Source organism: Eleutherodactylus coqui, chromosome 13 (assembly GCF_035609145.1).
Source record: "Eleutherodactylus coqui strain aEleCoq1 chromosome 13, aEleCoq1.hap1, whole genome shotgun sequence".
NCBI lineage: Eukaryota > Metazoa > Chordata > Amphibia > Anura > Eleutherodactylidae > Eleutherodactylus > Eleutherodactylus coqui.
Window position 1 is genome coordinate 59,957,052 of NC_089849.1, and position 121,432 is coordinate 60,078,483.

A 121,432-nucleotide genomic window follows, 5' to 3' on the forward strand; every position below is an offset into this window, starting at 1 on the left:
GTTGCAAGAGGCAGTGCGGTGGCCAGGGCCAGGGGTAGAGGCAGGGCCAGACCGAATAATCCACCAAGTGTTTCCCAAAGCGCCCCCTCGCGCCATGCCACCCTGCAGAGGCCGAGGTGCTCTAAGGTCTGGCAGTTTTTCACAGAGACGCCTGACGACCGACGAACAGTGGTGTGCAACCTTTGTTGCGCAAAGCTCAGCCGGGGAGCCAACACCAACAGCCTCACCACCACCACCATGCGCAGACATATGATGGCCAAGCACCCCACAAGGTGGGACGAAGGCCGTTCACCGCCTCCGGTTTGCACCCCTGCCTCTCCCCCTGTGCCCCAACCTGCCACTGAGATGCAACCCCCCTCTCAGGACACAGGCACTACCGCCTCATGGCCTGCACCCACACCCTCATCTCCGCTGTCCTCGGCCCCATCCAGCAGTGTAGTTCAGCGCACCGTTCAGCCGTCGCTTGCGCAAGTGTTCGAGCGCAAGCGCAAGTACGCCGCCACGTACCCGCACGCTCAAACGTTAACCGTCCGCATAGCAAAATTCATCAGCCTTGAGATGCTGCCGTATAGGGTTGTGGAAACTGAGTCCTTCAAAAGTATCATGGAGGCGGCGGCCCCGCGCTACTCAGTTCCCAGTCGCCACTACTTTTCCCGATGTGCCGTCCCAGCCCTGCACGACCACGTCTCCCGCAACATTGTGCGCGCCCTCACCAACGCGGTTACTGCCACGGTCCACTTAACTACGGACACGTGGACAAGCACAGGCGGGCAGGGCCACTACATCTCCCTGACGGCACATTGGGTGAATTTAGTGGAGGCTGGGACAGAGTCAGAGCCTGGGACCGCTCACGTCCTACCCACCCCCAGAATTGCGGGCCCCAGCTCGGTGGTGGTATCTGCGGAGGTGTATGCTTCCTCCACTAAAGCACCCTCCTCCTCCTCCTCCTCCTCCTCCTCTGTCTCGCAATCAAGATGTGTTAGCAGCAGCATGTCGCCAGCAGTCGGTGTCGCGCGGTGTGGCAGCACAGTGGTGGGCAAGCGTCAGCAGGCCGTGCTGAAACTACTCAGCTTAGGCGATAAGAGGCACACGGCCCACGAACTGCTGCAGGGTCTGACACAGCAGACCGACCGCTGGCTTGCGCCGCTGAGCCTCCAACCGGGCATGGTCGTGTGTGACAACGGGCGTAACCTGGTGGCGGCTCTGCAGCTTGGCAGCCTCACGCACGTGCCATGCCTGGCCCACGTCTTTAATTTGGTGGTTCAGCGGTTTCTGAAAAGCTACCCACGCTTGTCAGACCTGCTCGTAAAGGCGCGCCGGCTCTGCGCACATTTCCGCAAGTCCCACACGGACGCTGCCACCCTGCGCACCCTGCAACATCACTTTAAGCTGCCAGTGCACCGACTGCTGTGCGACGTGCCCACACGGTGGAACTCTACGCTCCACATGTTGGCCAGGCTCTATGAACAACGTAGAGCTATAGTCGAATACCAACTCCAACATGGGCGGCGCAGTGGGAGTCAGCCTCCTCAATTCCTTTCAGAAGAGTGGGCCTGGTTGGCAGACATCTGCCATGTCCTTGGTAATTTTGAGGAGTCTACCCAGGTGGTGAGCGGCGATGCTACAATCATTAGCGTCACCATTCCTCTGCTATGCATCTTGAGAAATTCCCTGCAAACCATAAAGGCAGCTGCTTTGCGCTCGGAAACGGGGGCGGGGGAAGACAGTATGCCGCTGGATAGTCAGGGCACCCTCCTGTCTATTTCTCAGCGCATACAGGAGGAGGAGCATGAGGAGGATGAGGAGGAGGGGGAAGAGACAGCTTGGGCCGCTGCTGACGGTACACCGGCTGATTGCCTGTCATCCTTTCAGCGTGTATGGCCTGAGGAGGAGGAGGAGGAGGAGGATCCTGAAAGTGATCTTCCTAGTGAGGACAGCCATGTGTTGCGTACTGGTACCCTGGCACACATGGCTGACTTCATGTTAGGATGCCTTTCTCGTGACCCTCGCGTTGCACGCATTCTGGCCACGACGGATTACTGGGTGTACACACTGCTCGATCCACGGTATAAGGAGAACCTGCCCACTCTGATTCCCGAAGAGGAAAGGGGTTCGAGAGTGTTGCTATACCACAGGACCCTTGCGGACAAGCTGATGGTCAAATTCCCAGCCGACAGCGCTAGTGGCAGAAGGCGCAGTACCGAGGGCAAGGTAGCAGGGGATGTGCGTAGATCGAGCAGCATGTACATCCCAGGCAGTGCAACAGTCTTTAAGGGCCTGGCCAGCTTTATGGCTCCCCACCAAGACTGTGTCACCGCTCCCCAGTCACGGCTGAGTCGGCGGGAGCACTGTAAAAGGATGGTGAGGGAGTACGTAGCGGATCGCACGACCATCCTTGGTGACGCCTCTGCCCCCTACAACTACTGGGTGTCGAAGCTGGACACGTGGCCTGAACTAGCCCTGTATGCCCTTGAGGTGCTTGCTTGTCCTGCGGCTAGCGTCTTGTCGGAAAGGGTGTTTAGTGCGGCTGGGGGAATCATCACAGATAAGCGTAGCCGCTTGTCAACCGACAGTGCCGACAGGCTAACACTCATCAAGATGAACAAAGGCTGGATTTCCCCAGACTTCTGTTCTCCACCAGCGGACAGCAGCGATACGTAAGCAATACGTAGGCTGCACCCGCGGATGGAAGCTACGTTCTCTCTCACCATCCAAAACGGGGACATTTCTGCTTCATCAATCTGTGTCTAATATTCCTCCTCCTCCTCCTCCTGCTCCTCCTCCTGAAACCTCACGTAATCACGCTGAACGGGCAATTTTTCTTAGGGCCACAAGGCTCACTCAAATAATTTTTCAGAACAATTTTTATAAGTTTCAATGCGCTTAAAAGCATTGGAACTTTAACTTGAACCAATTTTTCGTTACACTGGGCTGCCTCCAGGCCTAGTTACCACTTAAGCCACATTAACCAAAGCGATTAATGGGTTTCACCTGCCCTCTTGGCTGGCCATGGCCAATTTTTGGGATGTACATTAGTACTGTTGATACAGCAATTTTTGGGGGCCCTCGCCTACAGTGTAATCAAATTAATTTTTAGGCCACCTGCATTACAGCTGACGTTACCTCAGCTGTGTTGGGCAATGCAATGGGATATTTTTATGTACCGCCGGTGGGTTCCAGGGAGCCACCCATGCTGTAGGTGCACACTGAGTTTTTAATACATCTGTACACTTCTAAAGAACCCGTCTGACTGGGGCATGCAGTGTGGGCCGAAGCCCACCTGTATTACGCACGACATTACTACCTCAGCTGTGTTGGGCAATGCAATGGGATATTTCTATGTACCGCCGGTGGCTTCCTGGCACCCACCCAGGCAGTGGGTTCACAGGGAGTTTAACCTACATGTGTCCACTTGTAAAGAACCCCAGTCTGACTGGGGCATGCAGTGTGGGCCGAAGCCCACCTGCATTAAGCACGACATTACTACCTCAGCTGTGTTGGGCAATGCAATGGGATATTTTTGTGTACCGCCGGTGGGTTCCAGGGAGCCACCCATGCTGTAGGTGCACACTGAGTTTTTAATACATCTGTACACTTCTAAAGAACCCGTCTGACTGGGGCATGCAGTGTGGGCCGAAGCCCACCTGTATTACGCACGACATTACTACCTCAGCTGTGTTGGGCAATGCAATGGGATATTTCTATGTACCGCCGGTGGCTTCCTGGCACCCACCCAGGCAGTGGGTCCACAGGGAGTTTAACCTACATGTGTCCACTTGTAAAGAACCCCAGTCTGACTGGGGCATGCAGTGTGGGCCGAAACCCACCTGCATTAACCCTTTCCAGTCCACTGTGTGACCTGTGAAGACATTAGGGTTTAAGGCTGTACAGCTCCGTTGTTGGTAGACGTCCGTCGGGGTTTTCTTACTGTATATTGCCAGCCTCTCTGCTGTCGGAGCCTATCCTACGTGTCAGCTCATGCAGTACTGGCTTTAGCCAGCATATAGCGCCGTTGTATAACAGCAGAAAAAGAGTAAGCCCCCTAGGAAAACCATATACAAATTGGATTGGAAAGGGTTAAGCACAACATTACTACCTCAGCTGTGTTGGGCAATGCAATGGGATATTTCTATGTACCGCCGGTGGCTTCCTGGCACCCACCCATGCTGTAGGTGCACACGGAGTTTTTATTACATCTGTACACTTATAAAGAACCCCAGTCAGACTGGGGCATGCAGTGTGGGCCGAAGCCCACCTGCATTAAGCACGACATTACTACCTCAGCTGTGTTGGGCAATGCAATGGGATATTTCTGTGTACCGCCGGTGGGTTCCAGGGAGCCACCCATGCTGTGGGTCGACAGGGACTTCACAATAGGGAGTTGTACCTGCCTGTGTCTATGAATTAAAAAGCCCGGTCTGACTGGGGCATGCAGACACCTTGACAGAATGAATAGTGTGTGGCACATAGGTTCCCCATTGCTATGCCCACGTGTGCAGCTCCTGATGGCGGTGGCACAGGATTCTATTTCTCATTGCTTCTGTACAGCATTGTGGGCTATCGCTCCGCCACTTTTAAAGAGGGTCGCTGCCTAGCCGTGCCAACCTCTGCAGTGTGTGCTTGCGGTCCCTCGTCATGGCAGACGCAATTCTAAATAGACATGAGCGTGGTGTGGCATGAGGGCAGCTGAAGGCTGCCCAGGGACACTTTGGTGTGCGCTGTGGGGGGGGGGGAGGGGGGGCGGTTGGGCAGCATGTAACCCAGGAGAAGTGTCAGTGGAGTGTCATGCAGGCAGTGATTGTGCTTTGTTGGAGGTAGTGTGGTGCTTAGCAAAGGTATGCCATGCTAATGAGGGCTTTTCAGAAGTAAAAGTTGTTGGGAGGGGGGGGGGGCCCACTCTTGCCGGTATTGTGGCTTAATAGTGGGACCTGTGAACTTGAGATGCAGCCCAACACGTAGACCCTCGCCTGCCCTATCCGTCACTGTGTCATTCCCATCACTTTCCTGAATTGCCCAGATTTTCACACATGAAAACCTTAGCGAGCATCGGAGAAATACAAAAATGTTCTGGTCGCCCATTGACTTCAATGGGGTTCGTTGTTCGAAACGAACCCTCGAGCATCACAGGAAGTTCGTTCCGAATAACGAACACCCGAACATTTTGGTGTTCGCTCATCTCTAGTCATGGCCTATCTTTTGACGCTGCAAGGAAAAATCATAGCTAAAAATCGCAGCCGATTTGGCGATTTTTAGTTGGGATTTTTTTTTTCTAGTCGCTAAAAATCGCCCATGTAAATGAATGCATTGGAATCCAAATGACACAGAAGAATATAAATAGGGAAAGATGGATGAATGTTTCCGTTGTGTCACTGACCGCTGTGCATCTGATTTAGTTGACAAATGGGATCATTTATATTTTTATGACTGCATCTGAAAGTTTACAGCAAAGGAAATTTAAGTTTGCATAGTCTTAAACAGAACTACAAAATACTTAAAAATAACTACACTTTTCAGAAAGGTTTGGCATATCAGAGAGACATGTCAACAGTTTCAATCAATAGGAGCCCTGCTGCTGAGATGCCCGCGGAACACTAGAACAAGGGGGCTGCGGTACTCACCTGAGCGATGTTCCTCATAGTCTGCCTTTGTTGCAGCTGAAGACGGCCCACACCGAGGTCTATAGAACCTCTATTGCTTCTCCTTGTTGGTAACACACTTAGACATTTTGGCAGCCCTCCAAACTAACCCCCATAAATTATCTGACAGAAGATCCCCCCAAAACACCTCCTATCTATATATATAAAGCTGAAAGCCCTCACTGACTCACTGACTGACTCACTGACTCACTGACTCACTGACTGACTCACTGACTCGCCAAAAGTTCTCCAACTTCCCGATATCGTAGAAACATGAATTTTGGCGCAAGCATAGATTATCTCCAAAATAGGAAAAGTAATTGGGTCCCAACTCGATTATTCAATTCTAGCGCAAAAGAAATGGCGTCGAAATTTTACTTACATAATCTAAATCTGTCACTTCCCAATGCCTTAGAAACTTAAAATTTGGCACGAGCATTGATTATGTCATAAATAGGAAAAGCTAATGGGTCCCAACTCGATTATTTAATTCTATGCGCAAAAGAATTAGCATCCAAATTTTACGTACGGAATCTAATTTTCTCACTTTCCGGTGTCATAGAAACAGGAAATTTGGCACGAGCATTGATTATGTCATAAATAGGAAAAGCTAATGGGTCCCAACACGATTATTTAATTCTATGCGCAAAAGAATTAGCGTCCAAATTTTACGTACGGAATCTAATTTTCTCACTTTCCGGTGTCATAGAAACAGGAAATTTGGCACGAGCATTGATTATGTCATAAATAGGAAAAGCTAATGGGTCCCAACTCGATTATTCAATTCTATGCGCAAAAGAATTGGCGTCAAAATTTTACATGCGGAATGTAATTTTTTCACTTTCCGGTATCATAGAAACGTGAAATTTGACACGAGCATTGATTATGTCATAAATAGGAAAAGCTAATAGGTCCCAACTCAATTATTCAATTCTAGCGCAAAAGAATTGGCGTCGAAATTTTACGTGCGGAAGGTAATTTTTTCACTTTCCGGTGTCATAGAAACAGGAAATTTGGCACGAGCATTGGTTATGTCATAAATAGGAAACGCTAATGGGTCCCAACTCGATTATTCAATTCTAGCGCAAAAGAATTGGCGTCGAAATTTTACGTACGGAATGTAATTTTTTCACTTTCCGGTGTCATAGAAACGGGAAATTTGGCACGAGCATTGATTATGTCATAAACAGGAAAAGCTAATGGGTCCCAACACCATTATTCAATTCTATGCGCAAAAGAATTAGCGTCCAAATTTTACGTAGATAATCTAAATCTCTCACTTCCCAATGTCATAAAAACATTAAATTTGACACAAGCATTGATTGTGTCATAAAGATGAAAAGTTAATGGGTCCCAACTCGATTATTCAATTCTAAACGCAAAAGAATTAGTGTCCAAATTTTATGTATGTAATCTAATTCTCTCACTTCCTGATGTCATTTTATATAAAGGAAACGTCGCATGGTTGCCTCCACGTGGTGTTTCCTGGGTAACGCAGAGAACTATGCAAAATGGTGAACATATGTTTTTCTTCAGTATCTCTAAAGTAACCAACCACGACTTCGTAAGATTTTCCGTGTGAACACCAGTACCAAATTAACTCGGGCGAAGCCGGGTATATCAGCTAGTTTAATCATATAAGTGCTGGGTTAGTTGCCTGAGGGAGTTGTAAAGAGTATTTTATAAATAGCAGAAATTAAGCCTTTAGGAGTGGCAGTGCTTGGAAGGTCAGAAGGTTTTATTACTACTGTTAATACTGGGGATGATATAGGGGACACTATTAGTAATAGTATTACCACTGAGGCCCCATGCGGTGGTCACTATTACTACTGAGGCTACTGTGGGAGGTCATTATTACTACTGGGGCCACTGTGGGGTCATTATTACTACTGACGCCACTGTGGGGGTCACTGTTACTACTGGCACCACTGTGGGGATCACTATTACTACTGGCACCACTATGGGGGTCACTATTATTACTGATGCTACTGGGGGGTCACTATCCTCTGTGCTGCTTGCTTGCTGTGAATTGTGTATTTTGCATTTCATCTGTTTGCATCAGTATGTTCATTTCTGCACCATCCCACTCCAAGCTGAACTCCAACTATCTCCCTCTGCTTAAATCCTCTGTGCTGCTTGTTTGCTGTGAATTGTGTATTTTGCATTTCATCTGTTTGCATCGGTACGTTCATTTCTGCACCTTCCCACTCCAAGCTGAACTCCAACTATCTCCATCTGCTTAAATCCTCTGTGCTGCTTGCTTGCTGTGAATTGTGTATTTTGCATTTCATCTGTTTGCATCCGTACGTTCATTTCTGCACCATCCCACTCCAAGCTGAACTCCAACTATCTCCCTCTGTTTAAATCCTCTGTGCTGCTTGCTTGCTGTGAATTGTGTATTTTGCATTTCATCTGTTTGCATCGGTAAATGAAACTTTACTTTTAGTCACCTCTGCCATCCACCTCCCCCAAATGGCATCTTTCACCCATCCTTGCAGAGATGCTTTCCTTATCTAAGGAGAGCAATAAATTTCACTCCCCCCCCCCCTTTTGGTCATTAGGTTTGCAATGCTAAAGTCAGCTGGCTAGTCAATTGGAACCTGATTAGCCACTCCCAGCTGTTTCCTAGTCATACCTTAAACTTTCACTATAATATCAGTGTAAGCTTGCATGCCACGCGGGTGGCTGCCACGCGAATGAGCTGTATTAAAGTATGAGCTGAGAAAGTATGATACAGTTCCATCATGGCAGTTCGACAGGTAGGCCACAAACTCTGCCTTAATGCTTTACACTTAAAAGCTATCGCTAATGTTGTCACTTCTGTTCTCATTCTTGCTCTCAGTTTCAGAACTTCTTTCAAGTGCCAACCTCTGGGGCACTCTATTCACATTAGCCCCTCTCTCCTGTCCTCACCTATGCACAGCTCGCATGCACTCTTTACCTTCTTGCTTAGCCTCAAACCCCCTAGTGCCACTAACAAAAATAACAGTCTTCCTCATAAATCTCCTAATCATCTGCTAACCCTAACCATTCTGCTGTTACTAGCTGCTGGGGATATCTCTCCCAATCCTGGCCCACCCTCCACTGCTCCTAGCTATTACCCCCTACCGGGCTCACTAATAAAATCCCCAAGCCCAACTGCTAGCCTATGCATACCCTCCCCTGACTCCTTTAAATGTGCACTCTGGAACTGCCAGTCAGCATGTAATAAACTCCCCACCATCCACGACTTTTTTACTGCTAAATCTCTAAACCTGCTAGCTCTCACAGAAACGTGGATACAGCAGTCTGACACGGCCTCCCCTGCTGCACTGTCCTACAATGGCCTGCAGTTCTCCCATACCCCGAGACCAGATGACAGGCGTGGCAGAGGAGTAGGTGCTCTTCTCTCCCTGAAATGCACCTACCAGGTCATCCCCCTGTACCCTCACTCACTTTTCCATCATTTGAGGTACATACGCTACAGCTTTTCCGCCCGCTGTCCATGCGAGTAGCAGTTATCTACCGCCCCCAGGTGCTGCTCGCCTGTTTTTGGACCACTTTGCCGCCTGGCTCCCCCACTTCCTATCCTGTGAAATTCCAACCCTCATCTTAGGTGATTTTAACATCCCCACTAATGACCCTATCTCCCCATCTGCCTCTAAGCTTCTTTCGCTCACCTCCTCCCTTGGTCTCTCTCAACTCACAGCCTCTCCCACTCACAGGGATGGAAACACCCTGGATCTGGTCTTCCTCCGGCTCTGCTCTGCTGCCAACTTCACTAACTCCCCTCTCCCGCTCTCGGATCATAACCTCCTCTCTTTCTCTGTCACGCTCCCTAATATCTCTCCAGACCCACCTAACTACAGTACCTACAGGAACCTTAAGGCCATTCACACCCAGAACTTTGCTGAATCCCTACAGTCCTCTCTGTCCCCCATCTCTCTCCTCACCTGCCCCAACCTGGCTGCCGCTCACTACAACACCGCTCTCAAACATGCCCTGGATGAAGCGGCGCCCCCCAGGACCCGAGCCATCCGATGTAGACCCCGGCAACCCTGACTCACGCCTCAAACGCGCTTCATCCGGCGGTGCTCTAGAAGTGCTGAACGGCTGTGGAGGAAATCGCAAACATCCGCAGACTTCCTCCACTACAAATTCATGCTCAGAACCTACAACCTTGCCCTCCACCATGCCAAACAAGTCTATTTCACCTCTCTAGTCTCCTCACTATCCCACAACCCTAAACGGCTCTTTGATACTTTTCACTCCCTTCTCAGCCCTAAACCACAGCCCCCGGTGACGGATCTCAGTGCCCAAGAGCTGGCTGCTTACTTCAAAAAGAAAATTGATGACATCCGTCAGGAAATAACTTCCCAATCCCAGACTAGCCCTGACCCTAGTCTTGTCAGCACTGCATCTAGCTCCTGCTCACTGTCTGTACTCAGACCAGCGACAGAGGAAGAAGTCTCCAAATTGCTCTTCTCTGCTCGCCCCACCACCTGCACTAGCGACCCCCTCCCCTCACACCTCCTCCGTTCCTTCTCCCCAGTGGTCATCTCCCATCTCACCACTATATTCAACCTCTCTCTGACCTCTGGCATCTTTCCCTCTTCTTTCAAACATGGCATCATATCCCCACTGCTAAAGAAGCCGACTCTGGACGCGACTGATGCTGCTAACTACCGACCCATCTCAAACCTCCCCTTCATCTCCAAACTACTAAAACGGCTGGTTTACTCCCGCCTTGTAAGCTACCTATCAGAGCACTCTCTCCTAGATCCCCTAGAGTCTGGCTTTCGACCTCAACACTCGACAGAAACTGCCCTTACAAGGGTATCCAATGACCTACTGACAGCCAAATCGAGGGGCGATTACTCCCTACTGATCCTCCTCGACCTCTCCACAGCATTTGACACTGTTGACCAAAAACTCCTCCTCAGTATGCTACACTCCATTGGCCTAAAGGACACTGCCCTCTCCTGGTTCTCTTCCTACCTATCTGACCACTCTTTCAGTGTCTCCTTTGCTGGCTCTACCTCCCCTCCTCTTCCCCTTGCTGTTGGGGTCCCCCAGGGCTCAGTCCTCGGCCCCCTTCTTTTCTCTATCTACACAGCCCCTATTGGACAAACCATCAGGAGATTTGGCCTCCAATACCACCTGTATGCTGATGACACCCAGCTATACACATCTTCCCGTGACATCTCTGCACCTTTACTCCAAAACATCACTAACTGTCTGTCCGCTGTCTCTAACACCATGTACTCTCTCTACCTAAAACTAAACCTCTCTAAAACTGACCTGCTGGTATTTCCACCCTCCACTAACTGACCTCCTCCTGACATCTCCATCTCAGTGTGTGGCGCCACCATAACTCCTAGACAACATGCCCGCTGCCTTGGAGTCATATTTGATTCTGATCTCTCTTTTACCCCCTACATCCAATCTCTTGCCCGAACATGTCAGCTGCACCTCAAGAACATCGCAAGGATCCGCTCTTTTCTCACTGTGGACACGCTAAAAACGCTTACTGTTGCCCTCATCCACTCCCGGCTCGATTATTGCAACTCGTTGCTGATCGGCCTCCCCTGCACCAGACTCTACCCTCTCCAATCCATCCTGAATGCGGCAGCCAGGCTCATCTTCCTGTCCAGCCGCTACTCGGACGCCTCTGCCCTGTGCCGGTCACTGCACTGGCTGCCCGTTAAATACAGAATTCAATTTAAACTCGCCACCTTCATCCACAAAGCCCTCCACAGTACAGCGCCCCTCTATATCGCCTCCCTCATCTCAATCCATCAACCAGCCCGGGCTCTCCGCTCTGCTAACGAAACCAGATTGAGCGCCCCTTTAATTCGAACTTCTCATTCCCGCCTCCAAGACTTCTCCAGAGCAGCACCGGTCCTCTGGAACGCACTACCAAAGGCTACCCGAGCAATCCAGGACTCGCAGAACTTCAGGCGTGCTCTAAAAACGCACCTCCTCAGGGAGGCATACCGAATTCCCTAAACAAACCCCTCTGAGAAGGATACATATATATCCTTGTAGGTAGAAAAGAAAACACTGGAATATATACATTTATATAGATATAGTTATGTGCCTTTCTTTTTATATGTATACTAACTTTATTCTCATATGTACTAACTCTATGAAAAACTTAATACTTCGCCTTATACCAGATATTCCAAAGGCCTTGCCAGGCGAAGACAAAATGTATTTTAAACACAGCAAAGAAGAACCAGACACAAGGCCGTGTACTTGGCCGTTTTCCCAGAAGCGCCATATCTAGATGAAGACCGTTCAACTATGCATCTGAACTTTCACTGTCTCAGGCCGGAAATCCGGACTTCCCATATATGGTTATGCGGTGAATTTGAGCCAATGAGCCCATCACCCATTTCTAGTGATGAGACCAAAGGGTATAAGATCCCATGTAATCTGTAATAAAGAGCGCGGTGCTGTCATGTCCCCGTGTGAGGAGCTATACCAGACCTCTGTGTGGTGTCTCTTCTTTACCGCCGGCAGCGGGGCAAGTGGGGTGGGCCTGATTGGTGCTGTACGCAGAATTTTACCCTGACACCTCTGTACTCCGCCTGATAACATGCTCCCTGACCTACTGACTGCAATCCCTGCTAGCCAACATAAACCGCTCCTGCAGTCATACTGTTTCTGCCGTCACACGGCTAAATGTCTGACCATTGTCTATGTGTATATCACCCCTCACTCTCCACCTCGCCATACAGTGCACATCTCCAGCCCCTTTACCTTCTGTATCACCCCATTACTTGTAGTATGTAAGCTCGTTGGAGCAGGACCCGCACCCCTATTGTTTCCATCAATTGATTACTATGTAACTGTGGTTCTGTAATGTTTGTACTTTTGTCTTTCTGTATCCCCTGTCTATGTAAGCGCTGCGGAATATGTTGGCGCTATACAAATAAAGTTTATTATTATTATTATTACTACTGAGCCTACTATTGGGGTCACTATTACTACTGGCACCACTGTGGGGGTCACTATTACTATTGGTGCTGCTGTGGGGGTCACTATTACTACTGAGGCCCCTGTGAGGGTCACAATAACTACTAAGACTGATACAGGGGTCACTATTACTACTGAGGCTACTGTGGGAGTCACTATTACTACTGAGGCTACTGTAGGGGTCACTATTACTACTGAGGTTACTGTGGGGGTTATTATGACTTCTGATGCCACTGTGGGGGTCACCATTACTACTGGGGCCACTGTGGAGGGGTCACTATTACTACTGGGGCGACTGTGGGGGTCACCATTTCTATTGGGGCCACTGTAGGGGTTACTATTACTACTGAGGCCAATATAGGGGTCACTATTACTACTGAGGCCACTATGGGGGACACTATTACCCCCGAGGCTACTGTGGGAGTCACTGCTACTGCTGAAGCTACTATGGGGGACACTGTTATTACTAGGGATGATATAAGGGATACTATTACTACTGGGGCCAGTACAGTGGATACTATTACTACTAAAGCCACTCTGCACATGGCAGTGTACCTCAAGCTGATTTAGGGTGCCTACCCACTTGCTCTCACAGCACAAGAAAAAAAAACCTGAGTGAAAACACATGCCTCGCAGCGCAAAGAAAACTCTGCGAGATCGCTAAATGCTTTCGATGGGGCCGGCAGAAGCAGCGCCAGCCCCATCGAAAACATAGGGAATATATCGTGGACTTCTGCCCAACTGTGACAGTTGTGGCAGGGGTTTCCTTCATCCCTGTGGGGCAGCTGTGGCAGAAGTCCGTAATGTACTCATTGTGTTTTCAATGGGGCTAGCGCTGCTGCTGCCCATTGAAAGCACTGAGCAATATCGCAGATTTTTTCTTTCGAGGCTGCAGTGAAAAAACGCGAATGAGTACGAAACCATGGAAAATCATTGGTTTCATAATCATCGCTCTCACGTCACAGGAAAAAATATCGTTAGTGGGTAGGCACCCTTAGGGTATGGTTACACATGGCGGAAATGCTGCGGAATGTCCACAGCAGAAATTTCTGCTGCAAATTCCGCATCATTTCTGCATCCAAAGAACTGCATCCTGTACATTGGTGTGGATTTTGACTGAAAATCAGCCGGGTACCCGCAGCTGATTTTATACTATGCGGCTCTCCTCCGTAGGCTCATGCTGTCAGCACTCCCGGGCTTCCAGTTCCCAACACTGCTGTTCGGGTGAGGCCACTACAGGCCGCTGGGAACCGGAAGCTGGAGAGTGCTGGCATCAGGAAGCCTACAGATGAGGTGGGAGGAGCACCGCATCGTACGAAATTAGCTGTAGGTACGAGGCTGATTTCAAGTCAAAATCCGCACCAATGGTACTAATTTTGACTGTCTCTTTGGATGCAGAAATGCTGCGGAATCTGCTCCATCTTTTTTTGCCACCGGCCCCATTAACCACAAGGTGAAGCCCCTGGATGTGACAGGATCCAGGGATTTCACATCCAGGGAACCCCCAGCTGCACCAGGGGATCAAGTGAATTTTGAATGCAGCCAAGTGTGTTTTTTTTTCCAGCGTAACGCCCGCTTCAGTCACGTGAATTTTGGTGTGCATGCGTTTTGTGTAAAAACATGCGCAGCAAAATAACGCCCGTCTGACTGAGTTCTTAGGCTCGAGATCCACTGCAGTTTTATTCTCTTTGCTCTGCGAGAGCAAGTGAAAACACTCGCCTGGCAGCGCAAGAAAGACGCCGGGATGAGGCCGGGATATCGACAGTCTTTTCAATGGGGCCAGCGGCAGCAGAGTTATCCCCATTGAAAAGATTGGGAGAATACCGCGGACCTCTGCCACAGCTGTGACAGAAGTGCAACATGCTATCCCATTGCTTTCAATGGGATAGGCGCTGCTGCCGGTCCCATTGAAAGCAGGGGTTTGTGGCAAACCCCGCAGTATGGTTTTCGGGGAAGGGCTTGAAATATAAGCCTTTCCCTGAAAATCATCATTAGGCCGGCTACACATGGCTGGGACGGGCCCCGCCGCAAAATTCCGCAGCGGAGCCTGTCACGGCGCCCCCCAGGAGACCCCATACTTACCTGCGGATCCGGCGTCCTCGCTCCTGCATGACGCTTCCCCGCCCACCTCCGCCGCGTCATGTGACACGCCCACCGCGTCACATGACGCGGCCGGCCGTGTCATATGACGCGGCGGTGGGCGAGGAAGCATTTTCACGCTATCTTCCGCTCAACGGGCGGCTTCAATTGACTGCAATGGAAGCCGTCCGCGTGTACACCCGCGGCAAATAGAGCATGCCGTGGGTGAGGATGGGTGAATTCACGGTGCGGAATTCCGCGGTGGAATTCCGCACCGTGAGCACTGAGCTATTAGGTTTAATAGAACCTAATAGCTGTGGGCAACGCAGCGGATTTCCGCCGCGAATTACACGGCAGAAATTCGTTCGTGGGAATGAGGCCTTAACTGGTAAAAAAAAAATTTTTTTTAAATTACTCACCTCTCCGCCACTCAGACGCGTCCTCCAGCTGGTTCCCCGACACTGCTGTCCAGCACTTTCAGCCCTGAAAGGGCTGTGCTGATTGGCTGAGCGCTCAGCCAATTAAGCTAGTGCTTAGCTATTCATTAATGAATAGCTAAGCACTAGCTGTAATTGGCTGAGCGCTCAGCCATTAGCTAAGCACTAGCTGTAATTGGCTGAGTGCTCAGCCAATAGCTAAGCACTAGCCGAATTTCTGAGAAATCTCATCCACATGGCTGGCCAATCCCGGGATTAGCGGCCGCAGACAGATTTGCCGAGGCGAGATTCCGGACAGAATTTCCGCGGCAAATCTGCCCTGTGTGAACCCACCCTTACAGTTACACTTTGAGCCAGACAGCAGCCATGTGCTTACAAGACCTGTGATGAACCTATTCCAGAACCTCCAGCAGAATATTCTCTTGATTCAGCTGAGGAGGACGAGGGTGAGCCGACCTGTTCTTCTCCTGGTCCGTCAGCATGCAGTGATCCAGATTTTCACTGTGGTTCATCATCAACCCCACACAGAATAACACAGGAAGAACTAAATGACTTGGACTTATCCAAGAATAAGGCAAAATTGCTAGGTTCAAGACTCCAACAATGGAATCTTCTAGAAGAAGATGTCATAGTTACTTCATATCGAAAGCGGCACCAGCAGTTTGAGCCTTACTTCAGAAAGGAAGGTAATCTGGTATTCTGTTCCGATATTGAGGTCCTCATGAATGCTTTAGAAATCACTAATGACCCAAAAGAATGGAGACTATTCGTAGACTTTTCGAAACGGAGTATAAGGCTGTGCTTTTGCACAATGGAAGCTGTCTTCCATCTATTCCAGTAGCACATGCTGTCCACATGAAAGAGAAGTAAGATAAATTAAAGCAGCTACTGCATTCCATTGAGTATAACATGTACGGGTATTGATTTTTTTTACATTTGGCATGCATTTCGTGATGTAAAGAATTATTGCAGATTACAAAAAAAATAGAGCCAATTTTGCATTTTGACTGTCAAATTTGTGTTGAGCACATAAAATGGCTAAGAAATAACTAAATTTTATTTCAGTAACATGACTTTTGTAAAAATTTGTTGACCGGTGTAATAAACGCTGTGCTTACGCAATTATGTAGCGACTTTGTGTATAAACACTGCAAATCAAACTGTTTAAGGACAAATGCTGTGTTTTTTGAGATGGATATGTGAAATCACCCTAAGGTTTTCTTCAAATGACCATATTTTCTGGCACAAAATGCAGAGAATAGAACACAATATCAGTAGGTTCGTTCTCATGTCAGTATATTTTACACGCATTTCGCAGAAATAAAAATAGGAAGAAAATGCTCTATGTTTGTATGCGTTTGTGCACCGAGGGACCCACATAGGAGGTCCATAAAATGCGCAATATGCTGTGCAATTCTGTTAAAAAAAAGAACACATTTGGACTTCTTAGACTAAATAGCCTTTTAAATCACAGTGGGAACAGGCCCTGCATGTGCAAAAAGAAATGTGCTCCGATACATGCACAACTCTACCTCATCGACCTCATACTAGAGATGAGCGTACATACTCATTTAGGGCAATTTTGCACTCAAGTACCGCTTTTTCCGAGTAACTGACTATTCGGGCAAGAAGATTCGGGGGGCGCCGGGGGTGAGCGGGGGGGGGGGGGGGGGGGGGGGTTGCAGAGGGGAGTGGGGGGAAAGAGAAAGAGAGCTACCCCCCGCTCCACACGCCGCCCCCCTAATCTTTTCGTCCGAGTAGTCAGTTACTCGGAAAAAGCGGTGCTCGAGTGCAAAATCGCCCTAAACGAGTACGTTCACTCATCTCTATTCACTACGCAAATACTTTGCTTCTCAGAGGAAAAATAGCACGTTTTGGGTCCCATGCATCGGGCGGGAAATAGACAGGATGTCCATGCGCTGTTCGATGCGAGTTGCATTTGAGAATATCAGGCGCAACTTTATAGTCGCCCGTGTGCAAGAAACCGAAGTATGAAGCATGGTGGTTAACATGACGTTGTTGCAGCCTCAGACATGCCCTTTGATTCCATCATAGTGCCAAGCATCACATTCAGCTAGGGTTGGGACAAGAGGCAGCACACCTGTCAGGGTTTTGTCTTTTTATACAGATGTATTTTTTGCTGTCTTTTACATTTTAGATTTTATTTAGCTAAAAATACATTTTGACTGAGCAAAATAAGAACTTTCCAGAACTTGGATCCGATTCTTGCGAAGATAGCTGCACAATATGAATTTCCCCTGCCCAGATTTGAACCAGCCCTAATCACAGAGCCGCGGTGCTTTCTTCCTCTGTTTTCCAGTTCTTCCTCCTATTGTGCAATATGCACGTGCTATATAAATAAAGGCGATTATTATGACAAAACCCACACAAACACAGGCGGACCTTACAAACTCCATGCAGATGTTGTCCTTGTTTAGTCACCATGACTGTAAAATATAACAAAGACCCGGATAAGCTGTCAGTATAAGCAAGAACATGGCAGATGAATTTCAATGTTGATAAGTAAGGTAATTCACCTGGACAGCAGGAACTTTATTACTGCATATAGAGTTCATGGCATAGAACTGAGAACAACAGAGCAGGAACTGCGGATTCTGGTTACAAATAGACTAAGCAGCAGTACTCAATGTCAAGGAGCAGCTGCAACAGTAAAATAAGATTTTGGGGCTAGAGATGAGCGAACGTACTTGTCCGAGCTTGATACTCGTTCGAGTATTAGCGTGTTCGAGGTGCTCGTTACTAGAGACGAGCACCACGCGATGTTCGGGTTACTTTCACTTTCATCTCTGAGACGTTAGCGCACTTTTCTGGCCAATAGAAAGACAGGGAAGGCATTACAACTTCCCCCTGCGACGTTCAAGCCCTATACCACCCCCCTGCAGTGAGTGGCTGGCGAGATCAGGTGTCACCCGAGTATAAAAATCGGCCCCTCCCGCGGTTCGCCACAGATGCATTCTGACAGAGATCAGGGAAAGTGCTGCTGGTGCCGGAGCTGCTATAGGGAGAGCGTTAGGAGTATTTTAGGCTTCAAGAACCCCAACGGTCCTTCTTAGGGCCACATCTGACCGTGTGCAGTACTGTTGAGGCTGCTTTTTGCAGTGTTGCACATTTTTTTTTTGTATATCAGCCGTGCAGAGCATTGTGTCCTCAGTCTGCAGTAATTTTACATAGTATAGGGCCAGTAGTGCTGAGGCAGGGACAGTGAAAAAGGTGAAAAACATATACTGTCTATATAGGCAGTGGGCTTTTCCCAAAAAATTTTGGAAAAAAAAATCTATTTGGGCTGCCTGTGACCGTCCTGAGTGTACTGCGTCTCTGCTGGGGGTAGTAGTCCTAATTAATACGCAGCCAGCTAAGTGTTACAGCAGGCTTGCGCAAAATTCTTTCCTGGCTCTGCGTTGCCCGTTACATCACCGCTGTCATCCTGTCCAGAGGGAAACAGTCTGCAGTAATTTTACATAGTATAGGGCCAGTAGTGCTGAGGCAGGGACAGTGAAAAAAGGTGAAAGACATATACTGTCTATATAGGCAGTGGGCTTTTCCAAAAAAATTTAGGAAAAAAAAATCTATTTGGGCTGCCTGTGACCGTCCTGAGTGTACTACGTCTCTGCTGGGGGTAGTAGTCCTAATTAATACGCAGCCAGCTAAGTGTTACAGCAGGCTTGCGCAAAATTCTTTCCTGGCTCTGCTGTGCGTTCCGTAAGCGAAGTCAGCCTCCAACCACAGGCCAATAAGCGGCACATTTAATTACAGCGTTCTGTTTCTGCACTACTGGTAATACACCATGCTGAGGGGTAGGGGTAGGCCTAGAGGACGTGGACGCGGGCGAGGACGCGGAGGCCCAAGTCAGGGTGTGGGCACAGGCCGAGCTCCTGATCCAGGTGTATCGCAGCCGACTGCTGCGGGATTAGGAGAGAGGCACGTTTCTGGCGTCCCCACATTCATCTCACAATTAATGGGTCCATGTGGTAGACCTTTATTAGAAAATGAGCAGTGTGAGCAGGTCCTGTCGTGGATGGCAGAAAGTGCATCCAGCAATCTATCGACCACCCAGACTTCTACGCCATCCACTGCTGCAACTCTGAATCCTCTGGCTGCTGCTCCTCCTTCCTCCCAGCCTCCTCACTCCATTACAATGACACATTCTGAGGAGCAGGCAGACTCCCAGGAACTGTTCTCGGGCCCCTGCCCAGAATGGGCAGCAATGGTTCCGAATCCTCTCCCACCGGAGGAGTTTGTCGTGACCGATGCCCAACCTTTGGAAAGTTCCCGGGGTCTGGGGGATGAGGCTGGGGACTTCCGGCAACTGTCTCAAGAGCTTTCAGTGGGTGAGGAGGACGATGACGATGAGACACAGTTGTCTATCACTCAGGTAGTAGTAATTGGAGTAAGTCTGAGGGAGGAGCGCACAGAGGATTCGGAGGAAGAGCAGCAGGACGATGAGGTGACTGACCCCACCTGGTTTGCTAAGCCTACTGAGGACAGGTCTTCAGAGGGGGAGGCAAGTGCAGCAGCAGGGCAGGTTGGAAGAGGCAGTGCGGTGGCTATGGGTAGAGGCAGGGCCAGACCGAATAATCCACCAACTGTTTCCCAAAGCTCTCCCTCGCGCCATGCCACCCTGCAGAGGCCGAGGTGCTCAAAGGTCTGGCAGTTTTTCACTTAGAGTGCAGACGACCGCCGAACAGTGGTGTGCAACCTTTGTCGCGCCAAGATCAGCCGGGGAGCCACCCCCACCAGCCTCACCACCACCAGCATGCGCAGACATATGATGGCCAAGCACCCCACAAGGTGGGACGAAGGCCGTTCACCGCCTCCGGTTTGCACCACTGCCTCTCCCCCTGTGCCCCAACCTGCCACTGAGATCCAACCCCCCTCTCAGGACACAGGCACCACCGTCTTTTGGCCTGCACCCAGACCCTCACCTCCGCTGTCCTCGGCCCCATCCACCAGTCTCTCAGCGCACCGTCCAGCCGTCGCTAGCGCAAGTGTTGGAGCGCAAGCGCAAGTACGCCGCCACACACCCGCACGCTCAAGCGTTAAACGTGCACATAGCCAAATTGATCAGCCTGGAGATGCTGCCGTATAGGCTTGTGGAAACGGAGGCTTTCAAAGGCATGATGGCGGCGGCGGCCCCGCGCTACTCGGTTCCCAGTCGCCACTACTTTTCCCGATGTGCCGTCCCAGCCCTGCACGACCACGTCTCCCACAACATTGTACGCGCCCTCACCAACGCGGTTACTGCCAAGGTCCACTTAACAACGGACACGTGGACAAGCACAGGCGGGCAGGGCCACTATATCTCCCTGACGGCACATTGGGTGAATTTAGTGGAGGCTGGGACCGAGTCAGAGCCTGGGACCGCTCACGTCCTACCCAGCCCCAGAATTGCGGGCCCCAGCTCGGTGGTGGTATCTGCGGCGGTGTATGCTTCCTCCACTAAACCACCCTCCTCCTCCTCCTCCTCCTCCACCTCCTCCTCCAACGCAACCTCTGTCTCGCAATCAAGATGTGTCAGCAGCAGCACGTCGCCAGCAGTCGGTGTCGCGCGGCGTGGCAGCACAGCGGTGGGCAAGCGTCAGCAGGCCGTGCTGAAACTACTCAGCTTAGGAGAGAAGAGGCACACGGCCCACGAACTGCTGCAGGGTCTGACAGAGCAGACCGACCGCTGGCTTGCGCCGCTGAGCCTCCAATCAGGCATGGTCGTGTGTGACAACGGCCGTAACCTGGTGGCGGCTCTGCAGCTCGGCAGCCTCACGCATGTGTCATGCCTGGCCCACGTCTTTAATTTGGTGGTTCAGCGCTTTCTGAAAAGCTACCCACGCTTGTCAGACCTGCTCGGAAAGGTGCGCTGGCTCTGCGCACATTTCCGCTAGTCCCACACGGACGCTGCCACCCTGCACACCCTGCAACATCGGTTTAATCTGCCAGTGCACCGACTGCTGTGCGACGTGCCCACACGGTGGAACTCTACGCTCCACATGTTGGCCAGGCTCTATGAGCAGCGTAGAGCTATAGTGGAATACCAACTCCAACATGGGCGGCGCAGTGGGAGTCAGCCTCCTCAATTCTTTACAGAAGAGTGGGCCTGGTTGGCAGACATCTGCCAGGTCCTTGGAAACTTTGAGGAGTCTACCCAGATGGTGAGCGGGGATGCTGCAATCATTAGCGTCACCATTCCTCTGCTATGCCTCTTGAGAAGTTCCCTGCAAAGCATAAAGGCAGACGCTTTGCGCTCGGAAACAGAGGCGGGGGAAGACAGTATGTCGCTGGATAGTCAGAGCACCCTCCTGTCTATATCTCAGCGCGTTGAGGAGGAGGAGGGGGAAGAGACAGCTTGGCCCACTGCTGAGGGTACCCATGCTGCTTGCCTGTCATCCTTTCAGCGTGTATGGCCTGAGGAGGAGGAGGAGGATCCTGAAAGTGATCTTCCTAGTGAGGACAGCCATGTGTTGCGTACAGGTACCCTGGCACACATGGCGGACTTCATGTTAGGATGCCTTTCTCGTGACCCTTGCATTACACGGATTCTGGCCACTACGGATTACTGGGTGTACACACTGCTCGACCCACGGTATAAGGAGAACCTTTCCACTCTCATACCTGAAGAGGAAAGGGGTTCGAGAGTGATGCTATACCACAGGACCCTGGCGGACAAGCTGATGGTAAAATTCCCATCCGACAGCGCTAGTGGCAGAAGGCGCAGTTCCGAGGGCCAGGTAGCAGGGGAGGCGCGGAGATCAGGCAGCATGTACAGCACAGGCAGGGGAACACTCTCTAAGGCCTTTGACAGCTTTCTGGCTCCCCAGCAAGACTGTGTCACCGCTCCCCAGTCAAGGCTGAGTCGGCAGGAGCACTGTAAAAGGATGGTGAGGGAGTACGTAGCCGATCGCACGACCGTCCTCCGTGACGCCTCTGCCCCCTACAACTACTGGGTGTCGAAGCTGGACACGTGGCCTGAAGTGCGATCTGCGATTCCTTGTGTTCTATATATGCGCTCATTGGCGCCGACCCCATTGAGAACATATACTACAAAGATCATTCTCCTCTGCCACAGCTGTAACAGCTGTGGCAGAGAAGAACGATGTTCGCCCATTGAATTCAATGGAGCCGGCAATACAGCCGGCTCCATTGAAAGCAATGAGCTGCCGGCAAGCGCGGGATGAATTTTCGGGAAGGGCTTAAAAATATAAGCCCTTCCCTGAAAATCATCCTAAAATGTGTAAAAATAAAAAAAAAAAAAATATATATATACTCACCTTGTCCCTGCAGCCGGAGTTCAGCCGCGGCCGGCCGGCAGTTCTCCTGAACTGCTCTGTGTAGTATTCCGCAGCCGGGGATTTAAAATCCCCGCCTGCTGAATAGGCTGCCTCTGATTGGTCACAGCCCTCACCAATCAGAGGCAGCTCTCACTCACCCATTCATAAATTCATGAATGGCTGAGTGAGTGCTGCCTCTGATTGGTCCTTGCGCTGAGCCAATCAGGGGCAGCTCTCAGCTATTGAATGACAGCTGAGAGCTGCCCCTGATTGGTCCCTGCACTGAGCCAATCAGAGGCAGCACTCACTCACCCATTCATGAATGGGTGAGTGAGAGCTGCCTCTGATTGGTGAGGGCTGTGACCAATCAGAGGCAGCCCATTAAGCAGGCGGGGATTTTAAATCCCCGGCTGCTGAATACTACACAGTGGAGTTCAGGAGAACTGCCGGCCGGCGGCGGCTGAGCTTCGGCTGCAGGGACAAGGTGTGTATATATATATTTTTTATTTTTACACATTTTAGGATGATTTTCAGGTAAGGGCTTACATTTTTAAGCCCTTCCTGAAAATTCATCCCGCGCTCGCCGGCAGCCCATTGCTTTCAATGGAGCCGGCTGTATTGCCGGCTCCATTGAATCAATGGGCGAACATCGTTCTTCTCTGCCACAGCTGTTACAGCTGTGGCAGAGGAGAATGATCTTTGCAGTATATGTTCTCAATGGGGTCGGCTGCTGCCGCTGGCCCCATTAAGCGCATATATAGAACACAAGGAATCGCAGATCGCAGATAGGCGCGATCTGCGATTCCTCGTGTCTGGCCCGTTTCGCCGAAAACGCTGCTAGCTGCAGATTTTTCGGCGACTCGTCGGCCCCGGTCACGCGATTTGCGGATGCGCATCCGTCATGCGATCCGCAAATCGTAGCAAAAAACAGTCGTTTGACCGAAGCCTTAAGGTAAAAATTTAGGCCTATATATTTTCCTGGAGTTTTCATTCTGTGGGCAATCTCGCCTGATGCTCCAACAATAGTCAGGCACCATATGTACATCCCACCTACCCTGATACCGTCCCTCCAGGACCTTCAAATCTTGGTGGAATCGTTCAGTGTGATCATCACTGACTGCATCAAGGTTTAATGGGAAGTTATCAAGATGGCTCTGCAGAAAATGCACCTTGATGCTTATGTTGCAACCAAGCATTTTGTAGCTCTACAGGAGTTTCTGGACAATTTTGGTGTGATTCTTTGCTCGCTTATTTCCAAAAAAAAGTCCCTGACAATTGTCTTTGAATAATAACCTAGCATTATTTTGGAGTTACAACATTGTACTGATGAAATGTTCATCTTTGATGAGTTGCCGAATTTGTGGACCATTAAACACATTGGCTTTTAATTTTTTTAAATGACAGGCTAGGAAATGCCAAAATGAGGTGCTTGAAACAGTCTCCTTCAGGTGGCAAGGCTTTAACGAATTGGTTTCATGAGACCCAGATTCATGTATGGAGGTAGAAAATAATGCTTGTCACTAAGTGGCTAATGTCATCAGGTTTGAAGTCGCATCTTAGAGGCCAATTTCTTTCCACCGTGATGGCCATGTTCGTGTCTGGAGACCTAGGGGTGAGCACCCTAATCCTGCCTTTGCTGTAGAGCAGCACGCTGCTTCCACCGCTGGTATGATAGTGTGGTGCCTATGAACGTGAGGGATATTAGTCATGGGCAATGGCGGCGGCGGCGGTGGTTCCACTGTTTTCCCCCCCTCACAGGTGGCAGCAACTGACAGAACAATAAATGTCTAAAGTCTCTAGTTTGGAGTTTCTTTAGTACTACCTCTTGGTCAGACAGGGTATGGTGGTACAAAAGAGTTAAATTAATCGTAACACCAGCCCGTATACAGGCTTAAACCTGTTCCGAGCAAAAATAAATAAAAAGGAAAAGAAAAAATAAAATAAAACTGGGGGATGTAGTCCCTTCCCCTGGAGGGTGGTGTAGTATGCTTCAGTGCTGATGGTAAAGTGGTGAGAAGGAAAACTCCAGGAGTCAGGCTGAACAATAAAACTATTTTTTCCAAGAGAGGTCTTCAATTTATCGAATTCATACCATGGACACTTCTTGGATTTTCTTAGTAACATAGACAGGCTCTACTTCTGCATTTTGTCCTGCAGCGAGTAATTCCAGGTAACACATCTTTCTCTTTAGTTTACATTATTTTGCTCTTTGTATGTGTAGATCTTCTCTTACTGCTGTCCCTTTCTTTATTATCAATTTCTCTTTCTCTATCCTTCTGCTTGTATTCTTCAGTCTCTAACCATATCTCTATCTATTCAGCTTTGTCTTTATAAAACTTGTTTTCTTAATACAATCCTTCTCTCTATACCCTTTTTTGTTATGCTGTCATTACAATCCTTTCCTGTTACTTACTACACCTTCTCTTTCCAACTGCACTGTATGTCTTTCTCACCTTTGGTTCCTCGTTTTCTCTGGTCTTTCTCTAACCAATCATAGGCTCTCTAGCTTCTGACTATCCTGTCTAGAATCACCAAGCTGTTGCTGGGTGCTTCTCAGGCCAATGGGAATCAGGAACACTGCAGGTTGTCAGGCAGATTATGTAGTGAGTAACAAACATGCAATGATCGTTTTAGAAGCATTTCCACACATTTAAATAAAAGTGACCATATTTAATTTTGTAGTGCCCAACTCTGGGCCACTATAACAGTCTGGGGCACCATCATATACGAGAGTTGGTCACCGCTAGTAGGGGTATGAGGGACAATAACAGCTTAGCGATATCTTCAGGACATCCTGCAGCCACACGTGTTCCTCTCATGGCGGCTTCCAAGAGGCATCCAGCAGGATAATGCTCAGCTGCACACACAAGGGGGTCACTGGAATGTCCCCACAACATTGTCACACTTATGGAGCTGCCCAGTAATCAGATTTATTGCCAATAGAACATGTATGGGATCATCAGGGACAACAACTTCAACAACCAACCTACAAGATTGCATGATCTAGAGTCTCAGTTTCAGTAAATGTAGACCGATATGCTGCAGGATATCATATAGAACCTGTATGCCTCCATGCCCGCCAGTGTCACATTTGGTCTCCAAGCTAGAGGCAGTACAACAGGGTACTAGAACCTCCATGTCCACCTGTATCATGTTTTGTATCCAAGCTAGAGACGGTACAACACAGAGTTCTAGGGCTTCCCTTAAGGCCTCATGTCCAAGGGCAAAAGAAGAATTAAAATCTGCAGCGGATTTTAACTTTTCTCCTGCCCACGGATCCGCATCCCATAGGGATGCATTGACCACCCGCGGATGGTCAATAAAAATGATTTTTAAAAAAATGGAGCATGAAAAAATCTGGACCATGCTCCATTTTCGTGCGGGTCTCCCGCGGGCTTCTATTGAAGCCTACGGAAGCCGTCCAGACCCACGAGAGACAAAAATCTTTACTCACCAGCTCCGGTTCTTCTCTTCACCGCGGCGCCATCTTCTCTCCGTCCGGATCTTTTTTTCTTCGGACCTGCGCATGCGCGGGGCATGTCACCGACGTCATCCTGCGCATCCGCCGGGCCGAAGAAAGAAGATCCGGCCGCGACGCAGAGAAGATGACGCCGCAGCAAAGGAAGGATCCGGAGCAGGCGAGAGGTAAGTTTATTCTGATTTATTCCTATTTTCAGCCCTCATGTCCGCGGGGCAGGAGGGACCCGCTGCAGATTCTCCATGGAGAATCCGTAGCGGGCCTGATTTTCCCCGTGGGCATGAGGCCTAAGGGGTCATTTTCGAAAATTAAATTGCCCTTTTGCTTTAATATTGTAATTACTTACTTATATCAGCGTTATAATCACACATAGAAAGTATCATTCGATTCTGACAACTCCTTCTAGGTGATTGTTTTCTTTTTGACAGTGAGCATATGCATTAGAGCAGGGGTCCCCAACTCCAGTCCTCAGGGACCACCAACAGGTCATGTTTTCAGGATATCCGATGGAAAGAACACCTGTGGCAATGTCTGAGGCACTGACAATAATTACATTACCAGTGTAACACTGAGGAAATCCTGAAACATGACCTGTTGACGGTCCCTGAGGACTGGAGTTGGGGAACCCTGCATTAGAGAACTTCTGGACTCAAGATAGTGAACCTGATTTTTACGTTATGGGGATCAGATGAAGTCATCCTAATTATTGTATTTTTTTTTTTTTTAAACATGGGAAGGGGGAGGGAGGAAATCTGACTGATCCCACCCTATTATGATTTGAATAATCGATCATCACTAGTAAATCACCCAGACTTTGCAACATATTTGGAAACTTCTGTAATAGTTGCACTAGCTGTGGCATTTTCCATAGTGAGACATTTGTGGTCAGGTAACCCCATTTATTGGGGGTGGGGAATATGCATAGTTATGTCATCATTACAACAGAGAGGAATGAGGTTTACGACAAATTTCAAACATCCTTGGTACTGCACCTTCAATAAATCATAGCTAGTGATTTTGCTCCCTCTAGTGGGAAGTAGACTGTTCTCTCTTATCTTAGACTGCAAGAGGTCTAGATATTACAGATACATGACAGGAATAAGAAACTGAATTACTCGTTAATATCAAATAACTGATTTTGTTATTTTACAATACAATTGTATTACTTGGACACAACCCTCAGGAGTTTTACAACAGCCTCTCCATGAGTTAAAACAAAATCAGCTTACACTCCTCTCCCAACTCCTTGCCTGTCCCTCGCTGTAGCACAGTCCTTTGTGGCCGGGGTTTTACAGGCTTTGCTACATGATGTCACAGGTTGCTGCAGCCAAAGACAGAGCACAGCGACCAAGCACTGACCATTGTAATTGGCTGCAGCAGCCTGGGACACACCATATATATAAAAAAAAAAGGCCGCTGCAGCCTGTAAGCATAACATCAGGGGGAAACCCCAAAGCTGCAGCACTGACCACAGCAGGGAGCTGGGTAAAGAGACTTTGCAGTCCAATTTTTGTGTTAACCCATGGAAAGCTTGTGGAGATTACAATTGCATAAACAGAGATGAACCATGTAAAGGCAGGTGTTGGATTCACAAAATGTAAACTGACCAAGTCAGCTGTCTGTGCAAATGACATTCAGTGAAATTAAATGTCCATCTTTGTGCTGGCTTTCCATTAATAATAGTCACTAATTCTAGCTGTCTGCTTGAGGGCATCAAAACTACACATTTACCCCATAAGTGAGTCAGTAGCTCTCTGCCTGAGATAGTGGTAGGTGGGAGTATGGCACCTCATGATTACAACAGATCACAGTATACATTTCTCCCAGAATACAGCGTAATAGCCAGAAACCAGTTAATCACAGCAAGTGGTCAGAGTGCAGGGCCTCAAGGCTACAGTAGACGGATCTCATGCAGAGAGCTGCTGCTGCTAGACTAGGTGAGTGCAGCACCGCTACACAATACTGCCCCATATGTGGGAGACTGCTGGCGTCGACATTTGTCACTATTTTGAAGAAAAAAAAAAAAAAAAAAAAGTACCTGTACATGGGTTGATTAATCGCTGGAAACAGAAAAATCGCAGCATGCGCTATTTTAGTGCATGTTTTCTATGGATGTGCATGATACGCAATGCATAACCAATGCCAATGGATGGAGTAGTGGAGCAGTTGCATTTTTCACGCAAGTCACTAAGAAACATGTAAAGGAAATATATAATATATCTATTTATTACACACAGGAAGCTTTTTCTTTTTCCCCATGCACGCAACATACACAGGTATACACGATCAAAAATCTGTATACGTGATCATATTGAAGGGATACGCAATTGAAATGTTGCAATGTTTACGCAGCATTTTACAAATACGCCCATGTGAATGAGCACTTACTTTGAACGCTGGTGGCTGGAACGATCCCTGGCCGCTCCACCTCCATTCAGTTAGCGCAACTATCACTTCTGTGTAATGCATAGGCGCAATATGTACCGGACTATGTGCCCAACGCTCGTACCATGTAACGCTATCCTTACACAGTCCACAATGGGAGCAGCATAAAGTACCTGAAAGGTTCCCTTTAAAATTCTTGTGTGAGATAAGTGATGCAGAGCTGACAATCCATCAGGTCATTTTCGGCTTCACTCAATCCTGCTAAACTTGTTTATAAATTTGTACATAATTATGGATTTTCTCAGGATTAGAAGATTACTAGACGACTGATCCCTCATAAATCGGCTGTTTAATAGAAACAAACGAGGCTTTAACAGATTAAAAAGTGATCAATTAATTCATTCTGCAGAGCGCATAAAGTGTACATGCGGCATATCGGCGCCATGAATGAATGCACAGTGTTTATTGGGACCTTAAAGAGTGGCGTGTAGGAGCAGAGCTACAAAAGGATGGCAACTACAAGGATAGGGGGGTAAGCACATGCAGAATATACCTAGTCTTCATCTGTCACAAAACACAAGTGAAGATCAGTGTTCTACTTCATAGGTTACCCTATTCCATATTTTGTGCAACATTTCTCAGCAACTGTATAGAAGTGAATGAAAACCTACAAGTGGGGTAAAAACCACCATTAAGGCAAAGTAAGACTGAGCACTGGGTCTGGTTAGTTGTATGAAGTCCTTGCTACTTCCAGATTCTGATGCAGCATCTGTAACAACACTCACCCTCCTTCACGGTCTGCGTAGGAAAGCCTGTAGCCTTCACAGAGCCTCAGGCGATGCTGAGGGACCAGAGAATTTATAAATTGATCTCATATATAGAATTGTATGTTGTCTTCTGCCTCAAGCTTAAAAAGAGGTTACCAAGACCAACTTATCACCCATCCATAGCTTAACCCTTTACAATCCACTGTCTGACATCTGCCTACATTCTGATTGCAGCTTGTACAGCTCCAATGTCAGAAGACGGCCGGCAGGGTATTTTTACCGTCTATTGCCAGCGACTCCGCTGTTGAAGCTTCACTGGCATGCGTACACACACGTACGTACACACACGTACATACACACACAGAGTTTCTATAGCTGCAAATTAAGCTGTCTTTCAGGGAGTCCTATGGAAATATTCCTCTTGTCTGAAAGCACCCAAAGGCGAAGATGTTCTACACAATTCTTGCACTTGGAGAACATGGTACATTGTAACCAAACACTGCATTATCTCAGTCGGGGCCTCAGATTACAATTCCGTGATAGCAAACATTCACATATGGCACTGAGACTGCCAGCATGTAGCTAGAATCTGCTGCAACATGCAGCTGCTGCGATTGCTCCCCCTAAACGGTCACACAATTTTGTAGGCAAGGGTGCGTTCACACATGGTACAGATCTGCAGCAAATTGGCTGTGTGCGATTGCACCCAAAGCAGTTTTCTCTACACATACACAAAGAAAAAAAAAAAAAAAAGCTACCGTGTGACCTTACCCAAAAATAGTAGTGGAGCCATCAGCCGCAGACCAGGAGAGTCACACAGACACATTGCAGTTTCTTTATTAGGAAGAACATTTTCCATTAGAATGACAATATTATTTAAAACAGCAGAAAACCATTATTACAGTTATACTCGTCTACATTCTTGTCCAACTACAGGAAAAATATATAATATAGGCTTACTAGTAAGATAGAAAGTAGTAACAATCCCTTTAAGTCTTATTTGTCTATTACTACTGCTGGCTAAGAAGGTGACTAGGCACAAAACAGACATGTCCATCTGTAACCCACAGGGGGCGCTCATGAGAGGTGCTGAGGAGGGGGGTGCACAGATCCAAACAAGCACAGATAAATGACTACACGAAGATCCCTACATTCTACAGTAGTTGACCTGGTAAGATGTGTATCAAATCAGTAGCTGCGGCTTCCAGAAGCCGAGTACTGGCAGCATTGCACTAGGATTTTTGGTATTCGAACAAGTGACTGTTCATATCCTCCATGTATGTATATATATCTCACTGGACCCAAAACCTAAATTTAGCCAATATAGTCTGTTCTGCCATAAAATTTCTCCTATATAATTAAGGCCAACCTATATCCATATATTGCTTTCTTATAAACACTGAACTTACAAAAAGAGGGGATTAGTCAGGGTAGGTCGGTGCCATTATTAGTCTATGCCCCACAACAGCAGCTCTTCAGCATCTGTGTCCTACTCTTTATGATCTCTGATCCTATACCAGTCCCAGAAAGTAATTATTCACTGGGCCGGTGTGCAATGACCAACAATAGCAGGTCAGAATCTCCAGGACTTTACCCACAGAGCTGCAGAGATCGGCACAAATTAATAAATGCGTTTGCACCAAGATAGAGCTTTGTTTTAAAATATGTATATTTTATTTATTCCACCTGTCATTGTCTTGACACATGTGCTTTAGTAAATAAAGCTAGAGCATATTTTCTTAGTGCTTTATATTATGCAGTTCCTCTGTTACTCCTCCTGGAAGTGCACAAATTAGAATGTATTCCCTGTCAATCATCTGTGTCCTAATTCACCAAATTATCAAAGACCAAAAGCACTACTTGGAAGAACTGAAGCTTGGACTAAACCGGTCAGTATTGCACAGATATAATGAACATTGCCCAGAGGTTCTACACACCCTCAAATCATTTCCTGTTGAGGGGTTGCGAGAACTGGGGTTTCAGAAAAACTGGTTTTGAGACCGCTTTCAAACCAGCGCATTTTAGCTTTGTATTTGGAGGCTGCAATATGCAGCTAGTGTAAATCTATGTACTCACATGGCAGGATTTATGGATTTTTGGAAAATGTAGCCCAACCTAAGTTTTGATTTTTTTTACCTCAGTGTTACTATTCTTTTTTTTATTTATTGGGCAAAATAGATCAGTATTTAACCATTAGAATAAAAAAACCCAAACCCTGCTTATTTTGGCATGGAATTCCGTAACAGTCTTGTTTAAAATATTCTGGCCCCTTATGTTCTCCGGTTTAGAAGTATCCCAAATACTGCATTTACTGAAACCCGTGTCAGGAGAACAGGCATGCCCTCTTTTGAAAGACTTGAAAATAGTGTTTATATCCTCTCCTCCATATAACGTGCCCGTTATGGCATATGCCCATTCAAATGAATAAGGCTGAGCTGCAATACCAGACGTCACCCATGGGTAAGAGTAGCGCTGTGCCAGGTGGAAGCAAACCATTTTTCTCTCGCTCTGATAAAATCTTTAATAGAATGTATTCATACCATCTGCTCTTTCTGCATTGTAAAGTGACATCCATAAATTATTGTAGGTCAGTAAATTCTGTTAAAAGGCAAACAAATACAAATAAAATGAACAGCAGCTAGGACGATGGGAAAAAAAATGGGTATAAACACCAAAGATTGCGAGTCTGCAGACTATTCCCCTTTTGTGTTCTATATCAGAGGTCATAGGTGTTAGACTATCCCTTTCTGTCTTGTGAAGGCTCAGATCAGCTTATGTTATATTGGCAGTGTCTGTCCCTAAACCATATAACAGTATGAAGAAAGTTCTACGATAAGTGCATTAATGGTCATTACACCACAGGAAACCTAGAGAACCACAAGAGATTTTTTTCCCCCTCCAAGTTAACAAGGAGCCAAAAATAAGATTATATATCTGCTAACATTAGGTGTAAAAGACGAAAAAAAAAAATTATATGAAAGTGAATCCATGTTGGCTATGGGATTCAGCGTGTCACAGACCAGTCCAACCACCACAAAACTCCAGGAACGATACAGGCGATAGGATCACTGCAGTTAGTTTTACCGTAAAAGAAAATGGGTATCAAAGACTAATCTGATAAGGATACAGAATTCTTCATGCACAAATTACATGTCGACGATTGAATGGGAAGGAATGGGAAAAGGTTATTTCCAGAGCCGCTCAGGTTGCAGGTCTGCACAGGTCCATAGTACAGCAGCTGGGTGGAGGAGATCTAGCAAGATAATTCTATTGTGTGAGGAGCCTCTTGGACATCATTTGTCAGTGCAGAGCCTGGCGTGGCATCTAGCGTGGCATTACTGGTCTGGGAACGGCTTCGGGGCACCTCAGTTGAGCCACTACTTGAGGCAGAGTGGGTACGAGAACGTGCAAGCCTGGTCATGCTTGATGTTGGCACTGCAAGAACAAAAGAAAAAAAAAAAAGAAAAAAGGGAATCATCATGAACACAGTTGATGTGGTAGACCTGCTCTAACTCATCCATCAGACGCTTATAGTTTATTGTAGGAAGCAATAAACAAGACTGACTGGATGCCAATGGCTACAGTACATTGTGCCCAAGTGCCACATGGCTATTTTGAGCCTGAGCTGTTTTATTAGAAGAATGCCAATTTTTGTATAAAATGACACTACAGATGTAGCAAACGTTAACAATTAACATGTCACATACCATTGAAGTCTATGTAACATAAGTGTCAGGCAGTTTGCTATATCAGTATGTGCCAAGGGCAGATCTTGAGACAATGGCATAGTGCTGTATGCAAAATACTGGAAGCATAGATGTGCATTCGAAGCACCCCAAGAGCAGCGGTTGAGGAGCACATCTCCGAATTGTATGTTTCAAAAAACAACTACTTCCATTCATGCAAATGGGAGATGGAAAAATGCCTCTGTAATGCTACCTAATGGAAGAGAAGGTAAAACCCTAATTTTTAGAAAAGTCAACAGGCAACATGACATGGCCTACCTTTACCAGGCTATCAATTTATGCAGAAGCTACAGGGACATTTTTTCACCTTCAAACTTTAATTTGCATACCTTATTTCCCAAGGTAATATAATAAATCATGGTTGCCTCTCACAACCAGCAGCACACGCTCTGCCATACAATCAACACAAAAATAGGTCAGCATCCAAAGCTTCCATAAAAAAAAAAAAAAAAATTTATTCATTACAATTAAAATGATGTTACAATACAGAGACGAGTCTCCAATGTGCAGCAGACAGGCAGAAGGAAGGCATACAACATCATATCATGTTCATAGTATTGAATCTATGCATATTTAATTCTTCGTATAAAATGACACATCAAGCATACAATTAAATTGTTGATATATAGTTTTGCATACATGCATTTTTTGAGCATATATTTAATTCTATCAACTTGATATGATGTTGTATGCCTTCCTTACGCTCATCTGCAGCACATTAGAGACTCATCTCCGTTGTATTGTAACAAAAAATATAGAAATTTTTTTTATGGAAGCTTGGCTCATTTCCTGAAGGGGCACTGCATGGCTTAAAAAGTCTTCCCATACCATTTCGGTGGTCTCTACAAGGAGAAACTGTATCCATCCAGACCTACTTTTATTCAGCAACATCATACCGGTCCATGGATTGTATCTGGTATTACAGCTCAGCTCCAATGAGGTGAATGGGGTTGAGCTGTACACAGCCTATGGACAGGTGAGGCACTGTTTAAGAAAGAAAGCAGCCATGGGTGAATGCACACGGGCGGCGCTGAATTGTAGAATCCGGAGCAGGCGACCGCCTCTGGATTCTGCAGCAAATACCGCCCATAGCATGCAAGACAAAAATAATTCTTCATGCACACAAGCAGAAGCCATTGTGTTTTCAGCTTGTGTATGAAAAATCACAGCAGGCTTCATTTTCCTGCGGATTCCGCGTGGACAGCTTCCATTGAGGTCAATGGAAGCCGTCCGACCCATAGCCAGTCTGCAACTGACATTGCAGAGGGCCCGCGGATTCCGCAGAAGTTTATATAATTTTTTAAATTTTTTTAAAATTAAACTCCTGCGGAATCCACAGACCGTCTGCAATGTCAATAATCTTAAAAATCTCTACTGCGCATGTCAGACGACAAGCTGTGCCAACCATCCGCAGTGCAGAAAAGAAGAGGAAAAACACAGGCACACCCGGATGCTGGCTGGGCACAAGGTCGGATTTTGCTGCAGGCTCATATGATATTTACATATATTTTTTTCTATACAGACCTAGGTAAAAAAAAAAAAACCTCCTTTAAAAAGCAGATCTGGAGTAGAGAATGCCGCCATGCATCGTGCATTAACCGTTGAGAAACACCAACATGCCAAGCCACTATACAATGCAATTACATTATACAACTTCAAACATTTACATCCACCAGCAAAAGCACAAATCTACTGTGCTCAAGCGAGAGCAGCAACCCAAGACGTAGTGAACACCTGCTTGCTGCTCTACAGATACCTGTTTCAGCGCTCAAGTGACTGAGCTGAACGTATGGAACTGTGGGGACATATAACAAGAGGAAAGGGCATACAGAGGATACAGTTAAAAAAAAAAGCACAAGAAACGGACCTTATACCACACTATAAAGTAAAGTACTCATTATGTATTCAGTCAGAACATAACAAAAAGGAAGACACTTTCACTGAGGATATTCTTAGTAGTCATTTTTCAGTGTAACTTGTACAAAGTTTATTGGGATATAGTCGAAGATCTCGGCTTTCAGTCAGGCACAGGAAACTTCATGATTAACTTTCTAGTGGATCATCTGTGCATACAGAGGCTCCAAGTCTGACCCGAGTTAGGTACTGCCTCAGGTGGCGGCAATTTATAGCCTCTGCCTACACTCTGCCCGGTAGTGTTACCTAACCTACCGGGCAGACTCCCAGAGGGCCCCTGGCATCACCCGCTGATTCTTTATGGGCCGAATATGAAGTTATTCAGTGTTTAAGAAGTGGATACAATTAAACAGTGGCCATGACGGTTGCCATGTGAGGTTCCTTGCTCCACCACCTTTTGTGTGACACCAGAAGTGCGATGACATTTTTCGCCAGGAAGTCTGCCAGAAGGTGGATGGAAAGCACTATCACATCATGTTGGAGATGAGCAAAAAAAAAAAACCAAAAAAAAAAAAAACCTGTAGAGTTGGAAGGGACCTCCAGGGTCATCGGGTCCAACCCCCTGCTCAGTGCAGGATGAACTAAATAATCCCAGACAGATGTCTGTGCAGACTGCTTGAAGGCTTCCATCGAATGAGAACTCACCACCTCCAGTTGCAACCTGTGTCCACTCATTGATCTAATTTAGGTCATCTCCCTTTCAGTTTCATCCCATTGCTTCTAGTCTTTCCTTGTACAAATGAGAATAGGGCTGATCCCTCTGCACTGTGACAGCCCTTCAGATATTTGTAGACAGCTATTAAGTCTCCTCTCAGCTTTTTTTGCACAATACATTCCCACATCCTTTAACCGTTCCTCGTAGGACGCGATTTGCAGACCGCTCACCATCTTGGTAACTTCTCTGAACCAGCTTCAGTTTTTTGGTCTTTTCTACATTGGGGTGCCCAGAACTGGACACAGTATTCCAGATGAGGTCTGTCTAAGGCTACCCACACATAGGCGAGCGCAAGATCGTGCTCGTCAACCTGTGTTTTACACGTGGATGCGAGGTCATTTTCATGGGAAAAAAAAAAAAAAAAGCCTCACATTCCTTCTGGGAAATTCCTATCCTCTTGCGCAAATTTCAAGCGCGACAGTGGATTGGAAGTGCTTCCCATCGAAGAGAGGTCTAGACCACTGGTCAGACCACACATGGAATATGGTGTACAGTTTTGGGTACTGGCACTCAAAGGACATATCAGAACTTGAGCGGGTACAAAGGCAGGCAACTAAAGTAATAAATGGAACAGGCGGACTGCAATACCCAGAGAGGTTATCTAATTTGGGATTATTTAGTCTCGGGAAAAAAAAAAACAAAAAAAAAACAAAAAAACAAAACACATGGCTGAGGGGCGACCTAATAACTATGTATAAATATATCAGGGGACAATACAGAGATCTCTCATGATCTGTTTATACCCAGGACTGTGACAAGGGGCCATCCTCTACATCTAGAAGAAAGGTTTCTAAACAACATAGAAGGGGGCTCAAGAGGGGCCTGGATGTCTCCCTTGAGCGATGCATTACATGTTATAGTCACTAATTACTTCAGAAGGGTCGGCGATCCAGGGATTATTCCGATTGCCAGATTGAAGTCTGTGAGGAATTATTTCCTTTAAACAGGAAAAAAATGGCTTCTATCCCATTGGCTGTTTTTCCTTCCTCTGGACCAACACTTGGGGTGGTGGTTGCGTTTAAACTGGATAGACATGTCTTTTCACCCCTACATACTATGTAGCTTAGAAAAATAAATGCAGTTACTTACTATATCCCATTCCTTGGACAAAATACTTCAGGGCCTCTGCCAGCTTTCCAGGCTAGAGTAAGATAAATAGAAGCATAAATACATTTATTCAGTTCTTCAGATATAACAAAATAGAACAGGATGTCCAAAAGTAAAGTGCTGATTAGTTCCTTCCTATACATGATTATTGATGGCCTTTTTAAAAACTTCACAACTAAATATCAGCAGTAAATATCCAGCAGCGATACAGATCATGCAAGATAATCATCCCAGCCGCTCTCATCTTATCCCAGATAGAACCACCACCAACCTGCACAGCTTGTGGGAGCCCTCCGCAGTCTGCCATCTGAAAGACAACGTACAAGGAATCTGTTAGCTCATACTGTTATTTCTGTCAAGAATTGGATCTTAGACAGTGAATGGCCTAACATTTTGCAAGTATTCAATAAAATAAAGCAAAAGAGGTGCATATTAATTCCAGGTCACAGCTTTTTATTTTGCATGCTTGGTTATAACAGTGGCGGCTGTTTCGACCAGTCACATGGGTCTTTGTCAAGCAGTTTTATTTTATTGAATACTTGCGGACTTTACTGGCATTGGGGTCCTATCCCCACTCAATCCTATTGGCGAGTGTGGTTGACATCTCCATTTGGTGGCGTAACATCTCTTCTAGAATTAGCAAGCTGCAGTCCTACATACGTGTCCTATGATAACATGCAGAGGCCATGAAGATGGAGCTTTTTAGTTAGATTTTGCAAAATAACTGACACCACGGCTGTGATCTCAGATAATGCTGCTGTCAGAGAAGCCGATGCAGGTGGTTTATAAAGCAGGTGCAGCTCCCAAGCCAACTCTACAACACTATCTAGTATCTGAACCGGTCCATCTAAAAGCACCTTAAATATACAGCAAACAAGCCAAAGAGAAAGATAATTGTTTAGTTTGTTGTTCATTTTATGTAGACATAGTCATAGCAGGTGCATTCATTTGTCCGATTTAAACCATGCTCCTTCTCGTTTGTTTTAATTTCTCATTTGAGCCAGCCAACGATGTAGCCACTTGTTTAAATAGGCTGCACGAGAGCAAAGGAGCCAACGTGGTCATTTACTCAAAACTATAACAGTCTCCTCTAAAATGGAGCCTTATGGCAAAAAACAGCATTGTGCTTTTTTTGGTCAGTCTCCAAGAGAGGAAAAAAAAAAAAAAAAGTTGTAAAAGCTGATCAAGAAGTCATATGTACTCCAAAATGGGACCAAGAGAAACTACATCATGGAGAGGGGAAAAAAAAACAAAACACAAACAAACCCCTCTCAACTAGGTTGACGGAAAAATTAAGAGGGCTGCAGGAAATTCTTTCCAAAAATTTATATTTTAAAGCAGTACAGCAAAGAAAAAAAAAACAAAAAAAAAAACACACAACTATATAAATTTGTTATTGAAATCATACTGACAGAGTAAGGTTATGTCATTTTTGCCACAGTGTGTACACCGTTGAAACAACCTCCACTCCCCTCTCCACAGATGAAGGATTTTTTTCTTTTTTTTTTTTTATTTCGGTCCACTTTGATATATTTTTTTTAAATGTTTTCAGCACATTAAATAGTACCACAAGAAAAAAAAAAAATACAGCTTGTCCCACAAAACACAAGCCAAGTTGATGGATAATAATCGTCTTTATTTATATAGCGCCAACATATTCTGCAGCGCTTACAGTACAAGGGAAATAAAACAAGACCACAGTTACCATGAAGTAATCAATTGATGCACAAGTAAAGTGGTGCGGGTCCTGCTCCAACGAGCTTACATGCTACGAATAGTGGGGGGGGATACAGAAGGTAAAGGGGCTGGAGATGTGCACGGTATGGCGAGGTGGAGAGTGAGGGATGCTATACACACAGACAATGGTCAGGCCGTATAGTGGCTGAAACAGGATGACGGCAGGTGCCAGTTGATTACGGCTAGCAGTGATTGCAGACGACAGGACAGGGGAGCATGTTATCAGGCGGAGTACAGAGAAGTTTGGTTTAGGGGATGTGGTATGCCTCCCTGAAGAGGTGCGTTTAGAGCATGTCTGAAGTTTAGTGTCAGTGATTGCTGGATATTTTTGGGTAGCGGGTTCCAGAGGACCGGTGCTGCACTGGAGAAGTCTTGAGGCAGGAATGAGAGGTTCGAATTAGAGGGGCACTTAGTCCGATTTCGTGAGCAGAGGGCGCAGGCTGGGTGGTGAATTGAGATGAGGGAAGCAATGTAGGGCGGGGCGGTGCTGTGAAGCGCTTCATGGATGAGGGTGGCGAGTTTAAATTGTATTCTGTATTTGACAGGCAGCCAGTGCAGAGGCGTCCGAGTAGCGGCTACAAAGGAAGATGAGCCTGGCTGCCGCATTCAGGGTGGATTGGAGGGGATAGAGTCTGGAGCAGGGAAGGCCGATCAGCAACGAGTTGCAGATAAATAAAAACGCTGATTTCATTTTTTTAATAAGTGGGGAAAAGAAACCAAAGATGGAAAAAAAAGCCACATTCTTATAGGGGGTAAACATTGCAGAGAACCATTGTGAAGTCACCACATGACTACAGGTCTCAAAATCAGACAAGCCCCTCTAAATACCCATTGATTCCTATGCAGGATTTGTCAACCTAAAAGCAAAAATAGTTGTGTGGGAACATGCCGGCCGTTCTCCCAGGCTGCACATTTGGTTGCAGTAGATTGAAGCCCTGTATAACATATTGTGAAAAGCTGTAATAAACTCACCTTTAATAGTGTAGTTCTGGTCGGATCTAACCTGGAGTTGCATTCTACCTGCAAGTGACAAGAAAATCAGTTAAGCTCAATTAACAAATTTTGCTAATATTTCTAGGATCCGCCAATAATCTAGTCAGCAGATCCCACCACAACTACCAGCTGATACCTGCAACCCAAAGAGTACTTTTGCTTTTGTGCAGGTTTTCGCATTTCTGCACAAGATACATTGTGGTGTAAAATTAACAGAACCTGGGATGCAGAAGTACTTCACTGAAGGCAGCGAGGAACCTCAACTGAAAGGAGCATCACTGAGAAGGTCCTACTAAATGTAACCTATAATATTGGAGAATAATTACTACAAGGGCAGGTACTAAATGGACAAATGTCCAGCAGGTATATTCCCACCATACTAATCCTGTAGTTAAATGCCAAGTACAGTAGCTTCAAGGCTCTGAGCTTTTAAGAGGTGGAAGAGGTGTGAACATTCCCCCCTTCCAACTTAAATGCATGTATTTTGGGCTGACAATCATTTTTGCAATAGGATTTTGTAAGGTTTTGCACAGTTTACATTCTGCAGCTTCTATGTTATCACAGCAGTCTAAAGGCCCTTTTACATGGGCCAATGATTGTTCAGATTGTCGCTGGAATCAGGGCATGCATTTACACTGAGCGATTGTTCAGAACAAACAACGAAACAAGAATTTGAATGCTTCTTGTTCGCTGTTCAGCTCCTGTGTGCAGAAAACTTAACGACCCGATCGAGTCTGTGTAAACAGGCAGTTGTTCACTTCTAAAGGACTGCCTGTTTACTGTGAATGGAGATGGGTGGATACCCAGCCCGCTCCACCTCCATTTACTAGCGAGATCAGTTTTTATGTAAAAGCATCGCTAGGACAACCGCTTGGGTGTGTAAAAGCACCCCAAGTCTCAAGAGGAAATCCCACAGTGTGCTGAACTAATGCCTTGTTTTTAGCCCCCATCTCTCTTCTCTGCACTTTATCAGTTAATTTATGACCACAAAGAAACTGACCTGGTAGTGAAAAGGTTAAATGCCAGGCCTACCCCACTCCCTTTTCCAAGCAACTTCACAAGTTTCGATTAAAAGTTTCCTACCACTCTAGGTCTATGGCTTCCATGAGTTGCTGTAGTTCCACACTACAAAAATGCTGTAGCCATTTCACTATAGGTTCCGCAAATAAGGAAGATTGAATACTACCTCTGCAGCGCCACCTACTGGATGGCAGCATTCCTTTAAATCAATGTCAGACCTTTTTTATATAGGACTTTATATAAATGATTAGGAATAGGAAACAGCTGTCAGTGTATGGAATAGGAAACCAAGCCAGAAAACCATACACTGACAGCCGACTCCTATTCCTAATCATTGTTATAAAATCCTATAAAAAAAGGGTCTGACATTGATTTGGAGGAATGCTGCCATCCAATAGGTGGCACTGCAGAGGTATTATTCCATCTTCCTTATTTGCATAAATTACCCAGAGGAGCATGCATGGCCATACAAGTCTCCTTACTCATTTCAGGTGTCTTTTCACACCCCTTCTGGGTGCTCTCCTTGGGGAGAGATGATGCCCTCCCCTGACCCACTCACCCTTTAAGTGTCTCCACACACTTTTTGGGTGGTCTCCTTAAGAAGAGAAGACACCTCTTTTGACCCAAGCTATATTTTCCCTAACCTTTTTGGGGTATGCCATTAGCAAAGTTGCTACATTGAAGCAATAAAGCTGGTACCCATTATAAACAAATGTAAATAATTAGTACTTACCACAGCATCAACCGCAGGAGAGCTATCCCCAACCACCAACAGAGCAGGACACCTAGAAACAAGATACATTACGCTATGGAGTAGAGGTTGTAAATAACATGGCCCAACACAAAACTGTTCAATCTACAAGTTTAAGACCAAACCTTTAAAAAAAAAAAAAAAGGCAGGAGGGAAGAAATAAAACCCCACACACTAAGACCTGTAGACCCTCCATGAGCCGGTGTATTCTTCCAGGAGGAGAATTCCTCTAGTCAGGGGTGTAGTGGAGTCTTTTAGGACACAGAATCTATATAAAGCTAGCAAGCTTAGACAGTACATACCTATAGAAGTCTGTGTGTGCATGAGGACTCAGACTACTTAGGCCCCCTGACCACGGGCGTTGCGGTATCCCGCGGCGGACCTTAGCCGCGGGAGTCGGCACACTGTTCTCTGCAGGTCAGCCTATCTGACAGATAGGCTGACCGCTGAGAATCAGGGCAATTCGCAGCATGCTGCAAATTGCCGGCTGCGATCGGAGATTCGCAATGATTCTCTGCTCGTGGACACGGGGCTGGTGCTTTTCATAGCAACGCTATGGAAAGCTTCAGCCTGCGTGATTCGCTGGCGATTTACCGCCAGCGAAATCACGGCTGTGGACAGGGGGCCTTAACTATTGTGAGGGTAACAAGATAGATATCAAATAGAGGCGTAACTAAAGGCTATCGGCCAAGATGCAAGAGTTCAGAATAGGGGTCTCTCCCATAAATTTCCTCTGCATCACTATGTCTTTTAAGAAACCTATATTATTGCAACAGTAGCAGCCAGAGACATTGCTAGAATCTTTAAAAAAAGTTAGTCAGAAGCTCCTCCAACTATTCATGTGCCATTTATAAGAATGGTATTTTCTCACAAGTTTTAACCCACTCACCTGAGCGTGCCTTCAGAATTGTTAGATGCAAGCATTGGCCTTTCTATTTCCAGATCTCGGCGGCTAGTGCAGGAATAAGATTACCACAGTTAGAAACAGACAGATATATACAAGGTCTCTGTATACAGATTTACATGAGCACAGGATCTAATGACGTTCCCTAGATTGGACGGCCATTTAGGTTTTCAGAATAGAGACAATAACCCGGGTGTCCTATAGCCTAGGCTCATAGTCTATGTGTACCCCAGGGGCCACAGGATCCTCCTAATGCTGTGCTTGTATAGCGTGCAAAATTGTAAGTTAGAATATTCCTGGGGTACTTTGGGCGGTCGTTAAGGGGTTAAGGTACATTATATGTCTTGACGGCAGCTGTTGAGGGGGCCTAGATTTTGCAGGGACTTATGGTGCTGCATCAGAAGCCTGGCACCTAAGAGACCTCTGATTTCTGCTGTTTAACCATTTACATGCTGCAGTCAGTGCAACTATGGCATATAAAAAGGCTGACAGAGGGAGGGGGTTCCCCTTTACCCATGAGATTCCCCAAAGCTGCAGGATGCTACTGTACGTTCTGCAGCATTAAGGGATTGAAAACTATGTCCCTGCAGATTCCACTATGGGCTTTAACCTCCTGTGTTTGCCACTTCCAGAACAAACTAGATATGGACTTCACAAAGGGACTAGTAACAGAATATGGACGTATCCACCTGCAAGGATTCTGTCACTACACAGATCGTGTCTCATGCCTGTTGGCGAAAGCCATTCTAGATGCATTTTTCCCGTTCAGGGACACAGAACTACAAACCAGTATGTTGTGTGTTACCCGTTATAGGCATTAACAAAGAGTTGGAGGTTTTCCTGATTAATGTCCTGGGCGATATGTAATCTGTAGGTCTGAACCAAGTCCAGATTTGACTGCAGTTCATCCTGTGGAAAAAAGTTGACAAAAGCTTAGAAAAGAAAAAAAAACAAAAAAACAAAAACAAACCTGGAATTTCCACTAGAACTTATAAATGATCACATATTACATCAGCTGCTAGAGATAGGCAGTTATGTTTATTTTCTTTTAATGATTTTTGAAAGACACAAAAAAAAAAAAAAAAAAAAAGCCAAGATGTCAGACAGGTCCCAGAGGTGGATCCGTTAACTTCCTGAATAGGTCATTGCATCCAAAGAGAGCATGAAGAGGTGGCCATGTTCTAAGTGCCCGTAACTCATGTAAGGATCAGATGGGACTCATGAAGAGCTCTGCTGCCGTTCCGTTCCCAGGAGGTGGAAGATTAATGTGTCACGCACACAGCATATCAGACCATGCAGATGCATACCTCAGCAGCGCACCCTGTACTGTGCGCGGCAGAGATGTGGGTACATATAGCAGGCGCTGCAGAGGTACGCATATAGTCTCAGTAATAACAAAGGGGTTTTCCTGTGGTATAGATCATCAACAGTCGACTGGTGGTTGTCCACCAGTCAGACTGCTAGTTGGCAGGGGTCCCGAAGTGAAAGCAACGCTCTGAGTACTGCTGTCCTTTCAGGCCATACCAGGCACAGCGCCATACATTGTACACTGGCTGTGCCAGGTATTGCAGCTCTGTCTCATTCATTTGAATGGGACTGAGCTGCTCAGACCATTTGAAGTCATAAGCCTGACAGGAAGCGGCAGCCTCTTCAAATCAGCTGATTGGTGGGGATCATGAGCAGTAGACTCTACTGATGACCCATCCAGGGGACAGGTAGTCAGTGTAGTCCCAGAAAGGCACTTTAAAAAAGTCAAAAGCCACACAGTAAAATAAAAAACAAAAAAACCACAAAAACAAAAACAAAACAAAACCCCATGACGTAGGGACATGTTTACATGGATCCCGAAGTTTAATGTGGCATCTACATGTGTCCTGCATTGTGTTAATGATCACTAGAGAAGGACTCACCTAGTTTGAAAAGGTGCAGACTGTTGGTCATTACCTCCCTCACCTACCATTTCTCTTTAAAGAATACACATGAGCGAGGTTTTCTGGCATTAGCATCACGATGCAGGAAACAAATCCCGGCATGTTCTGTTTTTCTGTGCACTCTTGCATCGCACCATGTGCTAGGTGCATGCAATGCAATATCTGCCATTAAAAAAAATTGGGAGAGACTCCGCGATCAGCCTTGGCAGAGGTTTGCGACATCTCCGAAGCAATGTGATGTGGTTTTGACATAAAACCGCCTGGCATCAGTGGGGAATTCACATGATGGCGAGTGCAATTCCTACATGTGTGGCTCATATACATGCAGTAGTGCGTTTTACATATAGATATCTGTAGCAAACTGATGTGTGATTGGCGCAGTGATCACACATAATTTATCCAATACAGACCTGCCCAAGTGTAAAAATCTACTATGGTATGAGCAATACATGATGCATTCCCAAAGTTTCAATGAACCTTAAAGCAGTTAATTACAACCTTTGTGTAATTAAAAGCATGAAAGATACATACAGTAGTACTAATACATAATAGGACCAACTTCATTACCATGATATAATACAGACTGTGAAGGGTATTGTTCAGTAATTCACATAACACAATTATAGATGGTCAATTGTTTCTATTCATATCACACATATAAATCATGTAAATGGTGCGTTAATTAATTGGCTACAAGATTTCCTAGTGAGTAAAATTGAGCAGAATTAGTTACAGATATCACAGGAATTAACCCATTAATACACAGTCATGTAAAACGGTAGACTGACCACTACTTACATAGCCGAAGAGGTGAGCCAGCACGATGTCCACTATGTTCGTAGTCCACCCAGACAGCTAGAAAACAGAACAGCTCATCAGCTTTCTTAGGTCTACAATATTAAATGGATATTTGGAAAAGAAAGCTATTCCCCATTCATAGAATAGCAGATCACTATGTGAGCAGTAGGGGTCCCAAAACTCAGATGCTTCAACTCAACCATCTGCCAGTTCCATTGAAACGAATGGCGTGATAGTCCAGAGTATGCATGATGCTGCACCATTCACTGCTAGCCACACTGAGGGGTACAGGAACTCCATTTTGGTAAATGAGGAGGGGGGGGGGGGGGGGTCAAACCACCACTGATCAAGATAGGTGATAAAAAGGGATATTCCAGGAAACATTAAGTTAAGACTAGAGATGAGCGAGCGTACTCGGAAAAGCACTACTCGCTCGAGTAATTTGCTTTATCCGAGTATCGCTGTGCTCGTCCCTGAAGATTCGGGTGCCGCTGCGGCTGACAGGTGAGTCGCAGCGGGGAGCAGGGGAGAGCGGGCGGGAGAGAGGGAGAGAAAGATCTCCCCTCCGTTCCTCCCCGCTCTCCCCTGCAGCTCCCCGCTCCGTGCCGGCACCCGAATCTTCAGGGACGAGCACAGCGCTACTCGGATAAAGCAAATTACTCGAGCGAGTAGTGCTTTTCCGAGTACGCTCGCTCATCTCTAGTTGAGACCAATATAGCACTGCAAAGTTGAGGCTCATTTAGATGGGACGAATGTCGGGCAAACTATGCCCAACACTCGTCCCTGCATACACTCGCTCCCTTGCTGCTGCACGGGAGCTAGTATCGCTGGCTCACAGCAGGAGATTTCTCTCCTCACGCTCCCCTGCCCTCTTCATTGACTTAACATAGCGGCAGTTCAATACGGAACGGCTGCCATTTACACTGAACGCTGATTGTTCAGCTAGTCTATTGTTGGTTCAGCTCATCATCCATGCTGCATAATGATCGCTCAGTGTAAATAGGAGCTGTTCAATATTTTACGTCCACTATGCTAAGTCAATGGAGAGTGAGGAGAGAAATCTCCTGCAGCTTCCCCACCCCCCTGCTGGCCGCTCTGTGAGTGAGCCAGCAATACTAGCTCCAGGTGCAACAACACGGGAGAGAGTATGCGGGTGACGAGTGTTGGGCAAACGATGCCCACATTTGTTCCGTCTGAATGGGCCTTTACTGTACCAAAATATGATAAAATTAAGTCTGACATCTAGTAAGCAGATCTCAGCCACACTGCGCTCAGATGCCAGGCCAGCAGTTTGACACCTTCTCTGTGCACATCTCCCATTCATTTCTATGGGTATAGCATGAGCACAGAAAGTCAAGCTGCTGGCGCACACCAACATTGTGGGTGGGGGTGCTGGCCTAGTGAGAATGAAACCGCTCCCCAATCTTTCACACCTTTGCGCCTCAACGTAGTGTATGGGGCGACACGTCCCTTTAAAAAAATAAAAAAAAATAAAAAAAAGGTTTTTTTACCTTGGAAGCTGCCCAGTCAATCCATCCTTTTGCACAGGGATCAATGTTTATTAAAACGAGACCTTCCACCAGGTTTGGGTGATCCAGCTATAGAAATAGAAAGATTAAAATAAAAAAATAACAAATAAATTAGTTATTTATAAGAAGGAAAGTCATTAGACTACAAACAAATTTATATCTAAGCAGCAAAGATGGAATACCACCAGACTACAGACTATACAGAGTTTCTATAGAGACATATGGCTGCATAAGAATTGTATACACAAAGATATTTTTAAGTGAAGACTTGCAAGCTTTTGGATTCACTGGAACCATAAAAAATTAGTTGCAAAACCACACATGCTGGCTAGGACAAGATGGGAAATTGTGTCTTAGGCTGCCTTCAAACAGGCCTGTGGCATGGTTCTTAGCCCTTATGGGACAAAAAACAAACAAGCCAGCCAAAAAAAAAAACAAGGTAACTTAAAAACTAATCTAGCCTCAGGCAGCTTGCACACAACCAGGTCGGATTCTGCAGCAGAATCTGACCCTGTGCCCGGCTGGTGACCCCCGCCTATCTGTCGGGATCTGTATTGCAGATGTGCGGCCGGCGAACATGCGCAGTACAGATTATACTGCATTGTCGCTCGGTGATGACGAGGATCTTGCGACCTTTCCGCAATGATTGTAGAAGGGTCACAGGACAGAATGCTGCAATTTTATGTCAGAGTGGAGAAAAAGAAAAAGATTTTTGCTCGTGGGCAGGAAATCGCATTTTGCCATAGCATGCTATGGGCAACATTTGCTGCAGAATCTGGAGGCCAACGCCCGCTCCGGATTCCGCATTGCAAATCTTCCTGTGTGCGGAATTTCCCTGCAGCAGGTCCGCCTGCGGCCGCTAATTCTGGGATTAGCCAGCCATGTGGACAAGATGTCAAAAATCTTGTCCACATGGGGCAGACAGTCGCGGCAAAGCTGGCACACAGCATGTCACTTTTTTTTTCTGTTGCGGCCTCGCTCTTCTCTAAGAGCAGCCCACAACGAAAAAGCTTGCGGCGAAGCCGCTCCAAAACCTGTGGCAAAGTGCCATAGGTTTTGAAGTTGTACTTACCCCACAGAAATCTCTTGTTTTTTTTGCTGTGGCAAAACCGCGATACTTTCACTGGGAAAAAAAATGTCCCGTGGGAACCCAGCCTAAAGATTGTAAAAAAAAAAACAAAAAAAAAAAAACAGCAAGAGAAGAATATGAGACGGGAAGTCATACTTACAGCAAACTTTGACAAGACATAGGCGCCGGCTCCAACGCCAATTCCAATGATAGTTTTCAGGCTAGAAGAATTAAAGGGTAAAAAAAAATAAAAAAAATAAAATAATAATCTTATGCAGAGTCTGTAATCAACTGCTCACACCAGTGACAGAATACCATCGCAGACAGATCAGATTAACCCCTTCATCACAGGGATTCTTTACAGCGGCAGCACGTTTCAGGTCTGTAAATTCTCATTCTTCCCATTTCAAATCTTGGTTATAAATTTCCACTGGAAATGTATTAAATAAAGTAAAATCACCTCAAGTGGGTTAAGACAGCCGCTAACATCTCCGCCAGCTCATCCATGGTAGGGTACTGGTAGCTGAAAGGAGATACACACCCCCCATGTCAAAAGCAAGAAGTAATCCCTGCATCGCTCATTCCAACTGATGTTAACAGCAACCCTCCAGTCTCAGGGCAATATTCTGTCCAAGGACAGGAGGGATATGGCGTATATTACCTGCAGATAGTCACCGCAATCTGCCTACCTTCAGCTGTTCAAGATGGCTGCAGAAGTTTTCTAACTACCTATTGCAGACTGCCCTCTGCCTGGCCAGTGCTCATCATGTGAGCAACTATGGCCAATCAGCAGGTACTGTACACTGGTAGTCTAAGGCCTCATGTCCACTTACAAATTGGGATTTAAAATCCACAGCGTTTTTCCTGCCCCATAGGGATGCATTAGACACCCGCAGGTATTTAAATACCTGCGGATGTCATTTTTCCCTGCAGACGCGGATCCGCGTGCAGGAAAAAATCCGGACCATGCTCCATTTGGTGCAGGTCTCCTGCAGGCTTCTATTGAAGCCTATGGAAGCCGTCCGGATCCGCGGGAGACCTAAAATCAGAATATACTCACCTGCTGCGGGCCGTGCCTGTCTTCCTTCTTCCCGGCTGGATCTTCTTGCTTCGGCCTGGCGGATAGGTCCGGCGCATGCGCGTGGCACGCAGTCGGCGTGCCGAGCACATCCACTGGGCCGAAGAAAGAAGATCTGGCCGCGATGACGGGAAGACACGCACGGACGGCTGCAGGTGAGTATATTCTAATTTCAGCGCTTATGTCCGCGGGGCAAGAGGGACCCACTGCGGATTCTCCATGGAGAATCCGTAGCGGGCCTGATTTTCCCCGTGGACATGAGGCCTAACAGTACCAATGCTCTGTGAGGGGTTAGGGTGTCTAAAGACTGCATAGACCATCTTCTAGATGGTCAAAAATATACATAACCCAGAACAGAGGGAAGTGGGTGGGTGGGGTATTGAAAGGACAACAGAACAACCGCTGCAGGCAATATACCCACCCCTCTCCCGCTGGTCCTGAAACTGGAAGCTTGCTTAAGAGTTATTCATGGAAACTCCTAACCACCATCTTGTCTACTTATCCCCAGCACATATTATACTATATACAAGTGGTTGAACTTACCCACTGGGGAATGGTGGTGCTCCCATCTGCTGCCCTGGGGCATCCACATGGCATACCGCAAAGTGCTGGGTGATTTCATGCATGTCTTCAAAGTTAAAAAACGTGCTGAAGCAGGACTTATCTGTAACAGAGGTTTTAATTAAAGCGAGAACTGCAGCAGAACATACCATACCAGGAGTGGAAAGCAGGTTTTATGTATAAGTCTCCAGCCACCACACTTCAAGAAAAGGTTGTTAACCCCTTTTATTGAAACCAGCACAGTGTGGAGAAGAGTCACAGAAAGTCCCTGAAAAGTGGACATCCATCCCAAAATGCATGCAGCCACTAAAGGCACAGTGAATAATGGCCATGCCCTATATTGCCTGCATGTTTCCACCTTGATAGCCATGGAGGCATTGGGCTAGCAGTTACATTTTATAATTATCAGAGGGAGCTCTAACATCAATGTGATCCAAACCGGTCTGGACTGCTGATCTGCCACGGGGTATAAATGAGCAACTTGCCCTCCCCTCCAGATCCATTCCTTAACATACAGGAATGTATTGTGACTTCCTGCATCAAGAAGTGAAAGTATTACATGATGAGTGACTGCATGTCATTGTGCAGCAGTTCATAGTTCGTTAAAGCGACACTCCAGGCCCACACCGCTTCTCCGACTACCTGATCACACTATATTAGTATACATCGGTAGTCGAAGACACTACATGCTGCTCTGACGGGTCAGTACTGCCAACATGGGCAGCACTGGTTAAGCAAAGCAGTGTGTAGGGTCTTAGACTAATGATGCATACTAATGTACAGTGCGATTAGCTAGTCAGAACTGGTACAGCCATCTATGTTTATCTAGGACCTGAGGGCTGCTTTAACATTAAGAGTGCATGCACATGGGTGGATTTTTGCTGCAGAATCCAGAATGGGAGCTCGCCTCCAGGTTTTCCGCAGCAAATACCCTCCATAGCACACAATGGAAAAATTATGACTTTTCATGCACACGGGCAAAAACCAGTTGTGGTTTCTGATAGAGGAGGGAAAACACAAAAACACTGTACTACGCATGTCCGACAGTGAGTCGTGCGGACCATCCGCAGTACAGATGAAGGGAACGGTAAGCATGCAGACACTGCTGCTGCCAGGCCCGGAATCCGTTGCAGGATTCCATATGCAGAATCTGACCGGCACATGTGGCCTTAGTGTTTAACAGTCCACTTGCTATCAACTCACAAGACTTCCACATACTACCAGCCTAAGGGCGCTGCCATATAACAGTCTGTGTTCAGTTTGTGAGCCAAAACCAGGCGTGGAAAGAAAGTATAAATGGAAAGATTTGCAGTTCTTCCATATTTTGGACCCACTCCTGGTCTCAGCTCACAAAAACTGTCATGTGAAAGTGCCCTTAGAGGTGTTGTATAAGATTAGAAAAATATGGCTGCCTTCTTCTAACACTTACAGTATTGAACCATTCACTTCAATGGAGCCGAGCTCCAACCACCACCACCTGCTGACAAATGCAGTGCAGTTTTTGCAGTAAAGCAGACTTTTTTTTTAAATTCTACACAAGCCCATTAAAAGGTAATTAGTTATCAGAAGCTACACAGATCTCTCAGATGAAGGGGATTTCTGAAGTTATTTATGATACACTGGAAGTTCACCATCCGTCACTAGGACAGTAGACGTTAGTGTTATTTTTAGGCCTCTTTCACACTGGCGTTGCGTTTGTGTGCACATTAAAAAAACAACCATACTACCATTCATTATAAATGAGCAATTAGTTGGATATATGCCCTTTGCCTGCGCAGGAAAATAGAGCATGCTGTGTATTATTTTTTGTACAACCACAATGTGTGTGCAAAAAAAAATAATAATAATAATAATACAGACCTAAGAGAAAGACCTCAAATAAACCACCACCACACCGCATGTGTGAATGCCGGCATTCACTTGAATGGGTCCGAGCTCTGCCAGTTGTAACTCAAACACTAAACTCACCGCGGTGCATAAACCCTTAGGCTGACTTCACATGTGAGTTTCCTGTGGATGCAACATGTTCTCATATCAAACAGCCTTGTATCACTTCGGGGGAAGAAGCAATCCTTTGCTGCAGCTGTTACCCTGTTTTCAATGAGAGACCTCACGATGCTGCCGCGGCGCCGACCCCAATGTAAGCAACGGTGCTGCAAGAGCATGCAGCAAGATAGAACATGCTGTGATTTGTTTCCTGCATTCAATAGAATGGGGTTCATATTTGTGAGTGATTTTCTCGCCTGCGTGACAGCAGCCTCACAGCGATATTCCCTGTCCACATACTAAATCGCACTCAATAGGAAACATGGAGTGCGGAGACAGAATATGGCCATTTGTGTGAAGGGAGTCTGGCACAGTTTGCCTTCTATATAGGGAACACTTACGGTTCAGGCCAATATCATGGTAGGTGAGGATCACGGGTCTGGTGCCTTTGGGGTTGCCTCTCATGGTGACATGGACCACGCCATAAGCCGTCTCAATATCATGTTCCTACATAAAACAAAAGATATGGAGATTACACTCAGAGGCGAGGGGTACGGAGCCATACAGTCCTTCCACAATGATACTTGATAGGGAGGGTATAAATGGCGATTCTATACAATACATTAACTGTACATATCAGTCACATGACACAACAATGAAGCACCAGCAGACAGTTCTGGCCACCGTCTACTTAACATCCTCAATAAAAGGAAATACTCCTCCTCATGGCCCAAAGTCCAATCAACTTACCGATGGAACCAGGGAAAAATAGATCCTGTCTACGTCCAAAAAAGCCATAAGTAACACAGATGGTGCGTGCGCAATACTGAACGGGAGCAGGACTTCCAAAAACAAACAAGCAACACAAGCAGAGAGGATTAGTTGCTGACTAATTGGATTACTACGTCTAATAAGGATGATGGGTGACTGGAAATAAACACAGGGCATTATCCATAGCTTAATCTCTGGCTACAATTTACTAGACCAGGTGTAAATATTGACTGACATTAATTTAGCTTCTAGTGTAACTATTTAACGGTCGTTATAATGCACTGCTCTTCATTTTATGGGTCTCCAGTAGTCGCAACACTACAACTCCCAGCGTGCAATGCGCTACATATAAAACTGATGGAACAATGGGTTCACTGCTTCATAGTGGCTTCTGTCACCTGACGGAGCATGGAGTTCCTATGTACAGTCTTGCATTGACTGTTCAATTTCAGTAAAAGGTATGATTTCTGGTTTCAGGTATTGCAGCCGTGAAGATATAGTTGGAGGTCCTAGATAGTCTCATCGCTGTAATGACAGCTGCAACCCACAAGGCTGCATACAGCCAATTAATCCCTTTGGACTACAGTTGCAGGTTGATAGCCAAGAATACACTACAAGTAACCCTTTCTAATCCAATTTGTATCCTGGTTTTCCTAGGGGGCTTACTGTTTTTCTGCCATTATACAACGGCGCTATATGCTGGCTAAAGCCAGTACTGCATGAGGGGACACGTTGGATAGGCTCTGACAGCAGAGAGGCTGGCAATATACAGTAAGAGAACTCGACGGACGTCTTCCAACATCAAAGCTGTACAGCCTTAAATCATAATGTCTTTGGATGGCAAACAGTGGATTGGAAAGGGTTAAAAGGACCCATCTACAGCTGGATTATGGTACAGTACCACATAGCATATGCCACACTGCTCATTTGTGGCAGTGATGCAGCGGACAACGCCGCCAGTGATGCAGGTACGTGCGGCTGACGGATGAATTAAGTCTACACCAGCTGAAAGTTGTTGATGGCTTAGGCCAACGTCACTAGTTGCAAGTTGTTGACGAGCAGTTTGCCCAACTGCAGCTACTGAAGACTTCGATCAGTGATGGTGAACCTTTTAGAGACTGAGTGCCCAAACTGCATCCCAGAACCCACTTATTTATCGCAAAGTGCCAACACTTCAGGAGGTGGGGCTTATCACAACGTAGGATTTTTTTACCTCTGTCGTTATAAAAAGGACAGAGTCGCTTCACAATAGACAATAGTGCAGATTTTGACTGCTTTTTGGATATGGAAATGCTGCCGAATTTGCCATGGAAATTTCCGATGAGGACATTCTGCAGCATCTCAGCCACGTGTAAACATACCCCAGCGATAATAACCCCCCCAGAGCGACCATAGCGGTAACAGTCACATCCCACAGTGGCCCCAGCAGTAATGCAATTACCACTGGGGCCGATATAGGGGAACACTATTACTAATAGTATCCCCTATATCAGCCCCAGTAGTGATAGCTTCCCCCAGAGACCCATATACTTACCCCTTCTCCTCTGCTTGGCACTGATCCCAGGTGCACACTGATGTCAGTGTGCTACCGGGCACCTTCTCCTCTCAGCTCTCATAGAACCAAAGAGGAGACGTCAGGGGAGGAAGATCCTGGCGGCACACTGACAGCATACTGTGCGCCGGGATCAACTCCACTGATCGAGTATCAGCCGGGGAGCTGCAGCACCCCTACCGGTATTATTCACTACTGTGGCGAGCAGCCGACGGCGCGCGTGCCAGCAGGGAGGGCTCTGAATGCTGCCTCTGGCACACGTGCCATAGGTTTGCCACCACTGACTTAGATCAGTCTACCACATTGATTGGCATCACCGGTGGGGTTGTCAGCCACATTGCAGGCGCGTGACAAATGCTATGTGAGAGGTGAAGTAACAGTTACACCTACAATGGAGGACAGTGAACATTCCACATTTGCAGCAATCGTTTCTGGTTTGCTTGAAAACATTTTTTTTTTTTTAAGAAAGCTTTGGTAATAAACCAATCAGTGCATCCAAGTCTGTAAAACTGAAGCCTTATTTCTACTCAAGGCTGCCATAATTGGTAAAGATTCCACGCAGTTAGATTAAAGACTCCTCCAGAAAAGTAACCAAAGGTGAACGGCGATGCTGACTTATTACAAGCAGCCATAAAATATGTATGCTTTATATACAGGGTCACACAGTGGGGACGCCGAACTACATCTTCTCATACAAGTTACCCAAAGGTTGGGATTTCCTCATGGAACCCCTCTGGAATTTTTCTTACCTGTCCATCAAAATCCTCAAAGCTACGGCCAGCAGTCTAAGGAGAAACCACAAAAAAAAGTGTTAGGCCATAAATTCACTCAATACCTTCACAAAAGTCAGCCTATAAAATACATAATCCTGGATACATCCTAGAAGTGTATGGCTAAAGCTCATCACCCTATTAAGCTCCGTTTTAAAGCGTCAGTCCCCCCAAAAAACAAATAAATAAAAAATGATATCCTTTAGCCTATGGATGGAGAATAACTAGCTATTTGTTGGTGTCTGACCATTAGCAACCATATCCATCAGGAAAAATGGGGTCCTGAAGGTCCACCGCTCCATTATTTTTAATGGAACAGTCAAGTGCAAGCCTTTGCCGACGTCTCATCAAAACGAGAAGAGTGCATGAATACTGCTCCATTCAAGTACCTCTGGGACCCCAGATTCAAGTTATTACTGGGAGGTCCCAGCGATCAGATACTTATCCTCTATGCTGTGAGTACAGGTGGTTGTCAGTGACTAAAATCATTCTTGTTCGCATTTAGAGGCAAAAAGCCAGTACTGACCGGTCCCGCTCACTTAGAGAGTGGTGCTGCTGGATTCGTTTAGGACTGACCAATCGCATTAGGCAAGAGTTAAACATTGAGTCATAACTAGTCAATCTGCTGTCTGCATGTAGAGGAAGCCATTAAAGTTAGGGGCAGATTTAAGATAGTGCTAAACACACATAGATGTGGAAATGGGTGCACCACCTGACCGCCGATCAGTAGCGGTTGCTGGATGTGCACTGTGCTCAGTGCTGGAATATTGGGTAGTACAAAGGAATGCCTTCCAGGCCAAAATCAGCTTCTTTAGCGTCACATTCCGATCCAATAGTGTGGATTTTAGCCAGTCTGGATGTGCAAGTGCTGCAGAAAATCTGCAGCATTTCCATCATGTGTGAACACACTCATAAGGCAATAGAACAGCAGCTGTTATTTTACAATATGTGAGGAGCTGCAGGAAGTCACAGGATTATATAGGGCTTAAGGAAATTAAAAACAGACATCACCTTGCAAAAAAGTGTACATTCTGCATGGCTTGCTGAAATAATATATATATATATATCCTTCCTGCCCCCCTACTGTAATCTGGAAGAACCCCCAGATTAAACAAGGGTTCAGGTGGCTGTAGACAGCAGGCAGTGCAGGGTGCTGGAGACCCTGCCAGTCTGAAGACTAAGTCATGAAATAACAGGCAATGCCAACGTGCTGGAAGCCAGGAGAAGAAAAGTTCACACTAAAGCCGAGCTGACAAGTTTGCAGAGAACAGAAGAGAAGATGGAAGGACCAGCGGCGAGAAGAATGCTTGTAGATTTCCCTAGAGTGCATCACTATTGGCTATTCACCTTCACAATAATTATATTTATGACACACCACATTCACACTCCCATTCAGATAATGGTCCAACAATATTAAAAATTGGCTTCATGCAGAACATAAGCTTCTTTATGCCATAGTGATGTACCAGCGCCCCGCAGGCACAACTATATATGAACAAGACAGCATTTGTTCCAGACTAGTATGCCATCACATCTGCACAGAAGAGCCAACAGTTCCTTGGTACAGAGGGCATCAGTACATGGGATCTAGGGGAGCTCAGAGGTCTATTCTAACAAGGCGGCCATCTGCAGGCTTGCTGTTAGGTAGCTCTTACCTGGCCAGGTAGCATTATGAACTGGCTATAAAAAGGGAGGAGAAAATAAATAAAATCACAGCATGTTCCATTTTTTGTGCGGATTCTAGACAACACTGGACAGGTTGCGGATTCCACGTCATCGCCCAGCAAGAGCGCAGGAAAAACAAAGAAAAAAAAAAAAGGTCTGTACTGCGCATGGCCGACTGCAGCTCACCGCAACCATCCGAAGTACATAAAAAAAAAAAAACCAGACAAACAAAAAAAAAAAAAACTTGCAAGCTCGCGGTCAGAGCTGGAACCTGTGTGCGGTATCCATCTCTGCAGGTAGCCTAAAGAATAAAGGGCCCAGGCAGACAAGTGTTTTTGACTGACTGAACACAGACCCATTAAATATAATATAGCCTGTGTCAATAGCCCAACATTCGTTTTACTGTTTCGGACACAAAAAGTAACAGAACAAAAAAAAAAAAAACCTGCATCTTATACATGGAAAAATATGGTACATACGCTCGTATCAAGAAGCTCTATGACCACACTGGAAAAGATACTGGACAACAAAAAGGCCCCCTGACGCTCCGGTGATTTGGATAAATGACTTACTTCATAGCGGTGCCTGGTCCATGGCACCCCTCATTCCCAGAAGGCTTGTAGTAGGGTCAAATTGGAGAGATGTTTTTCAAATTTCAACAAGATTTATTCAGTCATTGGGGTCTTATCCTGGATGAAATAACAGAGTACACTACTCTGTGGGGGGGGGGGGGGGGGGGGGGGGATGGCCAGCCGGCCACGACAAATGGCTACCATATCGCGTCATGGGTTACGGATGGTGCTGTATGGCATCTGTTGGAGAGGTCATGAGCCTTTGTACAGTTTTTCAGGACTGATTTATGAGTGGCCACAGCTCCATTCTTCTCAATGGGGCTGAATAGTGGATGGGTGAAAACATGCCCCACTGCCAGAATACTGCTTAACAGATGTATAGTGACAAAGATTACAAGATATCTGCTAAAAGGATTCCTTGATGGTATGAATGACTGATGCCACTGTTGGACAACTGTCACACCCTCAACACGTATGTTGCCAGCTTTTCCCTATATTTACATTAAGCAAAGGCCAAAAACTGGCTGTGAATCCAGCCATGACCTTAAAGGTGGCCCGCTTCCTGGCTCCCACGATGTCCCTCTCTGAAGTCTGTCTGCCGGGCAAAAATCTGGCTTTTCAGAGTCCTGTGTGCATGCTCTACCCTAGATGCCCATAGGAGTGGGGGCACACAGGACTCTGTAAGAGTCGGATTTTCATCTGGCACACGGACCTCACAAGCTGGCACCACAGCAAAAAGGGGAGTATAAAATAAATAATCGCCTGCCCCAACAGCCTCATAACTTAGTTTACGGTACTGGAGGGAGGGGGAAGATTTTTACCCATGTGTTTTTTGCTTTTTTTTCTGGTGACATAATTTCATTCGAGCTTAAAAAAAAATTCTAAGTTTTTAGTTTTAACTCTTTAAAACTTAGTATACTTAGACAAAAAGTTAGGAACTAATTTCCGTACTCTATTTTAGCACCAGATGTTTTGATATTTAAGTAGTTTTGGATTACAGGGCACATATGGTGATGGTTGGGTCTATATATAATAATTATTAGTCCCCCATGATATCTTGGACACAATTTTCCACTGTAGCTTGGGCATCCATAGTCAGTAGCAGAGCTGATCAGAGTTTTTTAGTACCCTGCAGCTCTGCTGTGCCAGGGAACACTCTGTGGTCACGTGATCGCCAGGTCAAATAGCAGAAGTAAGACTTCTACTTTCTCTCTAGTACACAGTGCTCATTGAGTTATGTAGCCTGGAAAGGAGAAGGCAGAAGCAGTTAAAAACTGTTTCTCCTCTGGGTCCTTTGCTGTCACTAACGGTTGACTACCTGACATACTCCTGCCTGATTGCAGGAGCTTTAATCCTGCACCGTACTCTTGTGATAAACCGGGATTAAAGCCCCAGTGCAAGAGCTGTAAAATAGCCATGCTTTTTTTTTTTTTTTAAAAAAGCTACAGCCACACTTCCAAGACTTATTTCTCCAATGCTTCCAAAAACTTGGCTGGGCCAGAAGCAACTCTGCACATGAACTGTATGTAAAATGTCCTGTTTTGGGTACACCGCTCCCAAAGCTCTGACAACAAAACAACCCAGTGTGGTCATAACAAAAATCAGACTGGTAGCGCCCCAATGGTAAGGAATGATGGTTATAATGGCATCTAAGAAGCTTGATAAAGGCTTCCTAGGAGGCCGAAACGCGTCGCATATATTTGAATAAATCTTGTTGAAATTTGAAAAACATCTCTCCAATTTGACCCTACTACAAGCCTTCTGGGAATGAGGGGTGCCATGGACCAGGCACCGCTATGAAGTAAGTCATTTATCCAAATCACCGGAGCGTCAGGGGGCCTTTTTGTTGTCCAGTATCTTTTCCAGTGTGGTCATAGAGCTTCTTGATACGAGCGTATGTACCATATTTTTCCATGTATAAGATGCAGGTTTTTTTTTTTTTGTTCTGTTTTGTTTTACTGTTTCGGACACAAAAAGTATGTTGGGCTATTTACACAGGCTATATTATATTTAATGGGTCTGTGTTCAGTCAGTCAAAAACACTTGTCTGCCTGGGCCCTTTATTCTTTAGGCTACCTGCAGAGATGGATACCGCACACAGGTTCCAGCTCTGACCACGAGCTTGCATGTTTTTTTTTTTTTGTTTGGTTTGTTTTTTTTTTTATGTACTTCGGATGGCTGCGGTGAGCTGCAGTCGGCCATGCGCAGTACAGACTTTTTTTTTTTCTTTGTTTTTCCTGCGCTCTTGCTAGGCGATGACGTGGAATCCGCAACCTGTCCAGTGTTGTCTAGAATCTGCACAAAAATGGAACATGCTGTGATTTTATTTATTTTCTCCTCCCTCTTTATAGCCAGTTCATAATGCTACCTGGCCAGGTAAGAGCTACCTAACAGCAAGCCTGCAGATGGCCGCCTTGTTAGAATAGACATACGAGTTTGAGGGTGTGAGTTGTCCAACAGTGGCATCAGTCATTCATACCATCAAGGAATTCTTTTAGCAGATATCTTGTAATCTTTGTCACTATACATCTGTTAAGCGGTATTCTGCCAATGGGGCATGTTTTCACCCATCCACTAGATATTTGACTATCTTCGTCAGCCCCATTGAGAAGAATGGAGCTGTGGCCACTCAAAAAAAAAAAAAAAAAAAAAAAAATCAGTCCTGAAAAGCTGTACAAAGGCTCATGACATCTCCAACAGATGCCATACAGCACCATCCGTAACCCATGAGGCGATATGGTAGCCATTTGTCGGGGCTGGCTGGCCATCCCCCCCACAGAGTAGTGTACTCTGTTATTTCATCCAGGATAAGACCCCCAAGGACACTTTAACCCTGACAGATACCAGCCAGATGGTGGCCTAGAGGACCAGCTTGGCCTATGGCTGATAAAGGACTCCTATGGACACTTCCCTGATATACACGCCAAATTAACAGGAAGAGTAGAAGTGTGAAGAGAGTCCAAGACAGATGACACTTCAGACTAATGAGATGGATAGTCTTACCTTATCCGTGAGGAGAGGCTTTATCTCTGTCAGCTGGACATCCTGCAGTTCATCCATTTTTAATTAGAGTAATTGACAAGGATGCTCCTGTTACAGGGGAGAAATATTCCGGCATTAGTGGTTGGGATCTACATTAGAACTCATTTGCCCAACAGTATTCCTATATATAATCGGTGTAAGACAAAATTTTAAAAAGGGAAAAACAGTCATCAGGATTTCAGACCTTAAAGTAGCACCCCAGACAAAGGTTTGTACGAAACCGAAGGATGATTCAGCCTATATAAAGAGTATAGTTATATTGTCATGTCTAGAATGCAAACTCCCTCATTTCCAGTCACAGGGTGGTCTGCCGGAGCCCCGAGTCATTATAATATGTACACGTCCTCCACTGGATGCCTGCCACACTGACGTCATGGCCAGCACCCACACTTGCACTGTGCGTCCCTCTGCCCCGACCGGAACGGGCATGCACTGTATGCTAAGGCGTTTACCCCTGGATCTCCCCGGCGAATCGCACCAGAAGCAGAGGTAGGCAGATTCTCGTGCCCAGTGCCAGAGGCTCAGAGTACGACCCATAGGAGATGGCAGACATGCACAATGAGCACCATAAACCAGAGTAATGGCCCATGCAATACACAGTGCTGAATCCAGGGATGCCCCTTCCTCACCGTTCCCTTACTGTCCATCTGTAGAGCCACCAATCCAAAAGACTATTCATGCACATAAGAGTACTAGTCATGAGTCCATGCGGTGGCTTTGTGGGACAATAAATGTCCATTTTTTTTTCCTCTTCCGCTGCGGCCGCGCTCTCCTGTATGGGAGCGCCAGCCGCAGTGGAAGAGCGTGCGGTCAGGCTGCTTTAAAATCTGCGGGTTTTGAAGCAGTGGATTCCTGGCGGAAATCTCGCAGTTTTTCGCTGCGGCCAAACTGAGATCTCTGCCCAGAATCCGTCCAGTGTGAACCCAGCCTAAGGCAGGGCTGAAGCTAGCGTACTACCCTCCCAGACTCACAGTGTCATCTGCTATGAGCCCCATAAAGTATTGGGTTCATAGGAGACCAAGTCCCTCTAAACTAAATCAAGTACCATCAGATTTGTCATAACAGTTTTACAAGTACTATAATGGCAAAATAATTTGGCGCATTGCCTAGTGGGCCCTAGTTACACATGCCATTGTGATGCACTGACATGAATGCCTTTCCTTTTTGAGGTTTATGGACTACCAGTCTCATGGCACAGCTGTATAGCCGGACCCTGCAGTCCATATAGTGCTGTCCTACAGCAGAACATGGCAACTCTCAGGATGCCATGACAGACGCAAGCACTGGGACTTCCTAGTTACCGGCATAGGTCAGATCACAGCTATATAATATGCTGAGAACATAGTGATGGCTGAGCCAAAGTTCACCACTGAACTGTGGGCAATAAGTAACCAACATGCTGGATTAATAGATGCTTCTAGGAAACGCATCTAGCTTTCACAATGCAAATCCGCCTGTGTGCAGGAAGCCTATAGTGTGACAAATTGATACAATTGATGAAGTATTTTATCCATGGGCAGCCGTCACATGAGGACTAACAGGCTTCAGCATGGGGAACATATTCAGTGCATTCAGATATTCTATATGTTGGTTGATAAAGTTAGCTGTTTTTTAATAATTCACCTGTGTTAATCATTGAGAAGAGATCAAGTAGCCTTACCATTTTAGGTCTACAGCAGACTCACGTGTCTCCATTGTTACGGACCAGAAATGGTGTCTACCCCCTCCAATAGTCTGAGGGCACACAAATCTGACAGCATACTGAGCAAACCTCCACGGTGCAGGGAGAAAAAGTAACTGAATCTGTTCATTACTTCTCCAAGAAAGTTTCAGTTAAAGAAGAGACTGAAGTGTGTGTTTTCACAGATGCTTTACCCATAAAATAAAGTCACACAAATCCTGGATACTGAAAAATCTGTTCAAGAAAGATTGGCAAGTGTGAACCTTGCTCTGAAGCAAACAACTTCAGGAATCTTAAAGGAGATGTCTCGAGGAAGCAGTGAATTTTTTTTTTTGCCCAGTCCCCCCCATTAAGTACACATTACTAAGCCCCCCTGTAAATGACATTTCTAGCTGGTTTGTACTTACCGTTCCAGCGTTTCAGCAACTTATAAAAGTTTCCCCAAGATGGCCGCCGGCTCTTTTCCCGTCGCTCGCTGCAGCCCGACGCGCGCGCTCCCGAGACGCTGCCAGCTGTGTCTCCATGACAACACGACGCCCCGCAGCCGCCGACCTGACCCCTGGAGTGAACACGGCCGACCAGTCACCCACCGCCAGGCAGAAGGTAACTGCCCCCCCCCCCCCCCCCCATCACAGCGGCAGCCCCCCCCCCGGCCCAGCGACAGCCCCCCCCAGCCCAGCGCTAGTTCCCCCGGCGCAGCGACAGCCCCCCCCCCGGCCCAGCGCTAGTTCCCCCGGCCCAGCGCTAGTTCCCCCGGCCCAGCGCTAGTTCCCCCGGCGCAGCGACAGCCCCCCCCGGCCCAGCGCTAGTTCCCCCGGCGCAGCGACAGCCCTCCCCGGCCCAGCGCTAGTTCCCCCGGCCCAGCGCTAGTTCCCCCGGCCCAGCGCTAGTTCCCCCGGCCCAGCGCTAGTTCCCCCGGCCCAGCGCTAGTTCCCCCGGCCCAGCGCTAGTTCCCCCGGCCCAGCGCTAGTTCCCCCGGCCCAGCGCTAGTTCCCCCGGCCCAGCGCTAGTTCCCCCGGCCCAGCGCTAGTTCCCCCGGCCCAGCGACAGCCCCCCCCCCATCACAGCGGCAGCCCCCCCGGCCCATCACTTACCAGGATAGCTGGACGGCGGGACAGCTGGGCGGCTTGACAGCTGGGCGGCTTCTCTGGGCAGCTCGGCAGCTCTGCACCTTCCTCTAACAGAGGAAGGTACAGAATGGCCGCTCCAGCGCGCTCCCGAGCAGTGACAGCTCGTCTGCGCATGCGCAGAAGAGCTGTAGCGGGGAGCACACTGAAGCGGCTCGTGCTGAAAGGAGAAGACCGGACTGCGCAAGCGCGTCTAAAAAAGCAAGCTGCCAGCGAATTTAGACGGAACCATGGAGACGAGGACGCTAGCAACGGAGCAGGTAAGTGGAATAACTTCTGTATGGCTCATATTTAATGCACAATGTACATTACAAAGTGCATTAATATGGCCATACGGAAGTGTATAACCCCACTTGGTTTCGCGAGACAACCCCTTTAAGGATTCATTCACATGGAAGCCTGCAAATTCTGTCAGTGTTGCATATGTTTTTTCTGTTTTTAAAGTCCATGTGCCATCTGTTTTTCACGTCTGCATAAAGGGAAACCTCCCATAGATTCATGGGCGATTTCGGTCTGCGAAGAGATGCTAAAATAGGACTTTTCTTATATACACAGAGAAAAGGAGCGACTGAACCCATCATATTAATGGGTTTGTGTATCATTCATAGTCAGTAAAAATAAGGCCCGCAGATGACTAGAAGATAAATGGAGCCGTGGCGATTTGTAGTAAGAGGGCTCCAGAGGGGCAGAACGAATATTCACAACCAGCCATTTCTATTTGAAGGGATTATCTACTGACTCTGGATTATACACTATTAAAAGAGACCTTCGAGTTGTGGGACAAAATTTTGTCCCAGAGCCAGAGAGTGGGGGGGGGGGGGGGGGGGGGGGGGGAGGTGGGGTGTACGTGTGTTTATACTACCTGCAGTTTTTCCTCTGCAGTACACCCAATTAAGGTTATTAAAAAAGGAGAAGGGGGGGGGGGGGCATTTTGGGCTGTGCTAGATGGCTGATGCAGACTTCTGACAACCTACTCTTCACAGTACACTGGTAATGTTAGAGACTACCAATGCATTATACCCGCTTCGATAAACCAGTGTGGCTCATGTGATCAGCCCTTACCAATCAGAGCAGTGCTCAGTGTGCTTTAGGGAGATAGAAGATTGCTGCTGTCATCTTGGATAGCCAAAACAGGATCCAAATCCAGCAGATCAGATGGGGAGGGGCAGAAGACCCGCAGGTAATATACCAACCTCCTCCTGCTACAGAATTTTGTCCTGAAACAGGAGGGTCGCTTTAAAGGACCCCCATCTATTATATAGAATGAAGAGCTGCTGTTAAGAGCAGGACCTTGTGTGACCAAGTATGTGACTCACTAGGGAGGTTTTACCCATCACCATCTGATTGAAGGTTAAAAAAAAACAAAAAAAAACAAACCCCCCCCCCCCCCCCCCTCAATGTGATAAACTAATATACAGAAGACTTTGCACACAGAACTAATACTTGTAGGAAAGGTCTCATTTTTAATGCATCTCGCAATTTTACTAAACATGCTAATCCAATGCCGGTTACTGCAGTGTACTACAACACCTGGAATCAGGCAGTAGTAGCCATGCATCCGATGCTCCTCTGGGTTGACCATGTACATTTGTGAAAGCTTTACGTCCCCTACAGTGTAAGGCCAAGGACATACTGTTTATACAGTGCAGTACTTCCTAGGGGTGAATCCATTTATCTTGATATAGCCATAAAATAGGCCATTTTGGAGAATGTCTGGCAAGCCCTGACTATACATAGACGCTGGCTACATGAACTACATTCACTGGTGACGCAGAGCCCAGACCGCAGCCGAGGTATTATGCTGACATTTCCGAATACACAGCAGTGTGTGGAAACCAGCCGAGAGCTGGCATCCAGGAGACGGCGCGACCTGCTGCAGAGACAGACTGTTGCAGGCATCTGGCTGAATCACAAGATTTCACGATCTGCTTTTATGAAACGTGCACTTTTGTAGCATTTTATATGCAAGCTGCAGGAATGGCTTTGGCTCATTAAGGCACCCTGTACCACGGTCATCATATGCATCACAAGTCTGCTGGTAATCCGGGACCCTTTAATCAGGATGGATTGTCCAATTCAGATAAGGGTTTTTTAAATCCCGTCGACAGATGAGTCTCTACCCATTTTTTACAGTACCAAGCTGTAAAAAGGAAAGGGGGAGGGGAGAATGACCACAAACTGCATCCAACTAGCAATAATCCGCTTCCACACCTGATACAGAGCATTGAACTGGAAGAGTATGCCCAACAATACCCAGTATACAAAAGTCTTCAGGATTAAGACCAACATAGACAAAACTTTGAATTACATCTAGTATCTCATTCCAAAACGCACGCGATTTTACAGTCTCAGACCATACAAGTCTATGAAAACGCGCAGCACTGAAAATAGCTGGATGTGCAGAAAAAAACAAAAAAAACAAACAAAAAAACAAACAAAAAAAAAAAAAAAAACACAAATACACACGTCTCCCAGACCCCCGTCACTTCTGCTAACAGCACTATAACTTAGTTTACGGCACTGTAGGTAGGTGACAGGTTCTCCTGGCCCCCTATCCACGGGTGTTGTTGTATCTTGCGCCGGATCTCCGCCGCCCGGGAGCAGGAGTCGCAGACGAATCTCCGCCGGTCAGCCTAATCTAATAGATAGGCTGACCATGGAGAATGGTGGCAATTCGCAGCATGCTGCGAATTGCCGGCCGTGATCGGAGAATCTCAATGATTCTCCGCTTGTGGACAGGGGGCCGGCGCTTTCCATAGCACTGCTATGGAAAGCTTCAGACGGCGTAATTCCGCCGGTGAGATCACGCCCGTGGAAAGGCACCCTTAAATATAAATATATTTTAAATATCTCGCCCGTGCCCAAAAACAAATCATTGAACCTACAATTGCCTGTCCCTGCTGCCACTGCACTTGCAGGACGTCAGGCTGTGGCAGCCAATCACAGACCTCAGTGGTCAACCCATATTTTCACCCGCTTATTTGGAGAGAGAAAAAAAAAAATGTATATATAAAAAGTTATCATTCAGCATACACTGGACATGTTGCGGCCTGAAATCTGCACCAAATACCCCCTTCACCTGCATAAACTACAGTCCACAGCTCGCTTTACTGCCATAGACAAGTTGGCACACCCTCTTTCATAGCACAAGCATAAGGTGATAAGCTGTTGCTTTCTGATGTCAGCCCACCCCGTACAGACATCGCCCTAACTTTGTAACGGCTTTTTGTTCTCCTCTTACCAAATCCTGAAGAGAAAGCGACAAACAAGTGAAGATTACGACATTTCTTACATCTACATAGAATACACGGCTTGCCCACCACAACAGACTAACAAAAGTACACCAGCAAGTTAATTTTTAGCTTTTCCTAATTGCAGATTTCTTTCAGAAAACTGAAGAAAAGCTTCAGAGATTGAAGACGACAAATCCAGAAACCCCACCGGTTCCTTCACCATGGAAACCAGCCACGGGACTCCGAGCGCGTTGTGCTCCATCTGCAAAAAATTCATTATGTGGATTCTCTTAAAATCATTAACAATATTTTACACGAGCCGAAGTGTTACTTCACACATTTATTGCCACCGTCTGAAGGCGCAGAAGATTCCGTATGAAAGAGTAAGCTGCACAGGAAAAAGCTCAAACCTGAAATGTAGGGCACAGACTTAGATGGAGACGCACGAGCGCCAGAAGGTGAAGGCTCACTTAAGAAGAAAGGTTACATTAGCCATTAATTAGACAGTGCATTGCCAACAATAAAGTGTCAGGGCCCTTTTACACGGGGCGACCTGGCAGGAACGGATACCCGACAGGCTGATGGTTTCTACGCTCTAACAGTGTATATTGCGCATGCATACTGCATGACGAATGAGAAGAGAACAAATTTTTTCATTAAGTCGGGGCGCGCATGTACACAGAGCGATAATCTTCAGATTCTCACTTAATGCGTGAATCTGAATAATTTATCGACCAGTGTAAGAGGTCCCTCAGAGAGCTTCATTGGACCACTGGAGGTTCTTGTTACTGGGCATTAAAGGGGTTGTCCCGCGCCGAAACGGGTTTTTTTTTTTTTAACCCCCCCCCCCCCCTCCCGTTCGGCGCGAGACAACCCCGATGCAGGAGTTAAAAAAACAAACCGCTCAGCGCTTACCTGAATCCCGGCAGTCCGGCGTCTTCATACTCACCTGCTGAAGATGGCCGCCGGGGTCTGCTCCCTCCGTGGACCGCAGCTCTTCTGTGCGGTCCATTGCCGATTCCAGCCTCCTGATTGGCTGGAATCGGCACGTGACGGGGCGGAGCTACACGGAGCCGGCATTCTGCACGAGCGGCCCCATTGAAGACAGCAGAAGACCCGGACTGCGCAAGCGCGGCTAATTTGGCCATCGGAGGCCGAAAATTAGTCGGCACCATGGAGACGAGGACGCCAGCAACGGAGCAGGTAAGTATAAAACTTTTGATAACTTCTGTATGGCTCATAATTAATGCACAATGTACATTACAAAGTGCATTAATATGGCCATACAGAAGTGTATAGACCCACTTGCTGCCGCGGGACAACCCCTTTAAATTAACAGAAGCAAACAAGCATATGCTCCTAAAAGTGGTCAACTGGCACCCGAGTTTTAGCCGATAGCTCGGTACATCTATATCACCTCCGGTTAAGGCCGGGCTCACACAGCCATAAACATGCATACAGCCGATACATAATGTAATTGCGCATGGGCTGTGGGTATACACACGACCATATGTCGCATATATCCAAAGCAAAAAAAAAAATAGAACATGCTGAGTTTTATTTTCTGCTAACAGATTACGTAATTCCGACACGCTAGTGTGATCGGAACTGCAACCGATTGCCTGCGCAGACAGAGAGAATTCAAATCTGGTCGTGCGAGGCCGGCCTAAGGCCAACTTCACACAGGCGAGCGCCACATGGGGCAGTGAAGCCCATCCCCATCATGTGGAATCTCTGTGGATGAGAGGCAGTTTCATGTGAAGTCAGCCTCACATCACTTCAGAGATCCTCTGGCGCAGTTGTCACAGCCACGGCAGTGGACTGCCGAATAGAGATGAGCGAGCATACTCGATAAGGCAAACTACTCGAGCGAGTAGTGCCTTATTCGAGTACCTGCCCGCTCGTCTAAAGATTCGGCTGCCGGAAGGGGGCAGGGAGATCTCCCTCTCCCCCGCTCACCGCCACAACTCACCTGTCACCCATGCCGGCAGCCGAATCTTTAAAGACGAGCGGGCAGGTACTCGAATAAGGCAATACTTGCTCAAGTAGTTTGCCTTATCGAGTATGCTCGCTCATCTCTACTGCCGAATTTCCCCATTGCTTGCCATGTGGCTGGCGCTGCTGCCGGTCGCCCCACTGAAAACAATGGGGCTGCGATGCGAGATCATGCAGTAAGATAAATCGTGCCATGATTTATTTCTTGCATAGCATTGCTATGAAAACATTGCTCATGTGTATGACCCCATTCAAGAGCATGGCGCTCACATGTGTGCATCTCGAAATGCACAAATCTTGCACTATTTTATCACCTGTGAAGCCAACCTAAGAGTCAAGCAAAAGAACGTGACAATGGTAGATGATCATGGGGCAATCACGCAAAATAAAAACTAGCAGGGATCACCAGCAGATTTAACAAGTAATTATTTTGTTTTAGAACATTTCCTGCATTACTTTAAGTTGAGGTTCTAGGACAACCCCTTTAAGGCTGAGTTCACCTAGCCTGAGGGTCTACACTCACCTGTACCAGGGTTCTGTTGCATAGCTGAACACTATTTAAAATAGGAGCACTGACTTGACTCACTAAACTTAGCTGTCCACCTGGCACGTTTCCATCATTTCTGGAGAACAAAAAAAAAAAAAAAAGGGACGTCCACTGGAAGCCATAGTGACCAAAGTCAATACTTTAGGTGACTTTGCCTCATTAAAAGGAGTTGTACAACAGGAAAAATATTGTCCATCACACAGGCCATAAACACTTTTAATAAGTGCAAATAATAGGGTGTATAATCGCCAAATATTCCAGGACCAATGTTAGAATGGAAACATAAGGCGGCACTATTCTGTGTCCAGCTCAGTAAATCTCCAAGGTGGTCGCACATGCTCAGTAGCTCTTTTCTCTTCTAAACAGAGAAGACACAGCAACTTCAGAAGCAACTGCTCACCACACCACTAGTGGAGCAAGACTGAGCAGTGTTGACCACCTGGAAATAACCAAAGTAGTTCTATTCTACCAATCATGGAGTATCTGGGATAGACGCTTTAACACAAAAATATAAAATAAAAAAAATATGTAATATGTCAAACCTCAGGCCAGAAAGGCTGAACAGATTAACATTCTGTGAAGCTAGCTCAATATACATCTATAGCAGTTGGAGATACTTTGATGGGTCACGCAAAATTCTCTGCCAGACATTTAGTTAAAGTGAACATGTCACATTGAAAGTGCCAGCCATTCTGCAGGCAGCATGTTCTAGAGCGGAGCAGATTTATAACTAGTATTTTAGATCTCTGCTCATTCTGGTCTTAGTGGACCATTGGGCAGTCCCCTCAAAGACTAACAGCAGTGTCATTCCCAAGTAGCGGTCAATCACTGTTGAGTGAGGAGGAACAGGACCAGCAGCTACAGAAAGATGGGTCAGTGCTGGGAACACCCTTCACTCTGAAACTGCAGAGCAGAACTTGCAAACCAAATATGAGGCTTTCTATATGCACATAAAGGAAAACTCAATGCTGAAAACAGGCAAGTGCACCATTTAATTCTGCAGGAACTTCGTAAGGTGTAATGATTTTCGTGTATAAAAGGGTTCCATAGTCTAAATGATAAATTCTTGCAAAACTAAGCTTAGAAACCTACTACACACTGAACTCAGCCATAAAACTGTATGCAGCAAGTGCATTAAAGGAATTACTGAAGGCTGATAGAATTTTATCATCATTTACCCAAAGAGATAAACCACTGACTGCTGTATAGATATAGTCTGAAGAAAAAAAAAAATATATCTCACAACCAGTCATTGATTTTGCAGTATAACCAGAAGCCAACACAAGCAGACTGGGTAGTTCCAATTGCCCAGGCTTACCCTTCATACCCATACACCCTCCAGGCTGTAATTTGTGCATATAAATCATTAAGTGGCTTCAGTAGACTGCTGATGGGCCTAGAAGGCAAAAGCAGAGAAAATTCCTTGAATTCTATGCTGCCAACTGGATGTAGATTTTTTTCCAATATGGCATTGCACTATAATTGCAGTATTAGAGACAGTTAAAAAAGGGTTCCCCACTTTAGACATCTATGGTCTATTCACATTCACAGCAGTTTTTGTAAAGCCCAAGAGCACCAGCTACATCGAGCTCCTCCTGTACGCAGCACAGTCACTGCACTCCCGAGCCATAAGGCATTTACGTCACATCCCATAGGCGTCCAGGTTGGCAGAACCCTTTAACGTACAGGGACAGTTTGTATTAACAGAATAGGTCTTCAGTTCCAATTTATCAGGCTCAGCTTCAAGAAATGTAAGAGGATTAAATGTATTCTAGTGGGTAATAAGCGGCCGTGATGGGCACAGTCATGAATATACATTACATGGAGCAGAGCAGCCAGCATATCCATTAATTGGCCGAGCGAGAAGGACTGCGTGGCTTTAAAGTCTATCTAAGTAATTTGCAAGATTTCAGGTTCTCTTTACACCTAGAATTCGATGCCTTCATTAAGGTTTTATAAATACACCCGAGAACAAAAGAACCAGTGCGCACAGCGGTGGGGCTGCTGAGAGCCAAGAGCGCTCAAGGAAAGACAATGAAACAGGGAGGAAAAGGGAGTGAATTTCTTACCGAAAATTCCTTTTTCCCGAGTCATCCTGACGGCAGACATGGAGGTTGCACCTTGACCTCGTAGGGACAGGAAGCAAGAGACTTTAAAAGGCTCCTCCCGTCTCCCATTCACCAGTGTCTTCTAAATTACTTACATGGACATGTCGTGGTTAACCAAGGAAGATATTTATTTGCTCCGAAAAAAAAATAACATGGTTAGTTCCATTTGAACACAAACAAGAGGGTAGCTTACCCAGACATAACACAAGATAATATGCACAAATTTTCCGCATTAAAGGAAATGTCCAACATAGGAGCCTCTGGGCTACAGATTCGTGCCCGCATAAACGTTTATATAAACGTGTGAATTTTTGGGAGGGAAATACGTGCCGTCAGGATGACTCGGGAAAAAGGAATTTTCGGTAAGAAATTCACTCCCTTTTCCCAGCGTCATCCTGACGGCAGACATGGAGTATACCAAATTAACTCTTTAGGGAGGGACCACTGCCTGCAGGACCCTTCTCCCGAAAGAGAGAGATCGGAGGAGAGGTCCGCATTCGGCCTGTGATGTTTTGCGAATGTGTGCAGGTTGGACCATGTGGCTGCCTTACAGATTTGGTCCGGCGTCACCATAGCCCTCTCTGCCCAGGAGCAGGATACTGCCCTGGTAGAATGGGCCTTGAGTCCTTCAAGGATAGCGCTGTTGCAGGACGAGTAGGCCTGCTGGATGGTGGATTTTATCCGGTGGCTAATGGGTCTCCTAGAAGCCGCTCTTCCTCTGCCTGGCCCCTGAAATTGAACAAAAGACAGTCAGCCTTCCTAAAAGGATAATGTCTGCTCTGGGTAGCATAGAATGGCCTTCCTTGCATCCAGGCTATGGTAGTCTCTTTCCCTATCGTTTTGAGGATTTTGACAGAAGGATGGGAGAATAATTTCTTGCTGTCTGTGGAATTTTGAGGCTACCTTTGGAAGAAAAACGGGGGTCTGTTTTTTGTAGGACCCTATCGTCCTGGCTTAATAGGTAAGACGTCTTACAAGATAGGGCCTGGGGCTTGCTTACATGCCTTGCTGCTGTGATAGCTACCAGGAACACAGTTTTAAACGTGAGGAACCTAATCGGAATCTGATCGATAGGTTGAGGGGGTCTTTGCAGAGGCTTTGGAAAACTAGGTTCAGGTCCCATGGGGGAAGCTGTACTACAGCTAACTGACCTCATTCCTTCTGCCGCTTTCATGAACCTGCGGATCAGTCTATGATCCGCCAAAGGTTGGTCTAGAATGGCTGAGAGCGCTGCTACCTGTACTTCCAGGGTTCCTGCTCTCAGGTTTTTATCTGGAGGAAGTCCAAAATCTCCGCCACCAAAGTGTCAAGATTGGAGACCCCCAGCCCCCTCCAGGAGGAGAATTTTTTCCCCAATCTTATTATAAGTAGCTGAGGTTACAGGTTTTCGAACTGGCGTAGAGTTGCGATAACTCTGGAGGACAGACCTTGTCTTAGCGTCTGTTCCTCAATATCCACACTGCGAGGTTCAGTCTCTCTAGGTTGGAGCAAGGAACTGGGCCCTGCGCTAGAAGGTCCTTCCTGGATGGAAGGCAGATTGGCTCCGAGATGGCGAGCTTTAGGAGCACCGGAAACCATGCCCTTTTTCCCCCAGTGTTGGGTGATCAGGATCAGCGTGATGTTACTCTGCTGGACCTTCTGAAGAACTCTCGGGATCAGGGGTATGGGGGAGGGGGAAGGCGTACGCCAGACTGAAGTCCCAACTATGGGAAAAAGCGTCTAACCCCTCGGACTTGTCCCTCGGATCTAGGGAAAAATAGGCGGGACATTCTGAATTTTTGCTGCTCGCAAACAGGTCCACCTGTGGACTGCCCCAGGTTTCTGTAATGAGACGAAATTCCTCGATTCAGAGACCATTCCCCGGGGTCTAGGCCTCTTTGACTTAGAAAGTCGGCTGTCAGGATCTGGGATCCCTTGAGATGGACCGCTGTCAGGGACTGTACCGTGGACTCGGCCCATCGGAGAATCGGGGCTGTTAATTTCAGTAGGTGAAAGTTTCTGCTACCTCCCTGGTGGTGAATAAGTGAAACGGCGGTCCCGTTATCCGGGAAGATCTTAACATGCTCCCAGATGGCCCTAAGCTCTCTGAAATTTGAGGTCTAGGCACGCAGTGTCGGACCCCATTTGCCCTGGAGCAAACGCTGCCCCACTTGCGCTCCCCAGCCAGGCTGGCTTGCGTTGGTGACTACGGAGATGAAGGGCTCTGTCACCCATGGGGACTCCGCCTCTAGGTTGCCAGTTAACCGCCACCAGCGGAGGGACCTTGTGACCGCTGATGACACGGGCGTTCTGCGGTCCAGAGAGGTTGTTGCCCCATCCCAGTTGCCCAGGGTGGCTCTCTGTAGAGTCCTTGAGTGAGCCTGGGCCCAAGGAATAATGCCGATACAGGAGGTCATGAGGCCCAGGAGCCTCGTTGCGTCCCTAATCGTTATTTGTTTCTTCTGGCCGCATTTCTGTGCTGCCAGACTAAGTTTTTCCTGCCTGGGTGGAGGCAAAGACAAGATCTGAGACACTGAGTCTATCTGTACCCCCAGGAGGTCTTTCGCGTCTCAGGGAGAAGACTAGATTTAGGGAAGTTAACTAACCACCCCAGTCTCTGAAACAGGGAGATGATTCGGCTGGTATCCTCCTTGAGGATCTTCGGCGAGGATGCCATTACTAGGAAATCGTCCAGGTATGGGACAATGTTAATGCCTGCCACGTGGAGATGCGCCACCATCTCTGCGCTATTCTAGAGAATATCCTGGGTGCCGTTGAAATTCCGAGGGGTAGGCACTGGAATTGAAAATGGTGTACACGGCTGCCAATCCTGATGGCAAACCGCAGGTACTTGTGATGTTCCGACAGGACTGGGACGTGGTAGTACGCGTCCTTTAGAACGACGGTACTCATAAAGTCCCCTCTTTTGATCAGAGTTACTGCAGACCTGATGGTTTCCATCTTAAACCTTTTGTAGGTAATCAACCTGTTCAGGCCCTTCAGATTAAGGATCATCCGAAACTGTCGTTCGGTTTTTTGATCAGAAATAGGGGTGGGTAGAACCCCAAGCCCTGTTCTACTGCGGGGACCTGGACTATCGCCCCCATCTGTAGCACCTTAGAAATTTCATTTCCAAAGATACCCTGCAGGGCGGGCGATTGCGTGGGGGCCGGGAAAGCTCAACAGTCTGCCCCCCCTGGTACTCGCCTACAGGGGAAGGGGTTGTTTTTGTCTTACTCCTGCCTCCTTTGGGGTAGGACCAGCACCCCGTCTTTCCTTTGCCTCGGTATGGCTTGAAGGATGGCGGAGGTTTGTGGGGAAATCCCGTTTTTGCTTGGTCCGGGAAACTGTGGGTCCTGTCGGTAGCTCTTTTTAGGATCTCCTCCGAGTCCGCGCCAAAGATGTGCTGGCCATGAAACCGAGATGTTACACGGCCTTCCTTTGGAAGCCGTATCTGCTTTCCATGTTTTCAGCCAGACCGCCTGTTGCTGATCTAAGTAGAGGCATGCATCCCAGTAACGTATCTCTAGGGGCCTTCTGTTTAATCTGGTCATCGAGTTCCACAATCAGAGGAACATCGACCTCGCCACAGAAGTCGCTGCGATATTGGACTTCAGCGTATAGGCCGTTGTTTGCCAGGCCCATTTCCATCAAGGCGTCAACCCTGTCCATCGGGTCTTTAAGATGAGAGGAGTCCTTGAATGGCAGGGCTGTCTTTTTGGCCATTATGGCCACCTGTGCCTGACGCCGCGTGCGGCCGCACCAGCATGCCTGGAGGAGAGAGGCATCTGAGCCCATGGCCCGCCGCTCTCCCTGGCTGAAACCACTGCGCCGAGCTGTGGCAGGGGAAGGAGGGGACCCAAGGACCTCTGGTCCGTCACTCCGACCGCTGCGGTGGTGAACCCCGGGCGGTCAGACCTGTGGTCCGCCGTGCTCCCGGACCGTGCGTAGATGCTCACGTCTTTCTCCACAAAGCGGAGTCTCTCTTTATATTCGCAGGACAAATAGAGGTGTTTGTTCGCGCAGCGCACTCATACGTGATTACTTCAGGGTATCATTAAACGGAAACACTGTGCGGTTCCTTGGTCTGAGCCCGCCGGACACGGTGTCCTGTACGGATCTTGGCTCGACCACATCCCCTTGTATCCCTGACTGCTTTGATCAGGTCAGCCAGGTCCCCAGATGAGAAATAGTACTTTATATTCTCATCCCTGGCGTCAGGGGGACGGTCAAAGAGTTCGCCATTTGACAAGTTGCCCAGGCATTGCTCAAACTCTGAGCTCATTAGTGGTATGTGGCTCGCCCTTTTAGCGGCCCTTCCTTCCGCTGAGCTGGGGGGAGACTGGAAATCGATGCCCGGACCTCCTCTCTAAGCAGGGATCTAATATCTTCCCTGAATGCGCCTGTTTATCCGTAAGGATCCTGGAGGTACAATCGGGGCATAGCGCTCTTTATACGCTTTGTCCAGTTTTTTTTTTTTTTTTTTTTTTTTTTTTTTAAAGACACAGAGCGCCTTTTCTGTGTTTTTTCTTTAGGTCCTGTTTAGACCGAGTGGATTCACTGTCCTGCAGAATATACATGCATGCACATAAGGGAAAAACACACAATGCTGAATCCCTGAGCATAACATTCCTGCAACAAGTAACACTTACAGTTTGCAGGGCTTCCATCTCTGGTTCCTTTGTAGTCATGATGCAGAAACGCAGACAGAACCAGGTAGACAGATAAATCCTTCCCTGAAGGTGTGCTGTCAGTGGAAGCTTGTCGGGGGGGGGGTCTCTATTTTCAAATCTCCCGCTGTTCCGGGTCAGCTGACGGCGTCTGACGTCACCGCGTCACGCCGCATCATTGGTTCCGCCCCCCCGACGCCGCGCGCGGCCGCGCCGGCATGCCTGGAGGAGAGAGGCATCTGAGCCCGTGGCCCGCCGCTCTCCCCGGCTGAAAAACAACTCCGAGCTGGAGGAGGAAGGAGGGGACTCAAGGACCTCTGGTCCGCCGCTCCGACTGCTGCGGTGGTGAATCCCGGGCGGTCAGACCCGTGGCCCGCCGTGCTCCCGGACCGCGCTGACTCTCCGGAGGGGAGATGAGAAGGGAAGCAGCCCTGTGGACCGTCAATCCCTCCAGTCAGCCTGCTTGGAAAAGGGTGAGGGGGGAAACCAGCCCTGTGGCCCGTTCCCCCAGCTGTCATCCTGCAGCTCCCTGGAGGGAGCTCCTCTTGCATGTCCCTGTAGGGACAGGAAGCACTGGTGAATGGGAGACGGGAGGAGCCTTTTAAAGTCTCTTGCTTCCTGTCCCTACGAGGTCAAGGTGCAACCTCCATGTCTGCCGTCAGGATGACGCTGGGAAAAAAGTCATAATTGCTCAAAGGTTCTACAGGTTACAATTGTCTCTGCTCCATAATAAAGAGACATCAACACAGCGACTTAAAGGGGACGTCACCGAGAGACAGCTGGTCTAGAGGCACGGCACGTTCTACAAGTCTGAGCCCCAAATCATGTCTCCAAGTGCACTGGCACATCTGTGTTTCCCCAAAAATAAGACACTGTCTTATATTATGGCACTGTGCCTCTTGAGGCAAAAATTTTTTTTAGTGGGGGGTGGGGGTGGGAGAATGGTGTTGTATAATACTCACCTAGCAGCCAGCATTCGGGTCCCTCACGCTGGTCTCCGTCACTGCTGTAGGCTTCCGTGTCCTTTGACATGCCGACAGAGCAGTTCTTACTGGTAGCAGGTCTTGAATACCCCTCCTCCAGCAAGCTTAATAGAGGGAGTTGCCATTTTCAAGTACATGCCCGCTCGTCTCAAAAGATTCGTGGGGGGGGGGGGGGGGGGTGAGCGAGAGAGATATTTTATCCCCCCCCCGTTCCTCCCCGCTCTCCCCCACCGCCCCCCGCATCTTTTGAGACGAGCAGGCATGTACTCGAAAATGGCAATGCTCGCTCGAGTAATTTGCCTTAGTGAGTATGCTCGCTCACCTCTATTTGCAGCCCATCTTATTTTTGTGCCAATCTCACATGAGTAATACATGGAAGCGTGTGATGTCCTGCACATCACGGACGGGGTGTAGGAGTTAGTTCATCAATGACATGTGCATTCCTGCTTACAGTACGTTCTACATTGGTGGGGTGGGGGGGTGGTCATCCTTCCTGTACATTACTCAGGCCTTTGCAAATGACCTGTTGGAACAAAAAAGGATATAGGGATGAGTCACTTATTTTACAAGTCTTCCAACCCAACATGGAAAGTTTGAAGTCTTTGGGGCTGTACTGCAACACCAGCGTGGATTTATCCTAGTGATCATGGGGGCACAGCACATACTGTGTTTCCCTGAAAATAAGACACTGTCCTATTAATTTTTGCCCCAAAAGAGTCAGTGTCTTATTTTTGCTTGTCTGTTGGGTATTCAATATTAAGGGGGTTATTAAAAAATCTAAAGACAATTCCCCCTTACCACAGGATAGGGGATACGTTTATGATCAGAAGAGGTCTCATGTTCCCCTAGTCACAGCGGGTTGATTCTCCCATCCAGTTGAATGGAGTGCATGCTATGCATGCGCAGCTGCCACTCCATTCATTTCAACAGGGCTGAAGGGCTCACTCTAACCATCTGCAGTAGTTTCAGAGAAAGTGCATGGAGGGGCACCGAGCACGCATGACCACCGCTCCATTCATTCAGTGAGGAGGGGAACATAGGACCCAGTTATTGCCATTAGTGGAGGTCTCAGCAGGGGGATCACCTAAAATCATAAAGGACTTCTGGCACCTGGGCTATCAACAGAATAGAGTATTAAATGTGAAATGGTACATTGAATGTATCATCCCCCTCTACTTTTCCTTAGTCAGACCTCATCTGGAATACTGTGTCCAGTTCTGGGCACCCCACTTTATAAGAGACAGACAAACTGGAGCAAGTTCAGAGAAGAGTTACCAAGATGGTGAGCGGTCTGCAAATCATGTCCTATGAGGAACAGTTAAAGGATCTGGGAATGTTTAGCTTGCAAAAAAGAAGGCTGAGAGGAGACTTAATAGCGGTCTACAAATATCTGAAGTTCTGTCACACTGGAGAGGGATCAGCCCTATCCTCATTTGTACAAGGAAAGACTAGAAGAAATGGGATGAAACTGAAAGGGAGGAGACACAGATTAGATATTAGAAAGTGAGGGTGATTAATGAGTGGAACAGGTTACCACAGGAGGTGACGAGTTCTCCTTCAATGGAAGTGTTCAAACAAAGGCTGGACAGACATCTGTCTGGGATGATTTAGTGATCCTGCAATGAGCAGGGAGTTGGACCTGATGACCCTGGAGGTCCCTTCAAACTCTACCATTCTATGATACTTTACTTTCTTTGAGTGTTGCCACTGTGCAGTTATTGGCCCTTAAACAGAGCCTGCACTATATAAGTGATAGACCGTCCACTGTTGTATGTATGACATCTTCATTGGGCGGAGCTGAAGAAATTACTACTCATGGATGGGGTGGCTCTTAAAACAAAGGACATGAACAGATGGATCACAGGCAGTGGTGGCCTGCCCACCAGACGGTCCATCGCTAGTTTGCATATAGCGCATGCTGAACTTGAGGGCCGATATCTGCAGAGGAGACACTAAGAAAGTAATCAAAACTTTTTTACATACTATCGTACATTTAAGAAAAATAAAAAAATAAAAAATAAATAAATAAAACCACGCACACACGACCGACTTCCTTTAACTTCCATGTTCTCTACAAGACAGTTTCAGGAACATAGCTTTATCATTCATTTTTAGGCCTAATTTTCCTTTAATGCAATGCTCTGGTTTCTGGACTGGAGGGGGCATCTTCTATATAGTTCCAGGTCCTGTTTTCAGCCATCCAAGATAGCTGACTATCTTCAGGCTACTTACTTCCACAGCGCATTTTAAGTGTTACGCAACTAATGCACTATACCCATCCTGATTGGCCAAAGCTGTTCATGCAATCACCACTGACCAATCAGAAAGCCATCAAGACTATGTAGTTAGAAAGCTTCTAAAGCCATAATAGCTTGCCAAAAACTGATAGATTGTAGGGGTGGCATGGAAGAACTGCAGGTACTGTAATATACTCCCAGGACAGAATTTTGTCCACAAACTGGAGGGTTGCTTTAAGAGTGCTGGCTCTAGACGGGGCTAACATTCCCAGCAAGCATGTCTACAGCCATTTACAGTACAATATGGATGGGGTTGTCAGATCTGCAGCACACTTGTTATGTTATAGAATTGGCGGGGCATGCTCACCACGGAGTCCACCCTCTGCAATGCCCAAGATTGAAATTTACAGCCAGACCCATAACAAACTGCAACTTATGAATTTTGCAGCAGATTGGAAGTTACCCACCATGTCTGGACCTGACCAATATCAGTGACCTGATTGTACAAGACCAACTACTCCGACATTTCCCCAGCACCAGGTTTGACCCCTCCCCCCAACTACTCCGACATTTCCCCAGCACCAGGTTTGACCCCTCCCCCCAACTACTCCGACATTTCCCCAGCACCAGGTTTGACCCCTCCCCCCAACTACTCCGACATTTCCCCAGCACCAGGTGTGACCCCTCTCCCCAACTACTCCGACATTTCCCCAGCACCAGGTGTGACCCCTCTCCCCAACTACTCCGACATTTCCCCAGCACCAGGTGTGACCCCTCTCCCCAACTACTCCGACATTTCTCCAGCACCAGGTTTGACCCCTCTCCCCAACTACTCCGACATTTCTCCAGCACCAGGTTTGACCCCTCTCCCCAACTACTCCGACATTTCTCCAGCACCAGGTTTGACCCCTCTCCCCAACTACTCCGACATTTCTCCAGCACCAGGTTTGACCCCTCTCCCCAACTACTCCGACATTTCCCCAGCACCAGGTTTGACCCCTCCCCCCAACTACTCCGACATTTCCCCAGCACCAGGTTTGACCCCTCTCTCCCCCCCAACTACTCCGACATTTCCCCAGCACCAGGTTTGACCCCTCTCTCCCCCCAACTACTCCGACATTTCCCCAGCACCAGGTTTGACCCCTCTCCCCCCCCCCAACTACTCCGACATTTCTCCAGCACCAGGTTTGACCCCTCTCCCCAACTACTCCGACATTTCTCCAGCACCAGGTTTGACCCCTCTCCCCAACTACTCCGACATTTCTCCAGCACCAGGTTTGACCCCTCTCCCCAACTACTCCGATATTTCTCTAGTACCAGGTTTGACCCCTCTCCCCAACTACTCCGACATTTCTCCAGCACCAGGTTTGACCCCTCTCCCCAACTACTCCGACATTTCTCCAGCACCAGGTTTGACCCCTCTCCCCAACTACTCCAATATTTCCCCAGTACCAGGTTTAATCCCTCACCCCAACTACTCCGATATTTCTCTAGTACCAGGTTTGATCCCTCTCACTAGTAGGTTCAGCACAGCAACAGCATGATAATTACAGAAGTGTACTGGAATGTACAGTCTAGAGGACGAATCGCTGCCAAAAACCCTTCAAAGAATCAAAAGGCAAGAGACTTCTTATGCATGAAAACACAAGGACTGGGGCGCCGAACAATAACAGGGAGTGATCTGGCTGACATTTCTAGCTCTACAGGAGACTTCCCCATAGAAGGGTTATTGATTGCTACTTGGATGAAGGCCTACAGCCAACAGAAAGCAGTGCAGATGTAAACTGAAGGCTTAGGGGGCACATTTTGGCTAATTGAGTTGATTTGGTCTGAAATAGAATGAAATGAATAGATAAGTTCTTGACATGCGACAACCCCTTTAAGTTATAGCCCATCCCTTGAGCTGATAATAAGTATCCGATCAGTTGAGTCCTTGAAGGAATGGAGCAATTGTCAAGCATCCAGACTACCACTCCAATGGGACTGCTACCAGAATTCCAGAGAAACCAGTTAAAGGGCCAAATCCGTCATTCTCAGGAGAGGAGGGGGTTCCAAAGGTCAGTCACCAACTGATCATACAGGCATAGCCTAGGGTAATGCCACCAGTTTTTAACTAGTAGAGACCCCTGTATGGGTGCAGGGGGATTCACCAGTATCTTTTCGATAACAGACCTGGCTTGGCTCCCTTCCAGAGAAGTGCGGCGCTCCAATATCGGCATCAGCCTCATAGAAGTGTATGGCACCACCAATCTAGTCACCAAGGGCCACCATCTTCACAACCCCAGCGGTTATACATGTTTATCACCCATCCTGTGGATCGGTGATTGATCTCTTGACGGGATGACCTCTAAAAGTAGCCATGATTTCCTAATCCTGTCCTTTCTTACACAGATTGTGGGCAGCGCCAGTCCAATCGCTTGACCAGTCTGGGGTAAAATAATAAACTGGGACATACTCCTGCAGTGCCGCCAGATCCAGCAATGCATTCCCACTGTGTTGGGATAGTGGTCAGATGACCGCTGCAGCCGCTTACATCCTGAGCGCCATGATGCCAGCACTTCAGGGATGTGACGCTGCAGCAGTCACCAGACTATCACAGCAAACACTGGGACCACAGTGGTGCTGCACAACTGGATCCCAGTGGTGGGGAGGCAAGTACTTCCCCCAGCAGCCCTATTATGGGAGAGGGGGTAACCAGACAGACAACCCTATTAGTCAGGACACCTTCTGCAGGTACTGGCCCTGGGAGTGCAAGAAAACTAAAGTTCCATTTCATCCAGTCTCTTTGCAGCAGAGGTCATGTTATACATGGTGTATCCACACTAACATATAGGATAGCCAGACAGCGATCCATTCAGGAGGGGCTGCAGACATCAATCACAGGCAGGTTACAGGTGGGACTAGGAGAAGGGCTGCAGTACAGGAGGATCAGGGGCCGAAAGAGGAGGAAAAGAGATACAAAGTATCCATTACTACATACAGTATTTACACAGTAACGGAGATGAGGATGAACCCCCCCCCCGTACACCATTGGTATGTCCCAGCAAACTCCAGGCACACATCTCGCTGCAGACTTTCTGGCCGCCCCGTGTGAAGCCGCAGCATCTACCCGTCGTCAGCTCGTAGCGCCGCGCACACCTGTCCCCTCCCGGCCGCCTCTCACCTCCGCAGTGACTCTCGCCGTCCTCCTCGCGGTGCCGCGCCGGCTGCTGTGACCCCGGGATGACGGATACCCAGCACCGCCCTCTGCGCGTCTTTAATTCCCGGCGTTACGCCGCCAGCTATTGGCTGCCGATGACAGCTGCGCCGGGAGATGAGAGCGCGGCTGTGATTGGTGGGCGGCGGCTGGAGCCATTTCCATGTGTTGTCGTTATTATTATTATTACATGGGGGCGGGGCTACACGATATCAACTCCCCTTGCTGATACACGTCCCCCTCCCAGGGCGATATACTGGCTCTATACATTCACCCTCCCGGGGATGGTATACAGCCTCCAGCGGCCCCGACATGTCACCTCATTTATAAGCAGGGGCAGACGACAACTCACACAGTGCTCCACCTAACAGCATAGTAGTAGCCACAGCGCCCCCTGCCGGCTCACACTGCCCCACAGATGAAACCCTGAGCGGCCTGACTGGTGGCTAAGATGACATCTAGGTTACATTTTGGGTGTCAGCTCCCTCCCTGAATGCCACCTATTCATGCTGGGGCCCCCCATGGTCCTGGTGAACTACAACCCCCAGCAGCTGCAGCTTCAGGTTCCTGCTGGGGGTTGTAGTCTTCTCCACAACATGCTGACGTGCAGTATTAGGGCTCCTTCGGACGGGTGTTTGCGTTTTTCTGCACACCTAAGCGGAACGTATTTGCGCCGTGAACAAGGCGCTCTTGCATGTGTATCGGCACATTTTACAGTACTTTTTGCACATGCACGTTCACGTGTGCGCCGGGCACCCCCCACTGTGATTTTAAGGCTTATTTAGCCTAATGGGGTCCAGAAAAAAAGGAGATGAGGGCACAGCTTTTGGAGCCAGAACCAGATGTGGATCCACAAAGGAGAAGTTGTGTCTGGGCTTTAGGCCTCATGTACACGGGGAAAATCAGGCCTGCCGCAGATTCTCCATGCAGAATCCCGCAGCGGGTCCCTCCTTTCCCGCGGACATGAGGCCTAAAAGAAGAATTACGTACCTGTCTGAACGCTCCGGATCTCCCCTCCGCCGCGTCCGGATCTTCTTTCTTCGGCCCAGCGGATGTGCTCGGCACGCTGGCAGTGTGCCGCACACATGCGCCGTGCACCCTTCTTGAACTCCTGCTCTATTGCGCCGAAGAGCAGAAATTCTGCTGCGGGTATGCCGCGGATCCAGATGGCTTCCATAGGCTTCAAAAGAAGCCGCGGGAGACCCGCACTAAAAATGGTGCATGCTGCGGGTGATTTCCCGCACACGCAATCCGCGCCTCAGGGGGAAAATGACATCCGCAGGTATTTAATTACCTGCAGGTGTCCAATGCATCCCTATGGGCGCACGGATCACGCTGCGGGTGATCCGCTCCGGATTTTACATTTTATTTCAGCCGTGGACGTGAGGCCTTAATCTTTCTCTGCCTTTATGGTTTTCACCTGGATTTGGCTTCAAAAAATGCATAAAAAACCTGAACAAAATCTACATTTGTGAGAGCATCTAAGGGTGCCTTCACACTGGCGAGAAAACTGTGTGAGATTTGTGCGTTGCGAGCTGCGCAAATCTCACACAGACATGAAACCCCTTCTTTTTAATGGATTGATTAACACTTGTGATGTTCGCAGCACATCCTATCCTTCTGCGATATCGCCCATTGCCTTCAGTGGGGGTGGTGGCAGCACCAGCCCCATTGAATACAACGGGTGAACTCGCCGATCCTGTGCTGCAGCTGTGACAGCTGCGGTGGGGATTCCTTCATCCCCGCTATGATGCAAGGCTGTTTCCACATAAAAATGCTTCGCATCCACGGGCTTCACATGAATGGCGAGGGCGATCTCTCTCGAGCCATGATTCATGGCTCGATATCACCCTCACCGGTGTGAAGGAGCCCTAAGGGCATTAACAGATTGGCATGTCTTAGATCCTTTGATTTGCTACCTCTCAGGCAAATCTCAAGAGGTTGCACTATTCTGTACTGTTCACAGCAAACCCAAAAGCAGTAGGTTGTAAGCTTAATAGGTTGTGTAGTGTCCCAGAACAACATCCTGGTCCCCTCCATAACTGTCATACATGTTTTGTCATGTGGATGCACTGTGCAAAACTGTCATGTCTATTTTCTGTATGTAAGTTGCACAGCTGCGGCGTCTGAAGGGTTAACTCCCTTAAAAATCATTGCCTGTGAGCTCTGCTGCTGAATGTGTCTTTCTTACTGTGTCATGTGGTACAAGTGAGGTGATAAAAGTGAGTGTCTGAGAGCGGGAGTGGTTGTTGATAGAGATGAGCGAACGTACTTGGTAAGGCCGATTTCGCAATCGAGCACCGCGATTTTCGAGTACTTCACTACTCGGGTGAAAAAATTCGGGGGGCGCCGTGGGTGAGCGGGGGGTTGCAGAGGGGAGTGGGGGGGAGAGGGAGAGAGAGGGCTCCCCCCTGTTCCGCGCTGCTACCCCCGCTCCACCACGCCACGCCCCGCCCCCCGGCGACCCCCGAATCTTTTCACCCGAGTAGTGAAGTACTCGAAAATCGCGGTGCTCGATTGCGAAATCGGCCTTACCGAGTACGTTCGCTCATCTCTAGTTGTTGATGATCTTCCATCTTCCCATGCTGTTGGAGGACCCACAGTGATGCAGGGAAGCACCTTCAGCTTCCCTGCATTGAAAATGGAGAAGGAGAGGTTCCCTATGGAGGAGCTGAGGATCTTCCCTCTTCCCTGATCAGCTGGAGAAACTGCTTGGAGACATCTCTAGTTTCCTTGTGTCTAATATGGAGGAGACGGAGAGACAGCTTAACCGCATGTGAAACCCATGAGAGAACGAGTGAGTCACTAACCCCCAACATCCCCGTTTCACTAAAACAGGTACCCATTCACACTACAGGCTTTATTTTTCCTGCGTGACTGTACACCAATAGGGTCACCACACAGAGGTACGTGATTGTGACACCCATGCGGAGAATATCCGGGGTGCATCTAGGCTAAGCCTTCTTCTAAGTGATTTCTTGCCAGAGAGTATGTGGAGAGGATCTTGCTTTCTTGCTTCCTCTGGAGTATATTTCATGTCCAGGACCGGTGACATATAGATAACGTGGACTATAGGGCCGTATTGTGCCGGTGTATTTTCCTCCCAACCTCTGAGCTTCTACCTGTAACTACTGCTGTAACTGCTGCCGCGAATGTACCTGGAACTACCTGTTTGCAAAGCTTATCTAAGCAAAGTTTTTCCGGGCCTCAACCGTTCCTGAGGACCCGAGGTGCGATACACTTGTCCAGTGTTTATTACTCCGCCACATAGAATAACGGCGTGAGAACAGTGGCGTCACGACGTGATACACATATATACTTCCATCAGCATCCCCCCTGTGTTACCACTCGGTTACACCGTGACAAGGACTAGACCTCCGGCCATACCCACAGTGTTCATTTCTCCGTGACACTGCTATATGTAGCGTCTCGTGGTACCTTACAGGTAGCTACATATGAAATCTATGCCTAGAGAGCTCTTCATCGTACTCAAGCATCTGTTCTAATAATTTGCACTGTGAATGCATTACACAGACCAAGTCAGAGTTGTTGAGCAACTACAGTACTGCAGAAACAGCCTAACACAAGATATGATTGGTATACCTGACGTCGCAGATGTGTAGGTCCAACAACATACATCATTCAGGAATGCTGTCTTCCAATAGGTGGCGCTGCAGAGGTATTATTCCATCTCCCTTATTCCCTTATTTGCATATTACCCAGAGGAGCATGAATGGTCTTCTCTTCATTCGCCCACCTTCTAGTTGCTCTCCCTAAGGAGAAAAGATAGTGTTCCTGACCCACATAATTCATTGCATCACTTTAAAGGGAAGTGCTGAGTCTACTCTATGTGTACAGCCCAAGACTATGTTGAATCACAGGGTATCGCAGGTCTTGTGATATTGAGACCAACATGTTTTGCACGTCTCAGAGCAGCATTCTCAGAGTCTAAAAGCGAAGGGAGCGAAATAGAGAATGCCTCCTCCCTATCACCTCATGTGGTAGGATGGGGTTACAGCAAGCAGCTGTAGTTTACATGGCAACATGCAAGGGCATTTATCACTATGACAGTCTGCTTAAAATTAGGACATCTATCAATTGGTGGGAAGGGGGGTGGGGGGTTGTTGCTGGAGCGCTGCGGAGTCTGAACATTGTAAATTCACTGTGAATATGGTTAGATGAAAAAGCGCAAATGTGAATATTAGAAACAACAAAAAGACCGGCATGGACTTGTGACTCCAGTTCTCTATCGCTCAAAAGCAGCTAAAATAAAAAATGGGCAACACAAAATAGGAGCGGTGCGAGGTCCCTATGTCCATTTTTACCTCTATATGCCATTTATTTTCAAGTCCGTAAAAAAATATTAAAACATGCACCAATTCATTTTTTCCTGCATCTCTTAGCAAGAGATCCACAAAACATGAGCAGTACATGGATGGCGTCTATAGGCTGTCCCTTTTTTTTTGCATCCCCATTGGCCTGCTCTCATGTACAAATTGGACCAGAGTAGTGCATGCTGCCAGTTTTTTCTATTGTATGTCCGTGTGAAACCAGTGATATGTGGATTGGTGTTTTGGCTACGATGGGTCTGTGTGCAGCACACTGGCCAAAAACTGAGCATGGACATGTTTTTCTCCCCTTTCGCAGCTGTGAGAATCACTACAGCATCACGGGACAAAACTAAACCTCTGCTTTCAATGGATTTCAGTGGTTTCGTTTTCATTAGCTCTTTGCTCGGCTGGTAAAACTATGGCTGAGAAAAAATAGGACATGCCCTATTTTCCGGCGTTTTTTTTCGAACTCCTGCGCTATGTGTGGAGTTTGAATCATTGTCGAAGTTGAAGAAATTTCCCTCATTCAGGTGCAACTACCCGTGTTTCCCTGAAAATAAGACCCTGTCTTATAATAATTTTTGCCCCAAAAGAGGCACTAGGTCCTAATTTCAGGGGAGGTCTTATTTAAAAAAAGAATACATTACCCTAGCAGGCTCGGTCTAGGTCCCTCCCACTGTTCTCCACAGCTCCGATGTGCTTCCCTAAGTCCTCAGCTGCTCATCCAACATCACTTCCGTGGATGTGAGGCATTTTTGTATCAAAAACACCTTCCATCACTTTAGAGAAGCAGTGGTCCTCCGGCATGGCTGAGATTTTCATTGCGAAACATCACGATCGCGTGCATCTCACGCGCCATGCAAAATTTTTTTCGGCCCCATTGAAAATAATGGGTGACGTATGCCGAGGGACACCCAAAAATAGGAAATGCCTCGATTCTTTCTTGCACCGCGAGACAGATTTGATAAATCTACCCCATTAATACTTGGTCAGTTTGCATTACAGCTACTTCAAAAGAATAGAGGCCACCATAATCATGACAGGAGAGTTCCCCCGGTCACTCCTCATTTTATTCCGCCACCCCCTTCTTCTTTTCACATTTTCTAGGGAGCCCCTCACTGACACCCATTATGGGGGTAGACTCTGCCTTTCTGGGGGGACTCTATAGCTTGTTCATTTTATGTGGTCGCTCTGTCTGTCACTTTCATGGTGGCTATTTTTGATTGACACTGTTTATGGGGGTACTTTGGTTGGAAGGCGGACTCTTACTGGCATCATTGGGGCACATGCTGTCTGTTTATGAGGCACTCTCTAGCTCACCCAGTATTGGGGTATTGTAGCTGGCACGGTTCACCAGGGCACTCTCTACTCTGACTTGTACTATTAATGTGAACACTGTTGCACAAGTTGTGAAGACACATCGGCTCGGGTGTGCTAGCTTTTATAATTAGTGTTGAAGGGAAAAACATTTTCTATGAAGTATGATTAATATTTTCGGAAAGTCTGTTAGGCAGATGTATCCTGGGTGGTAAAGCTGCAATGAAAGAAGAAACTTATTACAAACATTATTTCATAGGCGAGACAAATCTCATTGTATGTGACAATCCTGCCACCTAGTGGCACTCTTACAGTATTACCATTGTTAATGTAGTTGCCTGAAACCCTGGTTAAGGCTGCTTTCCCATGGCTAAGAAAATCATGCAATATTTTTGCGGTGCGAGACGCACAAATTTGCATGAATAAAAATACCATTCTTTTGAATGGGTCATATAAACGAGCAATATTTTTCCCGCATCGCGTTGCGGGAAAAATCTACAGCATGTCCTAACTTTGGGTGTTTCCTCGGACTGCCTCATCGACTGTTTTCAATGGGGCAGGAAAAACATTGCATGGCGTGTGAGGTGCACAGACGTGCAATGTGATCCAAGGTTACCCAGTGAAAACATTGGGAAACACGTGCCGATTGTCAGCCGCGATCGCTACTTCCCTGAAGTGATAGGAGGCGTTTCTGACGCAAAAATGCCTCGCATCCGCAGGGACATCACATGGTCCCGAGCACAATTTCACGGCCCAATATTGCCCTCGTCTGTGTGAAGTTAGCCTAAGACCACTTTCACGTGGCTGAGAAAATCATGTGAGATTTGTGCGTTGTGAGATGCACAGATCTCGCACAAATATGAACTCCATTCCTTTGAATGGGGTCATAAACATAAAACTCACAGCATGTCCTATCTTTGGGTGTTCCCTCGGAATGCATTGCCCATTCTTTTCATAGAAGCCGGAAAACAAATTGCATGGCGTACGATGGTGAGGTTCCCGATTAAAAACAGGGATAAACACTTGCCGATCCTCCAACACAGCTGAAAGCCGCGCCAAAGGATTGCTACTAGAGATGAGCGAGCATACTCATTAAGGGCAATTACTCGAGCGAGCATTGTCCTTAGTGAGTACCTCCCCGCTCGGGAGAAAAGGTTCGGTTACCGGCGGGAAAGAACGGAGGGGAGATCTCTCTCTCCCTTTCTCCCCCAGCTCCCTCCTGCTCCCTCCTGCAACTCACCTGTCACCCGCGCCGGCAGCTGAATCTTTTCTTTCGAGCGGGCAGGTACTCGCTAAGGACAATGCTCGATCGAGTAATTGCCCTTAGCGAGTATGCTCGCTCATTTCTAATTGCTACAGATGGGTGTAAGCGCAACTATGCTCGCCGCTACAGAGTGTAGTAGCGCATGAACCTGTTTTTTTTTGTCCTCTGAGTATTCAAATTCTGTGCTATTGTGTGCGATTTTGAAAAAAACTGCGGGAAGATAAGTCTTGCCCTATCTTTCTTGTGTGTAGTCTTAACCCTTTCCAATCCACTGTCTGACGTCTGAAGACAATATGATTTAGGGCTGTACAGCTGCGATGTTGGAAGATGTCTGTCAGGGTTCTCTTACTGTATATTGCCAGCCTCTCTGCTGTCGGAGCCTATCCAATGTGTCCCCTCATGCAGTACTGGCTTTAGCCAGCAGATAGCACCGTTGTATAATGGCAGAAAAAGAGTAAGCCCCTAGGAAAACCAGGATATAAATTGGATTGGAAAGGGTTAAGGCTGGAGATGAGCGAGCATACTCGCTAAGGCAAACTACTCGAGCGAGTAGTGCCTTATGCGAGTACCTGCCTGCTCGTCTCTAAAGATTCGGGTGCTCGAGTAGTTTGCCTTAGCGAGTATGTTCGCTCACCTCTAGTTAAGGCGCTATAATACCGCTAGTGAAAACCAAAACCAGTGAAATCAGTGGTTTGGCTTCATTTCATTATGTGGCTGTGATTATCAAGGACTAAAACACGCCCATATGAAGAAGCCCTGAGAGTGAGAAACAAGGATTACGGTATGTATAAAAAAAACACGGACCCTGACCTTAGTGTCCACTTTCCTACAGGCCCAGAAACTTAGCCTGTGGTGCTCAGTGACCTAACAGGTTCTCTTTAAGCACGATGCATTCCCTGCCATGAGTTGACCATACACAAGCGTGGCCACATGTAATAAGTAGAGATGAGCGAGCATACTCGTCCGAGCTTGATGCTCGTTCGAGTATTAGGGTGCTCGAGATGCTCGTTACTCGAGACGAGTACCACGCGGTACTCGTCTCGAATAAACGAGCACTGACCATAGAATTCAATGGAGCCGGCAATACAGCCGGCTCCATTGAAAGCAATGGGCTGCCGGCGATCGCGGGATGAATTGTCAGGAAGGGCTTAAATATATAAGCCCTTCCCTGCAATTCATCCAGAAATGTGTAAAAATAAAAAATATATATATACTCACCTTGTCCCGGCAGACGGAGTTCAGCGCGGCTGGCCTGCAGTGGGTGTGAAGGGGGTGTGAGTCAGACATGCCCCTGATTGGCTCAGCGCTGAGCCAATCAGAGGCAGATCTCACTCACACCCATTCATGAATACATGAATGGGTGAGGGAGTGTTGCCTCTGATTGGCTCAGCACAGCTCTCAGCTGAATGACAGCAGTTTAGCACCACAGTGCAGGGACAGCAGGAGAAGACACGGCTGTGCCCCGGCAGCTGAAGGGAGGTGAGTATCTATTTTTTTGTTTTTTAAATCACTTTTAATTCATTTCCAGGGAATGGCTTATATGTAAAGCCCTTCCCTGAAAAAGAATTCAGGTGTGCCAGCGGACCATTGTCTTCAATGGAGTCGCCGGCAGCAGCAGCGGCTCCATTGAAGAGAATGCCTGCATTTTTATTCTTTTTTACACTAAAATCTTCGTTTTTCAGGTAAGGGCTTATATTTTTAAGCCCTTCCCGAAAATTCATCCCGCGCTCGCCGGCAGCCCATTGCTTTCAATGGAGCCGGCTGTATTGCCGGCTCCATTGAATTCAATGGGCTAACATCGTTCTTCTCTGCCACAGCTGTTACAGCTGTGGCAGAGGAGAACGATCGTTATGCTGACAGTGGGGGGGGGGGTCTCACTCTTGCCACTATTGTGGCTTAATAGTGAGACCTCAGAGCCCGAAATGCAGCCCTGCATGTTGCTCCTCGCCTGCCCTATCCATTTCTGTGTTTTTTACATGACTTTGGTGATTTGCTAAGATTTTCACAAATGAAAACCTTAGCGGAGCACCAGTCATATACAAAAATGCTCGAGTCGCCCATTGACTTCAATGGGGTTCGTTACTCGAAACGAACTCTCGAGCATCACTGAAAGTTCGACTTGAGTAACGAGCACCCGAACATTTTGGTGCTCACTCATCTCTAGTAATAAGCTAAGATATCACTCTCGGCAGATGCAATAACAATACACAGAGCTAAAGTGGTAGAATAAAAATAAAATGTTTGGGTTTCAGTTTTTTCATTAACTGTTAAATGTCACCTTGTCATTGACGTTGGCGTACTGTACTTGAGACGTGCCAATTTTTTCATGCAAATGCAGACAGCTTTTGGGACAAAATCCTTTCTCAGTAAATTGTTTGATCATTGTAAATGAGGCCCGTGGCACACAAACGTATTTGCGCATACAATACACAGTGAATAAAACCCATTGATTTCAATGTGTTCACATAAGCATATTTTGTTCATGCAAAAAATACCCATCATGCTCTATTTTCCTGTGCAAATAGCACATATTGAACTAATTAACTGAACCCCTTAAGGACCAGGCTGTTTTGTACCTTAAGGACCAGGCACCTTTTAGGGATTTTACCCATGTGGTAGTTTTACTGCCCAATTTTTTTTCCTTTAGCTACCAAAAATATTTTTGCTGTGTTTTTTTCCCGTGACATATAGGGAGATTTTTAAAATATCTTTTTCACTGTCTTTTTTTCTGTTTAGTTTTAGTGGCGTTAAAAAGCTAAAAGACTTTTTGGAAAGTCTATCAGGCAGTTGTGTATTTAGTGCTTGGATGGTAAAGCTGTAATAAAAGAAGAAACGTATTACACACATTATTTCATAGCCTAGAAAAATGTAATTGTATGTAACAATCCTGCCACCTAGTGGCACTCTCATATATTTTTGCCATTGTTAATTTTAAGTTTTATCAGAAACTAGTTAAACACAACACATTTCCTGCCATGAGTCAACCACACAGGAGCATAGACACATTTAACAGCACAAGGATCACTCTTATCAGATACGGTAACTATAGTTAAGTGGTTGACTGAAAGAAAAAAAAATTGAATTCGCTTTTTTTTTGTCTAAAGCTTTTTAATGTCACTTTGTTACTGTTATTTGCATACTTTACTAAAAAGTTCCTAATTTATTAATGCAACAGCAGACAGCTTTTGGGACAAAAACCATCCCTTTTAAATTATTTGAACCTTGCAGACAATAATGATCATTAAAAGGAACCCGTGACCAGTTATGAGCACATTCTAAGATCTACTCTTGTTTCTCAAAATATATGCAGAGGAAACCTCATTCCAGTGGAGGAATGTGAGCAAGGCAGTTACTCCCTAACTGGGCTAATATTCCTCTTATAAGTATCTGGAATACTGTGTCCAGTTCTAGGCATCCCAATTTAAAGAAGACATCAACAAATTGGAGCATGTTCAGAGGAAAGCTACCAGGATGGTGAGGGGTCTGCAAATCATGTCCTATGAGTAATGGTTTAAGGATCTGGGAATGTTTAGCTTGCAAAAAAAAAAAGGCTGAGAGGAGACTTAATAGTAGTCTACCGTGTTTACCTGAAAATAAGACCCTGTCTTATATTAATTTTTGCCCCAAAAGAGGCTCCAGGTCTTATTTTCAGGAGATGTCTTACTATACTTACCTAGCAGGCAGGGTCCAGGTCCCTCCCGCTGGTCTCCGGAGTTACGGCACGCTTGCTTGCAGACCTCAGCTCCTGACAGAAGATTGCTTCCTTGTAATGGGGTTTGTAAACCCCACCTCCAGGAAGCGATGGCTCTGATTGGTTCTCGAGCACCGCGGCTCAGCCAATCAATGGCTAATTGGTTCATCGAGTACTGCATTAATTGGCTCATAGCTCATAGCTAGTGACCTCTCCTGGCTCATGTGATTAATCTGGGAGTGCAGTGCTTCCTAAACAATTACCCAGGTTTATATCCACTGCTGAGAAAGACCACAGGTCACATCTAGCTGCCTCTCGTCTGGCAGAGGTGCAGCAACAGGTAGAGCTACAGCCCAAGTGTCTCATCTGTGATGTAGCTTCATGCATAGTAAGTAACATGGTAGCATACGTAGTATGTCAGATAGAAAAAAAAAAATATGTCCATCCAGTTCTCCCCCACCCCCGCAATGTTGATCCAGAGGAAGGCAAAAAATCCCAATGAGGTAAAAGCCAATATTTCTCATTTAACCTTTTGCAATCCAATTTTGGATTCAGGGTTTTCTAGGGGGCTTTATCTTTCTGCCATTATACAATGGCGCTATCTGCTGGCTAGAGCCAGGACTGCGGAATGTGACATGCTGGAGAGGCCCCCGACAACAGAGCAGCCAATAATATACAGTAAGAATACCCTGCTGGACGTCTTCCGACATCAGAGCTGTGTACAACCTTCAGTCAGAATATCTTTAGACGTCAGACAGTGGATTGGAAAGGGTTAAGTGAAAATATTCATTCTTGTCTGCAATCTAGCAATCAGAAGACATCGCAGGATCAACAACACTTCTGAAGTAATTAGTGACTATAACATGTAATATTTTAATGCTCAAGAAGGCGACCAGGCCCCTATTGAACTCTTTCATACCTGTTACGATCGTGTGGGCAACCTAAGCACGGGAGCCCACACGATCGCACCCAGAAATGGGACAGAGAATGGATGGGATGGACGTACACAGGTAGCACAAGGGTCACATAGGATTCACACAGGTTTCAGGCAACTGACCCTGTTCTACGCGGGAGGATGGCATGGCCCTACCTAAGCGGGGAACATTGCCCCAATAAGGGCAGCCCAGCGGTCTTCGGATCTGGGCCCTAGCTGAACCTAGGAACCACGCCACAGAACAGGAGACATACACATGCTACATGACAGAGACAGAACCACAGGATACACAGCATACAGCAGCCACAATGCAACCACTAGAAACAGATGATAAGCTAAATGTAAATACCAGGTATTGGTTGACATGTTGTGCAAGATGTTGAAAGCTAGCAGGCCACTTCACGGCTCCTGGTTATACCGCTAGTCCCTACACTAACCAGGAGTCCAGCAGAACCAGACAGAGTTCACACAGAAAGCTGCAACAGGACAGGACACAGATAGCAGGTCACGCACAAACTGACACAAAACTGACAGAATTTAAACGTACAAACGGACATGAACGAGCAAGACAGAGATTACTCAGCAAAGCTTGCAACAGGACAGAACAGAGCACTGGACACACAGCCAGCTGCATCAGGAACAGGACAGAGTACAGGGCACACAGCCAGACAGACTCCACTCAGAGATCACATGTGCACAGATGAAACTCACAGCAAGTCTATGTGTCCTCATACCAGGGGGAATAGACCGTGAACTACACAAGCTCACATAGGGAACCGTGTCAAGTTACACCAACTGACATGCAGAACAGACAGTCAACTACACAAGCTGACATAGGGAACAGTGTCCAGTTACACCAACTGACACACAGAATAAGACATAAGACCTTTGGAGGCTGCACCTGTACAGGGGGAAGGAAAAGGGGGCTGCATGTACTGCAGACTAGGACTACAGGTGTCCAAACAATCTTGGGAAGCAGAGAGACAATAGACCTACTTGCAAACACAGATCAGAGTTGGAACAAGCTGAACATGACTGATAACAAGTTACAGGACACAGAAGTAACATGAGTGCTCACCCTAGGGTCCAGCCAGAGGCTGACCAGGAGCTGGGTTTATATGTGAGCACAGATCCAGGAGATTGGCTAGCAGGAAGTACCACACCCAGCCAGCTCAATTAACCCTTAACCACCTGACTGTGCTGCTAGGAGTACATAGTACAACAAATCCCAGCAGCACACGTAACAATACCCTTAGGCAGAGAATTCCATAGTCTCACTGCTCTTACAGTTAAAATCCCCTTTTATGTTGGTGTAGAAACCTTATTTTCTCTAGACGTAGAGGGCGCTCTCTTATTACAATCACAGTCCCTGGTATAAGTGGATGATGGGAGAGATCTCTGTATTGTCTCCTGATATATTTATACATGGTTATTATTATATTTTTTCTAAACGAAATAATCCCAATTTTAATAATCTCTCTGGGTATTGTAGTCTGCCCATTCCATTTACTACTTAAATTACCCAGCTTTGAACCTGCTCAAACTTTGATATGTTCTCCTGAAGTATCAGTGCCCAAAACTGTACACAATATTCTAGGTGTGGTCTGATTAGTGACTTGTAAAGAGGAAGAACAATGTTCTCATCATGTGCCTCTAGACCTCTTTTCATTGCACCCCATTATCCTATTTGCCTTGGCCGCAACTGCCTGTCACTAGTTGCTCCAATTAGGTTTCCAGTTAATTACAGTTAATTCCCCAAAGTCCTTTTCCATGTCATTTTGCCCAGTGGTTTCCCAATTAGTGTGTAATGGTCACATTTATTTCCTCTGCCCATGTGTATAAACTTACATTTATCAGTGTTAAACCTCATTTGCCACTTTTCTGCCTAAACCACCAACTTATCCAGATCTATTTACCCCTCTCTTTTGAAATTACTTTTGCAATATGCGACGCGTGGGAAGAGGCCTGCACTCTCTGAGCGGTTTCTAAGTTGTGGCTGAGGAGCTGTGTCATGGTGGCAATGAGTGCCGCATTCTCTTTGTAATCTTACACATTGTTGAAGGTATACAACAGGATCTGGACGACTAATAGAATTAAGTGATTGTGACACCAGTGCCTAGATTAAAAGCACTTGATAGCGAAATAAGACTAACACACGAATGTAGGTAAATGACAGGCACACCATTTACTTTGAGGCCTGTGGTTGTCTGCAATAATGTTAAGCAATAGAGATTGCATATATACAGTTTAACACCTTATACATGGATAAACAAACTTTGAGGAGACAGCATCTGAGCTAAGGGAGAGCTATATAGAGAGAACTGATGAGAAAATACTAGAGATGAGCGAGCACCAAAATGCTCGGGTGCTCGTTACGCGGGACAAACTTTTCGCGATGCTCGAGGGTTCGTTTCGAGTAACGAACCCCATTGAAGTCAATGGGCGACCCGAGCATTTTTGTATTTCGCCGATGCTCGCTAAGGTTTCCTTGTGTGAAAATCTGGGCAATTCAAGAAAGTGATGGGAACAACACAGCAACGGATAGGGCAGGCGAGGGGCTACATGTTGGGCTGCATCTCAAGTTCACAGGTCCCACTATTAAGCCACAATAGCGGCAAGAGTGGGCCCCCCCCCCCTCCCAAAAACTTTTACTTCTGAAAAGCCCTCATTAGCATGGCATACCTTAGCTAAGCACCACACTACCTACAACAAAGCACAATCACTGCCTGCATGACACTCCACTGCCACTTCTCCTGGGTTACATGCTGCCCAACCGCCCCCCCTCCCCACCACAGCCTTCAGCTGCCCTCATGCCACACCACCCTCATGTCTATTTAGAAGTGCGTCTGCCATGACGAGGAACCGCAGGCACACACTGCAGAGGGTTGGCACGGCTAGGCAGCGACCCTCTTTAAAAGGGGCGGGGCGATAGCCCACAATGCTGTACAGAAGCAATGAGAAATAGAATCCTGTGCCACCGCCATCAGGAGCTGCACACGTGGGCATAGCAATGGGGAACCTATGTGCCACACACTATTCATTCTGTCAAGGTGTCTCTGCATGCCCCAGTCAGACCGGGCTTTTTAATTCATAGACACAGGCAGGTACAACTCCCTATTGCGAAGTCCCTGTCGACCGACAGCATGGGTGGCTCCCTGGAACCCACCGGCGATACACAAAAATATCCCATTGCATTGCCCAACACAGCTGAGGTAGTAATGTCGTGCTTAATGCAGGTGGGCTTCGGCTCACACTGCATGCCCCAGTCAGACTGGGGTTCTTTACAAGTGGAAACAGATGCATTTATAATTCTCTGTGGACCCACAGCATGGGTGGCTCCCTGGAACCCACTAGCGGTACATAGAAATATCCCATTGCATTGCCCAACACAGCTGAGGTAGTAATGTCGTGCTTAATGCAGGTGGGCTTCGGCCCACACTGCATGCCCCAGTCAGACTGGGGTTCTTTACAAGTGGCAACAGATGCATTTATAATTCCCTGTGGACCCACAGCATGGGTGGCTCCCTGGAACCCACCGGCGGTACATAGAAATATCCCATTGCATTGCCCAACACAGCTGAGGTAGTAATGTCGTGCTTAATGCAGGTGGGCTTCGGCCCACACTGCATGCCCCAGTCAGACTGGGGTTCTTTACAAGTGGAAACAGATGCATTTATAATTCCCTGTGGACCCACAGCATGGGTGGGTGCCAGGAAGCCACCGGCGGTACATAGAAATATCCCATTGCATTGCCCAACACAGCTGAGGTAGTAATGTCGTGCTTAATGCAGGTGGGCTTCGGCCCACACTGCATGCCCCAGTCTGACTGGGGTTCTTTAGATGTGGAAACAGATGCATTTATAATTCTCTGTGGACTGACAGCATGGATGGGTGCCAGGAAGCCACCGGCGGTACATAAATATATCCCATTGCATTGCCCAACACAGCGGATGTAACGTCAGCTGTAATGCAGGTGGGCTAAAAATTCATTTGATTACACTGTAGGCGAGGGCCCACAAAAATTGCTGTATCAACTGTACTAATGTACATCAGAAAAATTGGCCCTGGCCAACCAAGAGGGCAGGTGAAACCCATTAATCGCTTTGGTTAATGTGGCTTAAGTGGTAACTAGGCCTGGAGGCAGCCCAGTTTAACGAAAAATTGGTTCAAGTTAAAGTTTCAACGCTTTTAATAGCATTGAAACATATAAAAATTGTTTAGAAAAATTAGATGAGTGAGCCTTGTGGCCCTAAGAAAAATTGCCCGTTCAGCGTGATTACGTGAGGTTTCAGGAGGAGGAGCAGGAGGAGGAATATTAGACACAGATTGATGAAGCAGAAATGTCCCCGTTTTGGATGGTGAGAGAGAACGTAGCTTCCATCCGCGGGTGCAGCCTACGTATTGCTTACGTATCGCTGCTGTCCGCTGGTGGAGAAGAGAAGTCTGGGGAAATCCAGGCTTTGTTCATCTTGATGAGTGTTAGCCTGTCGGCACTGTCGGTTGACAGGCGGGTACGCTTATCTGTGATGATTCCCCCAGCCGCACTAAACACCCTCTCCGACAAGACGCTAGCCGCAGGACAAGCAAGCACCTCCAGGGCATACAGCGCTAGTTCAGGCCACGTGTCCAGCTTCGACACCCAGTAGCTGTAGGTGGCAGAGGCGTCACGGAGGACAGTCGTGCGATCGGCTACGTACTCCCTCACCATCCTTTTACAGTGCTCCCGCCGACTCAGCCTTGACTGGGGAGCGGTGACACAGTCTTGGTGGGGAGCCATAAAGCTGTCCAGGCCCTTAAAGACTGTTGCACTGTCTGGGCTGTACATGCTGCTCGATCTCCGCACCTCCCCTGCTACCTGGCCCTCGGAACTGCGCCTTCTGCCACTAGCGCTGTCGGATGGGAATTTTACCATCAGCTTGTCCGCCAGGGTCCTGTGGTATAGCAACACTCTCGAACCCCTTTCCTCTTCGGGAATGAGAGTGGGAAGGTTCTCCTTATAGCGTGGGTCGAGCAGTGTGTACACCCAGTAATCCGTAGTGGCCAGAATGCGTGTAACGCGAGGGTCACGAGAAAGGCATCCTAACATGAAGTCAGCCATGTGTGCCAGGGTACCTGTACGCAACACATGGCTGTCCGCACTAGGAAGATCACTTTCAGGATCCTCCTCCTCCTCCTCCTCCTCAGGCCATACACGCTGAAATGATGACAGGCAAGCAGCATGGGTATATACACGCTGAGATATAGACAGGAGGGTGCTCTGACTATCCAGCGACATACTGTCTTCCCCCGGCTCTGTTTCCGAGCGCAAAGCGGCTGCCTTTATGGTTTGCAGGGAACTTCTCAAGATGCATAGCAGAGGAATGGTGACGCTAATGATTGTAGCATCGCCGCTCACCACCTGGGTAGACTGCTCAAAGTTTCGAAGGACCTGGCAGATGTCTGCCAACCAGGCCCACTCTTCTGAAAAGAATTGAGGAGGCTGACTCCCACTGCGCCGCCCATGTTGGAGTTGGTATTCCACTATAGCTCTACGCTGCTCATAGAGCCTGGCCAACATGTGGAGCGTAGAGTTCCACCGTGTGGGCACATCGCACAGCAGTCGGTGCACTGGCAGATTAAAGCGATGTTGCAGGGTGCGCAGGGTGGCAGCGTCCGTGTGGGACTTGCGGAAATGTGCGCAGAGCCGGCGCACCTTTACGAGCAGGTCTGACAAGCGTGTGTAGCTTTTCAGAAAGCGCTGAACCACCAAATTAAAGATGTGGGCCAGGCATGGCACGTGCGTGAGGCTGCCGAGCTGCAGAGCCGCCACCAGGTTACGGCCGTTGTCACACACGACCATGCCCGGTTGGAGGCTCAGCGGCGCAAGCCAACGGTCGGTCTGCTCTGTCAGACCCTGCAGCAGTTCGTGGGCCGTGTGCCTCCTATCTCCTAAGCTGAGTAGTTTCAGCACGGCCTGCTGACGCTTGCCCACCGCTGTGCTGCCACACCGCGCGACACCGACTGCTGGCGACGTCCTGCTGCTGCTGACACATCTAGATTGCGAGACAGAGGTTGAGGAGGAGGAGGAGGAGGAGGAGGGTGCTTTAGTGGACGAAGCATACACCGCCGAACATACCACCACCGAGCTGGGGCCCGCAATTCTGGGGGTGGGTAGGACGTGAGCGGTCCCAGGCTCTGACTCTGTCCCAGCCTCCACTAAATTCACCCAATGTGCCGTCAGGGAGATGTAGTGGCCCTGCCCGCCTGTGCTTGTCCACGTGTCCGTAGTTAAGTGGACCTTGCCACTTACCGCATTGGTGAGGGCGCGTACAATGTTGCGGGAGACGTGGTCGTGCAGGGCTGGGACGGCACATCGGGAAAAGTAGTGGCGACTGGGAACTGAGTAGCGCGGGGCCGCCGCCGCCGCCATCATAGCTTTGAAAGCCTCCGTTTCCACAACCCTATACGGCAGCATCTCAAGGCTGATAAATTTGGCGATGTGGACGGTTAACGATTGAGCGTGCGGGTGCGTGGCGGCGTACTTGCGCTTGCGCTCCAACACTTGCGCTAGCGACGGCTGGACTGTGCGGTGCGAGACATTGGTGGATGGGGCCGAGGACAGCGGAGGTGAGGGTGTGGGTGCAGGCCAGGAGACGGTAGTGCCTGTGTCCTGAGAGGGGGGTTGGATCTCAGTGGCAGGTTGGGGCACAGGGGGAGAGGCAGCGGTGCAAACCGGAGGCGGTGAACGGCCTTCGTCCCACCTTGTGGGGTGCTTGGCCATCATATGTCTGCGCATGCTGGTGGTGGTGAAGCTGTTGGTGGTGGCTCCCCGGCTGATCTTGGCGCGACAAAGGTTGCACACCACTGTTCGTCGGTCCTCAGGCGTCTCTGTGAAAAACTGCCAGACCTTTGAGCACCTCGGCCTCCGCAGGGTGGCATGGCGCGAGGGGGCGCTTTGGGAAACAGTTGGTGGATTATTCAGTCTGGCCCTGCCTCTACCCCTGGACACCGCACTGCCTCTTGCAACCTGCCCTGCTGCTGCCTCCCCCTCTGAAGACCTGTCCTGAGTAGGCGTTGCACACCAGGTGGGGTCAGTCACCTCATCGTCCAGCTGCTCTTCCTCCGAATCCTCTGTGCGCTCCTCCCTCGCACTTACTGCCCTTACTACTACCTCACTGCAAGACAACTGTGTCTCATCGTCATCGTCCTCCTCACCCACTGAAAGGTCTTGAGACAGTTGGCAGAAGTCCCCAGCCTCATCCCCCGGACCCCGGGAACTTTCCAATGGTTGGGCATCAGTGACGATAAACTCCTCTGGTGGGAGAGGAACCACTGCTGCCCAATCTGAGCAGGGGCCCGATAACAGTTCCTGAGAGTCTTCCCGCTCCTGAGCATGTGTCATTGTAGTGGAGTGAGGAGGCTGGGAGGAAGGAGGAGCAGCAGACAGAGGATTCGGATTTGCAGCACTGGACGGCGCAGAACTCTGGGTGGATGATAGCTTGCTGGAAGCACTTTCTGCCATCCAGGACAGGACCTGCTCACACTGCTCATTTTCTAATAAAGGTCTCCCGCGTGGACCCATTAATTGTGCGATGAATGTGGGGACGCCAGAAACGTGCCTCTCTCCTAATCGCGCAGCAGTCGGCTGCGACACACCTGGATCAGGAGCTCGGCCTGTGCCCACACCCTCACTTGGCCCTACGCGTCCTCGGCCGCGTCCACGTCCTCTAGCCCTACCCCTACCCCTACCCCTCAGCATGCTGTATTACCAGTGATTTCACAGACAGGAAATAAATTGGCGCAAGCCTGCAGGCCAGATAGAATTTTTTCCCTGCTTTTTACAAGGAACACCCACACTGCGTGTATTCAATGAATACTAAGTTTAATAACTGTGTTGTGGCCCTGCCAATTTGTCCCAGAACTGCAGTGATGCAAAGTAATTCGCTACCTACAGCAGATCAGGGATTTCCCATGCAGGAAAAAAATTGCCGCACGCCTGCGGTAAAATGTAGCTGACTGCGTCTGATTTTTTCTGAATGTTCAGCGCACAGCACACACGTACACAGAGCCCTGAGTACTGTCAGAGGCAGGCCAAATAGAATTTTTTCCCTGCTTTTTACAAGGAACACCCACACTGCGTGTATTCAATGAATAATGTATGTCTTCTGGCCCTGCCTACACAATTCTATCCCTGTAGTATTAATGCCGGGTGCAATGCTCTGCACAGCCGGTTTTGAGAAAAAAAAAAAAAATGCAACACTGGCGGGAGGGGCCGATTTTTATACTCGGGTGACATCTGATCTTTCCAGCCACTCACAGCAGGGGGGTGGTATAGGGCTTGAACGTCACAGGGGGAAGTTGTAATGCCTTCCCTGTCTTTCAATTGGCCAGAAAAGCGCGCTAACGTCTCAGAGAGGAAACTGAAAGTAACCGGAACACCGCGTGGTACTCGTTATGAGTAACGAGCATCCCGAACACCCTAATATTCGCACGAATATCAAGCTCGGACGAGTACGTTCGCTCATCTCTAGAAAATACCCCTTTCTTCCAACTAACAGTAAATTGCTCACCACAAAACACTGTGATCATACTTTTCCAGTACTCGTGAAATTCCTATAAAGATTCTCTACTGCTTGTCTGAAGCTTTGTGGCTGTATTGCTGTCCAATAGAAAGCAGAGCTGGCTTGAACAGACTTCAGGTTTTGAAAAAAAAAACAGTTTCTCTCATCATCAGGGTAATTTATGAGCTGCTGCACACAGGATCGCTTGAATTTTTACATAAGCTATCTCTAATTACAGCAGGACAGAGGAGAAGGAGAAGCTGGGTCTTCACATGGCTGTCAGCTTCCTTACATGTCCATCTCGGCTCCTCTCTCTTTCCTCCGATTGAACTGCTCAATGCCTCACTCAATACTGCCCTTGACTTCCGTCTTTTAACACTGGTATTAATTTTTTACTGCGCAATACGAAATAAGCTGGAGACACCCTCCTTTTCCCCTCTCTCCGCCCCTGGGTGGAGGCTTCTGTTTATAAGGCTGGCAGTGAGGTCCATTCACTGCCAGTTATTGGTTTCTGTTCAGTGTGCTAGCATCCTGCCTCTATCAGTCTCCTGTTTGTCAGCTTTTGATTTTTCTGCCAGGTTATCCCATCTGCCTCGGTCTGTGTGTATTTCATGTTGGTTTTCTTCACCTGCCCTTCCTGTCGGTATTTTACCCTGTTCCATCTTGGTACGCCAGTCCCCCCTCTCGGTCCCTAGTGAGAGCAGGGACCGCCGCCCTGTTGCCTGCCTGGGGTTAGCCAGGAGTGGAGGCAAGTAGGCAGGGACAGGGGTTGCGGGTAAGTTCTAGGGCAACCCCGGCTGGCGTATAATCGGGTAGGATAGCGTAACATAATAACTGGCCCTAAAAATTACCCTGTGGGTTTTTGTTTGCTCTCCAATGGAGACTATGAGTGTCCTTGCTAGTCAGTTGCAGGATCTAGTGGGCGTGATCCAAGACCTGTCCGGTCGTATGGTGGCCCAGGAGCAGCGGGTGAGCAGGTTTCTGCCACCCCGTCTATCCCTGAACGCAAGTATCCTCTCCCTGAGTTGTTTTCCGGGGAGAGAAGCAAGTTTTTTGTTTTTTAGCAGGCATGTAGACTGTATTTCCGGATGCGGCCCGGATCCTCCGGCTCAGAGTCCCAGAAGGTGGGATTGATTATATCCCTACTGCGAGGTCCCCCCTAGACATGGGCCTACTCCTTGCCCAAGAGTTCGGCTTGCCTGCAGTCTGTTGATTCGTTTTTTTCGAGAACTAGGAGGTATTTTTGATGAACCGGACTGGGCGAGGTTAGCAGTATCTCATCTCATAGCGTTATGTCAGGGGCAGCAATGTGCTGAAGACTATTGCTCTAAGTTTAGACAGTTTGCCGGTATTTTTGTTGTGTCTTTCTGGTGCTGTCAAGGATCTAATTATTTTCCATCCCGCTCCCGTAACACTTAATGACGCGATGGAATTGGCAGTAAAGGCTGACAGGAGACTGAGATCTAGAGAAAAGGAACGTCAGGCCTGTAAAACTAGGGAGTCCTGCAGACCAGCTCCCACTTCTCCCATGCCAACTCCTGGGGCGGAGCCTATGGAAGTGGACCAGCTAAGTCCTGGGGAACGGCGACGGTCCGGATGACTTACCGTCTTTGCCTCTGCTTTGGGGAAGCCGGACATCGAGTAGCAACCTGTCCACAGAAGCAACGGCAACATCAGTCTGAACCAGCGGAAAGACTACAGATCCTAGGCGATTGTCGGGAGGATCGCCTAGGATCACCGGTATTCCCTAAGTTCTTGGTGCCTTGTCAGGTTGGCTTCCGGAATCGTATTCAGTCCGGTCAAGCCTTTATTGATTTGGGTGCTGCTGCCAATCTGCTTAATTTAAATTTTGTCAGACCTCTGATGACCGAATTTTCCATGCTGAAGCCCCCCATACGCTTCATCAGTATTGATTCGACCCCTCTCTCTGCAGGTGTTGTCCAATGGAGGACTCCCATTCTACAGTTCACTGTGGGTGCTCTCCATTCTGAGAATCTGTCCTTCCTGGTTATGGAAAAGATGTCTGCTGATGTGGTACTTGGTATGCCCTGGTTGGCACTGCACAACCCCCAATTTGATTGGTCCACCGGGGAATTGACACATTGGGGGTCGTCCTGTCATAATCACTTAACTACTATAGCCGTGTGCTCAGCAGATACCGTACTGGTCCCGGAGTATTTGTCAGATTTTGAGGACGTATTCTGCAAAAAACTGTCTGAGACTTTGCCTCCCCATAGGGAGTGGGACTGTGGTATTGATCTGATTGCCGACACTCCCATCCCTAAGGGAGCCATTTTCAATTTGTCAGGGCGTGAGCTTAAAGCCCTTAAGTTCTATATCTCGGAGTCTCTGGCCAAGCAACATATCCGGCCGTCCAGGTCCCCTGCCGGGGCAGGTCTCTTCTTTGTTGAGAAGAAGGATGGGACATTAAGGCCTTATGTGGATTATCGGGCTTTGAATAAAATAACAGTGAAGAACCAGTGCTCCTTGCCCCTGAGTATCAACTTTTTGTCAAGTTGGAGAAATGTACATTTGGTACTAAACAAGTATCTTTCCTGGGTTATGTGGTCTCCCCTACGGAGATTCGGATGGAGTCTGATAAAGTAGCAGCAATCTACCAATGTGTCAGACCAGACAACCTTAAGGCTCTCCAGCGGTTTTTGGGTTTCGCAATCTTTTACAGTAAATTCATTAAGAATTACTTGGTTATCGCTCAACCCTTGACCGATCTGACAAGGAGGGGCCCGACTTGGTAAAATGGTCGCCTGCGACCCTAGAGGCTTTTACTCATCTAAAAAGAGCGTTTAATACTGCTCTGGTGTTAGTACAGCCGGATGCGCGACAACCATTTTTCATTAAGGTAGATGCATCTGAGGTGGGGGCAGGAGCTGTATTGTCTCAGAAAGACAGTGGGAGATCCGGGTATAGTCCATGTGCGTTCTTTTCGCGGAAGTTTAGTTCAGCAGAACACAACTACGACGTGGGTAACCGTGAGTTACTGGCGATCAAATGGGCTTTAGAAGAGTGGCGACACCATCTTGAGCGGGCTAGACACCCCATTACCATGTATACCGATCACAAGAATTTGGTATATCTCACCAATGCTAAAAGACTCACAGCTCGTCAAGCCAGGTGGGTGTTGTTTTTCGCCAGGTTTAATTTCGTCGTGACATATATCCCAGGAGAGAAGAATGTGAAGTCGGACGCCCTGTCACGGAGTTTCGGGGCGCCGGAAAGTGAGACTATGACTCCCGAGAATATCTTGGCACCTGGGGTGGTGGTGGCAGCTGTAGAATCTAACTTTGTCCCTCAACTACAGAACTGTCAGCAGGATGCTCCTTCGGGGATGCTGGAGGGCAGATGGTTTGTGCCAGAGATCTTACATCTCAGAGTCATTGAAGAATCTCATTCGTCGGTTTTCGCAGGCCATCCGGGGTTTCAGGGGACCCTGGATCTTTGTTCTAGACACTTCTGGTGACCAGGCATGTCTCAGGAGATCCGCAACTTTGTTAAGGGGTGCTATGTCTGTCCTGCAGCTGACGTCGCCACAGATACGCTGCAGGGAGTATGGAAAGAGGTACAGAAAAACTTGGAAGCAACGGAGGCTCGTTTGTTTTGTTGAAAATGTCAGTGCTTTTTTAATTATCTCTTTAGGGTAGCCACACTCCTGAAATCTGTCTGATAATTTCTTGCCCTCTTCCATAAAATGCTGTATTGAGGAACAGTTGTGGTGCACCCTGAGAAATTGACCCTTCAGTATTCCTTTTGTCAAGGAATACAGGTGGTGGCTATCCCAGGCTAGGAAGGAATTTGTGGCTGTGTTCTTCCTGAAAACAGCAGTAGAGAGGGTACCATCTGAATCTTTGGTTATTTTTAAGTCAAAAAATGTTGTTGAGGACTGATCACATTTAAATGTCTTCTTCAGATTAAGGCTATTGTCATTTAATTTGTTTACAAAGGATTTAAAGGATTGCTGGTCACCTGCCCATAAGATGAAAATATCATTGATATAACGGGCTCATAATATGACATTTTTGACCAGATAGAATCCTCCTCAGTGAATGCATGACGTTCCTCGCACCAGTCCAGGAACAAGTTGGCGTATGATGGAGCACATGGGGTACCTCTCGCCGTGCCCCTGAGCTGGTGGAAGTACTTGCCATGAAATAAAAAATAGTTGTGAGTTAATACAAATGACAATAAATCTTTCACAAAGTTGTTATGTTCGGAAAGCTGAGACCCTCTCTGTTTCAGGAAATGATCCACAACCTCAAGGCCATTGGAATGAGGTATTAAAGTATACAATGATTCCACATCTATTGTGGCTAACATTGTATTCGAGTCTAGATAAATTCCCTCAAGTTGCTCCAACATGTCCATTGTATCTCCTACATGAGATGGAAGGGTTGTAATGAAGGGTCTTAAAATATGATCTATGTAGACACTTGCATTCTGAGTTAGATTTTCGATACCGGACACTATCGGTCATCCTGGCAACCGGTTCGCTCCCTTGTGAATCTTTGGGAGAGTGTAGAAAGTGTCGATTTGCAGGTGTTTAGGGATCGAAAATTCGAGCTCTGCAATTCCAATTAATTTAGATAAATGGGCCTTATTAACAATAGATGATAATTCCTTCACAAAGGCCTCTGTTGGATCAGATGGTATGTTACAATATTTGTCTTTATCACCAAGAAGAGTCATGCAGACCTTGATGTATTTTGTGCGATCTATGATCAGCACATTTCCCCCCTTGTCAGATGGTTTCATCACTATACTTTCATCACTTTCCAATTTACCAAGGGCCAACCTTTTTGTATGGGACATATTACAGTTGCCTCTATGTCTCTTAGGATTGAGACTCTTAATCTCCTTCTGGACTATCTTTTCGAATGTGCCCTAGAGAGGACAGTGTATAGGGGGAGGGTTATCCGTATTTTTTTTATTTCAGCTGTGTAAAAAGACTCTCTTCTGGTGCTCTCTTCATCTCTTTTTTGAGTTCTTGCAGATCTCTGAGGCCTTGCAAATCTGTTGGTGCAAGTCTGTATTCTAGAGCTTTAATTTTGTCTTGTTGGACAAAATATTTTTTCCACTTAAGTTTACGAATGAAGATGGAGATGTCCTTCGCCCAGACAAAGCAGTTGAATTGCGTCATCGAGACGAAGGACAGCCCCCTCTCCAATACGCCAACTTCAACCGGATATAATGGTCTATCTGAAAGGTTAATAATATGCAATCTCTCATCTTCTTACTGAGAGATTGATATAGGGCTAGGACTGTAACTCTCAGGTGGTAGTTGGCTTATTGATCTTTACGATCTCTTAGAAAATACCGATTTATTGGCAGGCCTAAAAAAATTATTGTTGTTGGAGCCAGCTTGGTATCTTCCCTTCCCTCCATTATGGAATCTGCCCTTATTTCGGCATGAGTAGTATTCGTTCCTATCCTTCTGATAACTCTTCTAGATCAGAAGAGCTTATTTCAGTATCTGATCTAACCTAGGTAGGAACATACACTCGACTTTCCTTAAAATCTAGCATATCTCTACTAAATTGAGGAGGTTTCCTTTTTTTATCAATAACGTGTATTTCTTTACTTTATTCTGGATGGGTTTTCTCTTTAAGGGAAAATTCTGGATCGCTGAAAAAAGGTCTGATCTGGTTCCAGCATTTCTTCTAGAATTTTATGATTTTTTTCCAATGTACTTTCTTCCTCATTTATCAGTAGTTTAACAAACCTGATGGAAGACTCGGTTGATTTTTTCCCCCCACTTACTCATAATCTTTACATTCCTACACCTTCTTAGCGGCAGGATGGGATTTCTAAGACCTCTTGGAATAATTTTGTGTTCCACATAACGTTTCAAGCCCAGAATTTCCCACCACCCTCGTGGGTGGGAAAGACACAGCCCTTTCAAGAGGCGGTGATTTTAAATCCCCACCTACTGAAAAAGCTTCAGAGCTGTGCCAGGGAGGAAACAGGTAGACATTGCCGACCCCTGACAGCGGCGGAGAGGTGAGTATATATTTTTTTTATTTTTACACAATCTAGGCATTATTTTCAGGGAACAGCTTATATTTCAAGCCTTTCTCTGAAAATCACTGTGGTTGGTGTCTGCAGCTCATTGCTTTCAACAGGGCTACCGGCAGCAGTCGCGGCCCCATTAAAAGCAATGGGCATGGAGCTTGGTTTATGAGTTTTTCACACATTTTTTTTTGTACATTTATTTTTTCTTTATCGCTGCATTCAAAGACACCTAACATTTTGTTTTTCAACGGTGCTGTGACAGGGATTATTTTTTGTGGGATAGGTTCTACTTTTTGATGGTACCATTGGTTGATCCATGTGACGTTTTGATCACATTTTATTCCATGCTTTGTAGGGCGATATAGGCGAAATTAGCGTTTTTCACTGTGTTTTTTTTGTATTTTTTTTTCATGATGTGCACTGTGTATGTTAAATAATGTACTACCTTTTTTCTCTGGGTCATTACAAATGCAGCAATACCACAAGTGTGATTTTTTTTTACACTGTGTAGGGGAAAAGCTAGGGTTTTGATGTTTTTATTTTTTTTATACTTTTTTTACCTTTTTTATTTTTGTCCCACTAGGAGACTTGAATGTGGTCAAAAGTTCATCAAGATTCAGCAGCACTCACTCAAAAATCCAGTTATGGAGAGGTGATAACTCCTGCACGCCCACAGAGGATCAGATCCAAATCCAGAACAGTAGTATGAATAAATGAACTAGGGCAGCAGAAGATGGTGCAGAGCAAATCATCCAGCAGGATAAATCTTTATTCCCTCATATGTCAAAAGAGTATGTGACGTTTCGACTCACAAACAGAGTCTTTGTCAAGCTAACTAACAATGCATTTAACCTAGCTTAAATGCAAGCCACCTCCATTGCAGTGTGCATCACCATCATAGCATCCAGCATAATGGCATTCCCGCATGTCCCCTGCGCATGCACGGGATTTACCTAATCTTGCAATACCGCCTACATCACAATCTATCGCCTTGTTACCGAGGATGCTCAAGAGACTCTCCGTCACTCCACAAAGCTCCCTATTGTATATATGGAAGCGCTCATTCTCTCCCAAACGAGGTAATAATATACAAATTAGATGTTAATTGACCTGTAAGCACAAAGGTCCCAGAATTTTAAAATATGTGAAGAATGTATATCATAAATAAGTTAAATAAACGTAATCCCCCTCAGGATTTGCCCCAATGGGCTAACAGAGAAGAGGGGGGAAGGGGAGAGAGAAATTAGCGTTCCCATCTTTGTGCCTACAGGTCCAGACTTTGGCGCAGGTATGTAATGATATTCACCTGACATCTAATTTGTATGTTATTACATTGTTGGGGAGAGAATGAGCGCTTCAATATATACAATAGGGATTTTTGTGGAGAGTCTCTTGAACATCCTCAGTAACCAGGCAATAGATTGTGATGTAGCTGGTATCGCGAAATTAGGTAAATCCCGCGCATGCGCAGGGGACATGCGGGAACGCCGTTGGAGTGAACCCTATGATGGTGACGCACACTGCAATGGAGGAGGCTTGCCTCAGTAATAGATTTTCAGTGGCTACTGTTATATTTGGTGGCCTATAGAAAACCCCTATGAAGATTTTATTAATGTTTTTCCCTCCATGTATCTCTACTCATAGAGACTCCACAAGTTTATCTCTCTCACATATATCTTCCCTTTAACCCTTCCCTTTAAGGACATGGCCTATTTAGGCGTTGAGGACCAAATCTCCATTTTTCAAAAGCCATAACTTTTTTATTTTTCTGTCGACGCGGCCGTTTAAGGGCTTGTTTTTTGTGTGGCGAGCTGTAGTTTTTGATGGTGCCATTTTTGGATACATAGACTATATTGTAAAACGTTTATTATTTTTTTATGATAACAGGGAGAGAAAACGCATCAATTCTGCCATAGATTTTTTGAGGTTTTTTTTACAGCGTTAATCATGCAGCATAAATGACACAATACATTTTTTCTGCGGGACGGTACGGTTACAAATATACCAAAATTCTTATATTTTTTTTTAGGTTTCTCCCCTTTTTTGCAATAAAAACCCTTTTTTGGAATTTTTTTTTTCTAAATCGCTGCATTCAAAGTCCTGTAACTTTTTCATTTTTCTATGTACGGAGCTCTATGAGGGCTTATTTTTTGCGAGATGGGCTGTAGTTTTTATTGGTACCATTTTTTGATCACTTTTATTGCATTTTTTGGGAGGCAAAATGCTAAAAATTAGCATTTTGCCTCTGTTTTTTAGCGTTTTTTTAAAACGCTTTTTGCCGTACAAAATAAAAGGCATGTTGAACTTTTTGTACACGTCGTTACGGACGTGTCAATATCAAATATGTGCCATTTTAATTTTTTTACCTTTTTTATGCTAATATCAGAAAAAGCACAAAGGTTTTTTTTTACATTTTTCTTTTCCTTTTTTTTTCTTACACAATTTGGGTCCCTCTGAGGGACTTACAACACTGTACTGTTGATCGCTGTGATAAGGCATGGCAGGGCTACTGCCGTGCCATGCCTTGTCGCTTATACAGCGATCATAGGCATTGGCACTACAGGACGCCAGTGTCTGTGAACCCTTCCCGTGCTGCGATCTACTTAGATCGCGGCAGAGAAGGGGTCAACAGCGGGGGGCGCATCTCCGATGCCCCCCGCTGTTGCAGTGGGAGGACAGCTATTACTGACAGCCGACTCCCGCTGCGGGATAGCGCGAGATCAGTCATGATCTCGCGCTATCGCTATGACGTAAGGGTATGTCATTTTGTGGAAAGTACCACCCTGCCATGACGTACCCTTACATCATGGGGAGGGAAGCGGTTAATGTGGGCTTTAAACAGGATTTTAAATAGATAGATTCCCCTCCTATTCTTCCTCTTTTTCCTCCTCCTGCTCTTCATCCTCTATGCCTCTCCCATGGGTGTAGAAACACGTTGGGTAAGATCTCCCTCTTCTTTCCCCAAAGCCACTCTCCCTGCGGAGTTGAGTAACGGTGGACTGGCCAGACAGTTGGGTAACTGATATCCCTTCCTCCTCCTGTGACAACATTATCTCATTGTCCCTGAGCTCCTGTAACGTCTGTTCCAGTAGGAAGACTACAGGGATGGTCATACTGATCAGTGTGTCTTCACAACTGACCAGTTTGATTGCTTTCTCAAAGCAAGATAAAACAACACAAACATCTTTGATCTACAGTGATGATTTTGTGAGAAAAAGCAGTGCAGACACTCAAGAATCGCGGGAAAAAAGACGTGATTTTGTCGCAACTTTCTCGCTGCAAAATCGCAATAGCCCTTGTGGAACTAGCTTAAGTGTGTAAAGAACATAACCCCCACTGAGGAGAATGGGTGTTAACAAGAGATGAGCGAGCATACTCGTCCGAGCTTGATGCTCGGTCGAGTATTGGGGTGCTCGAGATGCTCGTTACTCGAGACGAGCACCATGCGGTGCTCGTCTCGATTAAACGAGCACTGACCATTGAATTCAATGGAGCCGACAATACAGCCGGCTCCATTGAAAGCAATGGGCTGCCGGCTATGAATTTTCGGGAAGGGCTTAAAAATATAAGCCCTTACCTGAAAATCATCCTAAAATGTGTAAAAAGTAAAAAAAAATAATATACTCACCTTGTCCCGTTAGAACGATGTTAGCCCATTGAATTCAATGGAGCCGGCAATACAGCCGGCTCCATTGAAAGCAATGGGCTGCCGGCGATCGCACAATGAATTTTCGGGAAGGGCTTAAATATATAAGCCCTTCCCTGCAATTCATCCAGAAATGTGTAAAAATAAAAAAAATATATATACTCACCTGGTCCCGGCAGACGGAGTTCAGCTGCGGCCAGCTGGCAGTTCTCCTGAACTGCTCTCTGTAGTATTCAGCAGCCGGGGATTTAAAATCCCCGCCTGCTGAATGAGCTGCCTCTGATTGGTCACAGCCTGACCAATCAGAGGCAGATCTCACTCACACCCATTCATGAATTCATGAATGGGTGAGTGAGTGCTGCCTCTGATTGGCTCAGCGCAGCTCTCAGCTGAATGACAGTAGTTCAGCACCACAGTGCAGGGGACAGCAGGAGAAGACGTGGCTGTGTCCCGGCAGCTGAAGGGAGGTGAGTATCTATTTTTTTTTGTTTTTTAAATCACTATTAATTCATTTCCAGGGAATAGCTTATATGTAAAGCCCTTCCCTCAAAAAGAATTCAGGTGTGCCAGCGGACCATTGTCTTCAATGGAGTCGCCGGCAGCAGCAGCGGGTCCATTGAAGAGAATGCCTGCATTTTTATTCTTTTTTACACTAAAATCTTTTTTTCAGGTAAGGGCTTATATTTTTAAGCCCTTCCCGAAAATTCATCCCGCACTCGCTGGCAGCCCATTGCTTTCAATGGAGTCGGCTGTATTGCCGGCTCCATTGAATTCAATGGGCTAACATTGTTCTTCTCTGCCACAGCTGTTACAGCTGTGGCAGAGGAGAACGATCTTAATGCTGACATAATTTATTTTATTTTTTTTAAACACATTTTAGGATGATTTTCAAGTAAGGGCTTATATTTTTAAGCCCTTCCCGAAAATTCATCCCGCGCTCGCTGGCAGCCCATTGCTTTCAATGGAGTCGGCTCTATTGAATTCAATGGGCTAACATCGTTCTTCTCTGCCACAGCTGTTACAGCTGTGGCAGAGGAGAACGATCTTAATGCTGACATAATTTTTATTTTTACACATTTTAGGATGATTTTCAGGTAAGGGCTTATATTTTTAAGCCCTTCCCGAAAATTCATCCCACGCTCGCCGGCAGCCCATTGCTTTCAATGGAGCCGGCTGTATTGCCGGCTCCATTGAAGTCAATGGGCTAACATCGTTCTTCTCTGCCACAGCTGTTACAGCTGTGGCAGAGGAGAACGATTGTTGTGCTGACAGTGGGGGGGGGGGGGAGTGTCTCACTTTTGCCACTATTGTGGCTTAATAGTGAGACCTCGGAGCCCGAAATGCAGCCCTGCATGTTGCTCCTCGCCTGCCCTATCCATTTCTGTGTTTTTTACATGACTTTGGTGATTTGCTAAGATTTTCACAAATGAAAACCTTAGCGGAGCACCAGTCATATACAAAAATGCTCGACTTCAATGGGGTTCGTTCCTCGAAACAAACTCTCGAGCATCACTGAAAGTTTGACTCGAGTAACGAGCACTCGAGCATTTTGGTGCTCGCTCATCTCTAGTGTTAACCCCTTAGTGACCAAGCCGGTTTGCACCTTAATGACCAAGTCAAATTTTGGAAACGTGTCATTTTTACATAGAATAACTCCGTTAAGGTTTTGTATATCCAAGTGATTCTGACATTGTTTTTTCGCCAATAATTGTACTTCATTTAGGTGGTCAAAATAGACTGATAGAACTTGTGTATATTTATTATAAGCAACCAAATTTGGAAAGTTTTGAAGAAATGTTTAATTTTTTTCACATTTTCAATTGCAGTATCTCAAATATGTGCAAACATACTGTGCATATTCTATAGATGAGCCTGAGCCCCGGCAGCTGCAAAGAGGTGAGTATATATATATATTTTATTTTTTACACATTTTAGGGATGATTTTTAGAGAAGGGCTTATATTTCAAGCCCTTCCCCGAAAATCACTGCAGGGCTTGCTGGTAGGCCATTACTTTCAATGGAGCCGGCTGTAGCGCCGGCTCCATTGAAGTCAATGGGAGAACATCATGCTCCTGTGCCACATCTATCACAGCTGTGCCAGAGGATCGCAATCTTCACTGTATGTTCTCAATGGGGTCGGTGCTGCTGCCGCTGGCCCCATTAAACACAGGATGAAACCCCTGGTTGTGACAGCATCCAGGGGTTTCACATCCAAAAAAAGATGGATGCCGCAGTTACCTGCGTTTTAAAATCCGTTGCCCTATATTTACCGCTGTGCATTTTTGTGCACAGGTAAATATCGGGCATATGACAGCTGCCATTGAAAAGCATTGGTTCTTAATACATGTGGATCACAAACACAGGTAACATACGCACATACAAACGCCCATCTGACTTAGCCCTTAACAAATTCATCTAGGAGTGTACTGCGTATTCCCCCCCACCCCACCCCCAGTTTTTGAATGAATCTAAGTAAAGTAGAAGGAAAAAAATTACGATTTTCATTTTTTTGGCAGTTGTGTCAATTTTAAAACAGTTTTTTTTTGTACAGCACACATATGAATGAAGAATTTCACCCCAAAATGGATACCCCTATTTGTCCTGTGTTCAACCCAAAAAACAGGGGTGTTCATATATGTTGTATAATCAGCCTTATTATGTATGAGGGGACTCCAGAATCACTATATCTACTATAATCTAGGGAGAGTTTGGATGAAAGCTGCAGTACAATGATACATCTGACAATGTGCTGTGCTTAATGTAAATTGTAATGTACAGAAATGAATCATCTTTACTACTCAGCTGGAATTAGGCTAAATCTAAATGAGATGTTTTGCATCTCTGCTTATCTCTATGTGGAATACATAATCGTGAAAATACTAATAAATCCCATGCTTATTGTGTCTCATTAAAGGTAATATTTTATAATTAGTATGGGGATTTTACGTGAAGAGACATGCAGAGAAATGAATGTCATCATGCAATTAACCATTGAAGAAAGTTATTGTTTTATTAATTGGGAAATAAAGTGAAGTCACATTATATTTTAAGAGTCCTTTGGAAACAGCTGATGTACCAGTGATAGCATTTGTGTAACATGATGCATTGTGTAATGGTCAATGAAGGTGCAAATTGGGAAGATTGGAAGTTACTCACTTTTTATAAAAGCTATAGATCCTCCGTGACCTATATGATTCCTTTATTACATATAGCCTTCATCTACTGTCAAAACGTGTAGTAGAGGATGGACAGCCTAACCACACTTTCAAACCTGAGCCCAGAGGGATTGTATCAAATACAACAATTCCTATATATATATATATATATATATATATATATATATATATATATATATACAACACAACTAAAACTCCTTACACTACACCTTCAAAGGGTTGTCTGTTTTTTACTGACAGGCCATGGGGCTTAAAATGAAAAAAAGAAAGCAGTGGTACTTACTAGAGATGAGCGAGCATACTCGCTAAGGACAATTACTCGATCGAGCATTGTCCTGAGCGAGTATCTCCCCACTCGGAAGAAAAGGTTCGGCTGCCGACGAGGGTGAGAGGTGAGTTGCGGCAGTGAGCAGGGGGGAGCTGGGGGAGAGAGGGAGAGAGAGAGATCTCCCCTCCATTCCTCCCCAGCCGCTCCCCACCCACCGCCGGCAGCAGAATCTTTTCTTCCGAGCGGGCAGGTATTCGCTAAGGGCAATGCTCGATCGAGTAATTGCCCTTAGCGAGTATGCTCGCTCATCTCTAGTACTTACCCATCCTCAGCCTCAGCAATCCAGTGCTGAAGCCTCATGGTCTTCCCCATCTTGTTTTCGAGCAGACAACATGTGACCACAGCAGCCAATGAGAGATTGCAGCATCGCCATTCCAAACTCCTGGCATCATGACGTACAGGATGTTAGCAATGATGCCAAGAGAACAGGTGATGAGGCTGTTGCCTCTCATTGGCTGCAGTCAACATATGGTACCTGCTCAAAAACGAAAACATTTGATAACTGCAGGGCTGCAGTGCTGTATTGCTGGGGCTGAGGATGAGTAAGTACTGCTACTTTTGTTATTTTAAGCCCTATGCGCCTGTCAGTAATAAATTCTAATGTAACCGGACAACCACTTTAAATACAAATATCCGAGTCTTATCTTCCCCTTACTTGTATATTTACAAGCCACCAACTTCATACATATATCTCTACTCAAACAATCTAACATAGAATGGGGCACAGCATTCCATATAGCCATATAAGTCCCTACCAACTCTAGGGATCAAATTTTGGCCCTATCATTACTTTCACTTTCCGTGTTTCCCCGAAAATAAGGCACCCCATGAAAATAAGGCACCCCCTGAAATTTGCAGGAGTCCCAAATATAAGGCACCCCCCGATAGTAAGGCATAGTAAAGTGTGCAGGCAAGTCAAGAGGCCTGTCCCCTGCTGCCATCCCCGTTGTCTCCTACCTCCAGATGTATAGGTAGATCTGAAGACAGTCTGCTGTTATCCTGTCCCTGCTGTGCTGTACGAATGTGCTGTTGTGAGCTCCCCTTGCTGGCTGGAAAAGTCCATACTGTACGTTCTGTTCCTGCTGTACATGTCTGCTGTGATGAGCTCCCTCTGGTGGCCGGAAGCTTCAATACCATCCCTGCTTACAAGTGGTACAGGAACTTTTGTCTGCAGACAGGTACGTTACTTTACAGCCCTTATTTTTTATGGCTCTGTGTGTGAGTCAGGCAACCTTTGTGTGATTCTTAAGGCTGGGTTCTCACAGAGCGTATTTCCAGCGGAAATCTCGCAGTTTGGCCACAGCGACAAACAGCAAGATTTCCGCCGGGAAAGCGCTGCTTCAAAACCCACGGCAGTCAGCCGCTTGTTTTGAAGTGACCTGGCTGCACGCTTTTCCGTTTCTGTGGTCGGTGAATCCACACCACAACACCGGCTTCTTCCAGCTTTGCCGTGACAGATTTGCTGTCCCATGTGGCCGAGATTTCTGAGAAATTTCGTCAACAAAGCTGGCCAATTGAGGAATTAGCGGCCACAGATGGATTTGCCGCGGCGAAATAAGACACCCCCTGAAAATAAGACGTAGCGCATATTTGGGAGCAAAAATTAATATAAGACGCGTCTTATTTTCGGGGAAACAGGGTATTTCTAAATTTTGATACCCTGACAAATTCGACTGCTTGGACTTGAACACCCCTGGACTTGGACCTCCGGGACCTTCTTGGTAACTTATAATGCAATTAAAAACCCTGCCCTCAACTAAAAATGCAGATCTGGCCTTAAACATATTTTGTAGATCACATATCTCCCCATCTAGAGGGAACAAGATAGGTGGAAATATTGCAATCTGACTGCTGTTTTAGGGCTTAAACAGACAGGTGCTTATATTTTCTGAAAGTAGACTCCTGACATGTTGTGAAGAGGTCGCCCAGCACAATTATGGGTACCTTCAAGTAATTTCCATCAAAGCATAAAATTTAGAAAAAAAATAAATGCATAAAAATTCATGTTTGTGGCTAAAAGTCTGACCCAAACAGCATTTGTAAAAATTGTCATAAGATTCTGCATGTTTTCGCTTTTTTTTTGGTCGCATAGTTTTTTTTATTAAAGTATGGTGCAATTTTGAATAAAAAGCCATTGACTCTCACACTCTCTTATGGGATTTGAATGTCATAGAACATAGAACCCATTCTATGTCCTGAAACAGAGAGTTGCTCTGTAACAGTGACCCCCATTCTGGTGGACCTTGTGCTGTCCTTGTAGTAAAGGACAACCATTTAGTGATGATAGTTCAAATCAAGTAATATGTTTTTGTATCCCATCACAACTGAGCCCCTCAGAGATGCCTAAGACAGGAAAATCAAATTTCTAACTATAGGTTGAAGTCTGAGCAAATAATTGTCATGGGTACCTATGGAAAAGGAAGTTTTCTATATATACAAAGGTGAAAGCCTTCACTCCCTGACTTCACTGACTGACTCGCCACTAATTCTCTAACTTTCCCTTGTCGCACAAACATGAAATTTGGCACGACCATTCTTTAGGTCCTAAATAGGAAAAGTTAAGGGATCACAACTCGATTATTCAATGCTAAGTACAAACGTATTGGCACCCCTGTGTAAGGTACATAATCTAATTCTCTAACTTCCCGCTGTCATATACACATGAAATTTGGCAAGACCATTCTTTAGATCCTAAATAGGAAAAGTAAAAGGGTCGCAACCTGATTATTCAATGCTAATTGCAAAAGTAAGTGCACCCCTATGTAATGTAACGTCCTGGTGTCGTACAAGCTTGAAATTTAAAACATTCAAACACTCCATCATATCCCCTCTGCTAAAGAAACCGACCCTTGACCGGACTGCCAACTACTGACCCATCTCCAAACTCCCCTTCATCTCCAAAGTACATGAATGCCTGGTCCATTCCCGCCTCACACACTTTCTCTCTGATAACTTTCTCCTCGACCCCCTCCACTCCCGCTACTGTCCCCTACATTCAAACGAAACCACCCTTACAAAATTATCAAATGACCTGATGATGGCAAAATCGAGGGGCGACTACTCCCTACTAATCTTCCTTGACCTCTCTGCTGCGTTTGACACTGATGACCTCCTCCTTGCTAAGCTTCCCTCCATCAGTCTAAAGGAAAGTGCCTTGGGGTCACACTGGATTCTGACCTCTCCTTTACTCCCCATATCCAATCTCTGGCCTGAACATGTCATTTGCACCTCAGGAATATTGCCAAAATCCGGCCATTCCTCACCATGGATACAGTAAAGACACTTGTCGCCGTCATCCAGACTCTCCTCTCTCCAATCCATACTAAATGCAGCAGCTAGACTCCTCTTCCTATCCAGCAGCTTTTCAGACGCCCCTGAACTATGCCAGTCACTGTACTGGCTACCCATCCACTACAGAACTCAATTCTAACTCAACACCCTCACCCACAAAGCTCACTATGGCGCCGCGCCACTGTACAACGCTTCCCTCCTGTCCATACATCACCCATCCCGTGCGCTCCTCTCTGCTAACACACTCAGACTAAACGCCCCTCTAATACGAACCTCACATGCTCGCCTCCGGGACTTCTCCAGAGCAGCACCAATCGTCTGGAATGCTCTACCCCAAAATATGCGAACAATCCCCGAAGCGCAGGACCTCCGACACGCCTTAAAGATGCATTTATACATAGAAGCATACCAAACCTCCCGATCTAGTCCCCCATCCCCACAATATGCCCCCTCCCCCTCCCTATGGCTTTCCACTTTTGCCTATCATGTACACTGCCTGTCCCAAACCTCCTGTACTACCTCCATTTGTGTCCCAAAAAAACAAAAAAAACAACTGTATATCACCGCACTGCTGTGTTCCCCCTTGCTCCACCTCTTGCCCCTGTACTTTCTGTATCACCCCCTCCCTTTGCTTCTAAAAAATCTAATACCACATGTAACTTTTGTAATTTCTATATTGTTTGTGTTCTTCATGTGCCTCAAAAGCGCTGCAGAATAGGTTGGCCCTCTACAAATAAAGATTATGATTAATATGAATGATAGGATGTGTACAGAAAAATTTGGTTACATACCCTGGCACCTACGGTGCATGGGGCCGCAATAGCGACATGCTGCGGTACATCGAGAATGTAATAACACTGAGTATGGATCCCACAGATCTATTCCATAGAGATCTTAAGGGAATTCTTCAGGATGCTAAAGCTTGGGGTGGTATCAATACAGCTGAATATGAATATCTCTTACCAACGCACCCAAAGATCTCCACCTTCTATAGCCTGCCCAAGGTCCACAAAGGTTTGGACCCTCTAAAAGGCAGGCCTATTGTTTTGGGCCTGGACAATATGACCCAAAACAGTGGGATATATATTGATCAGATTTTGCGTCCCTTTGTCACCGCATTACCCTCATACGTTCGAGACACAACGGACGTTTTGAGGGTAATTGATGGGATCCACACTGATTCTGATACCCTCCTGGCAAGCCTCGATGTAGAGGGCCTCTACAGTTCTATTCCCCATGAAATCGGGATCGAGGCAGTGGGTTATTTCCTGAAACAAAGAGGTACCAGATTTGACCACCACAATCAATTTGTCATAGATCTTCTTACATTTGTTCTAACAAAAAATTACTTTCTATTCAATGGCCAACTCTTCCACCAGCTCAGGGGCACTGCGGTGGGGAGCCCCTGCGCCCCATCTTACGCAAATCTGTTCCTGGGCTGGTGGGAGGCCAAAAGGGTCTTTACGGACCACCACGCACAATGGACTGACAAAGCATTAATGTGGCTTAGATACATAGATGACATCTTTGTACTTTGGTCAGGTACCAAGGAATCCTTTGTTGAATTTGTCAATACACTGAATAAAAACATAAATCTAAAATTGACGATAGAGATTCAAACTGATTCCATCACCTTTTTAGATATTCGGATATTCAAGAACTCCGAGGGGTCCCTTCAATCAACTTTGTTCAGGAAACCCACTGCCTCGAATAGTCTTCTTGCCTGGGAGAGTGCCCATCCCTATTCATTAAGGAATGGCATCCCCAAGGGCCAATTCTTAAGACTAAGACGTAACTGCTCAGAGCTAGAAGACTTCAAACGACATAGCAATGATCTCAAAAAGAGATTTACAGACAGCGACTACCCAAAAAACTCCATCGATAAGGCTTATCGGTTCCCACTGGAACAAAACAGAACAGCCCTTCTTGTTCCAAAACACAAACAACCAGATGAACAGGTACTAGAGATGAGCGAGCATACTCGTCCGAGCTTCATGCTCGTTCGAGTATTAGGGTGCTCGAAATGCTCGTTACTCGAGACGAGCACCACGCGGTACTCATCTCGATTAAATGAGCACTGACCATTGAATTAAATGGAGCCGGCAATACAGCCGGCTCCATTGAAAGCAATGGGCTGCCGGCGATCTCAGGATGAATTTTTGGGAAGGGCTTAAAAATATAAGCCCTTCCCTGAAAATCATCCAAAACTGTGTAACAATTAAAATCCCGCGCTCGCCGGCAGCCCATTGCTTTCAATGAAGCCGGCTGTATTACCGGCTCCATTGAATTCAATGGGCTAACATCGTTCTGCCATCATCTGTTACAGCTGTGGCAGAGGAGAACGATCTTTATGCTGACAGTGCGGGGGGGGGGGGGGGGTGTCTCACTCTTGCCACTATTCTGGCTTAATAGTGAGACCTCGGAGCCCGAAATGCAGCCCTGCATGTTGCTCCTCGCCTGCCCTATCCATTTCTGTGTTTTTTACATGACTTTGGTGATTTGCTAAGATTTTCACAAATGAAAACCTTAGCTGAGCACCAGTCATATACAAAAATGCTCGAGTCGCCCATTGACTTCAATGGGGTTCGTTACTCGAAACGAACTCTCGAGCATCACTGAAAGTTCGACTCGAGTAACGAGCACTCGAGCATTTTGGTGCACGCTCATCTCTAACAGGTACGCATTATTTCTACCTTTGATACTGGAGTCCCTTTCATGCGTGAGCTTCTTACAAAACACTGGGGAATCCTCCAAGATGACCCAGACCTTAAGGCTATCCTACCTCCTACCCCGTTACTGATGTTCAAAAGGGGGAGAAACATTAGAGATGGGGTAGTAAAGAGTCACCTCAAAACCCAACAACCGGATACTTGGCTGAATAGATTCAAACCCAAAGGGACGTTCCCCTGTTCCAACTGCCAGGCCTGCCACAATATTCAGAAGGGCGATAGAATAACAAGCGCCAGTACCAATAAAACTTACGACCTGAGGGAATTCATTAACTGCAGTTCCTCTTATTTGGTATACATGGCTACTTGCCCTTGTAAAAAGAATTACGGAAAAACTAAGCAGGAATTTAGGCGACGGATTTTAGCCCATCTAGGTAATTTAAGGCGGGGTGAAAAAACCCCTATCTCCAACCACATGAGAGAATTCCACCAAGGTAACCGCGATCTATTAAAATTCCAGGGTATAGAATCTATCAAGAGCTTCGGACGACGTGGTGACCTAGACAAACGCTTATTACAAAAAGAAGCACAATGGACCTTTCGCATCGACTGTGTACAGCCGAAAGGTCTCATTGAAATATCTTTCTCTAGTTTCCTCTAAGTTATCTAAGGACACCTCACCTCTGGTCTATATTGGAACATTCTTACATCTTTATTTCATCTAGTTATCCATTCAATCTACCTGGCCCAACGTGCCTTAATTTCTGATATTATCCAGCCTTACTCCCTGTCTTCTACTCCCCTCCCCTTAATTACTTTCTTCCAATACATACCAGCACCATCTAGTAATTATACTTAATCAGTATGATCATTCAGTTATTCCTTGCTTCTAAACCTGGCCCAGGCAGGTGATCTTTTTTGATCCTAATGTGCCCCCATCATCCCCCTTGGCTTGCCCTCCCTTTAGACCCATGTACCATAATTAGACCCATGTACCTTACAATTATCTTTTAAATTAGCCCATCTTGATGATAAGGTCCAACTCTGGATTTACGATACCAACACCTTTCCCTTATAATCTATCAAATTTAGTATATGGATAGTTGGGGTTACCCTCGCATTTTCGAAATGGTTTACCATTGCTGCATTGCACTTACCTTGAAATATGCACAATCATGTGTTATATCCTGCAGCTCTTATCTAATACTCATATGCGAGTTTACACGACGCAAATA

General features: G+C 46.8%; 1 protein-coding gene across 3 annotated transcripts; it reads right to left on the minus strand.

The window, feature by feature from the left end:
• Positions 1-29,840: 29,840 nt before the first annotated feature.
• On the minus strand, positions 29,841-81,058 carry NDRG3 (NDRG family member 3). 3 transcript variants are annotated; one of them, XM_066587354.1, is made up of 17 exons: positions 80,954-81,058; positions 59,192-59,278; positions 53,931-53,966; positions 51,260-51,365; positions 48,855-48,975; positions 47,694-47,756; positions 47,394-47,454; positions 46,147-46,233; positions 44,636-44,692; positions 42,712-42,815; positions 41,892-41,954; positions 40,985-41,036; positions 39,211-39,258; positions 36,773-36,808; positions 36,484-36,535; positions 34,522-34,560; positions 29,841-32,454 (listed from the first exon to the last, which is right to left on the minus strand). In XM_066587354.1, exons 2-17 carry the CDS (start codon positions 59,246-59,248, stop codon positions 32,273-32,275), a joined length of 1,164 nt encoding a protein of 387 aa, XP_066443451.1. In that variant the 5' UTR covers positions 59,249-59,278; positions 80,954-81,058; the 3' UTR covers positions 29,841-32,272. The 3 variants fall into 3 exon arrangements, with proteins under 3 accessions (XP_066443451.1, XP_066443452.1, XP_066443453.1); XM_066587355.1 differs by having other exon boundaries at positions 80,900-81,035; XM_066587356.1 differs by lacking the exon at positions 34,522-34,560.
• Positions 81,059-121,432: the final 40,374 nt, after the last annotated feature.

Coding starts and splice junctions, on each gene's coding strand:
- NDRG3 (XM_066587354.1), bottom strand. CDS start 59,248: ATGGATGAACTGCAGGATGTCCAGCTGACAGAGATAAAGCCTCTCCTC. Junction 42,816..44,635: donor TGGCTCACCTCTTCGGCTAT/GTAAGTAGTGGT, acceptor TTTTTTCCACAG/GATGAACTGCAGTCAAATCT. Junction 39,259..40,984: donor CTCCTGCGGTTGATGCTGTG/GTAAGTACTAAT, acceptor TGTCACTTGCAG/GTAGAATGCAACTCCAGGTT.